At 49.9% G+C, this 121,896-nt stretch overlaps 2 protein-coding genes, 3 long non-coding RNA genes and 1 other non-coding gene across 43 annotated transcripts; 3 read left to right on the top strand and 3 right to left on the bottom strand.

The window, feature by feature from the left end:
* The first annotated feature begins 7,389 nt into the window (after positions 1–7,389).
* Positions 7,390–25,050, top strand: SPRYD3 (SPRY domain containing 3). Of its 3 annotated transcripts, none has more exon segments than NM_001245003.1 (11): positions 7,390–7,490; positions 9,175–9,321; positions 12,502–12,577; positions 13,023–13,147; positions 13,428–13,563; positions 14,972–15,157; positions 21,750–21,899; positions 22,327–22,384; positions 22,998–23,117; positions 23,209–23,381; positions 23,716–25,040. In NM_001245003.1, coding segments are annotated over 11 exon segments (1,329 nt in total). In that variant the 5' UTR covers positions 7,390–7,467; the 3' UTR covers positions 23,851–25,040.
* Positions 25,051–25,273: 223 nt separating this feature from the next.
* Positions 25,274–45,714, bottom strand: TNS2 (tensin 2). Of its 32 annotated transcripts, none has more exons than XR_014803235.1 (30): positions 40,571–40,630; positions 39,550–39,723; positions 37,848–37,956; positions 37,054–37,091; positions 36,124–36,162; positions 35,766–35,804; positions 35,558–35,607; positions 35,133–35,322; positions 34,778–34,828; positions 34,356–34,478; positions 34,197–34,261; positions 33,279–33,362; positions 31,957–32,069; positions 31,802–31,862; positions 31,476–31,551; positions 31,114–31,243; positions 30,950–31,015; positions 30,748–30,861; positions 29,593–30,517; positions 29,031–29,181; positions 28,316–28,911; positions 28,127–28,216; positions 27,687–27,812; positions 27,417–27,509; positions 27,210–27,287; positions 26,970–27,047; positions 26,380–26,548; positions 26,218–26,286; positions 26,061–26,090; positions 25,274–25,926 (listed from the first exon to the last, which is right to left on the bottom strand). XR_014803235.1 is itself a non-coding variant. In XM_084955731.1 (30 exons), exons 1-30 carry the CDS (start codon positions 42,636–42,638, stop codon positions 25,788–25,790), a joined length of 4,395 nt encoding a protein of 1,464 aa, XP_084811857.1. In that variant the 5' UTR covers positions 42,639–42,756; the 3' UTR covers positions 25,274–25,787. The 32 variants fall into 32 exon arrangements, 25 of the variants coding, with proteins under 25 accessions (XP_084811857.1, XP_084811855.1, XP_084811856.1 ...); XR_014803236.1 differs by having other exon boundaries at positions 35,133–35,304; XM_084955731.1 differs by lacking the exon at positions 40,571–40,630 and adding an exon at positions 42,564–42,756 and having other exon boundaries at positions 29,321–30,517; positions 35,133–35,304.
* Positions 45,715–47,341: 1,627 nt separating this feature from the next.
* LOC100737981 (eukaryotic translation initiation factor 4B) lies at positions 47,342–79,722 on the bottom strand. Of its 4 annotated transcripts, none has more exons than XR_002343951.2 (15): positions 79,682–79,722; positions 70,677–70,814; positions 67,129–67,337; positions 64,204–64,320; positions 62,393–62,447; positions 61,614–61,748; positions 57,178–57,315; positions 56,915–57,088; positions 55,078–55,306; positions 53,687–53,799; positions 51,902–52,115; positions 51,300–51,355; positions 50,116–50,224; positions 49,808–49,880; positions 47,342–49,419 (listed from the first exon to the last, which is right to left on the bottom strand). It is a non-coding gene; the product is annotated as a eukaryotic translation initiation factor 4B (long non-coding RNA). The 4 variants fall into 4 exon arrangements; XR_002343952.2 differs by having other exon boundaries at positions 50,116–50,221; XR_002343953.2 differs by having other exon boundaries at positions 53,702–53,799.
* On the top strand, positions 49,250–50,279 carry LOC146403188 (uncharacterized). Its single transcript, XR_014803249.1, has 2 exons — positions 49,250–49,442; positions 49,699–50,279. It is a non-coding gene; the product is annotated as an uncharacterized LOC146403188 (long non-coding RNA).
* Positions 61,195–61,301, bottom strand: LOC146403187 (U6 spliceosomal RNA). The gene has a single exon (XR_014804718.1). It is a non-coding gene; the product is annotated as a U6 spliceosomal RNA (small nuclear RNA).
* Positions 79,244–120,712, top strand: LOC146403186 (uncharacterized). Of its 2 annotated transcripts, XR_014803248.1 has the most exons (5): positions 79,244–79,741; positions 103,813–103,956; positions 107,912–107,983; positions 113,792–113,933; positions 120,545–120,712. It is a non-coding gene; the product is annotated as an uncharacterized LOC146403186 (long non-coding RNA). The 2 variants fall into 2 exon arrangements; XR_014803247.1 differs by lacking the exon at positions 120,545–120,712 and having other exon boundaries at positions 113,792–114,097.
* Positions 120,713–121,896: the final 1,184 nt, after the last annotated feature.

The raw sequence follows: 121,896 nt of genomic DNA, 5'->3' as shown, positions 1-121,896 counted from the left end.
CCCCCAAACTGGTCTTAAATGTTTTCATTTTCATTTCTTTTTCTTTCTTTCTTTCTTTTTTTTTTTTTTTTTTTTTTTTTTTTTTTTTTTTTGTCTTTTTAGGGCTGCACTCGAGGGATATGGAAATTCCCAGGCTAGGGGTCAAATCAGAGCTGTAACCACCAGCTTATACCACAGCCACAGCAACTCAGGATCCAAGTCACATCTGTAACCTATACCACAGCTCATGGCCACACCGGATCTTGAACACACTGAGCAAGGCAGGGATTGAACTTGCGTCCTCATGGATACTAGTCAGGTTCCTTAACCACTGAGCCATGATGGGAACTCCAGATGTTTTCATTTCTATGGTTGTCTTGATGGTTTGGGTTCTCATTGTCTTTCACCTGGATCATGAGATGGTTTCCTAAGGACTGGCCAGTTTTCAGGCTTTGTACCCAGACTATCCTTTCTGAAATGAAAATACAGCATATAATTCCTCTGCTCAGAAACCTTCAATGACTTCCTACTAACTCCAGTATCAAGTCCAAATCCTTGGTTTTATTTATTTATTTATTTAAATGGCTGGCATCCATGGCACATGGACATTCCCAGGCCAGGCATTGTATTCAACCTGAGCCACAAGTTGCAGCAACACTGGATCCTTTAACCCACTGCACTGGGCTGGGGATCGAATCTACACTGCCACAGCAACCTGATCTGCTGCAGTCAGATTTCTAACCCACTGTGCCACAGCAGGGACTCCCCAGATTCTTGGGTTTAAGTCCACCAGTTCTATTAGCTCCATTATTATTTTATAAGAACCACCCACCCCTTGACCAAATATACTCTTTGAATTCATACCTCTGAGATTTTACTCATGGTCACGCCCCTAACTTTCTGCTTCTACTCTGTGTATCTTCTAATTTTTATTATCAGGCTCTGGGTGAAATGGAATAGTCTGTTCACCCTGATCCCCAAGGAACTCGAAATCACTGGGGAAAATAATCAAGCAAATCGAACGATACTAGACATCAAAGGCCAAGTGAACACAGAGGAAGGAGAACTTAAGTTTGCCTGGAAAAATCAGAGAACGCTTCGCAGAGGAGGTGATGCTTTCATTAATTCTTGGGGGAGTAGCAGTTTGTGAGGGAGGGGGCTGAGAGGAAGGCTTCTAGGCAGAAGGAGCAGCACCTGTCTTTAAAAATCACATGGCTTGGGAGTTCCCGTCGTGGTGCAGTGATTAACAAATCCGACTAGGAACCATGAGGTTGCGGGTTCGGTCCCTGCCCTTGCTCAGTGGGTTAAGGATCCGGCGTTGCAGTGACCTGTGGTGTAGGTTGCAGACGCGGCTCAGATCCCCGCGTTGCTGTGGCTCTGGCATAGGCTGGCGGCTACAGCTCTAATTTAACCCCTAGCCTGGGAACCTCCATATGCCGCAGGAGCGGCCCTAGAAAAGGCAAAAAGACAAATAAATAAATAAATAAAAATAAAAATCACATGGCTATTCATCATGTCTCTCTCTCTCTTTTTTTTTCCCCCTTTTTTGGCCTCCCAAGGCACATGGATTTCCCTGACCAGGGATCAGATCCATAACCCACTGTTCAGGGCTTCGAACCAACATCCCAGTGCTCCCAAGAGGCCACTGATCCTCTTGCACCACTGTGGGAGCTCCCATATGTCTCTTCTTAACATCTCTTTAATTTGTCTTATATTTATAGCAGCTTTTCATATACTATGTTTTGTCTGCCTTTAACTGGTTTATCAACACCTTTATGATAGGGGCTACATCCTCTATCTCCCCCCTGTAAAATGGGGGTTGCAACAAATACTTTACAGCATTGTTATGAAGGTCAGAGATAATTCGTCTGACACACAAGGTAGGCACTCAGTGATTTTATTTTTCTGCAATGAATGAATGAGCTAACTCAGTTCTTGATGCACAGTGAGATGCTCATTATTTGTGGAATGAATGATCCTACCCTCGTTCAGAACTGCTGTGTCCACAGCTGGACTCTGTGCTTTGGAAAGCCTCATCGGACTGGAAAAGATCCAGGGAAAGGCAATACTGCAGCAGGGTGGGGATACCAGCTTGTGATAGCTAGCCAAACAGATGAAGGCCCTCCAATCTGAAGAGCAGGCAGAGATACTCATTTATTTTTATTATTATTATTATTTATTTTTTTTTAGGGCCGCACCTGCAGCATATGGAAGTTCCCAGGCTGAAGATCTCATTGGAGCTGCAGCTGCTGGCCTACACCACAGCCACAGCAACATGGGATCCGAGCCACATCTGCAACCTACACCACAGCTCACCACAGCCAGATCCTTAACCCACTGAGCAAGGCCAGGAATCGAACTGGCATCCTCATGGATCCTAGTCAGGTTTGTTACCACTGAGCCATAACGGGAACTCTGAGGCAGAGATATTCACATTCAACTCAAGTTCACTGAATGTTTATTTATTTTTTGCATCATTCTCACAATGTTCCTGCACCATATCCACTTTGCAGATAAGAAGACATTCAGAGTGTGGGTGCCAAAGGCTGCATAGCTACATGGTCAGACCCACTGGATTCCAAGTTCAATGCTCTTTTCGCTTCCACATAAAGACTTGCATGATGTAGGGAAACATTAAGAGTTTGGATAAGTTAAATACAGGCTTGTTTGCTAAATTCTCTAAATACTCAAACCACATGTAATTTCTAGAGCTAGAGGGAGGTTGTTTTAAGGGAAATAAAAGGAAGGGTTGGCTTTTGTTGGGGGTGGGGTGGGAATAAACATAAGAAATATATTTTTATGATAAACAGCGCAGACCGAAAAAGAAAAGTTTGAGGTGTTCCCATTGTGGCTCAGGGGTAACGAACTTGACTAGTATCCATCCATGAGAACTCGGGTTCAGTCCCTGTCCTGAATCAGTGGGTTAAGGGTCCCCCATAGCCATGAGCTGTAGGTCAAGGATGTGGCTCGGATCTGGTGTTGCTGTGGTTGGGGCTGTGGCCGGCAGCTGCAGCTTCAGTTTGATCCCTAGCCTGGGAACTTCCATATGCCATGGGCATGGCCCTAAAAAGACAAAAAATAAAATAAAAGTTTGAAAAGTTTAATAAAATCATAGATAAAAGATCCCTGGCAGGAGTTCCCGTCGTGGCGCAGTGGTTAACGGATCCGACTAGGAACCATGAGGTTGCGGGTTCGGTCCCTGCCCTTGCTCAGTGGGTTGGTGATCCGGCGTTGCAGTGAGGTGTGGTGTAGGTTGCAGATGCGGCTCGGATCCCGCGTTGCTGTGGCTCTGGTGTAGGCCGGTGGCTACAGCTCCAATTAAACCCCTAGCTTGGGAACCTCCATATGCCACAGGAGTGGCCCAAAGAAATAGCAAAAAGACAAAAAAAAAAAAAACCAACAACAACAACAAAAAAGATCCCTGGCAAGTCATGAAAAGACTTCTCTTGTTCCTCTTCTTGAGCTATGAGATTGCCCCAAGCCTAAGTCTGGGCTCTTTCCAAAAAAGCAGCCTGAGATCTGGATTCCTATTTTTTGTTTGTTTGTTTTTGGCTGCACCCACGGCATGCAGAAGTTCCTGGACTAAGGATTAAACTCATGCCACAGCTGCAACCTGAGCCACAGCAGTGACAATGCCAGATCCTTAACCCAGTGTACCACCAGGGAACTCCTGGGTTCCTATTCTTTTGGGCAGGCCAGCTGTTCCCTCCCACAGCCTATCTCTGGCAAAACTGCTGAAGAAACTATGCTGGGCTACACCAGTTATTTCTTTTTTCCACCCTAAAATTTTGGCCTGAGAGCCTGCAATTTGATATTAAACAACCAGAGTAAGTTGAGAGAGATAGCAATTAAATCTCATCCATCAAAATCAAACACATGCAGGAGTTCCCACTGTAGCACAGTGGGTTAAGGATTTGGCATTGTCTCTCTGCAGTGAGGGTTCCATCCCTGGCCCAGCAGAGTGCATTAAAAAATCCCATGTTGTGGCATGAGCTTCACTGTGGCTCAGATCTGATCCCTCGCTTGAGAACTCCACATGCCAAGGGGCAGCCAAAAAAGAAAAAAGAAAAAAAAGAAGTGGGAGTTCCCATCATGGTTCAGCATTTACGAACCCAACTAAGATCCATGAGGATGCAGGTTTGATTCCTGGCTTCACTCAGTGGGTTAAGGATTTGGTATTGCCATGAGCTATGGTGTAGGTTGCAGATGTGGCTCAGACCCTGTGTTGCGGTGGCTGTAGTGTAGGCCAGCAGTTGTAGCTCCGATTGGACCCCTAGCCTGGGAACTTCCATATGCTGTGGTTGTGGCCCTAACAAAGCAAAAAAAAAAAAAAAGAAGAAGAAGGAAAGAAATACTTAGGGGACAGATCTGAAAAAGGATTGGCACCCTGAAACTACACAACAGCTGAGATGGATTAAAGAAGACAAATAAATGGAGTGATATATGCCATGTTCGAGGATTGGAAGACTCCATATTGTTAAAATGTCAGTTCTCCCAAAATTGATCAACAGAATCAATGTAATCCCAATTAAAATCTCAGAGTGCTTTTTTGTAGAAATTGGCAAGCTGGCTGTCTCATGGAAATACAAAAGACCTGGAATAACTCAAGCCAACTTAAAAAAAATTTTTTTTTAAGTTTTAAAAATTTTAAATTTTAAATTTAGGGCCACCCCTGAGGCACATGGAGGTTCCCAGACTAGGGGTCAATTTTGAACCACAGCTGCCAGCCTTCGCCACAGCCATAGCAACACAGATCTGAGCCAAGTCTATGACCTACACCACAGCTCATGGCAACACCGGATCCTTAAACCACTGAGCGAGGCGAGGGACTGAACCCCAGTCCTCCTGGATACTAGTCCAGTTCATTACCGCTCAGCCACAATGGGAACTCCAAGTCAACTTTTAAAAAGAACAGAATTGAAGGACTTATACCTGACTTCAAGACTTATTATAAAGTCTAGTAATCAAAACATAAAGATAGAAAAACACATCAGTAAAATGCTATAAAATTGGGTTGTGATGATCATTGTACAACTATAAGTGTAATAAAATTCATTCAGTAAAAATTAATTAAGTAATTAATTAATTAAAAAAGAAAAACAGATCAGTAGAACAGAGAGTCCAAAACAGACCCACAAAAGTATGGCAAATTGACTTTTTTGTTCTTTTTTTTAAAACACTTTTTTTAACTTGTTCAATAGATTTTTTTATAGCAATTTTTTTTTTTGCCACACCCTCAACATGTGAAAGTTCCTGTTCCAGGGATTGAACCTGCACCACAGCAGCAACAAGCTGCTGCAGTGACAGCACTTAACTCGCTGCACCACAGGAGAACTCTCTGCAACAAATTTTTGACAGGGGTACCAAGGAATTCAGTAGAAAAATCACAGTCTTTTCAACAAATGCTGTTGGAGTAACTGGACATCCATATGCAAAAAACAAAAAAAAAAAAAAAGAACTTTCATCTATACCTCATATCATATACAAAAATTAACTCAGGAGTTCCCGTCGTGGTGCAGTGGTTAACGAATCCGACTAGGAACCATGAGGTTATGGGTTCGGTCCCTGCCCTTGCTCAGTGGGTTAAGGATCCGGCGTTGCCGTGAGCTGTGGTGTAGGTTGCAGACGCGGCTCGGATCCCGAGTTGCTGTGGCTCTGGTGTAGTCTGGTGGCTACAGCTCCGATTTGACCCCTAGCCTGGGAACCTCCATATGCCCCGGGAGCGGCCCAAGAAATGGCAAAAAGACAAAATAAATAAATAAATAAATAAATAAATAAAAGTATAGTCTTTAAAAAACCCTCAAAATTAATGCTATAACTGGATAATGTTGTTAATGCATAGCCTCAGTCTATAATGAGTAAACATCCGATAAAAATGAAACTGAGGGACAGGATACAAAATATTGGCATCTTGGAGTTCCCATCATGGCTCAGTGGTTAACGAATCCGACTAGGAACCATGAGGTTGCGGGTTCGATCCCTGGCCTAGCTCAGTGGGTTAAGGATCCGGCGTTGCCGTGAGCTGTGGTGTAGGTCGCAGACGTGGCTCAGATCTGGTGTTGCTGTGGCTGTGGTGTAGGACGGAGGCTACAGCTCCGACTGGACCCCTGGCCTGGGAACCTCCATATGCTGGGGATGCCGCCCTAGAAAAGACAAAAAAAAAAAAAAAAAAAAAAAAAAATTGGCATCTACTATTCAGGAAAGACAGATTGCAGATTAAGGAGCCTAAGGAAACATAACAAGTAAACATCAATCACAGATCTGGCATTATAGTCCAGATTTCCTTTTTTTTTGGTTTGTTTTTTGTCTTTTTAGGGTCCCACCGGAGGCATATGGAGATTCCCAAGCTAGGGGTCTTATCAGAGCTACAGCTGCCGGCCTATGCCACAGCCACAGCAACCCCAGATCCCAGCTGCGTCTGAGACCTCCACCACAGCTCACAGAAAGGCCAGATCGTTAACCCACTGAGCGAGGTCAGGGATCGAACCCACGTCCTCATGGATACAAGTCGGGTTCGTTAACCACTGAGCCACAATGGGAACGCCAACACCTTTTGTTTTTATTTATTTATTCGGCCCGGAGCATCAGCTTGATGTGGAATCTCAGTTCCCAGGTCAGGAATGGAAGGGCCTCAGAGGTGAAAGCGGAGAGTCCTAACCACTAGACCAGAGTCCTGAGCACTAGATCACCAGGGAACTCCTAATAAACACCCTTTAGTAGGTGCTCAATATATGTTGGTGTCCTTCTTCCCTTCACATTACAGCCCCAGTCTAACTTTCCATAAGTCATTCAAACCTTCCTGCACAGTATGCCATTTCATGCAACTGTGCTTTTTGCATCCAAAGTTGTGTCTTCCAGGCAGAGAAGGTGCTGCCCAGAAATGAATGAAAGGTGACATGAAATGGAGCTCGGGAGAATATAAAGCACATGGTAACGGTATAATTCAGGAGACTACAAAGCATATGGTAACCGGCGCACGAGCTATGGAGGCCAGCCTCAGGCTCGCGCATCTGCAAAAAGGATTTAATAATAAAATTCATTTCATAGGGTTGTTGAGTGGATTAAAAGGACATTTCTACAAAGCTCTTAGCATCTGACTCAGAACGAACGCTGTGGAAATAGTATTTGTGGGTGCGCAGCGACCTTCCCTGCCCGCCCCGTCCGCTGCGGGAGCCGCCCCTGGACTGGCCAGTCAGCGCCCGGGGCGCCCCGCGCAGAGTCCGCGCCGCCACGTCGTCACCTCCCACCCTCTCGACACCCGGGTTTACCAGCCCCTGCCCGGCACTAGGTACCCGGTTCACCGGGCCGCGCCCGATCCGGTCTGCGCCCTTCGATTGGCTCCTGCAGATGCCTGTCGTTCTCAGCCGCTAAAGATTGGCCGAGGTGGTGGAAAGGGGCGGGCCTCCGGGAGCTTAGGAAGGGCGGGGACCCGGATGTGTGTGGTGGCGGCGGCCGAAGAGCTAGTGAGCGGAGCTGAGAGGCCTATGGATGAGGAGGACGCGGCGGCCCCGGTAGGCGGGGATCGGGGGCGGGGTCCCGGAGGCCTCGGGTCGGTCTCCACGGAGCCTGAGGCGGGAGGCGGGGGTCCTGGGCGGAGGCTTTGGAGTCGGGGCGGGCCTTGCGTTCTGGTCACTGGGTTTCCTCCCCGGGGACCCTGGGCCCAGTGCCGGGCAGGGGGAGACTGGGCGTAGTCACACTGACGGCCGGGGCCCTTTCCCCCTTGACCCTCAACTGAGTGCTCGGGCTGCGCCTGGGGTAGAGGCGGGGCCGGAGGGCGCCACCACTCGCCGGTGCCAAGGCTGTGGGATTCTAGGCAAGCAGATGCTCCTCTAAGTCTGGGGCGCCAGCGTCGACCTGGGGTCAAGCCCTGGCCGAGGGCCCAGGAAGCCAGTCCCGGGCTGCCCCGCAGGTGCCTAGCCTTCTGGGCCACACGGTGGCTTGTAGCGACTGCAGAATCCTGTAACATGCGCGTTGGGGTTGAATTCAGCCCAGGCTTGGCTACCTAAACCCTTGCTGTGTGCAAGGCATGGTCAGGCCTGGATGAAACCCTTGTCCCGGAGTTTGGGGGATGGGAAGAGAAAAATAACTCCCCTTTTTGTCACTTCTGGCTCCCAGGAAAAATCCGCTCATTCATTCGTTCATATGTTAGCACTCTTGGTGGTTTTTTATTATTATTATTATTATTATTGTTTTTTTAGGGCCGCACCAGCGGCTTATGGAGCTTCCCAGGCTAGGCGCCTAATCGGAGCTACAGCTGCGGGCCTGTGCCACAGCCACAGCAACACCGGATCCCAGCCAAGTCTGCGACCTACATCGCAGCTCCTGGCAACACCAAATCCTTGACCCACAGAGCAAGGCCAGGGATCGAACCCGCCTCTTGGTGGTTTAAATACCTGGGTCATCCTACTCCTCCCCTTCTTCACTGCTGCCATCTTAGTGGATGCCGTCTCTTCAGAACAGCTCCAACTGCCATTTCTGTTCTTGCTCCTCTTATGATCAGTTTAGCCAGCAATCAACAGCCTGACAGCTTTACAATCTGATAAACCTTAAGAGCATATCATTTCCTTGCTTAAAACCTTCCAGGGATTTTCCATCACACTTGGAATAAAATTCTGACTCCTTTCTGTGGTCTGTAGTATGTTGCTCTGGCCCTGACCTTCTTCTCATTCTCTTCTGATACATTCTCCTTCTCCTACTTTCCCTACATACCAGCCACCTGGTGTTTTTATTTTCCTATCATGCCAGCTGCCCTGTAGTTCAGGACCTGTGTTCCGGCTGTCCCCTCTGCCTGGGATACTCTTCCTCGGGATTGTCGCATGCCTGGTGCCTTTTCATCTCATAGAGTCCATCCTATTATTCTTTATCATATCACTCTGCTTTTTCCTCCACTGTCTAATGTTGTCACATCTGTTTATTGTCTGTCCTGCCTCCCCCACTAGAATGGAAGTGCTGTGAGGACAGGCATCCCATCCATCTTGTTCACAGCTGTATCCCTAGCAACTAGGGCAGTAGCAGCACATAGTGGGAGCTCAGTAAATGTTTGCTCAATGAAAGGATGAGGATGGGGATTGTTGAGGTCCGTCTGAGCAACTGGGTTTGAGTCTAGTGTCTACTCTGTGTTCTGGGTGGAACAGGCTGGGGTGCTTTCCTCAAGGCTCTGCTTCCTCCTCCTCAACCCCCTCCTGCCCCTGGCAGGTTTGTTCTCATGAACAAGATGGATGACCTCAACCTGCACTACCGGTTTCTGAATTGGCGCCGGCGGATCCGGGAGATTCGAGAGGTCCGGGCTTTCCGATATCAGGAGAGGTTCAAGCACATTCTTGTAGATGGAGACACTTTGAGGTGAGTTTGGGGGAGGGTTTCCACATTTGCCGTTCTGTGCCGGATGCAAAGGGGCTTATTCCGAGGCAGAGGACTTTCTGCACTGCGCGAGAGGGGCATGTGTGCACCCTCGAGGCTTTTCTTTCTTTCTTTTTTTTTTTTTTTTCCGCTTTTTAGGGCTGCACCTGTGGCATATGGAAGTTCCCAGACTAGGGGTCAATTCAGAGCTGTAGCCCCCTACGCCACAGCCATAGCATCGCCAGATCTGAGCTGCATCTGCAACCTACACCACAGCTTGCAGCAATGCTGGATCCTTAACCTGCTGATGGAGGCCAGGGATTGAACCTGTGTCCTCATGGATACTAGTTGGTTTTGTTAACCACTGAGCCATGATGGGAACTCCCCTGGAGGCCTTTCTGAATGGAGCAGTGTGTCCTGCTTCACCTTGCACCCCCTCCGCCTGTGTCTCTTGGTCCCTCTGTCCTGGTTTGCATTGGAAGCAGTCATGCCAGAGATTGGGGGCTGCTGGGAGTTGCCCATGTTACCTAATGCTCATCTGTGTGCCTGGTGCACAGTACCAAGATGTTGGGGTTTGGAGCAGGGCAAGTTTTATTGCAGGGCCATTCAAGGAGACGGGGGCTCATGCCTTAAAATCCCTGAGCTCCTTAAAGAGCAAAGCTCTTTTCTAGGAGCAGTGAGGGAGGGGTGTGGTTAGTTGCTGCAAACTTTGTGCTGTTGGATCCTTTGTTCTCACAGCTGTCCCTGTGGGTCCGGTCACGATGTTTGTGTAAACTTCCATCAAAACAAATGTTATAAGCAAAGCGACAGCATTATCCCTCATTTTGCTTGTTTAGGGTCCCAAGCATCACTTTGCCCTCCGAGTCTCACCCTGGCTAAAAGGAGGGGTCTCTTCTCAGGCCGGTTCATCCAGCATCCAGTGTGGTTCCTCCTGCAGGTGCTGAGGCCAGGCTGAAGAGGTAGAATGCAGCTGTGGTGCCCTCTGGGCTAGTGCCCCAGACCCTGCCCAGCTATCATCACTGAGGGAGCAGGTGCCGAGGACCCAGGCTGCACAGCCGGTGGCTGGGTCCCGCAGAGTGCGGCACAGGGAGACTGCTGCTGCCATTAGGTGGCCCAGATGGGCCCTGGGCCCCCCCAGTGGGTGGCTACAGCGAGGGCTTTGGGGCTCTGCAGGACACAGCCCTCAGTCTGTCCCTGGGTCCTCCAGCTCACCCGCCAGCCTGGGGCCAGACGGAGGGCCTGGAGGGCCCCGGGAGAAGGCCTCGGGAGAGGCCTCGATCCGCTTCTCACTGCACGCTCCCTGGGTCTCGCGATAACAGCTGCGCTAGGCCATGGTGCTATGGCAGGTGCCTTGTTGAAAGAACTCTCTTGAGTCTGTGCGATGCCTGGGTCTCCTACCTGCGTCTCTGGGGTTGGGTTTGGTGAAGAGTGGCCGTTTCAAAGCCAGTGGATTTCCTTTTTGGGGAAGGATTGTTCTGTGGTGCAGCCTGCTTGGCACTTTCCAACCATTTGGTTTGTGTGTTTGTGTTTGTTCTCTCTGTTTTCTGGCTTGACCCCTGACTCCTTCTGAGCCTTATTTTCTCACAGAGTTGCCACTGAATGGGGGAAGAGAATAGTGCTGTTTAGCTTAGAGGTAAGAAAGCTGAGGAGTGTTCCTGTTGTGGCACAGTAGAAATGAATCTGACTGGTATCCATGAGGATGCAGGTTCGATCCCTGGTCTTGCTCAGTGGGTTAAGGATCCGCTGTTGACATGAGCTGTGGTGTAGATCCCAGATACGGCTCGGATCCCCAGTTGCTGTGGCTGAGGTATAGGTCGGCAGCCGCAGCTCTGTTTCTATCCCTAGCCTGGGAACTTCCTTATGTCATGGGTGTGGCCCTAGAAAGCAAAAAAAGAAAGAAAGAAAAGAAAGCTGAGGGAGTTCCCGTCGTGGCTCAGTGGTTAATGAATCCGACTAGGAACCATGAGGTTGCGGGTTCGATCCCTGGCCTCGCTCATTGGGTTAAGGATCCCACATTGCCGTGAGCTGTGGTGTAGGTTGCAGACGAGGCTCGGATCTGGCGTTGCTGTGGCTGTGATGCAGGCCGGCGGCTACAGCTCCGATTGGACCCCTAGCCTGGGAACCTCCATATGCTGTGGGAAGCGGCTCTAGAAAAGGCAAAAAGAAAAAAAAAAAAAGAGGGAGTTCCCGTCGTGGCGCAGTGGTTAACAAATCCGACCAGGAACCATGAGGTTGCGGGTTCGGTCCCTGCCCTTGCTCAGTGGGTTAACGATCCGGCGTTGCCGTGAGCTGTGGTGTAGGTTGCAGACGAGGCTCGGATCTGGCGTTGCTGTGGCTGTGATGCAGGCCGGCGGCTACAGCTCCGATTGGACCCCTAGCCTGGGAACCTCCATATGCTGTGGGAAGCGGCTCTAGAAAAGGCAAAAAGAAAAAAAAAAAAAAGAGGGAGTTCCCGTCGTGGCGCAGTGGTTAACAAATCCGACCAGGAACCATGAGGTTGCGGGTTCGGTCCCTGCCCTTGCTCAGTGGGTTAACGATCCGGCGTTGCCGTGAGCTGTGGTGTAGGTTGCAGACGCGGCTCGGATCCCGCGTTGCTGGGGCTCTGGCGTAGGCCGGTGGCTGCAGCTCCGATTGGACCCCTAGCCTGGGAACCTCCATATGCCGTGGGAGCGGCCCAAGAAATAGCAACAACAACAACAACAACAAAAAGACAAAAAGACAAAAAAAAAAAAAAAAAAAAAAAAAAGACAAAAAAAAAAGAAAGAAAGAAAAGAAAACTGAGGAGTGGGGACTGAATACCTGTCTTCCAGTCTCTGAAGGGCTTTGGTACTGAGGACAGAGACCAGCTATTTTCAGCTCCACGGAGGACAGAGCCAGAGGGAAAGGGCCAAAGCTGCAGCATGAGGGATTGAGGTTAGACAGCATTGTGAGACCCCCCTCATAGGCAGCCGAGGGAGGTTCTGCCTTCCCTTCCCCAGCAGCAGTGAAGAAGCCAGGCTTGTGTTGGTCTGGTGAGTTGGGTCCTGGCTGGGCAACCTCAGGTATCTTGCTCTGGTGTTTGTGCAGATGTCCTGAAGTGTGGCCTGATGGACTCTCCTCTGTGCCGACCTGGGTAGGGGTTCGGGAGGCTGAGGCCCTCCCCCCAGCTCCTGGGCTAATGGAAGTCCCCCTTCATTCCTCCAGTTACCATGGGAACTCGGGCGAAGTTGGCTGCTACGTGGCTTCTCGACCCCTGACGAAGGACAGCAATTATTTTGAGGTGATCAGGGCGGGGGGTGAGATGGTTAAGCTCCGAGGAGCTCTTTTTACTGGATTCTTGACCTGGTCCTTTTAATTTTCCATCAGGATTTTCCTGTTGCCCGGGAAAAGGGCGCAGGACAGCATGGTGCCTCATCTGAGAGGCACCCTGGAGTCCCGCCCCCCTGTCCTTCTGCTCCCCTGCCTTTTGCTTAGGGAGACTTTGACCCATGTCCTTTCCCACCCCAACCCAAGTCCTGCATCTGCTCCATCTCCTGTCTCTCTCTGTAGGTTGGAGGTTATTTTCTAAGTAGTCGTGGTAAAGCGGGCCCCTCCTCTCCCCAGTTCTCCCTCTGAGTGCTCTGACTTCTTCTCTGATTCTCTTGTCTTTTTTCTCTTTGAGCTTCAGCCCCTTTTGACGTCTAGCTCCCATCCCCACTAACTGTGCCCTGCCCTCCTCCCTCCAGGTGTCTATTGTGGACAGCGGGGTCCGGGGCACCATTGCCGTGGGACTGGTCCCTCAGTACTACAGCCTGGATCACCAGCCTGGCTGGTTGCCTGACTCTGTAGCCTACCATGCCGATGATGGCAAGTGAGTGGCCGCTTGTGGAACTTGACCCCTTTCCTATGAATTTGGGAAGCCTGCCTCTGGTTGGCTTTGGCCATTCCTTCACCTGTCTTGGGGTATTTTCTTAGGCCTTTCTGATCAGGACAAGAAGGTGGCCTGATGGCTCCCTTGGAGGTTTGGGGGGGCGTGTGGAACTCACGGGAGAACACAGCTGGATGCCACTGCAGAGTGATGCGGAGCAGCAGCACTGGGGCGAAGCTGGGAGGCCAGGCTCGGGGCTGTGTCTGTGCTGCTCTGTCCACAGGCTGTATAATGGCCGAGCCAAGGGCCGCCAGTTTGGGTCAAAGTGCAACTCCGGGGACCGGATTGGCTGTGGCATTGAGCCAGTGTCCTTTGATGTGCAGACTGCCCAGATCTTCTTCACCAAGAATGGGAAGCGGGTGAGTGGGACCTCCTGAGTGGGGTTTAAGCTGCTTGAAGCTGTCCAGGGATTTGCGAGTGATAAGAAAAAGTCTGCTGGCTGGGGCTTGCCCAGGGCCCTATAGGCTGCGTTTCCATCTTCTGGAGTCCAGCCTCAGGTTCTGCTGAGGCCTCCTAAGTATAGGAGAAGACGCCTCCCCTGCCCAGGGGAAGCTGGGACATTCCTGCCTGATAGACGCAGGGGGGCAGTTTAATGCAGTGGAGGAGGAGCGGAAGTTTTGGGGGACAGCATTGGGCAATAGGCGGGAAGGTTTGAGCAGAAAAAAGAGAAGGGGAGATTATGTCCTGGCTGCATAAGCTGGAGGTCCTCTTGGGTTTTGTTACGTGATGCTTTTGTGGCTATGTCCTCTCTGTGTTTCATGTTCCTTGTTTCACTTCTCCTTTCCTTCCCTCTTCAGAGACTAGTAATGGTGAAGGGATGGATAAGAGCAAACAGGACAGGAGTTCCCGTCATGGCACAGTGGAAACAAACCCGGCTAGTATCCATGAAGATGCGGGTTCGATCCCTGGCCTCACTCAGCAGGTTAAGGATCTGGCATTGCTGTGAGCTGTGATGTAGGTCACAGATGCTGCTCGGATCCTGCATTGCTGTGGCTATGGTGTCGGCCAGGAGCTGTAGCTCCAATTTGACCCCTAGCCTGGGAAACTCCACATGCCCTGGGTGCAGCCCTAAAAAGAAAAAAAAAACCAAAAACCTCCCACTGTGGTGCAACGGGATTGGAGCATCTTGGGAGTGCTGGGATGTGAGTTCAATCCCCAGCCCAGCACAGTGGGTTAAAGATCCAATGTGGCCGCAATGGCTCAGGTCAAGACTGTGGCTCAGATCTGTTCCCTGGCCCTGGAGCTCTGTCTATCAAAGGGCGGCCAAAAATGAAAAAACAAAACAAAAAAAACCCCAAACAAACAAACAAACAAACAGAAAAACAGCAAATAGGAGAGCCCCAGCTCTTTCTTCAGAAAAACAGCAAACAGGAGAGCCCCAGCTCTTTCTTCTCCTACCCAGCTCCATCTCCCATGCTGGGCAATTGCTTTCTCAGGCCTTGGCCCAGAGGCCTCCCTCCCTTAGCATCTGTCCTCAGCACTTTCCGGCTCTGGTCCACACTCACATGTACCCAGAGTATTTGGCGGCACGTCAAGAGGCTTGTGTTTGCCTTCTAGCTCCGTGGACACTTTGCCCGGCTAGGAGTACTTAGCAACTTTTCAAATGTCTCTGCACCTCCGTTGTGCTGTCTGTCAGCCTGTGTGATAATGATTGGTGGCGTCGTCTCAGGCGTGCCCTTGTGAGAGTTGGATGAGCCGTGGAGAAGCGAGCCAGGCGAACAACTGCCTCCCTCCCTCCCTCCCTCCTTCCCTCCCCCTCTGCTGCAGGTGGGCTCCACCATCATGCCCATGTCCCCGGACGGGCTGTTCCCAGCTGTGGGCATGCACTCCCTGGGAGAGGAGGTGCGGCTGCACCTCAATGCCGAGCTGGGCCGGGAGGACGACAGCATCATGATGGTGGACAGCTACGAGGACGAGTGGGGCCGCCTGCACGATGTCAGAGTCTGCGGGACCGTGAGTAAGGGGGGTGGGCGGGGGAGGGCCCCCCCCCCCGAGTGGGTCAGGAGTGCTTAGGCTGGGGAGTGAGGACAGGGTCTCTTGCAGGGTTTTGGGAAGTGGGAGTGTTGGCAGGAGAGCCTGGCGCCTCGACCCGCGTCCGCTTCTGCCTTGTCCTTCGCCTCGGTCCCCTTTCCCGCCGCCGCCCCCTCGGTTTGCCAGCTCAGGCGAGTTGCTTTACCCAAACCTGCAGTAACTAACTCTCCTTTGGCCCCCGCTGTGCGCTGCCTTTGAGAGGCTGACTTGGAGGCAGGATGCCCGGACCTCTCTTGGCTGGATCCCAGCCCAGCTGGCCCAGCTTCCCATTCACCGGCCTCGGGGCAGCTGCGGTCACAGATCCCGCTCCTGTGGGGGAAGGTTCTTCAAGATCTTTTCTGAGTAAGCGTCACTGTCCGTCTCCTCTGCCTTCCTACGTCTCGTAGAGGCTGAGAGTTGAGGCGCATGAAGATTCAGGGGGAGTCCTTGACCCGCCAGAGCCGCCTTTTTCTATGTCTTCTCCTCATGCCTGCTTTCGTCCCTCCCTAGATTTTAAACCTTCTTGGGAAGCGAATGGACCTTGAGAGAGGGAAACGCTTCCTATCTGTCCACCCTCTGGGCCTCATGCTGGGTTGGGAGCGAATGGATGCTGAGTCAGGGGTCTGGCCCTGATCTCTAGTGGGCCGCTCAGGCCTCCCACTTCGACTTGTCCCTCTGCTGCCCTCTCGCTCCCGGCTCAACCTTTCCCTCCACCCTGTGGCCTTCTCACCCCAACCCAGGCTGTTTTCAACTCACTCTTTGTTAGCAAAACAGAAGCAGTGGGGGGCAGGAGAGGATTCTGAGCAAGGCTCTCCACTTCTGGAGTTCAAGGTGAGTCAAAGACAAGGAAGATGGCAGAAGGTGCGCCCTGCTGCAGCTTCTGATCCTCTGCACCTTTGTCTCACCCTGGGGTCTGCAGAGACCACCAGCCAGGAGGCCTCAGATGCCCACTCCCTGACCTTCATCTCTCCTTTCTCTTCCCCTTCCACCGTCGTTTTGACAGCATCTCCAGAGTGGAGCTTGGGGCTGGGCCCGGGTGATGTTCCAGCTCTGATCCGTGACCTCTCCTCAAGAGTTTTTTCCTGGCATCCTTCCCCTGCCTGGACCTGTCCCCACTCTGCTCCCTGCTCCTCCCAGGCAATCTTTTCTAATTGATGCAGAATCCTGTAGAGGGTTATAAATAGCCTTCCTTCCTCTCCGCCCTTCCCCCCATGCCCTCAGGCCACACATTGAAGAATTTTTTTTTTTTTTCTCTTTCTTAGACATAAGCTGTTGAGTTTGGCTCTTCTCTCAGACCCCCACCCCTGTTGGGGACAGTGGGCAGAGCAGACACAGTACTCCCTGAGCACTTGCTCCTCTGGGCAGACTTGGGCTTGAGGCTCTTGAGGGACACGTGCGGCATGCCTCTCGTCTAGTCTTGCCAACCACCCAGACTCCATCTTTTTTTCTTTCTTTTTTGAAAGTTCGCAGGCCAGGGATTGAATCCGAGCCGTGGCTGCAACCACGGCTATGGCAACATTGAATCCCTCACCCACTGTGCCGCAGTGGGAACTCCTACCCCATCTTTCACCAGAGGCTGATTTACCCAGTTTCTTCCAGCCCCTCAGCCGGCCAGCCCCACTTACGTCCCTTCTGGCCATCCACTGTGTTTCTGATGCCACAGTCACAGCGGTGTCAGCCTGAGGGAGCCTGGGAGAGGTCGTGGGGCCCAGCCTGTGCCTCCTACTTCTGAAGTCTAGCACAGCTGCCTCTCCTCGCTGTCCTTCCTGTGTTTCCGTCTGCCTCTGTGGGGAGCCCAGCCCTGGAAGCTCAGACCTCTGCCGTTGTTGCAGCCTGTTTCTCCTGCCCTGGGTGATGCTTCCAGTAGAGCCGTGAAGGTTTGGGGAGGCTCTGATGCTGTCCTGTGCAGGTTTTTCAGTGCGGAGTCGACCGGCCTTTTAGGTGAGACAGTTCCTTGATGTGCAGGGCAGTTAGCATCCTTGGCTCTCCCAGACCCAGGGTGCTGGTAGCTCCTCCCCGCCCCCACCCCCACCCCGCATTGTTGTGGCTGCCCGCACAGTCCCCCATGGCCTCTCGTGCTGCTGAGAAAGCAGTCCCAGAGAAGTGAAGAGACCTGATCAAATATCAAGACAGCGAATTAGCAGCAGAACTAAGCCCAGATGTTCCTCCTTTGACTCACCGCCCTGCCTTTTCCACTCTCTGACGAGTGCTGCTCCCTTCCACCCAGGCCCGCTTTTCTGTAGCCGGACCCCTCCCCTCCCCCTGCCCCCTTCTCACGGGAGGAATCCGGGGTTCCTGACCCTAACTTCCCACTTCCTCGGGGATGCTTCCCTCTGGTTTCTTTAGCCGGGGGCCTCCTGGATGAGTTTTCTTGGCCGCCTTGGAATTCTTTTACTCCTAGCCCATTCCCTCAGTTTTGGAGTCTCTATTATCCTCTTTTATCTCTTCTCACTGGTTCTTCTCTCTTAAAGAAGGAATTCAACGCTTCACCCTTCTTTTTCCCCCTCCATCGTTTCATTATGAAAAGTTTCGCACATACAGAAAAGTTGAAAAAGTAGTACAGTGAACACCTACTGTATCCCCAGTACCTAGATTCAGCAGTTGTTAAGAGTTAATTGTCCTGGTTTGATCTGAGGATCTATATATAGACTGACCTGGTTCTTTCTAGAGGAAGTCTGTTCCTGCTTCCCGTGGCCTCACTTTCCTAAAGAGCCCCCTCGAGCAGGGTAAGAACCCGACTAGTGTCCATGAGGATGCGGGTTCAATCCCTGGCCTCACTCAGTGGGTTAAGGATCTGCCGTTGGGGCAAGCTACGGCATAGGTTGCAGACATGGCTCAGATCTGGCGTTGCTGTGGCTGTATCGTAGGCCAGCGGCTGCAGCTCTAATTCAACCCCTAGCCTGGGAACCTCCCTATGCCATAGGTGTGGCCCTAAAAAGGGAAACAAAAGAGCCCCCCTCCCCAGAGCTCAGGGGTGCTGAAGAATTCCTGCCGCTTTTGCTCCCAGGGCTGGGGGCTCACCGCCAGGCCTTGTACAATGAGGGAAGGTGTCGAGGTGTCGAGGTGGGGATTAGACTCATTTTGCCTTTGTTTCCTGTTCAGAGCTCCTCTGACACCTCCTTAGTGACGGGGCAACAGCTTTGTACACAGAGTGGGGTGAACCAGGCCCCACCCTCCCAGGGGTCCTCCCCAGACCCCACCCGGGAGGCAGCCGTGTTGAGGCCTGAGCTGGCCGGTGGGGAGCAGTTCTTGGTTCTTGTTTCAGCTGCTTCTAGGCCCTCGGGGCACTGAGCTCTCCCTTGCTCCTGTCAAGAGGGATTAGGGTCTCTGCTGGCAAGAGAAGGGCGGGTACCAGCAGGAGAGAAGAAGCTGAGGAGGCAGTGCTGGCGCGAGGGAGGGGGTGGCTGCAGAAGGCTTTCCCTCCTCTGTGGAGTCGACCTCTCAAGGCTTTGGTTGTGTGTGGACGGAGGCGGGGGTGGGGGGGGTGGTCTTGAGAGCCTTAGGGGAAAAGTGCCCCCAACCCACCAAAGATGTGAGGGAAGGCCTGTTGCTTGGGCGTTGTGGGGTTTTTTGTCTTTTGGGGGCCGCCCCCACGCCACATGGAGATTCCCAGGCTAGGGGTCCAATCGGAGCTATAGCCACTGGCCTATATCACAGCCACAGCAGCTCGGGATCTGAGCCATGTCTGCGACCTACACCACAGCTCACGGCAACGCCGGATCCTTAACCCACTGAGCGAGGCCAGGGATCGAACCCGCATCCTCATGGATCCTAGTCAGGTTCATTAACCACTGAGCCTTGACAGGAACTCTGGGCATCGTTTGAGGACCAACACGGGGAGGAAGCCAGATGGTCAGTGGGGGTAGAGGCATCCGGGGTGATCATCTGCCCCAGAAACAGTGACCAGTCCTGGGAGCCTAAGGGGCCATTGCAGCGGGGGGTGAGGGCCGAGATGAAAGATCACGTCCTTCTTTGCGACTGGGAGTTCCAGTCTGTCGTAGCTTTGGGGTGGCGATGAATGTTTAGGGAGCCCAGGAACATTGGGGGATTCCAGTCCAACCCCAATTTCCTGAGATAGGGAAAGGCGAGGAGCCCTTGACACTCCCCTCATCTCGTCTTTTCACCCATTTTTGGAGGCGCAGGTAGTGGTGTCCCTATTTTACTGCTGAAGAAACAGAGGCTTGAAGTGAAAATCACTTAAAGTTGAGTTGCTAGTAAGTAATAGGAGTTAGGATTTGAACTCAGGTCTGATTCTCTTCCAAACGAAGAGGCATCGGACGCACAGGTCGAGGGAGCAGCATCCAGATTTGAGCAATTCAGACTCTAGGGGCCCAATCTCCCACCTCCCCTACGTTCTAACAGCCCTAGTCTAAGGAGGGGAGGAGTGTACCCAGGCCAGGATCTGTCGGGTAGGCCAGACTGCCCCCACCCACCCTGCCAGCGCTCTGAGAAGGCTTTGCCCAGGGGCAGGAGAGTGATCTGGGAGGCTGAGATGAATTGGGCGCTTACGCCGCAGGGGGTGGCTGGTTCCTCTGCTGGAGAGGCAGGTGGTGCAGGGCCCTTGTCTTCCACGCCCGCGGTCTGTCTGCACCATGATGTCCTGCCAGGTGGGGAGCGGGTTTAGAGCCCCACATAGTGTGCTTCTCCTTCTTGGCCTTTTAGCCTCAGGAAGCATCCCCACCCTATCCAGAGAGCAGACTGCAGCCTGCCCTCCTCTGGGCTGAGGCCGAGGGAATGGTTGGGCGGGTTTTTCCCAAGGATCAGGATCTGGATCCACTGTCTCTTGGCTCTGGAATTGGAGAACACTGTGTTTCCTATGCCGAGGCCAGTTGGATGGAGTGGGTCGAGGGCAGCTGTGGGGTCCCCCACCCATCTCTGCAATGCAGGGTGGAGACGGTGGGCTGGGGGCTCCTCGGACTGGGTGGAGTGAAGCTAGTTAATGCGCGTTGGGCCGCACCCCTCTTGGCTTTGTGGGGAGAGACGCAGAGGAGGAACCCAGGCCGAGCCGAGAGCACACAGAGGACCATAGACAGAATTCAAACCGTGTGGGCCTTAATAATACCCAGGAAATTAGAAGACGCCCTGTAGGGATCCCTCTCTGATGGAAGAAAGCAGTGTGAGATCATGGAGTCTTGGGCCAGGAGTGTGAATATCACAGAGCCAGTGTACCCTGAAACGTGTGAGGGCCCGGCCGGAGCAAGGAGAGAAGAAAGAGTTAGGTAGGCTGCTGCACACCTCCGGCCCTTCTCCTGGTCCCCCCACCCCACCTCTGTCCCTCACCTCCTGTTCTCTGGGTAGGAGGCGGGATGGCCTTGAGGTGGCAAGGCTTCGGGGACCCAGGGCTAAGAAGGGGGCCAAGCCCCTCTGTGGCCTCCCTGCAGGGGGTGGTGAGGATGCAGCCCCCGCCTCTGCTGCACACAGACAGACAGACACACGCACACGCACACATGGAGGCTCCGGCTCTGGTGCAGGTGCGCCTTTCCTGTTCAGGCAGGAGTCCTTCAGGGGGCAAGAGGCCAGCACCCCAAGGCTTGCCAGGGAGAAATGGAGACGGTCCCCAGGGAGTGCATTTTCTTCAGGGCTGGAGGGGCAGGAGGGTAAAAGAAAGTCTTGAGGGGCAGTTTGGTTAATTAAAAAGGGATTAAGGAGTCCCAGGTGATGCTTCGGGTGGGGGAAAGTGGGGATGGGGTTGAGTCACAGCCCCACCATCACCATGACAACTGATAAATAAATCCTCCCAGATTGGGGGTTGCCGCCCCATCATGCCCAGGCAGGATCACCATGGGGCCAAGGAGCCCCGAGAGCCCGTCCGTCATCTCCCCTCCACACCCCTGCCCCGGCTCTTTCAAGCCTTGTGAGGCTGGGAGCAGAAAAGGCTGCCTTCCTAGCTTTGCTCTGCCTGCTCCCCTCCCTCACTTTAAACGAAGGAGCCCCTGGCTCCCCTCGGCACCTCCCTGACCCTGCTGCAAACAGCGCTGTTCAAAGCCAAGTAAAACAAAGACCTCGAGAAATTACGTCCGTCCCATCCCAGGCAGAACTGGCTTCGGAGCCTGTCTCCCCTCTCCCAGGCGGCTGAGTTGGCCCTTAACCTCTGCCTCCTCCGCGTCCACGTGAGGCTCCCTGAGAAAGCTGGCGGCCTCCCCTCCTCCGAGGCTTCTTGTCTCCTGGTGTTCAGGGCCCCGGGGTGGCCCTTTCCTGGCAGGGCGATTGAGGCAGTGAGGGCTGTGTCTCCAGAGCCCTGTGTGGTCCTGGTGCTTGGCCATCTGCCATCCGGTCCCCGCAGCAAAGGGGGTCTTGGGCTGATGGGCAGAGGGAACTTAGGGCTCAGTCCTCCTGCTCGCGTTGCCACCTCCTGTCCTCCCCTCCCCTCCCCGTCCTCCCATGCCCGCCTGGAACACTGAGGCGCACATGGTGCTTCTAGGATGCCTTTATTTCAGCCAGGGTTTGTGGGGAGACTCGGACCCTGGTCCCCAGGCGGCCTCGGAGCCAGGTTTCCAGGGCGGTGGTCAGCGCCCCTCCCCCGCTCTTCCCGCAGCTGCTGGAGTACCTGGGCAAAGGCAAGAGCATCGTGGACGTGGGGCTGGCCCAGGCCCGGCACCCGCTGAGCACCCGGAGCCACTACTTCGAGGTGGAGATCGTGGACCCGGGAGAGAAATGCTACATCGCCTTGGGGCTGGCCCGGAAGGTGGGCACCAGTGCTGGCTTTGTGCCTCTGGAGCTGCCTGGCCCTGGGGCTATTGGGCCGGGTGGGCGGGAGCTCTTGGGGAGATGAGGGGGGCCGGGCTGCAGAGGGAGGTCTTAACCTGAGACGTGGTCCTATGTGTCTGCTCTGCAAGGGTACAGACCCCAGGTCCCCTCAGAGCTGAGAGTGTCCTGACCACACCCCAACAGGCGGAGGCCTGGATGTGGGGCTGGGGGCTGCCTGCAGCTCCCGTGGGGAAAGCCAAGCCCTATTCTGCAGCTTCCCCTGCAACCTCCAGTGCCTGAAGGCTTGAGGTTGCCTGCGGGGGGTGGGTTGTAGCTTGTTCCAGAAGATAGAGGGTTCTGATGCCACACTGGGGTCCTATTTCCTGTGCGAGGTACCAAAACTTCCTTTTTCCACTTTGGAATAGGATTATCCCAAGAACAGGCACCCCGGCTGGAGCAGAGGGTCCGTGGCTTATCATGCAGGTGCGTGAGGGGCTGCCCCCCCGGGGAGCTGGGGTTGTGGGGATGTAGGGACATAGGGTCGTCCGGTTTTCCTGACCCCGCACAGCACTGGGCCGGAGAGACATCCCCCTGCTGCCGCCTGCTCCCCTTCCCTGAGCTGCTAGTCCTCTCTCCTCATCTGTGTTTTTCCTCCCAGCCCCGAGAGCCAGGGGAACAGAACAGGGGCGGGGGACCTGGGCCCGAACTGGACATTCCAGGCCTCTGAGTTGGCTCCCTCTGTACCCTTCCTGCAGATTCTGCATTTTCTTTTTTCGATCGGCTTGAGTTCCTTTGCGGCTTTCTTTAGAAAGGACGAGCCATAGGTTCCTAGTCCCACCTCTCCCTCCCCTCCGAGGCCCTGTCCCCTCTCTGACCAGCGCCTGAGGGAGTCTCCCCCTTAGCCCTTTGAGGGGACAGAGTGATGTCTCTTTAGAATTGGGTGCCCTCGTCCCACTTCTCTCTGGGTCGCCTTGCCTCCTCCCTTCCTCGGGGACAGAGGAGGGAAGGAAGATTCAGCTTCAAGCAGAGGCTGCTCCAGGGGGTGTAGGGTGTCAGCCCCCCTTCAAGTGCGTGTCCTCTCCCCTCCCTCCAACAGATGACGGGAAGATCTTCCATGGCAGTGGCGTGGGGGACCCCTTTGGGCCGCGCTGTTACAAAGGGGACATTATGGGCTGTGGCATCATGTTCCCCCGGGACTACATTCTGGACAGTGAGGGTGAGTGGGGGGGTGGGGGGTGGCCAACCAGGCTGGTCGGGCAGAGGGCGGGGGCAGTACCCCAGGAGCTCAGGGTCTCCTGGTCTCCTAGGTGACAGTGATGACAGTTGTGACACAGTGATCCTGTCCCCAACTGCCCGAGCTGTCCGGAATGTCCGGAACGTCATGTACCTGCACCAGGAAGGGGAAGAGGAAGAGGAGGAAGAGGAAGAGGAAGATGATGGGGAAGAGATAGAGCAGGAGCACGAGGGCAAGAAGGTGGTGGTGAGTTGGGTGGGTCTGGGGTTGGCCTGTGGGGGTCTTGGGCCTGAGCGAGGGTGGGTGCAAACTAGAAAGTGGAGCCCCCAGGGGCAGGGGGCAGGGGCAGGGGCAGGGGCTGGGGTAGGTCTGGTGCTGCTGTGGGCCCCTGGCCTCTGAGGCGGAGACTGGTTTCCAGCCTCAGGACGCCCTCGTGTGGGCACCTCGTGCATTACCCCGTGTCTCCCCTGGCCATGGTGGGAGTGGGGAGCTATGGGGTTCAGGCCTGCGTAGCTCCTGCCTCCTCAGAGGAGAGGCCAAAGCCTGCCTGGCCCACTCTCCTACTCATCTCCACTCTCAGGTTTTCTTCACTCGGAACGGCAAGATCATTGGGAAGAAGGATGCTGTTGTCCCTTCTGGGGGCTTCTTCCCCACCATTGGGATGCTGAGCTGTGGAGAGAAGGTCAAAGTGGACCTGCACCCCCTGAGCGGCTAGGGCCTCCTTCCCGGGCCGTCCCCCCTCCCTCCCCTCTCCCTTTGCAGAACCAGGTCCCCGGTTCCTGACTCCCTGAGGATCTGCTTACCCAGCAGGCCCAGGGGGTACGCAGTCCCTCTGCTCTGTGTCAGGCCCCTGCCAGGCTCCCCCGTGCCCGTGTTTCTGACCAGGTGCTGCCCTGGCATCAGTCCCCGGGTGAGAGTCCCTGGTTAGACAGGAACAGGCCCAAAGAATGGTGGTGCTCTGTGGGTGGGTGCCCCGGGCTTTGGCCAGTGGGCCCCCCCATCCCCCTCCTGCACTGGCCTGCGTGAGTCGGGGGAGTGAGCGCCTGTCTCAGCTGCTATTGGGCACGAGGCTTGACAGAGGGTGGAGCAGGACAGCTCCTCCCGGTACCACAGTATTTCTCCTCGCACCTTCTTTCCCATCCCTGTCCTCGTCCTGTGAACCAGTTGCTGCTGTCATCCCCCTGGCGGGGCTGGTGGGGGGGTGGGGGCCTGGCTCCTTCCAGTGACTGCTGTCCCGAGACGACTACTCAAGGGGTCTCTGTTCCTTCCTCCAAAAGCCACCTCCCTGCTCACTGCCAGCCCAGGCACCTCAGTCCCCCTGGGAACCCGTGTCTCCCCCAAGCTGTGCGTACATAGGTGGTGCCCGTGCCGTGTCCGATGGGGTGAGAGAGGGGCTGTCAGGTGGGGTCCTGGGCCTTTGCTCCTGTTTCCCCCTTGTCCTCCTCAGCCCACCCATGGCACCCTTGTTTCTAGTTCCTGGGGGTGCAGGCTGAGACCCCAGAGCCTGTCCCTCCCACATGGTGCGGACAAGACCCCAGAGCCCTCAAGGGAGCCCAAGGCCACAGCCCTGCGCTCCCCGTCCCGCTTGCTGCCTCTGCCACTTGCCTGTTTTGCTTCAGTGTTTTGATTCTAGCACTTACATGTGTCCTCTGCCACCAAGCCCTCCTGTCTCCTACCCCCTTGAGCCCTGGCCCCAGCCCATACAGTGACTTCTGGGAGGGAGAGGGAGCAGGAGCAGTTGGCCTTGGGTTTGCACAGAGTGGGCAGGGCTTTGGAGGAAAGGCTGAGCTGCTGTGCTGCTGGGGCCTCCCCTTTGGCCCCCCCTTCAGGCCCTGCACTATGATGTATGAAATGTATGTACAGACCAGAGATGTTTATACCGCCAATAAAGATGGAGTTTCCATATTTACCAGTACAGTGGGGACAGGGGACTCCTTCCCAGTCCATGGGGCTAGGGACAGGGCTGGAGTGGGGGACAGCCCAGGGAGCTTGCTCACCAGGGACACACGGACCAGTGTGGTGCCAGGGAGAGGGGCTGTGTGTGTTCCACCTGGCTTGGGCCAGGGAGCCCTGAGAAGCACAGGGTGCCCCGAAGACACCCACAGGTTTGACCTTCCTGGGAACAAGGCGACTCTAGCTTCAACTAAACATTATAGGAACTCTTTATTATTAGACAAAAATAGACTCTTTTTCTCCCCCCATTTCATGTGATCCCACTCCGATCTCTGATCTCTCTGCTCAGAGGGGACACGGAGAAGGGAGTGCCTTGCTCCGCCCCTCCTCCTCCCTGCCATGCAGGGACCTGCCGCCGGGTGGCGCTGGCAGGGCCTGGCTCCCCTCCAGCACTGATGTTCCCCTGCAGGTGGGGCTGCCCTGATCCCCTCCACGGCTCCACTGCTGATGCCTCCTCACCCTTCACACACCCATCTCTGCCATCTGCTCACTTGCAAGGTCATTTCATAGGCCCGTCCGCTTGGCTTAGCAGGCTGGGGGCAGGGAAGGAGAGCAGTGTCCCAGGCCCGGTGTCCACTCCCCATTCCCAGGGGAGGGGCTGGTTCCCGGGTTTCCTGGGACCAGGCAGGGGAAGTGAGGGCTGTGGGGCGTTGAGAGGGGCGCAGTGTCAACGTGGGCTCGGAGCTTGTGGGCTTGCCTTCATTTTCTCTGGCCCAGTAGAACTTTGGTGATGAAGGTGACAATGGCGTCTGCGGGCTGATCTGGGTCAAGCTCTGCAAAGAGGTGACACACATTCTCCCAGGGGCTTCCCGGCTTCTTGGCCACGAAACCAAAGATCCTGGGGGTGCAAAGACAGGGTGGGGAGGGGCTCAGCGTCCCTTCTCTAAGGGACTGCCGCGCCAGGGTTGGGGCAGGGGGAGGCGCCTTGATGCCATGCTGGGGAGGGGAGACTGCGCTCCCAGCGAGGCTTACTTGGAGGTGGTCCCGTCGGGGTTGGTCCATCTGCAGAAGGAGAAGAACCGTGAAGGAATGACCTTGGGGAATAGCTACCGCAGGAGGAGCTGGGTTGGGAACTCTGTGGCGCCCGAGGGGGCTACGGGGCTGCAGGAGGAGAGGGTTGGGGGGTCACCTCCGGTCCTGAGGGTCGGTGCTGGAGAAGGTGATGCTGTTCACTGGGTAATGGCGGCGAAAGAAGAGCCTGCGCGGGGGCGGAAGGGGAAAGTCGCATCCAGAAATTGGGGCCCCCAGGGTCTACACCCAGGGCTCCCCAGGGCTCGGTACACATACTCACTTCCTTTGGTTGTCTGTCAGCGTGATGCCCTGCGCTGAGACCTTGAAGTGGACAATGGCTGGTGTTGGCCGGGGGCTGCAGCTCAGAGCTGCTGAGCTGGCCCGCGCCACCGCCTGGGGGCCCGTCAGCGACTCGGTCTCCACTGAGGTCAGGTAGAGCACACTGCAGGCTTCAGGGGCAATGAGTGGGTTGGAAGGGAGCAGCGGTTCTGCCAGCACCCCCCCCGCCCCCGCCATCTACCTTCTGTTGCCCCCATCCCACCCCACCAGCTCTTGCACTCTGTCCAGCTGGTGCTGCTCAAAATGCATTCATCACATAGGCAACCTGCCAAAAAGGCAGATTCTGTGATTCTAAGACCTCCCCCAGATCTGGAATGAGGCCTGAGAATCTGCACTCTAACAAGCCCCCTGCCCTTGGAGCCTAGACTGAGGACCCCCTTTCCCACCTACACCCACAAACTCGGGGCTCCCCTGCCTTCATGGTATCTGCCAGGGCCCAGTCACTTTAAGGCCTTTCAGTGCCCTGTGCCAGTATCAGAATGCCCCCGCCTTGGTCCCCAGGGTTGGGGGGGAGGAGGGAGCGGCCCCTACCGGCGCCCTGACGCAGGAGGTCTGCCGCCGTGCTCATGTTGGTGGGCACTGGGGCCTCTGGGGCCTCCTCCAGGGGATCTGAGGGAAAGAGGGGTCAGCAGGGAGTGGCATTCCTAGGGGCTGGAGAGCGCCCTCTGCCGCCGGGGGGAAGGCAGGCAGGCGGAGGGCGGGGCCCTGAGGATTCTGCCTTTGGCTGCAGAGGGTGGGGAGAGGTGGGAGGACAGATGACAAGACACCCACCTTTGCTAGGGATGCGCAGGCAGCAGGGCAGGGACAGCGGGGAGATGGAGTGCTGGGACACCAGGGCCGACAGGCTCCCTGCCGGGAGAGGAGAGAGAGGTCCTGAGGTGCCTGCAGATAACGCCCAGTCTACCTCCTCCTCCCTCATGACAGCCCCTGGCCTCCCTGAGCCAGCCCGGTGCAGCCCTCCCGGCCCCCGCATCTCACCAAAGTAGGGCTCGCTGGGACAGCCCTTGATCTTCACGCCTTTGGGTCCAGTCTCAATGAGAAAGTGGCGGACCAGCTGTTCCGAGGGGTCCCCTGAAGGAAGACAAGAGGAAGGCTTTCTCAGACTCCAGGTCCTGCTTCTCCCCTGGGATTCTTTCCAGAGCAAGGGAGGTCATTTCCTGCCTCTCCCCACTGAGACGTGACAGGGCCCACCCCGCCTTGTCTTGCCTCTGCTACCTCCCCGCCCCCCAGGTTCTGGCCACTTTGTACCTTTCCAGGGCTGGGCACTGGGTGGGGGCGTAGCCACCTTGAGAGCTAGCCCATAGGCTCCTTGGAATGAATGGCTGTCCCTGATCAGGAAGGCCCCAGGGTCCTTGTCCTTCAGCAGGGCTATGGCTGGCGGAGACAGGAGTAGTTAGAGCGGCTGACCAAGCCCCATGCAGCCCCTCCACTCTGTTGGGCAAGTTCCCCAGGCCTCTGGCCCTAAGAGCCAGAGGTGGCGCCAACGCCTTGGATACCATGGGTGGGGGGGGGGGGTCAAGGCCATGGGGGAGCAACAGTGTTAGACATGGTTGGGCCTGAGCCCGGAATCACCTGCTAGGGAGAGGTTTGACGCACAGGAGACCCGCTGAGACAGGAAAAAGGCACAACCGGAAGGACAGACTCCAGACAGAGCCTTGGAGGGGGGTGGGGACAGGCTGGCTTCTCACCTTGGTCACGGGACAGGTGTGGCTTATACCAGAATTTGGATGTATCCTGGACGAACTTGACATTGCTCTGGCTCTCTTGCATAGGGGGCTCTAGGACAGGGGGGGACTGAGCTTGGCCCCAGGGCTCCCCAGCCCCTGTGCCATGCCCCTTCCAGGGAGAAAGGGTCCTCCCCCTGCAGGCCTCTATACCTGGGGGGTGGGGGGCACTATCTGGGAGCAGAGGTGCAAAGGTGACATGGTGGCTGGTGCTTCTGGCTGGCGGTGATGCTTGTGATGCGTGCTCTGGGCCCCAGGGTCCTGACTGTTGCCCAGCCCCCAGCAGGTGGCGTTTCTCTGGCAGTGGGGGCTGGGTGGGGCCGCTGACATCATATGATGTAGCCAAAGGGAAGGCAGGTGTGGGTGAACTCTGAGGTGGCTCTGGGTTGGCCACAAGCCAGGGCATCTGAGTAGGCACAGGGGTGAGGGGGGACCCATCTGGGCTGTCCGGGGGGTCTCGAAGGCCCTGCCAGGGGGCGTGGCGGAGGCCGGGCAGTGTGGTGGGCACAGGGCCCCTTGGACTGGCACTCTCTGAGCGGCCCCCCGGGCTCCTCTCCTGAGGCCAGTCAGGTGAGCCAGGCGGGGAGGCTGGGGAGAAGGGGCCAGGGGCTGCAGGCTCAGGCCCACTTCTTGCTGGCAGCTCCGAGGCCTTTTCAGCACCTCCCTGCAAAACAGGCGGCAAGGCCTCGCCAGGACTCAGTCTCTGAGTGGGCGCCAACATGGGGGACCTGGTGTCCTGCCGTCGGGAGCTGCGGGGTGGCAGGGCAGGTGGTTAGTGGGGCCGCAGAGCCCCGTGTAGCCCCTTAGCCCAAGCTTCAGTGTCTGCTGGGACAAGGAGGTGCCTGAGCAGCCCAGCCCCCCTGCGTACCTCTCCTTGCCCTGGACTGGGCTGCTGGTGTGCAGGGGTGTGGAGGGACCAGACAGCTCAGAGGAGGCACTGCCCTGGGCATCTCGGGGAGACCGAGGCAGGGTACTGTGCCCACTGGGGCCCTCCCGCCACGACACTGGTTCGGGCGACTCTGCAGGGAAGGTGAGAGGAGGGGCTGTGAGCCAGAAAGACCCCTTCCGTCTGGCTTAGCTCTTTCTCACTCTGTGCCTTCCCCACCATCTTCCAGAACCCTCCTCTGCCCTGGGCACTCCCCACCCCAGTGCCCTCACCTGCCGATGCCAAGGGTCCTGCTGGGGCCAGGTGCCCGGGCAGCGGATACCTGTCCCCTCCCTCCTCTGCAGGGATCTCGTAGCTCAGCTTCCTGGATTGGGGGTAGGGCGGGCTGCCCGGGGAAACGGAGCCGGCCCGTGGGGAGTGGGCACCGGAGCTGGGATACCCTCTGCCCTCGCCGTGAGGCACCCGGCCATACGCTGGGCAGTAACTGGGGACTGCTCCTCCATAGCTGTATGTCACCAGGGCAGGGTACCCTGGATGCCCATACCTGCCTTCGGGGCACATGGCGTAGGAGCAGCCCTCATGCCCTTCCTCGCCTGCCTTGGGTGGCTTCAGGCAGCTGTAGTCAGGCAGCGGGGCGTGGTGATGCCCGCAGGCAGGCACCAGCAGGGGCAGCGGGTGCCCAGGTCGCACCGGGTGCAGGAGGGGCTTGCCAGCCTCGCTCGCCCACCCCTCTCCAGCCTCCCTCTCCAGCCGCAGCCCATAGAGGGCTGCCGTGGGCAGCGCCAGCTTCTCCTCACAGGCAGGGCAGGAGCACAGGGCCGGCAGCCCGGGGTCCTCCAGGATCACCACCTCCCGGTAGCCTGGGGGGCGGTAGCCAAAGTCCCCACTGGCCGGTTTCCCCAGCTCGGGTGGGTAGGGGTACGGCCCCTCGGACAGCGATCGGCAGAGGCGCCTCTTCTCCACGGAGGCCTCAGCATAGCCCTGGGGGGGCCCCTCGTAGCCCCCGTAGGCCAGCCGCCGCCTCTCCAGGGTTCCCTCTGGCCGGTAGTAGCCCCCGTTGGGGACCCCGCAGGGTTCCCGGTAGCCCTGGCGGCAGGAGCAGTGGCGGCTGAGGCCGGGCCTGTGGCCTGAATACAGCCCGAGGGGGGGGCCTCCGCCCACGGGGGGCTGCTCTTCGTCGTCGAGGATGGCTGTCTCGCGCCCGGCTCCCCGGCCCCCGCTGGCCACTCCACAGCCTCCTAAGAGGCGATCTAGCTCCTGCCGCTCGGCAGCCGTCGGGGGGGGCCGGCCGGGGGACTCGGCCGCCGGCTCGGTGGTCAGCGTGGATGAGTGGCCAGAGTCGCTGCTGACGGAGAGCAGCGGCGGGGCAGGCGGTTCCGGAGAGGGCGCCGGCGGGGTCTGGCGGAGACCGCGCTGCACCTGCGCATAGGGACTGCCATCCAGGGGTCCCCGGGTGTGGGTGAGGGAGTCTGGGTGTGGAGAGGAGGATCAGGGTGGGAGGGCAAGCAGGCAAGACGGGGAGAGAGAGGGAGAGAGAGAAAGCAGGTGTGTGTGTGTTAGTGAGGGGCCAGCACTGGAGGCTCCATCCAGCTCGGGGCAGTTGGGGGGGGGGGTCTCTGGGGAGGGGGCTGTGCCTGGGAGGAAGGAGTGTGCCCCCACAAGCCCCACCCCTGGCCAGCCCTGGGTGCGCCCCACACACCATCCACACTGTCCTCATGGTGCAGGTTGAAGTTCTCGTAGGAGTCCCAGCGCACGGCGGGCTCTGCGGTGTTGTAGTCAACAGAGACGGAGGCCTCGTTGCGGGGGGTGCTGCCTGCAGAGGCGCCCGGGGTTGAGGGGGTGAAGAGCAGGGAGAGGCGGCCTTCAGCCACCTGCGCCCCCCCACCAGCCCCGGCTTTTACCTTTGATCTTCTCTGGGCTGGAGGAGAAGACGAACTCCACCGAGGCTTGGAAGGGGAACCTCTCATCTGCGGGGAGTGGTTGGTGAGGAGCCAGGCCCCCGCTCTCCCACCCCCGCCAGCCTTCACCTGGGCTCCAGCTCCCAGACCCCTGGCCTCCGACGCACCAGTCCAGGCCTCATCCAGCTGGTCCTTGGGGAAGGCGAGCCGTGGTCCGTGGATGGTGCATGTGTGGAACTGGACTCGGAACACGAGGGTCCGGTCCGTCCCCCGGCTACCCTTGTGATAGCAGGTCACCTGAGGAGGTGGGGGAGGCTGAGGTTCAGGCCTCCTGTCTCCTCTGAGCTTCCACCTTGAGGACCATCTGGCCACAGCTCTGCCCTGCCTCGACCTCAAGGTGACCTCCCCATCAAGGCCCTCCCATCTGCCTTGAAGGACGGCTCCCCAGAGATTGAGCAGCTGGCAGGTTAGACGACCTCCACCCCTTGCCTCACCCCCGGGACTCCCCCCATCGCTAAGGTCCCCTCACCATGACATCGCCTTTGAGGAGGAGGGCTGGCTCCAGGCTGATGCAGAGCTGCTGGGGACTAGGGCCTGCAATGTGACTGGGGAAGAGAGAGGGCAGAGTTGAATCCGAGGCACTTGGGTGTAAGGATGTCTATGAAGAGTCAGGGAGGGAGCTGGGAGATCGGAGATGGAGCCCTGCCTTTAAGCATTGGCTTCCTCATCTACAGAATGGATCCCGTAATGGTATTAGCTTTTCAGGTGCAGGGGCTGGAGCTGGAGGCCCAGGTGTCTGGGGAGGCTGGAGAAATAGGGATCCAGGGAGCAAGGGGCTGGGAACAGAGCACTCACTAGATTCCAGATGTGTAGACAAGCTGCATGGACTGGTAGATCTTGAGGAAGGGCTGGAAGCCTGGAGGGGCAAGAAGATGGCACATGAGGGGTGCTGAGTGGAGGGGGATGGGGGACAGCCCCCCTGCCACAGAATACATCCCAGGTAGACTCACCTGTGCCAGGTTCAAAGGCTGGCAGCACAGGCACAAGCACGTAGTGCAGGAAGAGAGGGCTGCTGTTCATTCTGATGGAGCCCGACAGCAGACCACTGAAGTAGCTGATATACCTGCCGGGGGTGGTGGGGGGGCGTCAAGGAGAACGTAAGCTCCTTCTCCTCTTCTCCCACCACTTTCTCCTCAGCACATCCCTCCCTTCTTCCAGATCATCAGAAAGTTCTTCCTTGTGTCTAACCTCAATATGTCTTGCTGCTTCCAAGTTTTTATATTTGCCGCTCCCTCTGCCTAGCATGCTCTTCCCCTAGATCTCTGCTTCTTGTTATAGAGGTGGGCCTGACTGTCCTGTGAGTCTCTCTTTATCACAAGACTCAGCTTGGATCTGGCATGGATGTGACTGGGGTGTTGGCTGGCATCTGCAGCTCCTATTCGACCCCTAACCTGGGAACTTCCATATGTGGCAGGCGTAGTCCTAAAAACCAAAACAAAATAAAATTAAATAAAGAATTTGGGGAGTTCCCAAATCATTTACTGCATAACACTTGTCATCATCCCCCAATTTTTTTTTCTTTTTTGTCTTTTTTAGGGCCGCACCCAAGGCACATGGAGGTTCCCAGGCTAGGGGTTCAATAGGAGCTGTAGCCACTGGCCTATGCCACAGCCACAGAAATGTGGGATCTGAGCCACATCTGTGATCTACACCACAGCTCACAGCAATGCCGGATCCTTAATCCACTGAGCGAGGCCAGGGATCAAACCTGCGTCCTCATGGATATTAGACAGATTCTTTTCTGCTGCGCCATGACAGGAACTCCCCAAATTCTTTTTTATTTTATTTTATTTTATTTTAATTTTTGCTTTTTAGAGCCGCACCTGCAGCATAGGGAAGTTCCCAGGCTAGGGGTCGAATAGGAGCTGCAGATACCAGCCTACGCCACAGTCACAGCCATGCCAGATCCCAGCTGCATCTGCGACCTACACCACAGCTCACAGCAATGCAGGACCCCTTAACCCTGAGTGAGGCCAGGGATAGAACTCACATCCTCATGGATACTAGTCGGGTTCGTAACCTGCTGAGACACAACTGCAACTCCCCAAATGATCTTTCTTTATTCGCAGGTTTATTGCCTTCTGCCCCACTAGCATGAAAATAAGCTCCAGGAGAGCAGGGACCTTGTGCGCTTTGCATTCTCTGCACTTGGCACAATCCCTGGCACCCAGGAGGTGCTTCATGAAGGTGTGTTGCACGAACGGGAGAACCCTGGCCTTGGTAGCCATGGCGGGAGCTGCTTGGCCGGCCCATCCCCACCCTGGCTGCTTACCGGCGCTGGGAGGGCTGCAGCTCCGCGGCCACCTTGTCCTCGCAGAACTTCCGCATGGTAAGAGTAGCCAATGCCTGGTCCGCCCTGGGGACAATGGGGCCAGCGGGGGGGCTTAGGGACTGGTCGCCACTCTGGTCTCTCATCCCTAAGCCCCAGGGGGAGGGAAGAGAGATGTGAGTCCCCCTAAGTCTAGAGGAAGTTCAGGGTGGCAGTAAAGAGAACTAGAAACCCCACAGTCACTTTACTAGTTGTTGGACCTCAGGCAATTGTTTCCCTGAGTTTTAGTTTCCTCCTCTGTAAAATGGGATAAGTAGACCATGTTATGGGTTGAATTGTGTACCCCCCAAAAGACATGTACCTCAGAATGGGACTCTATTTGGAAATAGGGTCGTTGCAGATGCAATTAGTTAAGATGTTATACTGGAGTAAGGCGAGCCCTTAATTCAATATGATTGGTGTCCTTAGAAGAAGAGAAAAAGAGACACAGACACACAGACACACAGGAAGAAGGCCATGTGATGACAGAGGCAGAGGTGGGTGTGATGCATCTGTAAGCCAAGGAACACCAGGGACTGCTGGCCACCCCCCGGGAGCCAGGAAGAGGCAAGGGAGGATTCTACCCAGAGTCTCAGTGGGAGTGTGGCCCTGCTCACACTTTGATTTTAGACTTCTAGCTTCCAGAACCGAGACAACAAATGTCAGTTTGTGACACTTGGCTAAGGCAGCCCTAGGGAACGAATACAGACCATCTGCTGGGAACTGCAATGAAGTACAAATGAAAAGGAGGTGAAAAGGTCAAGGTTATAGTAAATGGCCCTCTGAACATCCAGGGGGGCTTCAGAGGAGATGGGCTCCTCAAGGGCCAGCTGGAGGAAAGGTCACTGGGGGAGGGGACACTCAGGGGCCCCAGAGCCTCACCCTGCGGAGATCTTGCTGTAGTGCATGTAGGCAGAGACGATGACCCCGAGCTTGCCCTTGCTCCCCTGAGGACAAAGAGATAGGGATGAAGGGCCTGCTGAGGCCCCTTGCTGAGGCCACCCCAGCCCTGTGCCCTGCAAATCCGAGGTCCCTTCCCACCTTGCAGTACAGTACGACCACGTGCTGGGGGTCAGCACTGAGCCATGTCTCCATGGCTTTGCAGATGGAGCACAGCCTGTCCAAGGGGGGCGCGTGCAGCTCAGGCCAGCCGAAGTCCTGGACCTGAGAGATACAGGCGTGGAACTGGGGCTGGTGGCCACCAAAGGAGAGAGGTGCATCGGGGTGGAACAGAGACAGGGTCTAGGGGCCTGAAGAGAAGGTCAGGGCCTGCTGTTTGTCCATGACAGCCTCAACACTCCTCCCCCAGGCAATGGGTTGGTACCTGCGGCACCATGCTTTGGGGTGTTCTAAGTGACATGTCACATGGGAAGGTGCTTCGGAGTGAAGTAGATAGCAACTGCTACTATTAATACCGAGGAGGCTGGGGGAGGCTCTGTTTAATGGCTTTAATCCCCTCCTACCTTGGGGTTTAAGCGGGTCAGGTCATGTCTTTTCTCTGAAAGGTTGAAGAGCTGCAAGTAAGAAGGGGCATTAAGCGGAAGTGACCGCAGGCAGCGAGGCACCGTGATGCGTGGAGGTGGTCCACCCACTGTGGCCCTAAGTAAGGGTCTTTCTCCAAAATGGGGAGGTCGCTAAGGCCTGACCTAGCTTCAACAGCCTGGTCAGCCCCCTGCGAGATTCAGGTCTGCTCCCTGCTGCGCCCGGGGCCTCGCCCCCTCTGGCCCCGCCCCACGGGTGTGACGTCAGGGAGCAGCCGGGCCCATCTGGACCTTCCAGCCCTCTCATTGGCTGACTGCGGCAGGGCCCGCCCCTCACCAGGTACTTGTCTCCGTGCTTGGATTGCAGCACGTGAGCCAGCTCTCGCAGGTGGCCCCGGTGTCTCTGCTCGTCCGGCCGCGCGGGGAAGGCGGCGGCCAGGATCCGCTCCGTCACGTAGGTGAGGTCCAAGTCCCAGCGGCGCTCCATGAGCGGGTCCAGGCTGAAGCTCCTGGGGAGGGGGCGAGGCCTGCGTAAGGAAGGGGGCGGGGGAAGGGGGGGCGGGCATCAGGGGGCCGGTGTGAAGGACGGGTGTCTGTCTGGCCGACTCTAGGTGAGGCCTGCTGGGTCCTAGGGTGGGTGGGGCCGCTTGGGGGTGTGAGGCTGTTCCGAAGAGCTTTTGGGATGGGGGGCACTGCCCTGGGCTGAAGTGTGGGGCCAGCGGAAAGGGCTCATGTGGGACCACGCCCTGCGCCTGCATTTACCTGGGCAGAGTGCTGCGCTGCTTTGAGTGGTTCAGAGACTTGGTGGATCCCTGGTGGATGAGATGAGATGAGATGAGGCACGTCTTTGGGTGCCCCTCACTCTAGGCTCTCCACTCCAGAGTTCCATGGAACTTTTATCCTCGGAAGAAACCTGGGTCCTTACTCCCCGAGCTACCTGCTTCCGCCCCCTCCTCCAGCATCACCTTACCAGGTGCTCTATGCGCCTCACTGGGGCCGTGTTTCTCCGCTAGAGGGAGAGGACAGAGGAAAAGGGAGTGGTTAGTTAGGGGAGGGGCAGGGCCCAGCGTGGGCCTGGGAGCAGTGGGGAGGGCTTGCCGGTGTCCCTGTGTATTGGGTGGGGGGAGAAGGGGGAGTCCTAGCCCCAAGCAGACCCAAGGGGATGAGAGCAGAGGGCTGAAATTCTTTTCCACTGCCTCAGGATGACCACTGTCCACAGCAGTCCATTCAAGGTGGTTACCTGGGGCCCTCTCTGTGGCCACCAGACCTCTGGACACTGCAGTGGCCAGGTTCCTTGCCTCCCCCACCCCATCCCAGAGCACACTCACCAGCTCCGCGGGGGGCAGGGCCTGACAGGACGAAGTCACCTGGAAGGAAACACCCGTGAGGGGCTGAGCGCCTGGTGAAATGGGCTCTCCTGGGCTCAAGGATGGGGCCACCCCTCAGCTCCAGCGAGAAGGTGAAGGGGCTCTCAGCAGATGGGCGCAGGCTGCAGCTGAGGTTCCTCTATTTAAGGGAGTCTCCCCTCTGGCCTCTTAGTCCCCCACCTTCTGGGCCCCCCACTTGTTGCTCTTGGCTCCCAGCCCCCTGCCCACACAGACCCCCATTCATCCAGCTGCAGGGCAGGAGTTATATATAGAGCCACGCAGGCAGGCCATGGCCAGGGACAGGACACTGGCCTCTTTCACCGGGAGACCCCGCCCCTGGGCACACAGCTCCCTGAAGTCAGCACCAGGGCCCTGGGACCCCCCGCACCGCAGGAAGAGGACCAGGGCACCTTCCCAGAGATGGAGCTGTCTCAGGTCCCCCGTGGACAGTGGGTGCTATCTACACCTTGCACCTTCTGCCCACTCTTTCCAAGGGCCCCGGATGAGACCCACCCGGGCATCCCGAGGACCCTTCCCCAGAGGGAAGGCACAGCCCATCCGGGAGCCCAGTCTCTGAAATCCTGCTCTGACACCCACCCACCCCACCCTTCCTCCTCCTCATTCTCCTCTTCCCCACCCCCCATCCTCTCGCCAGCTGCAGCCTGGGCACAGCACCAAGACAAACGTGCTGTCTCGCTGTCCACCCGCCTGGGCCAGCCCTCCAGGGGGTGGAGTAGGGTGGTTCTTAAAGGGCCCGGTACAGCATCCTCTCCCACCCCAGTGGGGGTTCCCCAAGGATGAGAGGGGTGGAGAGCTGATGCCCATGTGGCTGGAGAAGCCTGTTTCAGAGGGGGAAGGGACTCCAGTGACCCGCCCCCACCAGGTACCCACCTTTGCTTCACATTTTCTGTGTGTTGCCACCTTGCAGACTAGAAGGGATGCGGAGGGAGAGGGGTTAGCAGAGGTCTACTGGGGCAATGGGAGAGGGCCCTCTCCCAACTCCCCAAGCCCTGGAACTAGAACCTGGGACTCCCAGGACTCCAGCTGTACTGAGCTCCCTGGAGTGGGGGAGCAGGGGCAGAGTTCAAAGGATGCGCATGGGGAGTTCCTGTCGTGGTGCAGTGGAAACGGATCCCACTAGGAACCATGAAGTTGCAGGTTCGATCCCTGGCCTTGCTCAGTGGGTTAAGGATCTGGCATGGCCGTGAGCTGTGTTATAGGTTGCAGATGCGCCTGGGATTCTGCGTTGCTGTGGCTGTGATGTAGGCTGGCAGCTATAGTTCTGACTGGACCCCTAGCCTGGGAACCTCCATATGCCGTGGGTGCGGCCCTAAAAAGCACCAAAAAAAAAAAAAAGGAAGTGCATGGCAGTGGTGCCAGGGATGGAGGGAGCCAGGGTTTATGTTCTACAGTGGGTGGGGGTGAAGAGGAAGGGAGAGGGGGAAGCCCCCAGTCGCAGGTCAGGTGGGAAGGTGATGGAGAGTACTGGGTCTCCTGGGTGGCCTGGGGTGCGTGTCATGGGGGCAGGGGCTGTCTGGAGGGGTGGCAGTGCTTGGCGCCCATGTTGCCCAGCCCAGGGGCAGCAGGTGCAGTACAGTTTCGACTCTGCCGTCTGCCTGCTGGGCGTGGTGCAACCCAGTGCCGCTGGGTGATGCTCTCAAGAGTCAACGTGTAGGGCGCCTCACCTCGGCATGAGACGCCCGTCCCATCGATGGTCACCTTACACACTGCACAGACTGGCGGTTTCTTCCGGAAAACCTTCTCCCGGAAGCTATGTGGCTCAGCTTTCCTAGGCTGTGGGTGGAAGGACAGACAGACAAGACAGAAGTGTCATTTCTCTCTTTCTCCATCCTGATGAAGCCCCCGAACTCTTAGGATGTTCTTGGCTGCAGCTGTTTCTGAGCAGTCGGAGGACTTGTCCTCCACAGTGCATGGAACCTGGCGCCTTGCATCCCCATAGCTGGGTCAGCTCCTCCCCAAGGGATCACTTAGGCCCCTCACGTGGCCCTGATGTGTGATACCCTCGCGGTCACTGCCGCCCAAACGCTAGAGCTTCCGTCCTGGTCGGGGTGGGGGGTGGGGGCGCTCCCTGACTCCTCTAGGAAGACAGCCTGTTTCTCCTCCCATCCTGCCCTCCCCAGCTGGAGGCCCCCGTGGAGAGTGGGGGAGCGGGGGCAGCGTCCAGACAGGAATGTAGGGTGTCCGTCACGCAGCAGCATCCAGACTGACCCAGCAGGAGCGGCCTCCACCAAGCCTGCTCTCCCAGCTCCTGCTGGCCGTCCCCGTGCTCTGGGCAGCTGACACACCCTCCTCCCCCCACTGTCAGAACAACATGTTTACTCATTGTGCACCCAGGCGGCAGGCGGCAGTTGTGTAAGGAGGGGGCAGTAATGCGGGAGGGAAAGGCATGACACTGGGGGGAAATATTTAGTGGCCTTACTGCCTCGGGACGTAGGAAGCACTCTGTCACTTGGAGAGGCTCAAGTGGGATTCCAGCATTGACGGGGGAGAGGGTGGACCAGAGAGGTTCTTGGGCCCCTCCCCACCCAGAGTACAGTGAGCGAGGAGGAGGTTGGGATGCTCCCTACGGCCAGGCCTGCCCTGTCCTATCCTTCCCATCCTCTGTCTGGGGACCATTTGCCTCCTGGCCTTGTGTCTCTTCTACCCATTTTTCTCCTGTTGTGTTCAAGTTCCTGCCTCCTGCCCCCATAGTCTTGTCTCATGGTGCCCCTGCGATGCTTCTTTTGGGGTAAGGCTGAGAGAATGTGGGGAAAGGAAGAAGGCAGCCTGGGGAATGCAGGTAGCAAGGCAGCGCAGCAGCGCCTCTGATTTCCCGGCTGTCCTTGAAGCAGCTGGATTAAACCCAACCTGAACTCTTCTGGACTGGACCAGCTCGGCCAGATCCACTAGGAAACTTGGGTGCAATATGGTATTAGCAGCACACACAGATGACGTCAGTGGAAGCCCCCCCGCCATGTCTAAAGCACTCCTGGGACCTGGCTGCCTCCCACCCTTCCTTTTCCACCCCCATCCCATTTCCTTCAAGCTTCTCAGTCTAAGGAAGCCCTCTCGAGCTCCCGAATAGTACCCAGAAAAGTCCTACAATGATGTGTACCTGCCTGGGTGCAGGGGTGGCTTTAGCCCGGGCAGGGAATGTGACAGGGGAGCCAAAAGAGGCACCAGGGTCTGCTCTAACCCAAATTTCTGCTGCTCATGCCCCAGCCCTGGCCACCCCAAAGCAGCGGAGTCACAAGGAGACGCAGGATAAGGGGAGAAGGCTGCGGAAGTGGAAATGGGAAGAGGGTCTGGCCTGAGTCCTGGCCCCCTCCCCCACTGCCCACACCTCCACCCCTGCCCCTCCTCTGCCCAGCCAACGGGTACTCCTACCCTGCTGGTGGCCCGGCTGCTGTCCCTCCTCCCCAGGGCTCTGAGCAGCCGCTCCACGGGGCCGCTGGACTTCATGGTGTCCGGCTGCCTGGGGTGCCGGCTGTGGGGCCCGAACAATGCTGGGGCCTGGCCCGGGGCTTCCTGGAAGCAGCCTGGCGGAGGCAGCCGCTTCCCCTGGGTGGAGAGTAGGCTGTCTGGCTGGTGTGAGGAGAAGCCCAGCCCTGGAAGTGGAGGGGAGCGCAGGGGGGGAGGGGGCAGGTCGCTGCTCCAGGAAGTGGGGGAGGGGGGAGGATGTGGGGGAGGCCAGGAGATCAGATTCCCAGGATCTACCCTGCTGGGAGTGTCAACCCAGGATCTTTTGCCCTCGACTGCCCCTACTCTGGTGCGGCCCCTGGCCCAGGGATCCACCCTATCCAGGGATCTGCTGATCATGAGATCCAGCCCCCAGGGGGCGGGGCAGGGGCGGGGTGGGAATTTAGATCTCAGGGCAGGGCTCAAGGACCAGTGGCCAGTGGGGAACACTGCGTCCCAGCCCGGCCAGCCTCCGCCAGCCTCTGAGCCTGAACTCTTGGGGTGGGTGCCCTGGGGACTTCTGGTGGGGAGGGCGGGGAGCTGGGAATCACTGTCCTAGAAGGCCGGCCTGCCTGTCCAGGGGCTGGAGGGCAACCTGCGGGTCAGCCTCCTGCCTCAGCTTCCCTGATGGTGAAGAAGTAGGGAAAGGAACAGAGGCACAGCCCCCCTGGCCCCACCGTCCACCCTGGAAGGTCAAATTCCAGCCAGAGACCGCTCTGCCCACAGGAGCGGGCCATTCCTCAGCACCCGCCCAAAGCTTTTGAGGCCCTTCTCCTGAGAGCTCTGCTCCTCACACAGCCCCCCACTCACCGACTCTACTCCCTGGCTTGTTTCGGGGGACCGCTCGGGTCCCCAGCTCTGCTTCTGAGTCCAGCCCCTTAAGCCCTCCATCCCAGGCCCTGGGCCTGGGCCCCGTCCCCACCGCAGGAGCCCCAAGCCTGAGAACTACCTTCATGGCTCTCCCTGTTCGGTTCTCCTTCCTCAGCAGCTGTCCCAGGGCCCGAGGACTGGACAGCAGGCCCCCCTCCCAACCACACTCCACCCCCCTCCGTGGGCCTCCTGCCTCCCTCCTGGGAACAAGGCCAGCTTCCTGTCCCGGGAGTCAAGGGAAGGAGGTGGACTGGGGCCTTGGAAAGGGGGGCAGTGATCTTCCCCAAGGATAAGGGGTTAACAGCCTAGGGGTCCTCAGCCCCAAGCCCTGGACAGAGCCGTCCAGTTGCTTGAAAGAATGTGCAGATGTGCCCCCCTCCGCAATTTGTACCATATTTACTGACCCACCCAGGACTCTGGCAGCTCCCCTAGCTCCGGCTTCTCCCACCAGGTCCCAGGCTTCCCTCTTCCCCCTCTTGCCCGTCTGCTTGGTCTAACCCTGCCTCCTGTGGGATGAGCCCACTCAGGACACATCCTTGGTTCTGCCCGCGCTGGGCCTCATTCGCCCTTGAAGCTCTAATTCAACTTCCAGGTGAGAAGGTCTGTCCCCAGGGTACCTTGGCCAGAGGGAGGCCTAGCCTGTAACTGGAGAGGGGCATTGGCTCTGTAACCCACTCCCACCCCATCAGCCCTGGCTGGGTCCCAGGACATTCCAGGGCCCTGGCCAGTGAGGGCAACGGGGGCCTGGCCTGGTCTAGTCCCCAGTCCTGCCAGGGCCAGGAGAGGTGCTAGGGTAGCTGTGGGGGTGGGGGGTGGCCTTTCTCTCCTGCTATTGCAGGTATCCTGAGCCAGACTCCTCTTGCTGGCTTATTTCTACTCCTGCTGCCTCCTGAGGCATAGAAACTCCCCTTGCTTGGCAGTAGGTCCCCAAACATCCTCTGACTCTTGCTCTTGTCCATGTGGGTGGCTCACTCACCCCTGTGTTGGGTGGCCAGGGAAGCAAAGCTTTGAGTCTCACCACCCTGTGGAGCACCTCTGAAGTGAGATGTAGGCGTTCCTGTCCTGGCTCAGTGGAAACAAATCTGACTAGTACCCACGAGGATGCAGGTTCGATCCCTGGCCTCACTCAGTGGGTTAGGGATTCCGTGTTGCTATGGCTGTGGTGTAGTCCAGCCCAGCAGCTACAGCTCCAATCTGACCCCTGCCTGGGAAACGCCATATGCCGCGGGTGCGGCCCTTAAAAGACACACACGCACGCACACACACACACACACATGCACGCACGCACACACGTGCATGCACACACACACAAAGTGACATGGAGATAGGAGAGCGCTGAGCCCTCAGCCGGTGCTGAGAGGAAAAGCAGCTCCCTAGAGCAGGCCTGGGAAGCTCAGGCCAGACCCCCGGCACCCTCATCCTCTTGCCTGGAACTTTCTGGAGCCTGTCAGTCTCTCCCCCAGCCTGGCCCCTTCTCACTCTGAAGCCTTGGGTTTGTTTGGAGAAACCCCTCCGCCCACACTCCCCCTTCCTGGAAATAGCTGTGGTTGGATGAGCGGCTGGCAGCCCAGCCGCGGAGGAGGGGTGAGGCCCAGGGAAGGAGAGAGGGAGGGAAGGCGGGTGTGCGAGTGTGCCCAGGGGGCCCTGGAGAATTGACAGTGGAAGCGAAAAGGGCCTAGGAGTAGGGGTTTGGAAGTCGCATCTGCCTCAGTTTCCCCAGATGTGACGTGGAAAAGGAAAACCCTGACAAGCACTCTCCCCAGACGGTTCGCGCCCGGGCCCAGGCGTGCGCGGGCGGCGCGCGCGTGCGTGGCGGGACCCGGCCCCGGCGTCCGCGCCCGGGACGCGCGAAGACGAGATGACCCGGCCGGGAAGTGACCGCGGGCCGGCCCCACCCCCTGGTCACCTTCCCGGCCTCCAGTCTCCTGTCCGCCGCGGTCCCTCGACCCCCGGCCCCGGGCCCGCTTGCCCCCCGGCGGCCCCGCGCCCCCTGGCGACCGCCCCCGGCACTGCCCGCTGGATCGTGACGCACAGGCCGCCGCCCTCCCGCCCCGCGCGGCGCGGCCACTTACCTGCGGGGGGCGCCCGGCGGGGCGGGGGCGCGGCGGGGCGGGGCAGCAGCAGGGGGAGCCCCCGGGCCAGCCCATCCCGCCCCCGACCCGCGCCGAGCGGACGCGGAGGAGGAGGAGGAGGAGGAGGAGGAGGAGGAGGCGGGACGGGCGCGCGGTGCTCGCCCCCGCCGCTCCCCGTGCCCGCTGTCTCCTCCCTCCCGCGCGCTCCCCTCCCTCCTTCCCGGGCTCCAATCCCCACGTGCCGCCCGCTCCCCGCCCCTCGTCCTCCTCCTTCTCCCTCTTTTTCTCCCCACCTTCTTTGCGAAGCCACGCGCCCAAGCGCTGGGAGGAAGGAGGGATGCGGAGACGGGCAGAGACCCTCGGAGACCGGAAGAGATAGGAGTGCGGGGCGGTGTTGGGGGATTTTCACAGAGATGGGCCCGGAGAGCAGAGGGACAGGAAAATCTCAGAGTCGGGGAGCGACTAGCCCGGAGGGACCCAGGCCCCAAAACTTACGAGCCAGACAGACGCAGAAGAAAAAGTGGACCTAGGTCCGGAAGACCTGTAACCCCACAGGTCCAGAGAAGGGTACAGAGGACTGCCTTGTCCTGTCCACAGGCTTGTATTTGGGATTGGGCTTGACCCCCAAATCAGGGACTACCCGCTAGCGCCCCCTACCTACCGGGCCTTCATTAGAAAACACCAGGTGTCACTTGTGTCCCAAGTCGCTGGACACCCTTTGTGCCACGGCAGACTATTCTTCCCAAACGGCTCACAGCTGAGGACCTCCGCGTCAAGTTCGACCCCCGACCCCCACCTCCTAAGCCGCTCCAGTGAGCCCATCCATCCACTGCCCTTGCTTTGGGGATCAGGCTGACTGTCATTCTTCTTCCCTAGAAGTCTATTCCTCGCATCTAATGCAAGTACCAGGCTTCCCATGGAAGTTCCTCCTGTGGTCTAGTCTCATTCACTTCTTTTGCAATGTCTGGATCTGGTACTTCTGGATCTAGGACTTCGGGAATTGAGTGAATGGGCTGTGTGGCTGGTTTGAGTTGTGCCACGCTGGAGGGGAAGGTAGAGAGAGGGAAAGGGTGTCGTTTTAGAAGCTCAATCTATTCCCATTCCCAGATTCCCCAGTGTTCTTTAACAGGGAGCATTTCCTGAAACTCACCCTCCCCACTGGATTTTCCATGATGAAAGGGGGAGGGGAGGGGGAGTAGGGGTAGGAGGATTCCGAGGAGCTGGTGCCAGGGCCTCAATGCCCAATGCCTGCTCCAGGCAGCCAGTACCGCCAGCACTAAGGCCCTCTGTCCCCTCCCTGTCTCATCTCTCAACCGAGTCCTTTCTGTGCTGGTCTAGCATTTGGCAAAAGCTGAGAAGTCTGGTTCTGATTACGAGGGAGTGGAGCACCTGATTCAATTCTGTTAGCAAGGAAGAGGCTGGAAAACTGGGGATGGTGACAATACAGGTCCCCCAGGGACTGGCATTTGGGAGAGGTGGGTGTGGCTGGCACTGGAGAGCCTTGATCCTACTGAGCTGGTGTCCAATAGGCAGTCTCAGAGGTTAGAGCCGCAGGTGTCACTGGGGTCTGGAGGGAGGGCTGGGGAATTGGAATGGAGCCTGGGAAGGAAGGGGGAGGGGGGCATTGGGAGGGGGGATAGGCAAGAGTTTGTAGGAGAACTGAGGAGAGGGACAGGGATCAGAGGCTACTGGGGAGGGGGCAGGGCTGAAGATCATTTTGTGTATTTTGGCAAGATCTGATTATGAAGGGGAGGAGTACCCTGGTGGTTCAGTGGGTTAAGGATCCACATATTGTCACTGCAGTGGCTTGGGTCACTGCTGTGGCATGGGTTCGATCCCTGGCCCAGGAACTTCCATGTAGGTGCAGCCAAAAAAAAAAAAAAATCAAAATACCTGAGATTTTAAAAATGTTTATTTTTATTTTTTGGAGGTTCCCAGGCTAGGGGTCAAATTGGAGCTGTAGCTGCCGGCCTACGCCACAGCCACAGCAATGGGGGATCCAAGCCACATCTGTGACCTACACCACAGCTCATGGCAATGCTGGATCCTCCCTAACCCACTGAGCGAGGCCAGGGGTCGAACCTGCGTCCTCATGGATACTAGTGAGATTCATTTCCGCTGAGCCACGATGGGAACTCCAAGATACCTGAGATATGAAAATTTGTTCACTTTGGAGCCTACGGCTAGCTCTTTTAACATCTCCTTCCCAGGGTTCATGCGGGTCTTTGGCGGGGTCTTGGAATGCAAGCCAAAGGGGTAGGTTCTAGTTTCTGAAGGTACCAAGGGAGAGACGGGACTTAGAGAAGAGGCCATGGATTGGATGGCAGAGCAGTAGGCAGGGCTAGAGCCTCGCGCACGTGCTCGTATTGCTGCTCCTTGGAATTGGGAAAGGGTCATAAAATGAGTCGCTGAACTTCCAGCTCAGACCTGATGCTTGCTCTCAATGTGAAGACCGGGTTGCGGGGGAAGGAGGCTGCACAGGAGGGAAGCTGATGAGGAAGGTTGAGAGTGAAAAAATGCAGGAGGTGGCTTGGAGGGCATGAAATAATAGTGGGTGGCACGTGGGGCCGGCCAGACCTCCTGACTACGAGCTCAGAGCAGAGGGACCTTTAGAAAGGAAGGGGAGGAGTTCCCGTTGTGGCTCAGCAGTAACAGCCTAACCCATGAGGATGTGAGTTGGATCCCTGGCCTCGCTTAGTGGGTTAAGGATGCAGCGTTGCCATGAGCTGTGGTGTAAGTGGCAGACACGGCTCGGATCTGGAGTGGCTGTGGCTGGGCCTGGCAGCTACAGCGTCCATTCGACCCCTATCCTGGGAACTTCCATGTGCCACGGGTGTGGCCCAAAAAAGAAAAAAAAAAAAAAAAAAGAAGCGGGAAAAGGAGGGAAACCGGGAGGGTGTCAGTGAAGGTGAAACTGGAGTTGAGGAACACCCCCTGCCCCTCCCTGCCCCCTGATGCTCCCAGCAAGGTTTTCTTACCTTGACTATGCAGAGGGGAGCCCATCTTGGCATGGACGGCTCAACCTCCTCTTTCCTGGTCGGGGGTGATCCCATGCCTGTGACCTTGTGTGCGCAGATCCTTGGGGTGGGGGACTCCAGGAGGAAGGCATTGAGGGTATGCACTGTTCTGGCTGGAAGAGGTCCGGGGAACTTCAGGGGAGGGTTTGGGCTCTGGGAACCAGGAAGAGTAGGGGGAAGGGGCAGAGCTGCCTCCAGAGGCGGATCTCCTGGCTGAGGACAGAGGGTATATTGTCCAACCGGGAGGTTGCTGCAGCTGGGCGGGGAGCAGCACAGCTTGCCTCTTCCAAAGCTTCGTTTTGGTGAGGCTGGCGGGTGAGAGAAGGCGAGTCCCCCCATCACGCTTGTGGCCCTGGGGGCTATGATGGTTGCTGAGAAACACGGCTTTATTTGAGAAATAATACTTCCCAGGAGCAGATGGGTAGCTCTCCCACTTTCTGAGAAACCAGATGCTGTGAGCTTGCGTTGCACTGAGGTGACGCCCTCAGCACCGACTGGGACCCTCACTGCCTTGGGATCCAGAGCCTAGTGTTCGATTCTGTTTAGGACAAACTAGGCCATGTGGACTGGAATTCCCATGGACCTAAGCAGATTCACGTTGACGCCATACCTGCACGATTCTGGGCCCTCAACACCCCTGGTAGGTTGACGGAGCTGACCCGTCCTGGGATCTGTTTCCACAGTTGTGCTTCTGAGATGCCATGCGTTCTATTGCCTCCCTTTCCCTTGAATTTAAGACGACCCTGTGGGAACATGATACAGGGGAGTTCCTTCCTGCCCGCTCTTTGTGCCAAGAGCCAAAGTGAACCTCTTTCCAGTCAGCTTTTCACCCGTGCATCATTTACCCAGACCTCAGTGCTACTCAGCGAGGGGAGCAGCTCCAAGGCAAGGCTTGGAGAGTGTGACAGGCCGATTCCTGTGGTGGAGCTGCGTAAGCAAGCACCGGCTTGAGGGAAAAGCTTTCGGATCATCACAAGCGCACCAAGCCAGTTACCTTTCAACTCTGGGAATCAACGCAGCAGCAATAAACTACAAGAGCAGCTGCTGCTGCAGTTGGACCAGGAAAGCTTGTGTAACTGCTCCTGTCTCCCTGCATCTCCCCCAGTCCCCAACACCCCCCTACACACACTTCCTCTTGGCTCCGAGTCCCCAAAATTGTCAACTGAGGTTTCTGTGGCTTCCCATGCTCCACCCCCTTGTGACCTTAAGGATTCTCTGCCACTGTTCTAACCTCTTTCCTGCCTCCCAACAATGAACAGTCTGTCCCTGGCTGTTTGGAAAATTCCCACTGTCGGAACGATGATGAAGAGAAAAGTGGCGTCAGCTGTAACCCAGACCACCCCTTTACAAGGCTAACTCCAGTCCGCCCGTGCCATGCAGCCTGGGAAAGCAGACACAGGACCTCTCCAGACTTAAGGACGGAGGCTTATGCAGACACCTCCACGACAGGATTTATCCTTAGAGCTCTCACTTCATTTTAAGATTAAAATTAAGAGTACAGGGAAACAAAGTGCAGATAGTCTCAATTAATATTGAAGGTTAACACCAGGCAAAAACAGAGGGGAGCTGATGCAATTCCCAGTTTTGGGGCCTCCGTAAACAGGTCTCTCTTGTAACCCCACCCTCCACTTGCATGAACCAGCATTTCTGAGGGAACTTCAGAGATGGGTGTGTGCGCACAGGTATGAACGACAGGCTGTTAACAGGGAGTCAAGTAAAAATCACACAATGTGTGTTCATCAAAAGATTTCAGCATTAAAATGAACTTTAAAGATCAGATTTATTTGGAGAAAACAAAAAAACCCCACAACCCAAAGGATGGGATTTTACATCTCAAGACATCTCCCAGGTATTAAGTCTACAGATTACAAATCATTTTCATAGAAGATATTTTTGTACAAATTTTACATGTATTGAGAAGCGGGTCATAAATCCCTGTTTGTTCTGACAGGGTGGCAGGGTAAAGGAATGGGAAAAAAACCAGCTTTTTTGGATACAACTATTTGGAAGGAGTTGACATGAAGAGGGCAAACCCTATCTTTTCATCATCTATAGCAAATGGTTTAAAAAAATACCCTTTCAACCTGGGGTATCTCTAAAAGCCACTTCCTAGCTACTAGCCAATCCGAGCCAATTCTTCGGTTACTCCGTTTGGTATGTCTCTTCCATCCACTGCTAAGTGACTCCTTCCGCCCACTGCTGCAGCACTCATGAGCAACATGCCTGCACAGCTGGACAGGATCTGACCTGAGGACTGATGGGACAAGGGCTTGCAAACAAGAGACCAAGGTGTCTTTTCTCCGTAGGTACCGACACTGCCTTAAGGACACCATCTACTGAGCGGACAGCACAAAGGTGCTCAGAAGAGGCGGGCTAAGCTACTGTGTTGCAAGAGAAGCCAGGACCTTGTTAAATCCTTCTCACCATTATCATTTCTTCTCTCAAGGGACGCTAAAAAAGCCAAACACCCCCACCCCACATTGCTCTAGGCCACATTATAAATCCAAACATTGGAGTGGGATTTCAGGAGAGAGGAAACTTGCTTAGAAAAAAATAGCTCTCCCCCCCCCCCGCCCCCACCAATCAAGGTTTTAAGAAAGGCTCCCAATTCAACCACCTTCCCTGACTACCTAAGACCGGTACTTATCAAGTTCTCTGAAGTGGAAAAGGGATCCAAGAAGCAAGAGCAGGAATGGATGGGGGAAGGAGGGAGAGTCAAGACACGAAGGAGCCAAGATTCGCTTTGCGAAAAAGAAAAGCAGAGCTTCCTCATTGGCCAGCTCCCTGGCGCTGTGGAGAAGGCCGAGGCAATCGGGCTGTGGCTTAAGAAGCTGCCTTTGGGAAGGTAACAGGACAGAGCAGCATGAGGAACGTAAGATGCCAAGAACCTACATTTTTAAAGCTTCAAGATTTTAACAGAATGTGAATATATGTGAAGTCTTAGAAGGGATAGTGTTTAAGAAAGGGCGAAATCAGGACGCATAAACGACTTGGGAAGTCCCACCACCCCTAAGTGCTTCCTGCTCCAGCAAGTAAAGCATTCATGTGTTTATTGGAGGTCATACCATTTTCCCAATTACTGGTGAAAAATAATTCATCAAATCCCCAAAGCTTTTCAAACCACGATTTTCCCCTTTATTTTGGTCACCACAGTCCTATTTTTCAGTGGCCTGTAGATTCACTTCTACCTACCCCCCTAGGGGGTACAAATGAAGACACTCCCCCTAGGCTGGCCCCAGTAACTCAAGAATTAAGAGGAGGGGCTGGCAGCCTCCTGGAGACTAAAACAACACCAGAGACTAAACCTACCTTGCCAAGGATGGAGTATTTATTCAGATGTTTGAGAATTCATGTATGCCACAATAGGATAAGAATTAAAGGCAGAAACCTCATAGTCTTCCTTGTACCTGCCCTACTGCCCAGATTCCAGACGTTGCATCACTATTACTGCCATTCTGCTAAACAGAGGCCCCTAGGCACTAATCACACAGGCAACTGCATGTGTCATAAAACTGCACAACTTTCCCATTAAAAGCTGTACATCTCTACACTGGTGATACTCCAGTTAGTTCAATACTTTAAAGGCTGCAGCAGCATGCAAAAGAATTTCATTTCATTTTGTTTTGTTTTTTTAAAAAAAAGTTAAGAAAGGTCTCCAGGAGATGGTGAGTTTTATTTTGTCTTGTCTGGATAGAGGTTTGATTTGCTCTCGAATGTTCCAGGGTGGAGAGAGACTAGGAGAAAGCACACAACGCAGAGGTCTATTCGGTGTAATCGCCCTCATTTTCATCTTCACCATCAATGGAGAGAGCAGCATACTTGCTTGCAGAACTGAACTTCTGTAACAGACAAGAGCAATAAGGTAACACAGGCCTTGAATTGGCACATCAGAAACCAAGGAACAGGATACGGACACTTGGGCAGATGGGAGGTAGTTGTCCAGACCACACCCACTTGCTTGCTCACGAGCCTTTTCCACAGGAGTAGCAAGGGAGAGCTGGTCAGAGCCTGCATGTTCTTAGGGAAGGCAGACACCACCTTTATCTTAAAGAAGGGGTCAGAGTAGTGAAAGGCAGAATTTAACAAAAATGCTCAACGAAGCTCCTTCACTATTTCAGGCAAGCAGCAACGCCTACTTCCAACCACTCCTTCTGCAGCCCCCAGTGCACAGGATTTCCGTGGCCAAAGTGAGCTAAGAGAAGTTGAGGGCAAATCTTTGACACTCACAGAGGCTGGATTTTCTTCAGCTTTCTTTGGCTCAGGTGCAGATCTGGAGTCTTGATCCTTTCTGCCATCTTTCCTGCAGAGACGTGAGCAACTTTAGGGGAGGACTCTCCCAACACCCACCGGCAGTTCTGAGGTGCTGAACAGGCACCTCCAGCCAGAAGTCCTTGCTATCAGACATTCTGGAACTTCTAGATTCACCGTGGGAGATCTGGCAACGCTTGGAGAACCAAGAAGTTCTTAATTACAAAGACATGGGTATCTAGCATCAGAAGAAGGATTACAAACGATGAGAGTGAGAAGACACGTACCTATCTGACTCCTTCCAGTGGTCTCTGCTGCCTCCGTCTCCTGGACCACGGCTGGAGTTCCCACTTTGGCCTTTTGGGACACTCACTCCATCTACTTTATTTTCATCTGCTTGAGGAAAAATAAATGGAAGTTAAAAAAAAAAAAAAAAAGCAAATAAAATAAACACTCTCCCCCTGCCAGGTTTCCCTTAAGCTGAAGAGAAGTGTGCCCGTATCAACTGGGGGAAATGAAAGCTGCCCCCAGTCCGGGCTTCCTTCCTGAGCCCTTCTTCCCACGTCCTCTATATTAGACACACACACACACCACAGCAAGAGCCACTGAAAAGGTCCACCCTGGGCTTCCACCATCATGAAAAGCAAAGTAGAAATAAGGACTATGACGCAGTGTAGTGACCTTGGCCTTGCAGATGGTGACATTTCTAATCTGGACTGAGCACGTTAATTTCCTTCCGATTCCTTTTTTTCCCCCTTTCAAAGAAATGTTTTGCCAGGAAAGGGCAGGGCTCTATGCTTCCTCCAAAGAGGCCACTCCTGCCCTCTACTGGCAGGAAAAGGCAGACAAAGAACCTTTAACACCCAAAATGGGTGCAAAATGCAAGGAAGTTCAATACTGTGTATCCTCACTCCCCCTTTAAAAAAAAAACAAGGAGTTCCAGTGGTGGCACAGTGGTTAACGAATCTGACTAGGAACCATGAGGTTGCAGGTTCGATCCCTGGCCTTGCTCAGTGGGTTAACGATCCGGCGTTGCCGTGAGCTGTGGTGTAGGTCGCAGACGCGGCTGGGATCCCGTGTTGCTGTGGCTCTGGTGTAGGCCGGTGGCTACAGCTCCGATTCAACCCCTAGCCTGGGAACCTCCATATGCCGCAGGAGCGACCCAAGAAATAGCAAAAAGACCAAAAAAAAAAAAAAAAAAAAAAAAGAACAAAACAAAACACGGCAGCAATTGCGGCATCATGGAAGTTCCTGGGCTAGGGGCTGAACTGGAGCTACAGCTGCCAGCCTACATGCCACAGCCACACTGGATCCTAAACCCACTGAGCGAGGCCAGGGACTGAACCTCCCATCCTCACAGAAACTCTGTTGGGTTCTCAAGCTGCTGAGCCACAATGGGAACTCTCATAGAAACTTTCTTCTTTAGGCCTCTACCTCGGTGAATAACCTATTCCCTTTTAAAAGGTCTTACCTTTCCTTGCTGGTCCTTCCTCAGATGGGTGAGATGGAACTACTTTCCCTCCACCACTAGAAGAAAACACGTAATCACATTCATCAGTTTTCTTCAGGGAAAGAACAGATAAGAAACTTCTAATCATTCCTCAAGAAAGTTTTACAAAGAACCATACATACTTAACACTGTGGAAACATTAAAATATGGGAAAGACAACAATGAAAGCAATTATTGTTAACCTGACCAAGTGCCAAGTCCTTTAAACATCACGGTCATGCCAGATTAATCTTATCTACTTTATAAATGAGAATCCTAAGACTTAGGAAAGTGAAGTGACCCCCAAGGCCACACTGCCAAAATGTGGCATTGGCGGACTCTGATTTACAGTGTTTGTAGACTGAGTCGCCAAAATGATGTCAACCAGCTATTAAAACTCCAGAAACTGAATAACTGGCTCTTATGAACTAGCTCCAGCACATCTCAGAATGTGAACTATGAGAGCAAAGACGGCAGAGCTTGTCAGATGCCACACGGCCAGCACCCCCCAGGGTCTTTCCACCACGATTTCAGTGCTGAAGAGTCTATAGCCAACCAACTGCCACATTTCCAAGCTGACTCACCTTGTAGGGGACTGCTGCTCTGTGTCTGAGCTCTGAGATCGAGCAGGAGGGTTAGAACTTCGCTTCACCCAAGCATTCTCCTTTGGTGGAGGGGCTGGCATTACCTTTAGAGGCTGTTCAGGTTTGGGAGGCTTAGAAGTTGGAGACTGACAGTCTTCCTCTTTATTGGATGTTTCATTTTCTAGAGACTTCTCACTCTCTCTTCTTCGTGCATCTGTGAAGTCAGAATGAGAAGGTCAAAGCACCAGGAAAAAGGGCTTATTGTATAAAAACTTATTAGGACCTCAGCAGAGTGGAAAATGGTCCACATTCGAGTTTATTGCTTTCCATCGTTATTCTTTTTTTTTTTTTTTTTTGGCTTTTTAGAGCCGCACCCTCGGCATATGGAGGTTCCCACACTAGGGGTCTAACTGGAGCTGTAGCTGCCAGTCTACACCACAGCCACAGCAATGCCAGCTCCTTAACCCAATGAGTGAGGCCAGGGATGGAACCCGCAACCTCATGGTTCCTAGTTGGCTTCATTTCTGCTGTGCCGTGATGGGAACTCCTCCATCATTACTCTTAAATACAGACCTGAATTTGGCTCCCAACAGATAAAAATCATCCCCAAACTAGTGGTTTCCAAAAGTCCTTCGGAGAAAATGTTTTACCCATGCAAGAAAAATAGGAAAAATAATGACTCTCCAAGTATAGCCATCTGACCTTTCCTAAGAATGACTATTCTTTATTTTAGGATGATAAACTTTCTATATTCTCAGTGTTTTAAGTGTTGGGACTTGGAGAAAGACACATATATGTGTGTGAAAGGGGCCTACAATGAAACTTTAAACTCTAGGTGAACTACCAGATCACATGCACACATACACCCATAACAAAAAGTGCAACAATAACAAAAAGTGTAACAATCACATTTACCAAAAATAGAACATAAGCATTTTTAAAAAAAGGTACCCAACGTCTCCTTCAAATTAGAAACTTGTTTTTTATCACATTCTTACTACATTTTAAGTGCAAGCTCTTTACAAGGAGGTATACAAACCAACCCATCACACTCCTTCCTGACTACAGAAAGGCATTACCATCCTTCTACTAGCAAGAGGTTATTTTAGCATTAATAGTCTCCAGAAAATTTCTACAATACTTGGATAGATTTCCAGATCACTTCAGCCGTGAGCCTTCTTTTCTTTTCTTTTTATGTTTCTCACAATGGGAACTCCTGAGCCTTATTTTCAAATGCTTCTTAAAAAGAAGTCAATTTAGAAGTGACCTCTATCTTGGAGTTCCCGTGGTGGCGCAGTGGTTAAAGAATCCGACTAGGAACCATGAGGTTGCGGGTTCGGTCCCTGCCCTTGCTCAGTGGGTTAAGGATCCGGCGTTGCCGTGAGCTGTGGTGTAGGTCGCAGACATGGTTTGGATCCCGAGTTGCTGTGGCTCTGGCGTAGGCCAGCAGCTACATCTCTGATTGGACCCCTAGCCTGGGAACCTCCATATGCCATGGAGAGCGGCCCTAGAAAGGCAAAAAGAACAACAACAAAAAAGAACAAAACCCCAAGATGTCAAGACCTAAGATGAAGGGGCAAACCCAAGTATATTCTTGAATGGAAGATTATTAAACGGATCATTTAAATCCTTCTTATCTCAGATTTTTCAGAGCAGAAGATGTGAAAGTTAGATCAATCCCTGCTAACCCAAATAAAGAGTCCATGACTAAACTCCATACTCCAAAGTCTCTGCATAACCCACCTACAGACAGATTATGGAAAAGGGCAACAACATGATACCCACCCTGGTCTGACTTACTTCGGCCAGATGCGGCTGAGGTCCCAGTCTGTGATGATTCACTCCCTGTCCTTGACCGTTCTCGTTCCTGAGTTTCTTCACTTCGCCAGCTTGGGTGTCTGCATAAAACAGATTTAACAAAACACATTATGTCCAGCTCAGTGAAGGCCACCTTGGACCCATGCTGACTGCTCGAGAACTATCACTTATGAGCATCAACTAGGGTTAAGACAATTCTGCAAGTCATTCAAAACTAGGCCTGGCTTTCTAGAACATTATTATAGGAGACTTCTACCCTATTGGATTCAGTGCCACCTTTTAATAATAAACATTCCTTAACTACCCTGAAATAACACTTAGATAATATAACCAACATACACACAAATAAAAGAACTAGAAAATAATTTACAGCCTACACTTAGTATCAGTGAAAACATTCTTTCTACTCCACCCCCAATAACTTGAAAAGAGGTAAATCCATTCACCTCCTCATCATGGTGGGGTTTTACTCTATATACTATAAAAAGGCTTGGCAATTTTTTTTTTTTTTTTTTTTTTGTCTTTTGTCTTTTTGTCTTTTTTGTTGTTGTTGTTGTTGTTATTTCTTGGGCCGCTCCCACGGCATATGGAGGTTCCCAGGCTAGGGGTCCAATCGGAGCTGTAGCCACCGGCCTACGCCAGAGCCACAGCAACGCAGGATCCGAGCCGCGTCTGCAACCTACACCACAGCTCACGGCAACGCCGGATCGTTAACCCACTGAGCGAGGGCAGGGACCGAACCCGCAACCTCATGGTTCCTAGTCGGATTCGTTAACCACTGCGCCACGACGGGAACTCCCAATTTTTTTTTCTTAAAGGACCAGAAAAACTATAAAAACAGGTCCAGGGAGTTTTCTTCATGGCTCAGCAGTTAAAGAACCCAACTAGAATCCATGAGGATGTGGGTTTGATCCCTGGCCTTGCTCAGTGGGTTAAGGATCCGGCGTGGCTGTGAGCTGTGGTGTAGGCTGGCAGCTGCAGCTCTGATTTGACCCCTAGCCTGGGAACCTCCATATGCTACAGGTGCAGCCCTGAAAGAGCAAAAAACAAACAAACCAACCCAAATAAACAAAAAACCAACAAAAACAGGTCCAGGCCACATTCTATGGACTCTTGTATTAAAGTACCACCAATTCATACCTAATGCAGGTTAAGCCTAGAGGGCCTTTTGAAAATTGTGAAGGACCTCTTCACTGGGTGAAGCTGTCCCACCCAGAGACCACCTAGCAGCGCCAGCCCACACACACTAAATGCTAGTAGATGACAACCAGTAACAGCCACACACATTTCTCAAGATGCCCCCGGGGATGTAATGTCCCCACTTGAGAATCACTGGATTCATGGCTGGGAAACCTCACCTCTCCCGAGGCCGCCGTTCTAGTTTTGGCTCATCCAGCTGACGCTGCAACTTCTCCTGCTCCTTCTGTAGCCGCTCTTCTACTTCTCGTTCTCTAGCAGCTGTGTCAACAGGCTTTGCCCCTCCAAAGATAGAGGCTGCTCGACTGGACTGGGAGGTGCTAGCAGAGGAATCATCTTCCTTAGGAGTACTCCGAGGCTTTAGGTTCAGTTTGGGTCTTTGGGGGGGACCTGAGTTAAATAAAACTCTAAGTAATAGCTTTTCAAAAATCATCAGAAGCCAATAGCTGAACGCCAGATTTCCAGACATGGCTTTTATGAAATGCTTTTTGGGATTCAGATCAGCTAGCCAATTCAGCAAAGGTAAGAAGGGAGAGCATTTGAAAATGGGTGGCCCAAAGAATCAAGTCCAAGTATCATGATGCAGTTTGAGACTGAGGCAAAGACTTTAGTGGTAAATAAATCATTTAACGTGATTACTATTATCTGGGGGGAAATTTTTGACTCTGATAAACTACTGGATGAAAAGTATTGCGTTTAACAACACGGTCTCGGAGATCCCGTTGTGGTGTGGTGGAAACGAATCTGACTAGTATCTATGAGAATGCATGTTCAATCCCTGGCCTCACTCAGTGGGTGGGGGAATCCAGTGTTGCTGTGAGCTGTGGTGTAGGTGGCAGACCCGCCCCAGAGCCCGCATTGCTGTGGCTGTGGCCCAGGCCAGTGGCTATACCTCCTATTTGACCCCTGGCCTGGAAACCTCGGTATGCTCCAAGTGCGGCCCTAAAATAAAGAACAAAGACAAAAAACCAAAAAACAGAAACACCTGGAGTTCCCTTGTAGCTCAGTGGGTTAAGGATCTAGTGTGGTCACTGCGGAGGCCTGGATTACTGCTATGGCATAGGTTTAATTCCTGGTCCAGGACCTTCCATATGCCCAACAAGCAGCCAAAACCAACAACAAAACTGGAAACATTAACTTTGAGGGAGGAGGAAAAACTTAACTGCATAATTTCAATACTGCTCTGATGACTTCTGCCACCTCGCTGTGTTTTATTAGTTGTCTATGTCTCCCTTCCTTAACGTAGGGGATTAAAGGAGTTGATGTTTATCAAGTACCTGGCACAATGTCAGGGCAAAGACAGGGATATTAGAAGCCCAGGTCTACTGTCTAGGTCTAATTAAGGATAAAAAATTATGAGCCCAGTTACTTTACTTCTTCATGGCTAACAATTATTTGGTATAACGGCATGGAAAGAAGCAACATGTTTAGCCTACAGTCCCAACCAGTTACTGGCTAGGAGACACATTTGAGGCTTGTTTCCTTCTCTTGAAAAATGGGGCTAACATTGCTTATTTTAAGTGAGATCATACTGTAAGAATGCCTGGCAAATGTTTTTTCCTTTGTTTATTCAATTATTATAATTATTCTTTTGCCTTCCCACAGCATATGGAGTTCCTGGGTCAGGGATCAGATCCGAGCTGCAACTGTGGCCTATGCCACAGCTGTTGGCAGCACCGAATACTCTGACCCACTGCGCCAGGCCGGGGATGTGAATCTGCGTCCTGGCACTACAGAATGTTCCTGAACCCACTGTGCCACAGTGGGAACATTTAATTACATTTTAACTGAAAAATCTATATACTAAGATAGGTTAGAACTAACCTTTGTTTTATTTGCATTGTCATTTTTAATCTAACGCTCTATTTTGTCCTGATGTCTCATTTACTATGTGTAGATTCTATTTGTGCCCATTTGAGGGGTTTGAAACAACAAAAAAATTTTCAACCGGTTTCTCTAGGGATAAGACCTATTAAATAAGAAAAAGAAAATGGTTACCTCTATCATCACGCCGATAATCGTCCCGAGAATAATCATCTCTGGAGCTCCATGACCGGTCATCTCGTCTGTCATATCTGTCTTCATAGCGGTCCCCGCCTCCTCTGTAGTCGTCGTCCCTACGGTACCCACTACCAAACGCTCTTCTGCCACTGCCTATCCTGGAATCGTAGCCTGTAAATATACCCCAAATTGTAATCATCACATTAGGAAGGAAGGAGTTCTTAATATAAAGCAATTTAACTTGATTGTTTTCTAACAACCTCTATCATAGTCTCTGCTGCCTCGGTCATCATAACGATCTCGGCCCCCATATCGATCCATGTCCCGGCGCGGCCCATCACGGTAACTGTCCCGATACCCATCACGGTATCGGTCAGAGTCATAACGATCTCGATACTCTAGAAGGAGAAGAGACAGGTGACATCATTCCTTTTTTGACACTGGAAAGAGGACAGCTCATTAGGTCAGTTTGGTTTCTTGAGTTCATGTTCACTGCTGTGTCTGCTTTTATCTAAACACACGCACATATTATATCCAAGGCAGAAGAATTTGTATTGAATTAAAGTTTTCTTGAATTAAAGTATTTCTTTAAAAAACGTTCTCTGGTGACTCAATAAATGTTGCTGGGCCAACAGTTTAGGAGGGAGTCAGAGAGAAAAGTCTCCATAGTAGCCCCCCCTTATCTGTGGTTTCACTTTCCAAAGTTTCAGTTACTTATGGTCAACCACAGCCCAAAAATTTTAAACGGAAACTTTCAGAAATAACTAATTTCTAAGTTTTAAACAGTGTGCTGTTCTGTGTAGCATGATGAAATCTCACGCCATTTCACTCCGACCAGCCCAGAACATGAATCATCTCTTTGTCCAGTGTATCCACTGTATAGTAAGATATTTTGAGAGAGGTCACATTCATATAACTTTTATCATAAGATTCTGTTATAATTATTCTATTATTAGTCATTATTGTTAATCTCTTACTACGCCTAATTTATAAATTAAACTTTATACTAATAAAACTTCCAGGATTAAAGATTTATTTAAAAACATAAGCAAACAGTATCAGAAAAAGTATAGTTTAAATCTTTCATGCTTGATACCAAAAAAACCAAAGACTACTCAAAAAGAGTTTATCATGGGAAGAAGTTCTCTTGTGGCTAAGTGGGTTAAGGATCCAGTGTTGTCACTGCAGTGCTTTGGGGTGCTGCTGTGGCAGAGGTTTGATCCCTGCCCCAGAAACTTCCACATATACCACAGTTGTGGCCAATAAACCCACAAATACACATACCACAAATCTGAGAAGCCAACAAAATAAGAAAAAAATATATGCAACATACGACAACTGCTTAAGTAACAGAAACTAAGACGGGACATTTTTTTCTGTCACCCAAATGGAAAAGTTAAAATAAATGATACATCTTATACTGGCAGAGTTTAGCGGAGTAACTTTCCTACTCTGCTGATTGAGTTAAAAATAGTACCAATGCTGGAGTTCCTTGGTGGCTCATCAAGTTAAGGATCTAGTATTTTCACTGCTGTGGTCTGGGTTCAATCCCTGGCCCAGAAACTTCTGCATGCCATGGCTGGGGCCAAAGAAGATACATGCACAAGAAGGTTCTCCACAATGTTGTTTATAACATTAAAGTCATCGTGTGCTATTGAGTTTCAGCTGATATGTTGGAAACGAAGATTTTTATACAGTACCACCCCCAATTTCTAAACATGAACCAACAAATTAAAAAATAAAATTTGAGTTTAATAATTTATTGAGCAGGCCAAAGAAGGATTTGATTTTTATGATGGCGTTCTTTTAAACAATGGTTTCAGGGGAGTTCCCACTGTGGCTCAGTGGTTAATGAACCCAGCTAGCATCCATGAGGATGCAGTTTTGATCCCTGGCCTTGCTCAGTGGGTTAAGGATCTGGCGCTGCTGTGAGCTGTGGTGTAGGCCAGTGGCTACAGCTCCAATTCGACCCCTAGCCTGGTAACTTCCATATGCCACAGGTGTGTGTGGCCCTAAGAAAAAAAAGACCCCTCCCCTCAAAGCCAAAAAAAAAAAAAAAAAAAAAAAAAAAAATCACACAATGGTTTCATTTTGCAAAAGACATCATTTTGTCTACATATTCATATTCATTCATTCTCAGGTTGTTTAAATTTTGTAATTATAAGCTTGCACTAAGAAAGCAGGGATCTACAGTGAAGAAAAGCAGCAGAGCAGTATGCTGTTACTAAGACAGCCAGGAAATATACAGGTGTCCGCTGAGATTTTACAGTGCTATTTAGCATAACATCCCCCACCCCCACCGTATGTTTTATGGGCTCCATATTTGGGCTATGAGTCTCTGCCTTCTTGGTATTCTGTGGGATTGATCTCTAACGCTGTTGGCAGAGCTAACTTTGGAGCCACAACCTGGTCTTAGAAATTTGGCAGCTTTGGATAACAGTAAATGCAATACTCACTCTTGTTATCCATCCTGCTTGCTGTGATTTTTAAAATTAAAAAAAAAAAAAAAAAAAAAAAAAAAAAAAATTTTTTTTTTTTTTTTTTTTGCTTTTTTGGACCCCACTCGTGGCATATGGAGGTTCCCAGGCTAGGGGTCTAATCAGAGTTGTAGCTACTGGCCTACACCACAGCCACAGCAACTGCAGGATCCAAGCTGCGTCTATGACCTACATCACAGCTCACGGTAATGTCGGATCCTTAACCCACTTATCGAGGCCAGGGATCGAACCCACAACCTCATGGTTCCTAGTTAGATTCGTTTCCACTGTGCCATGATGGGAACTCCCCTGATTTTTAAGACTGACAAAATTTTCTGAACATATAGAAAACTACAGAAGTGAAAAGGCTTACGAACCTACACTTAGGTTTGGTGGACATTAATATTTTAACACATTTGTTTCAGTTTTTAGATCTAAAGGTAGAGATGTTACAGATGTAGCTACAGGAGCCCATCCATAATCAAGAGGGAGGCTACAGCACCATGCACAAAGCGTTACAACTTCTGGATTAATACTACAGGATGCTGTTTTCAAATTTTTACACATTTTTGCTTTTCTCCTTTAACAAATAGGTTTTGAATTTTATTCCATATATATACATTTAGTTTTTGCTTTTTTTGGGGGGGGCCACACACCTATGGCATATGGAAGTTCCCAGGCTAGAGGTCTAATAGCCACCAGCCTACTCCACAGCCACAGCAATGCCAGATCCGAGCTGTGTCTGCGACCTACACCACAGCTCACGGCAATGCAGGATCCTTAACCCACTGAGCAAGGCCAGGGATCAAAGCCGCATCCTCATACGAGACAGGTTTGTTAACCACTGAGCCACGATGTGAAATTCCTGAATTTTATCCCTGTTATTACATGTATACTTTACTACCAAAGATTCCATTATATGGACAAATCACTACTTAAGTCATTTCTTACTAAACAGGTGGTTCTTTCCATTTAAAATATGACAGTGTTGAGTCTTTCTTCATGTATTTCCATAAAGTTGTATCATCTTTTTCCATAAACGTTTTCTAAAGCTTTTGTTGGATTCAGGTGGTGTGTGTAAAAGTTGTAATTCATCCCAACCCCTACTCCATGACATTCTCTAGTCCTCTTTTCAAAATTAACTTTTTTATTTATTTTTATTTTATTTTATTTTTTTGTCTTTTTGCTATTTCTTGGGCCGCTCCAGCAGCATATGGAGGTTCCCAGGCTAGGGGTCAAATCGGAGCTGTAGCCCCCGGCCTACACCAGAGCCACAGCAACGTGGGCTCCGAGCCGCGTCTGCAACCTACACCACAGCTCATGGCAACACCGGATTGTTAACCCACTGAGCAAGGGCAGGGACCGAACCCGCAACCTCACGGTTACTAGTCGGATTCGTTAACCACTGCGCCACGACAGAAACTCCAAAATTAACTTTTTTATATATATAATGATTTTTATTTTTATTTTTCATTATAGCTGGTTTACAGTGGTCTGTCAGTTTTCTACTGTACAGCATGGTGACTCAGCTACACATACATGTATAGATTCTTTTTTCTCACATTATCACATTCCATCATAAGGGCTATACAGCAGGATCTCATTGCTTATCCACTCCAAAGGAATAGTCTGCATCTATTACCCCAAGTTCCCAATCCATCCCGCTCCCCAACCCCCCCCCAGGAAACCATGAGTCTATTCTCAAAGTCCATGGTTTTTTCTGTGGAAAGGTCCATTTGTGCTATGGATTCCATTTATAAGTGATGTCATATAGTATTTGTCTTTCTGACTTACTTCACCAAAATCTATGGAACCTTCGCGAATTTGCGTGTCATTATTGCGCAGGGGCCACGCTAATCTTCTCCGCATCATTCTGATTTTAGTATATGTGCTGCCAAAGCGAGCAGCTCAAAATTAATTTTACTTATTTGCTTATTGTTTCTCTCCCCTAGTTTAAACAATGTTCAACAAGGACAGTATTTGTCTGTTTTGTTCACTGCTATATCCTGGACTTACAAGACTTTAGTATTACAGACATTTAGTATTTTCGAAGGTAATACATTTTCTGTTATTTTAAAAATTATCTATATTTTTCCCCCTGTATCTACTGCTCCCCTCCCTTTATCTGCTAATGTGATAATCTACATTAACACATCTGTCCTATTATATAAAACAACCCCAAGACAGAGAAGAAACTAACTTGAGAAAAATGAACTTACTGTCTCCAAAGCTGTCATCACCTCTTCTAGGCGGGTAGTCATCAAAGCTGTCTGTAGCAGGCCGGGCCCTCCAGTCTGTGTCTGTTTTGTCAGAATCCCGATTTCTATCTCGGCCGAAAGAACGATCATCCCTGTCTACAGATACAGAGAATGAAATGACAGAGGTTAACTTACAATAACTTTTGCTCTATCTTTCTCACATGCACAGACCCCTGCCCCCACCCCATTTTCCTCACTCCTATCACAGCATCATCATGAAGTCGCCCCAGGCTGTGTAAGTGCACTCTCCAATTCCATCAAAGTGACTGACTCCCTTCCTCACAGTTAGTTATTCCTCCTGGTTTAATGCTTATCTATTTCATCTTCTGTACAGACCAGAAGCCCCTGAAATATACATGAATCAGGCTTCCCCTGCGTCCAGTGTGCTGCTAGGTACCTAATCTAGTTATTATACATTTAATGTTCACCTAAGTCAATCACAATACTACTAACATTTTGGGCTGGACAATTCCTTGTTGTGGGGGGCTGTTATATGTATTATGGGATTAGTCCTTGATCCTATTAGAAGCCAGTAACCCTCCCTAGAGTTTTGACAACCCAAATGCTAACATCAACAAATGTCCCCTGTGAAGCAAAAGCATCCTCAGTTGAGAACGACTGCTTTAGATTAGGGTAGGCCTCCATTATCCACCTCCATTAAAAATTTCTGAGGAAGGGCACCTCTGCTTTGTCATCTTAGCACCATGACGAAACGGGAAACGTCCCGTCAGCTTTCTTACCTTTATCCTGTGCTTGATCAGCAACGTCCACTCGAATTCTCCTGTTACCTAGAGACTGAGAGGATAGGACCATATTAACCAACCTTTTGCCCCATTATGCACAAATCCCATGAGTGACCTTGAACGTCTGGGCATAGCAGAAGCACTGGGGGAAGGAAGATAAAGGAAAAACACTGTAATCTAGCCAACACTACAATTTGTTGGCTAAAGAATCCCTTATAAAGACTTGAATATGAAATAACCCCTTAGAATCAACATTTAACTTGGGTTTAAGTGAATGTAATTATCCTTCCATTTTTATTAAGTCAAATCTCACGGAGTAGATTTAACTTTTTAACTATCAAAGGCAATTTGTCAAGTGTAATAAAAACCATTTCTAGACAAAATACAAGGCATTATTTGGGTCCAGAGCAATTATATAAACATTTGGAGTCTCTACTATGTACTAGCAAAGTTGCATAAAGCATGGTCTCTGAGTATAATCTCAAATCTTTTCTCTCACTATTACCTTTGGGTAAATCAGTTCCTCTGGGATACCCTCTGATTTCCCTTGCCCACATCATTATTTATATACTTTGAACCCAATTAATTCTACTCCTGAATTTTCCTCATTTCATAGTAGAATCTACTACAGCTGAAGAAGGATAACAATGAATTTCAATTAAGAACCCCTGGAATTATGTTCAATACCACTATGATGAAATTGCTAAATACAAAGTAACTCGTAAGTCTGGACCCTGACAACATTTTAAATTATAGTCGATCCAGCAAACTTCAGACAGTAACAATTAAATTCTTATCCTAAGTTGAAAATTAGTAATACAATAAAATCTAAAAATGATCTGAGAAGAAAAACTTTGAAACAACTTTAGCTTTCCACATATTTAACTAAATATATTAATTTTATTCCTCTTTGACATTTGCTTCAGATAATCATAGTGCCACTGAGTTAGGAGGCAGGAAAAATATTTTCAATTACATCCAATGGTAGATCTGGAACCACAGAATGATGGCACAAGTGGTTCTGAAATCTGCTTTCTCAACAAACAATGAGGGGTTATTAGAATTAAAAGAGAATGCTTCAAAATCCTGCACAGGCTAGCCTAAGAATCCCTACATGGCACCAATCACCCAAATAACTATTAACAATTAAATGTAATCCCCATATTCCCCTTTGTGTATTAACAGCTGAATTTCCTCTTCCTACTGAGCTTCTAGTGTATCTGGATAGAAAAACATCCATGGGCAACATTAAAAGGCAGGACTGAATGTTTATCGTTACTTTCCTGTAAAAGATTCCTAGGAGCACGTATTACAAATGACATCTTGGCGTGAAATGCTTCTGAGCGCTCTTAAAATTAAACAAAACAAAAAAACAAACCTAACAACCTCCAGAAACCAAACCATTACTTCCCTGAAAATGAAATAATGTCTTTAAATACTAAAATAACATGATTTTTCTATTTGCCTTGATCTGGTTATTATTCTGAAAAGACAGTCATAAGAGCTCTCTGCTCTGAGAGAACTACAGTGAGATTTTTTTATTAAGGACTTAGTGCACTGGATTTCTTCACAATCTCCCTCCTAAACACCTTCTTGAATTACTGGGCCCTGCTGAATCTGCTGAAGGGGGGTGTGACATGCTAGATGTCAAATGTTTAGTGTAACACTGATAAATTATCCAAGATTTTCTCTGTAGCTATTACAGGAATCTTTGAAATAGCTACCAAGCCAGCCTAAAAAATACCAGTTTGATAAGCACAAGAGCTGTTAACTCCCGGCCCTTAAACCCCCACCCTCATTTTATTTACCTCTTCATTGAGGCTCAGGGCACTGAGCAAGGAATCCAGGTCCTCAAACTCAGCGTAACCGAAACCTTTCAACCTCTCAGGATTGCTGGGTTCACGTGGTAAACGCACTGCACTGATCTGAAGGAGTAAATAAAGAAAAATATTTGCCAGTTCAATGTTCTTGTTCATTTGTCTTGTTGTTTTCAGGGAACCTTCCCTTCTATCCCCTGCCCCTTATGCTGCCCACAAAGTCCTTACATTATATATATGGCTAATCTATGCTTTTGTGGGTTTTCTTAAGGCTGCACCTGTGGCCTATGGAAGTTCCCAGGCTAGGGGTCCAACAGGAGCTACAGATGCTAGCCTACACCACAGCAACGCCAGATCCTTACGCCACTGAGCAAGGCCAGGGATCGAATTTAAATCCTTATGGATACTGGTCGGGTTCGTAACCTGCTAAGCCACAACGGGAACTCCCTGTTTTTCAATTAAGAGCAGCTGCTCGTTCCACACTTTGTTTCCAATTCTTACCTTTCAGAAGTCTAATTCAATTTTTGCCGATTTTTGGGGGCAGTATATGACTGCCCAGACTTATCTGAGAACACTATCTTCATATACTAAGAGCTTGGCAGAATCAAACACTGGATTGTGAATCCTCACCGTCCTTACCCTCTTTGCTGAATCCCGAGAGTAAACCAATTATACTTTTTACTACTTTCTTGCCACCTTTTATGTCTATATTCTTACCCCTTTCATTTACTTTTTCATTTCTTCAATATTTTGCATATATTCAAGATTATCTTCTGTATCCCTGATAGTTTATTTTGGGCTCCTCAAATATAGATTTTGTTACAGTCACTTTTAAATTCTAGTTGAGGTGTCCCCGTCAACAGAACAGTAAAGAACCTGACTAGTATCCATAAGGATGAGAGTTCAGGGCCCGGCCCAGTGGGTTAAGGATCCCATGGTACTGTGAGCTGCAGTGTAGGTTGCAGACATGGCTTGGATCGTGCATGGCTGTGGTGTAGGCCGGTAGCTGCAGCTCCAATTTGACCCCTAGCCTGGGAATCTCCATATACCACAGATAGGACCCTAAAAAGCAGAAGAAAAAAAAAAAAAAGAAAAGAAAAAGAGAAAATCTAGTTTAACTCAACTCATGAATACAGGAGAAAAAGAACAAAATTTAAAGAAGTAGCAGCCATAGACCAATTCTAGACCATAAAGCTGAAAAACCTGAACAGGCCAGAGGTTATTCTACAAAAGAGAGATCACTAGAGGAATCAAAAACAGGTCAGCCTTCTAGAGGTCTACATAATTAAGATTTATAGGTGGCGGTCAAAAATAATCACATAAGAAAAGCCAGCTGCAGAAGTTGATGGCCCACTGCAGAAACGAGATCTATCGAGGAAGGGAGTTAAACAGCAAGAGTGAAGGGCTGAGCAAGTTCTTAGAAGAAAGCTACTTTTCAATGTATTCTTACTGGCAAAGACTCTTGAGAAAAACTCAATAGAATGAAGTCCTAAGTATTTCATTTATTTATTCATTAATGTTTGTTTTTTGCTTTTTAGGGCCGCACTTTCGACATATGGAAGTTTTCAGGCTACGGGCTGAATCGGAGAGCTACAGTTGCCAGGCTATAGCACAGCCACAGCAATGCCAGACCCAAGCCACATCTTTGACCTACACCACAGCTCATGGCAACGTCAGACCCTTAACCCACTGAGCGAGGCCAGGGATAGAACTCGCATCCCCGTGGATACTAGTTGGATTTGTTTCCTCTGTGCCTCAAACGGAACTCCCTTTATTTATTTTATGGCTGAACCCTGGGCATAAGGAAGTTCCTGGGCCAGGGACTGAATTCTGAGCCCCAGCTACAACACATGATGCCACCAGATCCTTTAACCCACTGTTGGGCCAGAGATCAAACCTGCATCTCTGCAACAACCTGAGCTGCTGCTGTTGGATCCTTAACTACTGCGCCATGGCGGGACCTCCAGAAGTACTAAGTATTTTAAAATCAAAGTTTGGAAAAAGAACTTCTGAGTACTTCATACTCATTTTCATTTTCTGGAAACTTCCAGATTATTGTTATCAAAATCCTTCCTAAGTTTTCTAAGCAAGCCTATTGAACACCGAATTCCACTATATGTGAACAGACTCTGTTAATATAAACTAGGTATCTGCTCAGTTAAATGAATTCATATAAAATATTAAAAGGTGCAAGTTACGTTGCCCTGTGTACAGTGGGTTAAGGATCCAGCGTTGCTGCTACTTTGGTGCTGGTTTGATCCCTGGCCCAGGAACTTTAACGTGCTTCGGCTGCAGCCTAAAAACTAAAATTTATACTGATATAAGCCTGAACATCATTAACAGAATGGCTGAGTTTAGAGAAACTTTCTACCTGTTGACATTTAATGGGATACATCACCTTTAAGTTTTTTAATGAGATGGGTACATGTTTTTGAGATTCTCTCTGTATCAATAAAGTATTAATTTTGCTGCTAAGACTATCCAACTGGTGGTGATGGATGAGAACATTCTCAGCCAAAGGGCCTAAACACCCCTTATTTTCACATACCTGCTTCTTCCAGGTCCAGATACTACCTTAAAACCTTTCAACACATTGTGGCTCAGTGGAAATGAACTGGACTAGTATCCATGAGGATGTGAGTTTGACCCCTGGCCTCATTCAGTGGGTTAAGGATCAGGCACTGCCATGAGCTGTGGTGTAGGTCACAGATGCAGATGCTGAGTTGCTGTGGCTGTGCTGTAGGCCAGTGGCTGCAGTTCTGATTTGACCCCTAGCCTGGGAACTTCCATATGCCATGGGTACAGCCCTAAAAAACAAACAAACAAAACAACCTTTCAACATAGAAATTCAGGGATAGTCACTACCAACACACTACCCTCCACATCTAATTAACTGCCTAAAACCTTTATACTTACATTTAATCCTCTAAAGAATTCCTTGATGGAGTCTTCTGTCACATCATAGGGCAGGTTCCCTAGAAAAGCAGTGTAGGGTGGCGATTTGGGAAGACGGCTCCGGTCGATATTGGGTTCCCGAGCAGCCCGTGGAGCAGTGGGCAGAATGGAACGGTCAATTGGAGGTGCCCTATACACATCGTCATCATTACTATGCCAAGTGGTTGAAACTAGGAGAGAAAAGTGGACATAAGAAATTCAGAAGAGGAGCTGGAAGAATCAGGCTCCTGGACTTCAGACTATACTACAAAGCAACAGTCGTCAAAACTGCATGGTACTGGCACAAAGACAGACATATAGATCAGTGGAACAGGATAGAAAGCCCAGAATTAAACCCATGCACTTACAGCTAACTAATCTATGACAAAGGAAGCAAGACTATACAATGGAGAAAGGACAGCTTGTTCAATAAGTGGTGCTGGGAAAACTGGACAGCCACATGGAAAAGAATGAAATTAGAACACTCCCTAACACCAGACACAAAAATTAACTCCAAATGGATTAAAGACCTAGATATAAGACCAGACACTATCTAACTCCTAGAGGAAAACATAGGCCAAACACTCTCTGACATAAACGACACCAACAGCTTCTTAGATCCACCTATCAGAGTACTGACAATAAAAAGAAAAATAAACAAATGGGACCTACTCAAATTTCAAAGTTTCTGCACAGCAAAGGAAACCCTAAACAACACAAAAAGAAAACCCACAGAATGGGAGAAAATCTTTGCAAGTGAATCGACTGACAAGGGATTAACCTCCAAAATTTATAAACAACTTCTGCAGCTCCATACCAAAAAAAAAAACAACCCCATCAAAAAATGGGCAGAAGATCTAAACAGACAATTCTCCAAAGAAGACATACAGACGGCCGAGAAACACATGAAAAGATGTTCAGCGTCACTCATTATTAGAGAAATGCAAATCAAAACCACTCTGAGGTACCACCTTACACCAGCCAGAATGGCCATCATCCAAAAGTCTGCAAACAGTAAGTGCTGGAGAGGGTGTGGAGGAAAAGGAACCCTAGTATACTGTTGGTGGGATTGTAAATTGGTGCAACCACTGTGGAAAGCAGTATGGAGATTCCTCAGAAAACTAAACATAGAACTACCATTTGATCCAGCAATCCCACTCCTGGGCATCTATCCAGAGAACACCATGACTCACAAAGACACATGTACTCCAATGTTCATTGCAGCACTATTTACAATAGCCAAGACATGGAAACAACCTAAATGTCCATCGACAGAGGAGTGGATCCAGAAGATGTGGTACATATACACAATGGAATATTACTCAGCCATTAAAAAGAACGAAATACCAGCATTTTTAGCAACATGGATGGACCTAGAAACTATCATGCTAAGTGAAGTCAGCCATACAATGAGACACCAACATCAAATGCTTTCACTGACATGTGGAATCTGAAAAAAGGACAGACGGAACTTCTTTGCAGAACAGATGCTGACTCACAGACATTGAAAAACTTATGGTCTCCAGAGGAGACAGTTTGGGGGTGGGGGGATCTGCTTGGGCTGTGGGATGGAAATCCTGTGAAATCAGATTATTATGATCATTATACAACTACAGATGTGATAAATTCACTTGAGTAATAAAAAAAAAGAAAAAAAAAAGAAATTGAGAAGATAAAACAGAAACAAACTCACAGATTTCAAAACAACCTTATCATTACCATAGCTGAAACTGTTGGAGGGAGGGAAGAACTGGGATGGTGCGAATAACATTTATAAACCACTATATAAAATAGATGATTAGTGAAAACCTAATGTATAGCACAGGGGAAATCTAATCAATAGTCTGTAACAACCTATATGGGAAAAATGAATGGATATATTTATACAAATAACTGGCTCACTTTGCTGTACACCTGAAAGTGACAGAACATTGTAAATCAACTATACTCCAATGGGGGGAAAACTTAGAAGAAACTCCCCTTACTGCCAATGTAGAGTAAGAGAATGTATGCTAAGTGTAAATAAGCTATGTCAGGAAATAAGCAGATAAAAAGCGCAGGGGTTTAGCAATAAGGGTACTTTATAGAAAAAAAGGCTTCTGAAATTTTAGAATCAAGGTAGCAATGCGAGAGCTCCCGCTGTGGTGCCAACAGGATCGGCAGCATTTTGGAAGCTCTGGGTCGTGGGTTCCATCCCCGGCTCGGCACAGTGGGTTAAGGTTCCAGCGTTGCTGCAGCTGTGGCTTAGGTTGGGACTATGGCTTGGATCTAATCCCTGGCCCAGGAGCTCTGTATGCTGCAGGGCAGCCAAAAATGAAAAACAAAACAACACAAAAACAAAACAAAGTAGCAATGCAAAAAGACTCAATATTTACTGTCTCTTTGTTTCTCTGTATTTGAAAGTCTTTTAAGGCCCTGGCTTTTGTAAACAGAATCATAGTAACTCATGTAGCAAAGAAAGGAGAGAATTATCACTCACTATTTATGGAATGTTATCATGCGCCAGGTACTTCATTACATCCCATGTTACCTTTTTAAATAATTCTCTAAGTTTATTCCCCACTTAACAGAAAAGGAAACCAAGATTTCCAGGAGGTTTAGAAACTTGCCCGAGGTCACACAGATGGTAGTGTAGGATAGTAATCCTAGCAGAGCCAGGATTCAAACCTGGGTTCCTCTCAATCCAAATGTATTTACCCCAACTCTCACATTCCTACTTTCTAGCTAGAGAAAGTTTCCTTCATGGCTTATTCTCCCCACTTTAATAACAGCCAGATGTCCCTACAGCACTGCCATGATTTTGTACCTTAAGTTGTTGTACCTCAACACTTATGGAAGGTATGATCTAGATGAAATTTCTTATTATGAAACTAGGTCACAAAAGAAAAAGTATTCTTCAGTTTTCAAGGAAAGCTTTCAGAGAAAAATGATGGGCGATCAGTTGTTATACCCAATGATTTTCTAGCTCCTGCCTGTTCCTAGATATTCCTTAAAGGCAAAGAACTTACCCCAAAGATACCCCAATGACTGTCTCTATTTCCCCACCATAATTACTTGTCCTATTCACTTACCTCAGACCATTTCTGTTCACCAGGGGGCACCCTGACTTCATACTAATAGCTCCTAGAACAAATTACTCTTTGACTTTTGAGTATAAACAGCTTATAGATTACACTGCAATATTACTTTATGAGGATAGTGTAGAATTCTAGACTCGAGATGAATAATCTAGTCCTTACTTTCCAAATGAAGAAAATGAGGCTTAAAAGGATAGTACCCTGAGAAGAGTGTGTTACTCCAATAGTCAGAACCAGCACTAAGCTCTCTTGAATCACCGCTTTAGTCCTTATCACAAACTCTTAAAAGCCTAAACCTAAGATTCTATAAAGTACATAAACATAAGATTTCAGGTTCTACAACATTAGTAAGTTCCATCCAAATTACAAGTGTAAATCATTATTACGGAATAGATTCTGTCTAGAAGGTAATGAAAACGCCAAGCATGAAGGAAAGTTAAAAAAAAAAATTACCATCTCCTTCTAGGTCATCTGTTTCATCAGCCCAGCTGACTGGTTTGGGGACATAAGTGCTTCCTCCACCAGTCCCTCCATCCTCAGCTAGAAAGTCTGTTAGGGAGATAGTCTTCCCCTTCTTATTCTTCTTTTTTGCTGTTTTAAAAAAGGCAAGAGAAAGATTACTCATCAATATTTAGGTATTTACAAAGTTGTACACTGCACTATTGTTACATATACTTATAAAGAAAGCAACAATAAAGGCCCATTAAAGGTTTAGATTATGGCACACTAATATATATTACAAGATTTCCCTCTTGTTTAAACACACTTTATACTTATGTATGGAAAAGGACCTAGAAGGATTCTCAAACTTACTCTGGGAAGTAAAACGGGTTATTTATTTCCTATTATATTCACCTGCATATCCTTTGAGCTTTTGGTGGGGGGAGCTGTGCCCTCGAACTTGGGAGGTTCCCAGGCCAGGGACTGAACCCAGCCACAGCAGTGACAACACCAGATCCTCAATCTACTGAGACACTAGGGAACTCCCTGAGATTTTTAACTTAACAACTACTTGTGTTTAAGACAGGTTACTACATTCATTGCTCCTGGGACACAAAGACAAAAAAAATCCCTAATAACCTTTTAAAGGACATTTTGAGAATTGTTTGATACTTGTAAAATAACCACATGAGATAGAAATCATTGCTATCAATTTATAGAGAAGGAAACCAAGTTTCAGAGAGGTTAAATGACTATCCTAAAGCTACAGTGATATTAGATGGCAGAAGAATTAAACCCAAGGTTTTGGCTAACAAGTCTAGGGCTCTTCTCATAGGAGCTGCAGCCTCCAAGAAGCTTGTTTTTAGTTCTATGGCAGGTTGTCACAACCAGGGCAAATAATGTGCTGTCATTTTAAATTGTTGCAATGATAAGACTCATATACATAGCGTGACCTCTCTGCCCCCTAGGGAAAGGAAAAAAAAAGAGAAAAGAAAAAAAGATCTTCTTCTCTACCGTAATACCATATATGAAGATATATTAAAGGGAAAACCTAAGAAAAAAATCCCAAGAACCAACACGTTTAAATGTTTTCCATGGTTATGGTATCTTTAGGAATCTCTGAATGGCTCCATGTAGTGGACTGACCTCAGCTCTTTAACTTTCTAGTCCTCAGAACTTCTAAGTTGGCACCAATCAGCAGCTAATGTAGAAGAGTTGAAAGGACTAAACTGAACTTCTAGAACAGAACTTCTGAGATGGCACCAATCAGCAACTACTGCAGAAGAGTTGAAAGGACTAAACTGAAGTTCTAGAACTGGCCCCTGAGAGCAGCTATGACATGGTGAGAAAAAAACAAGCAGCTTGGTTGTAACAAAGATCAGTTTCATAGCTTTATAATGAAGAGTGCCTCCTCCATGTTCCAATTCTCAACAAATTTTCAATTCCATAGGACGTAGAATCTGTAATTTGATATACACCATTTGCTTAACTGCATGGAGGTTGCTGTCTCACATGGTACCTGCCTTTCTTCTAAAATACCATTTTCAGGAGTTCCCATCGTGGCTCAGTGGTTAACAAATCCGACTAGGAACCATGAGGTTGTGGGTTCGATCTCTGGCCTCACTTAGTGGGTTAAGGATCCAATGTTGCTTCGAGCTGTGGTGTAGGTTGCAGATGCAGCTTGGATCCCACGTTGCTGTGGCTCTGGTGTAGGCTGGTGGCTACAGCTCTGATTAAACTAGACCCCTAGCCTGGGAACCTCCATATGCTGCAGGAGCGGCCCTAGAAATGGCAAAAAGACAAAAAATAAAAATAAATTAAAAAAAAAAAAAATACCATTTTCAGGAAATAAAGACCTGTTTACTATGTTATGAATCTTCTGGGCACAATATGAACCTGAGGTATTACGGTGTCAATGTGCAAACCAGATGAATTAGGCTGTAATTATACAGAGAAAAGACGATTCTGAATGTGAATTTTCTATGCTTCTCAAGTGACTGAATACTAATCCTGCTCCCAAAACTATCATTTATGACCAACCAGATTATATTCTGGATCTATTTTACGCCTCAAAAGAAAGCAGCAATGCAAAGGTTGAGTCTTACAGCACTGATATTGCTCCTAACTCATAATGAAAGGCCTAGGGGAAATTTTAATAAGTTAATTTGAATAAGACATAAAGCATACCTCTGAAGTAGAACGATTATAGTGTATAGGCTTACTTTAATTGTCCAATTCAAAAAATAGTGTCTAGGACTAGTAGGGAAGCTAGAAACTTTTTTTTTTTTTTTTTTTTTTTGTCTTTTTGCTATTTCTTGGGCCACTCCTGTGGCATATGGAGGTTCCCAGGCTAGGGGTCAAATCGGAGCTGCAGCCTCTGGCCTACACCAGAGCCACAGCAACACGGGATCCACGCTGCGTCTGCAACCCATACCACAGCTCACGGCAACGCCAGATAGTTAACCCACTGAGCAAGGGCAGGGATCGAACCCACAACCTCATGGTTCCCAGTAGGATTCGTTAACCACTGCGCCACGATGGGAACTCCAAATCTTTACCTTTTTTGGGGGGGGGGGGCTTAACCTAGTATCATGACTGAGAAAATAAAAATAAAACTGGTGGTCAGTCCATATAGTGAGCTCAAGTCCAGTGTAATAATAAGAATTTGACTGAGGTACTACCCCTTTCCCCTCTGTTTTATGTAACAGAACCTGGAATGAGCCTGCTCTTTCATCTGATTCTGTTTTATATAAAAGAATCTGGAATTAACCCGACCTTTGGTCTGATTTTGTCTTAAATCAATTTCCTAAATTAGAATCTCTCAACTTTTACCCCTTGACTCTCGACAAACAAGTCACACATGCTCCTTTAACATTATCTGAATTTCAAAATAATTAATCAAATATCATGACCAAAAAAATTAATGCACTTTTGCAGAATGTCTTCAAATTGTACATCTCCCTTTCTGTAACAGCCACTCCAAGAACTTCCGGCTGAGAAATTACTATTGGATGACAGAAGGAGTTCTGTCATTAAAGACAGAACTATTCCTTAAGAACAGGCTAGGAATTCCTGCTGTGGCACAGTGGGTTAAGAATCTGACTGCAATGGCTCAGGTGGCTGCGGAAGCACAGGTTCAGTTCCCTAGCCTGGCGCAGTGGGTTAAAGGATCCAGCATTGCCTCATCTGTGGCTCAGATTCAATCCCTGGCCCTGAAACGTCCATATACTGCAGATGCAGCTGTTTAAAAAAAAAAAAAAAAAAGGGCAGACTAAAATTCTTTCACAAGATCTTTAACTTATGTTTCTTTAAATCTAGCAGTCGCACCGATTCACAATATAAGTAGCATATTTAACTGAACAAGCACTTAAAAAGTAAAATTAATAAACCTAAGTGTTTGCTATCCTGCAACAAACTGAGAAACTTTGTTATCTAAATCCACCACTCCCTTTGCTCCTGCAACTTCTAGGTCCATTTCAAGTTTAAGGTTTCAACAATGCCTTATGCTTTGTAAGTAATGCATCTTTTAATACTCTAGGGGTATCAATCCCTTGACACAATGATTGAAGTGATCCAACTCTTAATTATCTTTAAGTCTTATATGAATTGGTTAAAGTCAAACCAACCACCTAGTAAAACACACCCCAATTATTTAAGACCAAATCCATATGGGCTAAAAAAGAAAAAAAAAAAAAATCACACCCCAGAAATTTTATTAAATCCTCTAACTGCCCACTTGCCTCATTATTGTAATTCATTAAGTACTAGGTGTTTGTGAGGCTCTTTCTATTTACATCTAGGTTAAAGAAAAGATTTGGGGCGGGGGCTTTTTAGGGCCACATCCACGAGTACGGAAGTTCCCAGGCAAGGGGTCAAATCAGAGCTGCAGATGCTGGCCTACAGCAATGCTAGATCCCGATCTACACTGAAGCTCACGGCAATGCTGGATCCCTAACCCACTGAGGGAGGCCAGGGATCAAACCTGCATCCTCATGGATACTAGCTGGATTCCACTGGACCACAAGGGGAACTCCAAGATCTTAAAAAGAGCATTTTTCAAAATGTTAAGTCTACAAGTCCTTAGACAAGAGACAATAAAATTGTGGCCTTCTTAATAAAAAAGCAGGGTTTGTTAAGGTAGATGTAAAAGCAAATACAACAAGTAACCAGCTCAACTCTTAGTTTCTCAATCTCTGCCCAAATTTTTAGGCTGCATTCTTTGTTGGGGTTGGGGGCCTGTCCTGTGCATTGTATTTAACAGCCTCCACGCAGTAGCAAACCTCCCCAACCCCACGGAGATAGCCAAAAACTCCTCTGGACATTGCCAAATGCCCCATGTTCGGGTGAGACAAAACTGCCCATCACTGAGAAACACAGTTTTAAATGGTGCTTTTACATCAATAAATTACTTAAAAGGAAATGTTGGCCCTATATAAAGCACACTGGCAGAAAAGTGACTGTAATAAACAAAGCCTTCAGGATTATCAGGCTGAAGCAGGTAAAAATACGCTTCCTTAATTTTTCTCAGAATGTTTCCCTATTATAATGCCACAGCATTAGTAATAAAAACACCAACTGACAGATATCAGAGTGATAAAATCTATGGACAGGCTGCTAGTTCTTCAAACACCTTAAAGTACCTTAAGCCATAAAGCTTATTTGTTGTTCAATGCAACCCTACTTTCTTCATCTTCTTCAATGAGCTGTTCTTGGAGTTCCCATAGTGGCTCAGTGTTTAACAAATCTGACAAGGAACCATGAGGTCGCGGGTTCCATCCCTTGCCTTGCTCAATGGGTTAAGGATCCGTTGTCGCTTTGGGCTGTGCTGTAGATTGCAGATACAGCTCAGATCTTGTGTTGTTGTGGGTCTAGCATAGGGCGGCAGCAACAGCTCTGATTAGACCCCTGGCCTGGAAACATCTATATGCTGTGGGAGCAGTATATGGAAATGACAAAAAGACAACCCCCCCCAAACGAGCTTTTCTTATTTAGGAAGGGGAATCCACATAGCCCTTAACATTCAGATGAAGCTCTGTCAAAAGTTGAGTTTCCTCACTTACTTTATAGGGTTATCAACTCTTCTGAATGTTTTAATAATTACAGACTAATGATTACACTCAGAAAGTGTCACAAAAACCTATATAATGGAGTTCCTATTGTGGCAGAGTGGGTTAAGGATCTGGTGGTATTGCTACAGCTGTGGTTCAGATTTGACCCCTGGCCTGGGAACTTCCATATGCTGCAGGTGCGGCTGAGAGAAAAACAAACAAAAAAACCCAAACCTGTACAAGATCATAGCAGCATCATTCATCATGGGCTCAAAACTGGAAAAAACCCAAATGCCCAATGGATAAAGGAGTTCCCAGGTGGCACAGCAGGTTAAGGACCTGGGGGTGTCGTTGCTGTGGCTCCAGGGGGTCCTTCCCTGGCCAGGGAACTTCTGCATGCCTAGGGTTCTGCCAAAAAAAAAAAAAAGAGAGAGAGGGAGAGACAAATAAAATACAGATGTCTATACAATGGATTTGGCAAGAAAAAAGAATGAGTATCCATACATCCTAATCCTACAATAAAAATGAATCCTAAAAAACATGCTAAGTGAACATTAGCAACAAGTCTATTAGATGACTCCATTTATATGAAATGCTCAGGATAAGTAAATACAAAAAATAGTAAGATTAATGATGGGTGTGGGGGAGGAGAAATGACTGTTAATGGGCAAGATGTTTCTTTTCTGGAAAGTGAATCCTGCCAAAGTCTCCACAATTGGAAACAAATTAATGATCAATAAAGTTTCCTCAAAGAAAGGATACTGTATAAATGCAACCCACTCAATACCAGAGTGTCTAGAACTAATCTACTGCTGTTTAAAGCCTAGCATGAAAAGATGTTTCATACAATGCAGTATCACGATGCTGAGAGGCCTCAAGTCCTACTGTGGTATTGTTTAGCACAGCAGAGAATCAAGACTAAGAACCAATAAGCTTCACCACCTTGACCCCTATGTTCAGTTGTTATGGGACCTTTCTTCTCTGTCCAGCTTCGCACAGACACAATCTGAGGAAAATGCCATATTGCCTTTTCCTTACCTCTCCACACATACTCAATTTGATCACTTACTTGGAGAGATATTTAAGAATAACTTGTTTTAGGCATTTTCCTACTCTCAGGACTACAGTAATATCCCTAACAAATCTAAGAAACTGATTTTGTTGTCTGCACTTATAAATGTACATACACATACTTAATTACAAGCAAGCACTTGATTAAAAAAACAAAAACAAAACCTTTAGTTAATTTCTTCCCCAGGATCACAAAAACAGTAAATTCTAGGATGTTTTGACACAAATACAATGTGGTAAGCTATAATATATATATATATATATCTCAAGCTATACCTACCACCTACCTCAAAGCTGTCCAAAAGTATATATACTTTTTTTTAAAGTGACATAGAAATACGATGTTTTACCTTGATAACTTTCCTATTTGTACTTGAATTTTCATTAAGGAAAACTGGCCTTCTGAACTTGGGTATCTTACTCCCAGAATAACAAACATATGGTAGAAAACAGGATGTGAGAATAAGTAACATTTGAATAGCATATAATGGTAAACCACTGAAAACTATTTTTCACCATAGGGGTCAGCACTGTATGAAAACAACCATCAGACTATCCTCTCCTCATAAAAAATAATCAAACAAGATGGCACATACATAATGGCATTCTGAAATGTGGGCATAGGTACACTATTCCCAATTTCAAAGCAGTCTAATCTCAAAAAATTTAACCCCCTTCAAAAACATTCACTCCCCTACAGGCAAGGAGAACAGATTCAATAGCTTCCAGTTGTTGAAGGTCAATAATGGGTCACATTGGATACTGGTATTACAGCAAAGAATTTTTTGGTTTCATTTAATGGCAAAAGAAGCCCATGAAGTTTTATCATGTATTTTCACTAAGAAAATATTAGATGTTTTTTTCAACAAAATACTGGGTGTCAAGAAATATAATGAAAATACACTAGTTTTACACACTCAATACTGTCATATCTAGGAATAGTGGAGACTCAGAGTTAATGTCATGGGAAAAAGATTACAAGTGGGAAATTTGATTAATTCCTCAAGGGCAGACTCTCAAGAGGTAAGCTTGTGCCTAGATACTAGCATAGTGTCCCTTACACATACTACCCAAACTAAAAAGATTTATGGAACCGAATTAAAGGAAATGAGGCTTGAAGGGTGTAGAATAAGTATGGAAGCACAGGAGGAGGCCTCACTAAGCAAATCCATTTAACCAGTACAGATTTCACTCAGCTCTGCAAAATGAAGGACAGATTGTTAAATTGTCTTCCACCTCTAAGAATTCCACAAATGTTATAGAGAAAGGGAATAAAAGCTTTTCACTAAATTATGGCATGAAGCCACCAAAGATAGCAAATTAAGGCCAAATATGTACCTTACTTCAGATGAAACTCTCGGGCACACCTAACTTATGGAAGCCAACCTTGTTATTTTCCCAGTTGGTAACCGAGAAGAGTACAAGAGGGATCAGAAGTCTCAAGATTTCGACCTTACTTTGCCATCACATGCAATGTCACCTTGAACAAATAATTTCATCTTCCTCAGATGGGAGCTACCAACACCTGCCTACATTATCTCACAGAACATCAAAGTAGCCAACTTACATAAAAAGTGCTAGGTTAACTGTCAAGTGCTACATTAATGAAAGGTATTAAGTTCAAATACACATCAATTCCCTCAACATTTTCCAAAGACATATACAGAAGGGAAATTCCTGGTGAGAAATCAATGTCATGGGATGATAGTTGTTCAATAAATGTTTTGTCCAATGCAGGATCATTCCAGGGAGAAGCAGCCATCCCCCCCCCCCCCCCAATTAATGCTACAAAATGTAGGCACAGCTCACTGGCTAAGTCCATCAGAAATTCAAGTAGACTTGCATGTCAGTGATATTCTCTCTCCCCAAATCTAAAAATGAAACCAACCCCAGCCAATAATATTATTTTAAAGCAACCCCATATTAGTTATACGGTTATCTGTAAAAGAAGTGCGCCAAACCCTATCACTGAGGCTATCAAAATTCAACCCAAGTGGAAGCTGTCATGGGATCTGACCTTGTTCACCACTGTACCTCCAGTACCTAGAACCGTGACTGGGACATACATAGTTTACACTCAGTAAAAACGTGGGGACTGAATAAAGAAAAAAGCCTAGAAATCTAGGTCCCCACCCTTGCTTCCATTCCTCCAACACGTGGGCGCACCAAGCTGGGTTCCCCACCCCCACCTAACTCTAGTAGCTTCAATCTCCAAACCTAACACGTTTACCCTTGGACGAATATAAGGGCCGGTCACACTCCAAAAGGGGAAGAATAGAAAAGTGGAAGGACCTAAAAGAAGGCAACACAGACGTATAAAACCTTCCCATCTGGGCTCTCGCGCGTGCTTTTAAGGCGCGCCCGTCTCCACTACCTTGGGCTCTGCTACCGCGCACGCGCACCGCCTCCCTCCTCCGCCCCTCCACCGACTCGCGCTCGCGTTCTAACTGCCCCCCCTTTATTCCCCTGCCCCCACTCCCGTCCGCAACGGCCTCGCGCCTCGGAAACCTGGCCTAGTGTGCACCGGTCCGCGCGCCAACCGCCTCCTTCCTTCGTCCACGCGGGCACAGTGCTTCACGTCTATGAGAAGGCCTCAGATCTCCCGCGAATCTCTCTGCGCCTTCTCACTCCAACTCAAGCCAGAGTCCACCATTACTCCCCACTCCAACCTCGCGCAGACCGGGTGAAAAGGGTGTGAGGGGGGAGGGGAAGGACACCTTCCCCTCCCCCAAACATCCCGAGGCGATAGCCTAACACGGCCAAGCCGCCAGCTTGCCGCGGCCCCAAAATCCGAAGGGAGGCGGTGCCGCCCACCCCCCGACCCTAGGGAATCCGTGGATCAGGCTCAGAGAGTGGCTTCGGAGCCCGGTCCTTGGCCGCGCTCGGCCGCTCACTCACCTGAGGCCGCCATGTTGGGAGAGGGAGAGAGAACGCAAAGGACCCGGATGAGGCAGTCACGTGAGTATAGCGAGCGCGTCGGGCTAGGAGACGCGAAACAGGGAGGGGGCGGGGAGGTGAGGAGGGACACGGGAGGCGGGGCGGCGCTGCTTTAAGTTCGTAAAGCAGCGCGAGGAGGTGGCGCGGCGTCTGACGGGGAGACCGGCGCGACATGTGGCCAAAGGGGTGGGGCCAGGGCTGTCGCGAACCCCCTCACGCTTTACGAAGCGCTACGCACGGACGCGGGGGCTGGGGGTGGGCCCGGGGCGGGCTCTCCTGGTCCGCCGACTTCCGGCTGGTGCGGTAGGCGGGAGGGGGCGGGGTCGCGCTTGCAGGTTCCGCCTCCCTGGCACCGAATGGAAGCGGCTGGAACCCAGAATGGGCGTGCTACAGTTGATTTCCTGAAAGGGAAGGTTCTGAGTGTCTTTGTAAATCGTTTTTTGTTAAAGCAAAACAAACCCAATGTTCCACGTAAGGACGGTTTTAATTGGGCGTGTATAGAAGGAATAAGAAAGTAAGAAATGTTGAACACTTGCTGCCGTGGGATTTTCTCTCTTTCAGTCCTTCATTTTACTGACTCGATTCAGTCAATCTCAGGCCCTTAGGGTTTCACAGCCGAGTGTTATCCATGCTTCCTCTAGCTAATGCTACATTTTATCATATATACTATTTCACTGATCACGTGTCAGGCACTGTTACTGGCAATTTGGGGGGTACAACGGAAAACTGCCTCAAAGGATTTTATAGTCCAGTGAAGGAAAAACAGACAATAAGCAGTGAATACATAAAATATTAGAAGTGTTAAGCACTCTGGAGAATATTAAGGGGTCTTGGTAAAAGTGATTTTGTGCAACTTTAGATTGCCTGGTCCGGGAAAGCCTCTGAGGAAGTGTCATTTAAACTGAGATCTGAATTATGAATAGCCAGCTGTGTGAAGAGCTTTGGAAGAATGTAGAGGATGTTCAGTTAGACCTAATGCTCCAGGGCAGGAACAAGTTGGCGAGTCCAGGATTTTTTTTGTGTGTGTGGTTTTTTTTTTTTTTATTTTTTATTTTTAGGGGTGCATCTGCAGGGCATATGGAAGTTCCTAGGCTAGGGGTCAGATTGGAGCTGTAGCTGCTGTCCTACACCACAGCCACAGCAAAGTTTGGTGAGGGAGGGAGAAAAATGGTACAAGATGAAGTTTGAGAGATAGGTAGGGGTGGGATCATGTAAGGTTAAGGAGTTTGGAATTTTTTTTTTTTATATTTGCTTTTTTTGTTTTTAAGTAACTGGTTTTATTTTATTTTTAATGGCTGCATCTGCAGCATATGGGAGTTTCTAAGCCAGGGATCAGATCTGAGCCAGAGCTGTGGCAACCCTGGTTCCTTTAACCCACTGCACTGGGCTGGGGATTGAACTGGCACCTCCACAGTGACCTGAGCCACTGTAGTCAGTTTCTTAACCCATTGTGCCACAGCAGGAACTCCCAGGAATTTGGATTTTATTACAAGTGGATTGGGAAAGTGTGGAAAGAGTTCCTGCCAGGGAATGTCATGACTTGAAATAAAATTTTGAAAAGGGTTACTTAGTATCTTGATGTTGGTGGTGGTTACATGTATATGTATGTATGTGAAAATCCATTAGATTGTACATTTAAAGAGTTGTGTACTTTACTGTCTAGAAGTCATTCTTTAATTAAAAACAAAACAAAACAAAATGGGGGAGTTCCCTCTATGGCATAGTGGGTTAAGATTCCAACTACAGAGGCTTGGGTCCCTGCGGAGGCACAGGTTCAATCCCTGGCCTGGGAACTTCTGCATGCCGTGGGTGCAGCCAAAAGAATATAAACAAACAAGCAAAAATGTTTTTGTGGACCCCTTGAAGGGTGGCGGGGCCCTGGTTCTATACTTGCTGTGCCTACTGGAAAAGTCAGCCTTGGCTACTGTAATCCTGGTGAGAGAAGATGCTGGTTTAGACGTGAGGCTAGAGGTGGAAAGGGGTCGGTGACGGTCTGTTTTGGAAATAGACTGGTGATTATTAGATGTGAAGGGCATGGGGGAAGGAACTCTCCCAAGTTTTTGGCATGAACACTTAGGTGATATCATTTACTTGGTCTCTGCTCTCAGAAAGTCAGGGAACATTTCTATAAAGAAGAGAGCCAGGGAGTTCCTGTTGGGGCTCCGAGGAAACGAATCTGACTAGCATCCATGAGGATGCAGGTTTGATCCCTGGCCTCGATCCATGGGTTAAGGACCTGGTGTTGCCATGGGCTGCAGCCTAGGTCGCAGACTTGGCTTGGATCTGGCATTGCTGTGGCTGTGGCGTAGGCCAGCAGCTACAGCTCTGATTTGACCCCTAGCCTGGGAACTTCCATATGCTGCGGGGGCAGCCCAAAAAAAACAAAAAAACAAAAAAAAGAAGAGAGCCAGAATTCTGGTGTCAACTCTGCCCAAGTCTCTGGTGTGTCCTTGAAGCATGAATGCATGAAGCAGGCTGCAAACAGCTGAGGAAAGAAAAAGAGAATTGAACAGATCTGAGCTACTCTCTACCTTATGAGAGAGTTTCTAGTTTGGGTCCAACCAGTTTCATTGCTTGCTAAAATAAAAACTTGAACATCTTCAGAGAATGCGTTAGTTCTCTGTTCCTGCTGTAAGAAATTTCCACAAATTTAGTGGCTTAAAATAGTAAAAATGTATTCTCTTACAGCCCTGGATCTGAAGTCAGAAAATGGCTTTCACTGGGCTAAAATCAAAGTATTGACAGGATTGTTCCTTCTGGAGGCTCAATACGAGATTCTGTTTCCTTGCCTTTTTCCAGCTTCTATACAATGCCCATGTTCCTTGACTCATGCTTCCCTTCCTCCATTTTCTTTTCTTTTTTTTTTCTCTTTTTTTTTTAGAGGCACTCCTTCGGCATATGGAGGTTCCCAGGCTAAGGGTTGAATCGGAGCTACAGCTGCTGGCCTACGCCACAGCCACAGCAATGCTGGATCCAAGCCAAGTCTTCGACCTACACCACAGCTCACAGCAACGCCAGATCCTTAACCCACTGAGCAAGGCCAGGGATGGAACCTGCAACCTCATGGTTCCTAGTCAGATTCGTTTCTGCTGCGCCACGACGGGAACTCCACCTTCCTCCATTTTCAAAGCCAGAAACATTGGGTTGAATCCTTCTTATATTGGTCACTTTGACTCTGACTTTTCTTTCTGCCACCCTCTTTCATTTTTAAGGACCCTTGTGATACGTGTAATCTTCCTATTTTAAGGTCATCCAGTTAAGCAACCTTAATTGCATCTGCAGCCTTAATTCCCTTTTGCTGTGTAACAACATATTCACAGGTTCCAGAGGTTGAATGTGGACATCTTTGAAGGGGCCAACATTCTGCTTGCCACTGAGGATTATAGCAGAATCTAGAGTCTCCTCAACATAGCAGTCACAGTGTACAAGATACAATGAAAATTATTCAACATTGGAGTTCCTGTTGTGGCTCAGTGGGTTAATAACCTGACATAGTGTCTGTGAGGATGTGGGTTCGATCCCTAGCCACCAGTGGGTTAAGGATCCAGTGTTGCCTCAAACTGTGGTGTAGCTCAAAGATGCAGCTCAGATCCAGCGTTGTGGTTATAAAAAGAAAAGCAGAAACAAAAACTGGAGTTCCCTTCATGGCTCAGTAGTTAATGAACCCGACTAGGATCCTTGAGGATGTGGGTTCCATCCCTGGCCTCGCTCAATGGGTTAAGGATCTGGTGTTGGTGTGAGCTGTGGTGTAGGCCAGCAGCTGCAGCTCCGATTCAACCCCTGGCCTGGGAACTTCCGTATGCTGTGGGTGTAGCCCTAAAAAGCAAAAAAAGAAAAAGAAAACTGCCTTGGCTTATCATAGTCAACCTGCTGAAAACCAATGATATCAAGAAAATCTTGGAAAGCATTCAGAAAATGACGTGTCATATACAGGGGAACAATAATTTGAATGGCCGTGGGATTACCATGAATTATGGAGGCCTGAAGACAGAGAAACAAGATTCTTAGAGTGCCATGGAGTTCCCTGGTGGCCTAGTGGTTAAAGAATCAGGCATTGTCAGTGCTGTGGCTTGGGTCACTGCTGTGGCATGGGCTTGACCCCTGGCCCAAGAACTTCCACATGGGAGTTCCCGCTGTGGCTCAGTGGTTAGCGAAACTGACTGGCATCCATGAGGATGCGGATTCGATCCCTGGCCTCACTCAGTGGGTTAAGGATCTGGCATTGCCGTGAGCTGTGGCGTAGGTCGCAGATGCTGCTTTGATCCCGTGTTGCTGTGGCTGTGGTGTAGGCCAGTGGCCATAGCTCCAATTCGACCCCTAGCCTGAGAACTTCAATATGCTGCGGGTGCAGCCCTAAAAAGCAAAAAAAAAAAAAAACAAAACAAAAAACAAAAAACTTCCACATGCCGCGGGTATGGCCAAAAAAGAAAAATAAATAATAGCAAATATTAGAACATTGTCTCATGGGATTTATGGTCTATCGAGGTGTAATACATATATTACAACTACAGCGTAAAGGAGGATGTGTCTTTTGTCGAAGAGATACAATTTTTTTCTTTTTTTCCATGTGGCACATGGAAGTTCCTGGGCTGGGGTCAAATCAGAGCTACAGCTGCCAGCCTACACCACAGCCACAGCAACACAGGATCTGAGCCGTGTCTGCAATCTGCACTGCAGCTCTAGTGGCAATGCTGGATCCTTAACCCACTGAGTGAGGCCAAGGATGGAACCTACATCCTCAAGGACACTGTGTCGGGTTCTTGACCCAAAGAGCCACAGCAGGAACTCCAATAATAATAATTTTAGGAGTTCCCTTTGGGGCTCAGCGGAAAGAAATCTGACTAGCATCCATGAGGATGCAGGTTTGATCTCTGGCCTCGCTCAGTGGGTTAAGGATCCTGCTTTGCCGTGAGATGTCGTGTAGGTTGCAGATGAGGCTCAGATCCTGCATTGCTGTGGCTGTGGTGTAGGCTGGCAGCTGTAGCTCTGATTGGATCCCTAGCCTGGGAACCTCTATATGCCACAGGTGTGGCCCTTAAAAAAAAAAATAATAATTTTTAAAACTAGGGGTAAAATAAGATCGATAAATCCAGCACTTTGTAGAGACAGCACATAAATTGAGTCTTCCTGAGTAATATTTTACATCAGAAGTCCTACTGTCTAGAGCCTAATAGTGCAGGTTCTTGTTGTGGCTCTCTTCCTAGTCAGCTCTGTAGAACAAGGATAAACAGAAAAACGCTATGCAGGGGGAAGTAAAGTGGATTGAAGATAGAAGAGTATTCTTGATGATGAGGAATTCGAAATACGCCTCACAAAAGCATTTTGAATCCTCATCTCTGAATAAGCAGGCATCTGTCAGGGGTGTGCCCAGAAGATTGGGAAAGAGATGGCTAGGTCACTCCCAGGTGTGGGTTCTGTCTGTCCATAGCCAGCTACCTTGAGGAGGAGAGGAAAGGCAGGAAGACACCTGCCAGGGGAGGGTTCTGTTGTGAGCTAGTCCTTGATAGCATTGCACCAGGTTCTCTCCCAGGCCCCGCCCTGTCCTTTTGCCTCCAAGGCAATGAATGTGGATGCCTACAGGAGCCAGCCAGCTAATGGGAATGATTTAAGCAGGCTGTTGGGCATTGTGGCAAACTGCATGTGGAGCACATGCCCTCTGTGGCAGAAACATTTACTGCTCACCTCAAACCCAGGAGCTCCCCATGTCTTAGCCTCCTACTGCGGGGCATGTGACTGGTTCTGGCAAATGGACTGTCAGGGAGGAAGGCGCTTGTGTCCCACCCGGTAGGAAGCATGTAAAAAGCTATGGAGCAGCCTGATCTGAACAGCTGCTGCTCACTGCTGATCGTGGAGAGCACAAGTTGAAATAGAGGAGTTCCCATCGTGGCACAGTGGAAATGAATCCGACTAGGAACCTTGAGGTTGCGGCTTTGATCCTTGGCCTCGCTCAGTGGGTTAAGGATCTGGCGTTGCTGTAAGCTGTGATGTAGGTTGCAGACGTGGCTCCGACCTGGCGTTGCTGTGGTTGTGGCGTAGGCTGGCAGCTGTAGCTGCAATTAGACCCCTAGCCTGGGAGCCTCCATATGCTGCGGGTGTGGCCCTAAAAAAGATGACAAAAGCCCAAAACAAGTTGAAATAGAGCCATCAGAAAAAAGAAAAAAAATGAGTTCTTGCTGTGGCTCAGTGTGATTGGCCGTGTCTTGGGAGCAGTGGGATGCATTTTTGATCCCTGGCCCAGCATAGTGGGTTAAGGATCTGGTGTTGCTGCAGCTGCAGTTTAGGTTGCAAGTACAACTTGGATCTGATCCCTGGCCTGGGAAGTCCCTATGCCTCTGGACAGCCAAAGGCAAGAAAGAAGGAAAGAGAAAGAAAGAAAGAAAGAAAAAAAAGAGAAAGAAGGAAAGAAAGAAAGAGAAAGGAGGGCAGGAGGTGGGAAGGAAGTAAGGAAGGGAAGAAATAGAGCCATCAGGTGTAGGCAGCCTGGACCCCTGAGTCATTGCTAGGAGGAAAGCTGTTCTGGAGATTTGCCCCATGGATCCTGGGGTTGGAGGGAACATGAAACAAATCTTCATTCTAAGGTCCTTCTATTTTGGTAGCCCTGCCTACCCTACATACTTCCTTCAGAGGCAGCGGTTACAGTTCAGCTCAGATTCTTACTATCAAGTGAAATGTGAGCTCAGTGTTGTCAGATCTTCCAGTTTCTGCAAGATAAACCAGAAATAAGAGGTTTTCGGTGAAAATTCCAACATTTAAATGTAGACGTTGGAGTTCCTGTTGTGGGTCCGTGGGTTAAGAACCTGATTTGGTATCCATGAGGACTCGGGTCCAATCTCTGGCTCTGCTCAGTGGGTTAAGGATCCAGTGTTGCCATGAGTTGTGGTGTAGGTCGAAGACACGGCTTGGATCCCATCTTGTGGCTGTGGTGTAGGCTGGTAGCTGCAGCTCCGATTTGCCACCTAAGCTGGGAACTTCCATGTGCCTCAGGTGTGGCCATAAAAAGCAAAAGTAAATAAATAAATAAATAAAAGCAGATGTTAATTTGAAAAATAAAACCTTGGATAGCCTAAATGAAATACTTTTGGGGGTCAATTTATCCCCTTGGTTCCAGTTGCAACTTAAGCAACATCTTCTTCCTCCGTGACTCATCAGTTCCCAAAGCTTCTTTTGTCACTCCTGTCCAGATGGGGCAGAAGCTATATCTTTGTATCACAGCTCCTGATGAGCTCCACAGATGCGCCCAACTCTGAGTGTCTCATGCTGGCCTAGATTGTGGAGGGCACGTCCTAAGTGCGAAACTGTGGGTGGGTCCTTCCTGGCTCCCTACAGCCAGCAACACATGAATGCAACCTGTAGGGGCCTGATGGTCTTTTCTCCTAGCCTTGACCTCAATTGCCTTTTTCCTGTCATATTTCATACTCAACCTGAATGTTTCTTTATTGTTTTAGACCTAGTGGTTTCCTTTCCCATTTATGGCCTTACATTATGCCCCTTCCTCTTTTTTTTTTTTTTTTTTTTTAGGGCTGAACCTGTGACATATGGAAGTTCCCGGGCCAGGGGTTGAATCAGAGCCACCGCTGCTGGCCTATGCCACAGCCACAGTAATGCTGGATCCGAGCCGCATCTGCAACCTATGCAGCAGCTTTATCCTTAACCAGATCCTTAACCCACTGATCAAAGCCGGGGTCAAACCCATATCTTCATGGACACAATGTCAGGTTCTTAACCAGCTGAGCCATGATGGGAACTCCGAGTTATGCCCTTTGTACCTGACTCTCAGTCCTGCTTCTCTCAGTTTTTTTTAATCTTTGGAGATTTGCATTCTGCTTTCCACTTCCTTGTGGGTTTGCTCTGGACTAGTCCTGAATTTTCAATCTCACAGATACTTCAAATTCAGCATATTCCAAGTTGAACAAGCTTATTTTTCTATCCTAACTTTCCTATCTTTATAAATGAGGCTACTGTTTTCCATGTCATAGTCTCAAGCCATTGGTATCATATTAGCCTCCCATCCAGAACCAACCTACTTATTCATTGCGTATTGTTTGTACTGGGTGCCCTGTTCGAGACACTGGGGTTCAATGGTGAACTGAAAAAAACAAAACAAAACCGTGCCTCATAAAACTTATATCCTGTTGAGAACAGACGATGAACAGGTATGTATCAGGTCAGTTGGTGATAAGTGCCATGGAGTAAAATAGAGCAAGGTAACAGAGATAGGGAATGTCGAGATGAGGAAGGGTGCTATTTTAATTAATTAATTAATTAATTAATTGCTTCAGAGGGCCGAACCATGGCATATGGAAGTTCCCAGCTAGGGGTCCAATTGAATTGAAGCTGCAGCTGCCGGCCTACACCAGGGCCACAGCAACGCCAGATCCGAGCCAAGTCTGTGACCTACACCACAGCTCATGGCAACACTGGATCGCTGACCTACTGAGTAAAGCCAGGGATGGAACGTGTATCCATGAAGATACTAGTGGAATTCATTACCACTGAGCCACGACCAGAATTTCCAAGGGCACTATTTAATTTATTTATTCATTTTTATTTTTGACGAGTGTAACATATGTAGATGCAAACTATCACATTTAGAATGGTACATCCTAGGTACTCAGTAATTATTAGTTTTTGTTGTTGCTATTCTTTTTTCTTTTTTTTTTTTCCTGTCTTTTGTCTTTTTAGGGCTACTCTGAGACATATGGAGGTTCCCAGGCTAGGGTTGAATCAGAGCTATAGCCTTCAGCCTACACCACAGCCACACCAAATCCGAGCCATGTCTGCATCCTACATCACGGCTCATGGCAATGCTGGATCCTTAACCTGCTGGGCGAGGCCAGGCATGGAACCTGAAACCTCGAGGTTCCTAGTCAGATTCATTTCCGCTGCACCACGGTGGGAACTCTTGATACTAGTCAGATTCTTTTCCTCCGAGTCGTGACGGGAACTCCGCAAGGGTGCTATTTTATATTTGGTGGTTGAGGTGACTTGAATAGAGATTGAATAGGGAATGAGACTTACATCTGGGGGTGGGGGAGAGTATTGCAAAGGCAAAGACCCTGAGGTGGAGGCCTGCCTGGCATGTTTGAGTGGCTGGAACTTGGTGAGCAAGGGAGAGGGTAATAAGGGCGGCCACCCGCCTCTCCATCCTTGCTTTCTGCCGCATCCCCCCCACCTCTTCTCCAGCTGCCACTCTCCCCTCTGGACTGGTTCATCTCCACCCAGTCCACCCAGCACATGGTGCCTGGATCAACCTTCCTAAAACTGGGTTCTGTGATGGTTGATTTTATGCATCAACTTGACTGGGCTATGGGATGCCCCGAGGGCTGGTAAAACTTTATTTCTTGGTGTTTCTGTGAGGGTATCTCTGGACGAGATTAGCATTTGAGTTGGTAGGTGGAGTATTGAGAGAGCCTTCAGCAATGATGCTAGAGGGCGTCATTCAAGCTTGAGTAGAAGGGAGAAGCAGAGGAAGGACGGATTGCTCACTCTGCTTGGGCCGGGACATCTGTCTTCTCCTGACCTCACATACCTGCTTCTGGATTCTCGTGCCTTTGGACTCCAACTGAAATACATCACTGGCTTTTCTGGTTCTCCAGCTTGCAGGCAGCAAATCATGAGATTTCTCAGCCTCCACAATCACATGCGTCAACTCCTGTAATAAACCTCCTCTTACATTTGTCTTTCTGCATCCTACTGGTTCCATTTTCTCCAGGGGGCTCTGACTGATACACATCCCATGTCTTTCCAAGGCTCTACCCCTAGCACTGAAAACACATCGTAATCTGCCTTCAGTTGGCTTCTCCAACTTTATGTTGCCCCCAAGTTCTGCTGTGCCTGAGAAGATGCAGGCTTTCCCGTTGTTCCTCACAATTCCCTTTACCTAGAGTAGCCTGTACCTTCTCAGTCTTCCTAAATTCTTTTTTTTCCTTCTTTCTGTAACTATTTTATTTTATTTTATTTTATTTATTTTACAGCTGCACATGTGGCATATGAAAGTTCCCAGGCTAGGGGTTGAATTAGAGCTGCAGCTGAGCCCTCCACCAGGGATCGAACCCCTCCTCAGAGAGACAATATCGGATCCTTAACCCATCGAGCCACAACAAGAACACCTACAACTCACTAACTAACGAGGGGACCAGTAAGGTACGGTTTAAGGAATGCTCGAGAAGGTATTTAGAGGCAGTGTTTGGTAGGGTTGCTGGGTTAGATGCAAACGTGGTTAATGTCCAGCAGGGCAATAAACTATTACCTTTGAGGTTATCTATTCTACTGACTAGAAACTGTTTACATCTCCACGGAACAAAATTCTATACATTAACCTCTGTCCCCATAGACTGGTGAAACAGCTCAATCAATAGGAAGTCAAGCCCAGCACAATGCTATAAAAACACCCTGTTAACTTTTCTGCCTTTTTACAAATTTCAGATAATTTCGGATGCTTTTTCAAATGTGACTTTTGGTTGAATTTGACAGAAACAGAAGAAAAAGCTAGTGTTTTCTCCCTTGAAGGAAGATAGATAACATTTGCCATTCTCCTTATATACTCTAGAGTTTCCTTTCTTATGCCTTACGTGATACATGCCTTTTTTTTTTTTTTTTTTTTTTTTAAGGGCTGCACCTGTGGCGTATGGATGGTCCCAGGTTAGGGGTTGAGTTGGAACTGCAGCTGCAGGCCTACACCACAGCCACAGCAACACGGGATCTGAGCCTCATCTGCCACCTACGCCATCGCTCACGGCAACGCTGGATCCTTAACCCACTGGGGCCTTGCTAAATTCTTTGCACAAAAAGCCCTACATACTTTAAGACATCATCCCAAGATTCCTTCTTGGCCTGGTTTCCCATTTAGTTCTATACTTGGTTGATTTAATCCTTCTAATTAGGTTATAAACTCCAGGAGGTCCTTCCATATTTGTTTTTCCTCTCCTGCACGACCTCGTATCCTGTAACGCCTTGTACCTTGTACTTCTTTGAGTGAGGATTTCTTTTTCTTTCTTTTTTGGCTGCCCTCTGTGAGTTCCCGGACCAAGGAGCAGATCTGTGCTGCAGCTGCAGCAACACGGGATCCTTAACCCACGGTGCAGTGCCCAGGATCGAACCTGGGTCCCAGGGCTGCAGAGATGCCACCAATTCCCTTGTGCCATAGTGGGAACTCCCGGTGAGGGAATTCTGCTTAAGTGTGGGGGGACTTTTTCTTGCCCAACTCCAAGCTCTGACACCAAACTTGCCATAGTTTCACTTCCTGGGTTAGAGATGATGAGTCAAAGGAGTGGCTGGTGAAGGCTTTGGCTAGAGATTAGCCAGGGTTGCTCATTTGTCAGGCTCTTGGCAGCAGCAGGCTCAAATTCTTCTCCTTCTTACTTCCCAGTTCAAAACTTTTTAATGCTGAAGTGTGTTTGAGAAACAGCTAAAAGCCTCCTGCCCCTGAGGAGTTTATAAATCTATAGTTAATTGTGCATTCTTGACAGGTATTGATAAGAAAATTATTCAGTGGAGTAGTGTCTTGATTGCATGTCTGTGGAGAGATGACCAGTGAAATATTCTCTTAACAGACAAACCAAAGGTAAATGCCACGGAGGATGGACCCGTTTCAGATTCTGATTAAGTGAGAGTCTTTCCTGCCTTGACTTCGCCTTGCCTGGGACCATCTCCTCTGCCTTCTCTTTCCTTCTCCAAATCCTGCCCGTTCTTCAAGGACCAGTTAGACCACTCCTCCAGGAAGCCTTCCTGCATGACTCCAGACTCTATTAAGCTCTTTTGAATACCAGGATTAATAACATTTGCCACGTGGTTTAGAGCTTGATGATGTACTTAACCCCACTGCTGTTGTTTTGTGGGATTTCCCAACCAAATGCTAACTCCTTTGAAGAATAAAACAGCAACAACAAGAAAGCAGCTGCTGTTTATTAACATTTATTACGAGCATGCTACTGGGATCATTTATCTTTATACTTCATCTAATTTCACCTGTCCAACAACCCTATGGGGAGGTGCATAATATTATTATTGCCATTTTATAGTTGAGGAAGCTGTGTTATAGGATAATTTTCTTTTTCTTTTTTTCTTTTTTTTTTTTTTTTTTGGTCTTTTTGCTTTTTCTAGGGCTGCTCCCGCGGCATATCGGAGCTGTAGCCGCTGGCCTACACCAGAGCCACAGCAACGCAGGATCCGAGCCGAGTCTGCAACCTACACCACAGCTCATGGCAACTCTGGATCCTCAACCCACTGAGCAAGGCCAGGGACCGAACCCGCAGCCTCATGGTTCCTGGTCGGATTCGTTAACCACTGCGCCATGATGGGAACTCCCAGGATAATTTTCAAAAAAAGTAAAATAACAACTCTCATACAAACCTGAAGTGAACAGACATCAAAGATTTTATTTAACTCATGAATCAAGGTGAAAACCTGCAATTTGTTAAAACTAACTGAAAGGAGAATCAGGAAGAGCAGACGTTTATAGCCAAACAGGAATGCTGAAATGAAGGTGCTAATAGCTTCAAAACTGGTTAATACCTGTAGGTACTAAAATGTACTATTTGGAATCTTTTCTAATAGGCAGAAGTCAATTTTATCTGACTGTTTATCTCAACATTCATTTGCATTTCTACAGCCCCAAATAGTTTGCTTTACTATCAGTTTTTCCAACTTGTAGAGCTATAAATGAGTCTAGTTAAAAATAATCAAAGGGGGAGTTCCCATTGTGGCTCAGTGGGTTAAGAACTCAACTGATATCCATGAGGATGTGGTCCCATCCCTGGCCTCCCTCAGTGGGTTAAGGATCTGGCGTTGCCACAAGCTGCAGTATAGGTCACAGATGCAGCTCAGATCCACTGTTGCTGTGGCTCTGGTGTAAGGCCGGCAGCTGCAGCTCTGATTCGATCCCTAGCCTGGGAACTTCCAGATGTCCAGTGCAGCCCTAAAAAGCAAAACGAAACAAAAATAACCAAAAAACAATCAAAGTTATACTGAACACATTATCTTCTTGGTATATCTGAAAATAAGAAGTTGAAATCAGGTTCCCATTGTGGCATATCAGAAATGAATCCGACTAGGAACCATGAGGTTGTGGGTTCGAGCCCTGGCCTTGCTCAGTGGGTTAAGGATCTTGTGTTGCCATGATCTGTGGTATAGGTCACAGATTTTGCTCAGATCCCGCATTGCTATGGCTGTGGTATAGGCCGGAAGCCTAAAGGTCAGACCTAAGTGTCCACTAAGACCCCTTAGCCTGGGAACCTCTGTATGTCACCTGTGCGGCCCTAAAAAAAAAAAAAAAAAAAAAAAAAAAAGAGAGAGAGAGAGATGTTGAAATCCTATCAAGAGTCTTTAAAATACACTATTTTTATAAAGTTAAAAAAAAGAAATCAAAGGTGTAGACCCCTACAGTATCAAATAACACTGGAAACTCCCTGGGTAAAGCCCAGCATTCCACTGAAAGGCACCCAGTACTCTTTTGCTCTTTTTAGACTTTGACAATTTTTTTTTTTTTTTTTTTTGGTCTGCCTCTCGGCACATGGAGTTCCTGGGCTAGGGATCAGATCTGAGCCATAGCTGTGACCTAAGTCGCCAGATCCTTAACCCACTGTGCCAGCCCATGGATCAAACCTTCGTCTCAGGGCTCCCAAGATGCTACTGATCCTGATGTGCCGCAGTGGGAACCCCCACAATTTTTTACATACACTGGGTCTTAGAGTTCTTTTGTACCTCAGTATCGAGCACAACACCCAGGGAATGCTGGGTGTTTAGCAGGTGCAGGCTGGCTGGTTGATGAGAATAATTGAATGATGGATTATAAAGCTTGTGGTAGATTGAACACCATGACCAAAATTTTTATCTTTCCTTTACCAAAAGGTAGAGTCTATTTCCTACTCCTTGAATCTGGAATTGCCTTGTGACTTGCTTTGGCCAACAAAGTTCAATGCATGACTTTTGTCTTTTTTTGTAGGGCCGCACCCGTGGCATAGGGAGGTTCCCAGGCTACGAGTCAAATCAGAGCTGTAGCCACTGGCCTACACCACAGCCACAGCAACACAGGATCCGAGCTGAGTCTGCAACCTATACTACAGTTCATGGCAATGCCAGATCCTTAACCCACTGAATGAGGCCAGGACTTGAACCTGCGTCCTCATGGATGCTAGTCAGAGTCGTTTCCGCTAAGCCACGATGGGACCTCCCCAATGTGTGACCTTTGGAGCCTAGACTTCTGGACACCTCTCAGCTTCCACTTTCCCTGTCTTGGGAGCTGCATTACCAAGTAAGAAACCCAGGTTATTGTGCGGGAGAGCCACATGGAGGCACCCTGGTTGACAGCCCCAGCTTATTGTCCTATTTGTGACTGCGGTCATCTTGGACCATCCCGGTACAGGTGCCTGCAGCCACATGAGCAACTCTGGGTAAGACCAGCAGAAGAACTATCCAGATGAGCCCAGCTAAAGTCACATTGTCGTGAGCTAATAAACGGTTGTTGTTTTAAGCCTCTAAGTCTTGGGGTGTTTTGTCATGCACCGATGACTAAACTGACGCAGAGGTGTTTGTGCAGTCATAGAACGTCAGCCAGGGTGACAAGTGCTTATTCTTTGGGGATATAAGCTACTCCCTGTGATTGACTTTCTTGGCTCAGCCATCCTGCGCCCCCGCTGACTAGGATTCCAATGCTGCTCATCGAAGGATGTGTCACTACGTGGGTATGTGGTTTGGCTCCATATCTCCCAGATGTCCATGGAGATGCTTTGACAGGTGCATTGTCTGGACTGGGCTGGTGACTCATTGAAGCAGCAGGGATCCACCCTCTTCAAAAGAAGACACCGAGAACAAACGGCACTCTTCTAGAACTTTACACCTAACAAGGACTCATGCGTCCACATTAAAGTACAAAGTTAAACTTGTCATCAGTATCTGCCTCCTCCCTTCCTCCTGTATGATGCGTGACACCTTTACTTTTCCCAATATCTTTCCGTTTAGCTCGTTTCAGTCCCAATATAGCCCAGTGAATGGAAGGACAGATGAGAAAATGAAGAGATCCTGGCACCATGCAATAGCTAATCCCTGGATCCCAGGCCTCCTGCTCTTGTGCCCAAAGGCCCAGCTGGTTCCATATGCAGCCCTGTCTCTCTGAGGGCCCCTAATCCAGGCTGTACATCCAGGGCGTACAAGTGAACTCAGGATGATGTCGGGGTGGTAGTGTGGTGTCAAGGAAAAGCCCTATTCAGTTCTGGGAGCTCCGTCGGCTGGGTGATATCAGGCAGTCACGCAACCTTGCTCAGTCTCAGTTTCCTCATTTGTAAAATGGGATTTAAATTATATCTACCTTGGAATTCCCTTGTGGCGCATTAAGGATCCAGCATTGTCACTGCAGCAGCTTGGGTTGCGGCTGTGGCTAGGGTTTGACCCTTGACCCGGGAACTTCCACATGAATGTGGCCATGCAAAAAATTATATCTACCTATAATTAAAAGACTTGTAGGAGTTCCCATTGTGGCGCAGTGGTTAACGAATCTGATTGGGAACCATGAGATTGTGGGTTCGATCCCTGGCCTTGCTCAGTGGGTTAAGGATCTGGCATTGCCGTGAGCTGTGGTGTAGGTCACAGAGGCGGCTTAGATCCGGCGTTGCTGTGGCCAGCGGCTACAACTCTGATTGGACCCCTAGCCTGAGAACCTCCATATGCCAAGGGAGTGGCCATAGAAAAGGCAAAAAGACAAAAAACAAACAAACAAAAAGCTTGTAAGTAGTGGTTACATTTGGGGTGAGGTATGGGGCTGGGCATTTAAGATAAGAAGACTTACTTTTTTTTGTTGTATTCACTACTTAGTTTTATTTTTTATTTTTTGGCTGCACCCTTGGCATGTGGAAGTTCCTGGGCCAGGGATCAAACCTGAGCCACAGCAGTGACAATGCCAGATCCTTAACCACTAGGCCAACAGGGAACTCCTGTTTTATATTTTAGATGCCACATATAAGTGATAACATACAGTATTTGTCTTTCTCTGCCTGACTTATTTCGCTTAGCATAATGCCCTCCAAGTCCGTCCATGCTGATGCAAATTGCAAAGTTTCATTCTTTTTTATGGCTGAGTGGTATTCCATTGTATACAGGTATCACTTCTTCTTTTTTATTTTATTTATTTATTTATTTGTTTGTTTATTTAGTCTTTTTGCCATTTCTTGGGCCGCTTCTGCGGCATATGGAGGTTCCCAGGCCAGGGGTACAATCAGAGCTGTAGCCACTGGCCTACGCCAGAGCCACAGCAACGCGGGATCCGAGCCACGTCTGCGACCTGCATCACAGCTCATGGCAACGCCGGATCCTTAACCCACTGAGCAAGGCCAGGGATCGAACCTGCAACCTCATGGTTCCTAGTTGGATTCGTTAACCACTGCGCCACAGCGGGAACTCCCGACTTCTTCTTCTTCTTCTGTTGATGGATATCTTAACTAAGCGGGAACTCCCTACTTCTTCTTATTCATTCTTCTGTTGGTGGATATTTTAGCTACTGGAAATAGTGCTGTTATGAACATTGGGGTGCACGTATCTTTTTTTAATTTTAATTTTTATTTATTTTTCTTTTTCTTTGCACTTATCTTTTTGAATTAGTGTTTTAATTTTCTTTTGACTGTGTTCACAGGAATGGAGTTGCTGGGTCATGTGACAAGACATGCTTTTCATTGTATCTTTTTTTGTGTGTCTTTTTAGGGCCACACCTGCAGCATGTGGAAGTTCCCAAGCTAGGGGTCGAATTGGAGCTGCACATTACCACCGAGCTACAGCAGGAATTCCCCATTGTATCTTTTATACTATTTGAATTTGTAAGTGATGATTTATTTTATGTAATAAATCAGTAGTAACATATTATGTCTGTGAGGCTGTGTGAGGGTGTCTTTGTTTTATGGTTTTTTTGTTTTGTTTTGTTTTGGGTTTTTTTGCCTGTTTTTTTTAGAGCCGCACTCATGGCACATGGAGGTTCCCAGGCTAGGGATCTAATTGGAGCTATAGCTGTTCGTCTATGCCGCAGCCACAGCAACACCAGATCCGAGCCGTGTGTGCGACCTATGCCACAGCTCATGGCAATGCCTGGATCCTTAACCCACTGAGTGAGGCCAGGGATTGAACCAGCAACCTCATGGTTCCTAGTCGGATTCATTTTCACTGTGCTACAACAGGAACTCCTGAAGGTGTCTTTGGAAGGGAGAAGCCTTTGAATCAGTGGACTGAGTCAAGATCATTCTCACCAGTTTAGGTGAGCACCATCCAATCTGCTGAAGGCCTGAATAGAAATAAAGAGGTACAGAGGAGTTCCCGTTGTGGCTCACCAGGTTAAGAACCCGACTAGTATCCATGAGGATGTGGGTTCCATCCCTCAGTGGGTTAAGGATCTGGTGCTGCCAAAAGCTGTGGCTTGTATCATAGATGCAGCTCGGATCCGGCGTGGCTGTGGTTGTGGCGTAGGCTTCTGCCGTAGTTCTGCCTCGACTCCTGGCCTGGGAACTTCCATATGCTGCAGGTGCAGCTGTAAAAAAAAAAAAAAAAAAAAAAAAAAAAGTAAGAAAGAAAGGAAGGAAGGAAGAATTAGAGTAAGTCAAGGGCTGTTTCTTTATAATCACTGTGTATGGACATTTCTATTTCTCACCTGCTGTTTAAGCCCCAGAAGACGTATGATCACAAAGGCTAGCTGGGCAAGGGCTTGAACAATTCTGAACTGTTAGAAACTTCTTTCAGAATAAACGGTGTTGTGGAACACACTGGGTATTCAGCATACGGAATAGTAAGTTTCTTGTACGCTAAGTAACGCAAGTGTATTAATTTGAAGCTTACACGTGTATGATCAATACTCGACCGTCATCCCAGCATGTGTTTATCGTTGAGACCCACAAAGATTTTCTTAGGGACTATTTCATCATTGACCTTGGAGATGATAAAAACAGACTTTCGGTTTTATGGTTGTTGCCAAATTCTCTCTTGACAGCGTGTCCCCCGTTGCCTAAATCTGGGTGGACTACTCCCACAGCCCGGCCCTCCTTACAAATCCTTGTTAAAGGTCAAATGGGATAACATCTTCCCAGGTGTCCAGTTCAAAGTCAAATGCCGCAAATACACAGAGCAACCCTGCGCCACTGTGGAGGGTGCGCCCCGCCTGGGAGGCGTTCACTGTCAGCTTTCCTTCCTGAGACATGTCCGTGGGATGGGCTGACAGCCTGTGACACCCACAATGAATCCACAATTAAAACGTAGGTCTGGGAGTTCCCGTCGTGGCTCAGCAGTTAACAAACCCAACTAGCATCCATGAGAATGCAAGTTTTGCCCCTGGTCTCGCTCTGTGAGTTAAGCATCCAGCGTTCCGTGAGCTGTGGTATAGGTCGCAGACACAGCTCAAATTCCAAATTGCTGTGGCTGTGGTGTAGGTTCCGGCTGTAGCTCTGATTCAATCCCTAGCCCGGGAACCTCCATAGGCCGCCAGTGCGGCCCCAAAAAAAACAAAAGACAAAAAACCAAAACAAACTTAGATCTGGGCTGACTCCACTTTGCCATGGAAAAATATCACCTTACTTTTTTTTTTGTCTCTTTTTTTTAGGGCCCCACCCGCAGCATATGGACGTTCCCAGGCTAGGGGTCAAATTGGAGCTGCAGGTGCAGCCGACACCACCGCCACAGCAAAGTGGGATCTACACTTGTCTTCGATCTACACCACAGCTCACTGCAACGCCAGATCCTTAACCCACTGAGCAAGGCGTGATGGAACCTGTGTTCTCATGGTCAGGTTCATTACCACTGAGCCACGGTGGGAACTCCCATCACCTCACTTTTAAGCAAATTCATAGATGGATACTGATTTATGTCCATAAGAAAAATAAGAAATGGAAGCTCCGGAGAAGTGGAGAGCCAAAGCAGGAGGGATTTAGGTGAGAAGTGAGTCTACTGGCCCCTGTGCTCCCGGGAGGAGAGAAGGAAGGGAACCGTAGCAACAGCAAATGTGCCTCTGCCTGAGGCACAAAGGTGTGGGCAGGGGTCTTCACAGTTTTAACGGGATAAGCATGTACCCACAGGAACATTTACAATGCAAAATTATATCTTAGGGAGTTCTTGGGTGGCTCAGCGGATTAAAGATCTGATGTTACTGCAGTGGCTTGGGTTGCTGCTGGGAGAGGTTGCGATCCCTGGTCTGGGGACTTCCACATGCCCTGGGCGCAGCCAAAAAAAATGACCAGAGGGATGTTTGTTGCAATTCAGCTTATGATAGCAGAAAACTAAAAGTAATGTAAATATCCCCCAATAGGGGAATTGTTAAATATATTATGCTATATCCATTCATCAAGGGGATGCTACTCAATACTTAAAAATAATATCATTAGAATCTATATAAATGAATATTTATTGATAAAGAAAGAAATTCCCATGATATGTGTGATGTGTAAAGAAGAGATAATGAAATGGTGGATACAGTCCAACCTCACTTTTGTGAAGAGTTCTTACTGTGGCTCAGTGGGTTAAGAAACTGACTAGTATCCATGAGGATGCGGGGTTTGATCCCTGGCCTTGCTCAGTGGGTTAAGGATCTGGCGTTGCTGTGAGAGGTGGTGTAGGTCGCAGATGTACCTTGGATCCTGCATTGCTGTGGCTGTGGCTTGTTGTAGGCCAGCAGCTGCAGCTCCCATTGGACCCCTAGCCTGGGAACCTCCATATGCCGCAGGTGCGGCCCTAAAAAGCAAAAAAAAAAAAAAAAACAAGAAAAAGAAAAATCGATATTCATTTTTTCTTTTTCCTTTTAAGGCCACACCTGCAACATATGAAAGTTCCCAGGCTAGGGGTTGAATCAAAGCTGCCGCTGCTGGCCTACACCTCAGCCACAGCAACACTAGATCCGAACCACATCTTCAACCTATGCTGCAGCTTTTGGCAACTTTGGATCCTCAACCCAAGTGTGAGGCCAGGGATTGAACCCGCATTCTTATGGACACTATGTTGGGTCCTTAACCTGATGTGCCACATCGGGAACTCATTAAAATTTTATTTTTATTTTCAGCCACAGCCTGCATTGGCTTGATGTGGGATCTCAGTTCACAGATCAAGGACTGAACTTGGGCCACAGCGGTGAAAGTGCCGGGTCCTAAACACTAGACCATCAGGGAACTCCCCAGTGTTTAATTTTTGCTCATCTGTGTCTTCCAATTTCCTACAATGAATGCATCTTGCTTTGGTAATAAGGAAAAGCCACATTTATTTTTCAAAGCATGGTCAGAGTCAGGTGGGCAGACATCAAGGATTGGGTTAATAGGTTAATAGGACTGAACTGGAAGAGAATCCAGTTGGAGGACCAATGACTTTCCATCAAGGGTGAAGGAGAGTGAGAGATGTACCCAGAAAGAAGGGCAGGTGGGGGCAGGACCAGGAAACCTGGGATAGTTTGGGCACAAGGGACATGTCAGAGTTTTGGGCCCCACACCTACCATTCATATTGCTGGTTCCTTGACTGCTGGATCATGGAACTCTGTCCACACCTCTAGCATGGCCCTCTAGAATGAAATTCAAGCGTACATGCACTCTGGAGGTCACTTTGTTTGCTGAAGTCATTTGCACTCCAAGGGGCCAAGATTCTTTGAACTCTGCCCAATGGGAAGGTTGAAAAGAAGTTGAAGGTGAATGCTGGTGGAGAAGCTATTTGCACCTTCAGCCAGATGGTGGTGCTATAAGGCAGAGAATCAGAGCGCAGCACGGTGGCCCTGGATTAGCCTGGAACCGTGGTCTCCCACTAGATGGCCACCAGGGGGCAGAGGTAGATTAAGAGACGTGCTGCTTCCAGAGGGCTTGCTGGAGTCACGGGTGTGCAATGCCCGCAGAAGCTGTTCAATAAAAACGGATCACTGTGACAATGAAATACTGGGAACAAAACACAGCAACACAACAGGTGCAGATCTTGAAACTAAATGCACAAAGGCAGCTGAAAGTCCCTGTCCAACCACGGCTCTCAGCCCTCCCCTGCTCCCACGTACACCTCCTTGCTGTGAGCCTCGTCCCCCTCCCCCCACATTGCCTTCCCTCCGTCTGTCCTCTCTTCCTTCCCCATATTTATCGAGTGCCTACTGGGTACCAGAGCATTTAGCCAGAGCCTGGGGAGGAAGCCAGAGCCTGAGAGATCCCTTGAGGATGAGGTAGGAGGGAGTTAAGGGAGGGGTAACATGTGCGCCTAAGAGTGGGTGTGTGGGGGAGTTCCCTTTGTGGCTCAGCAGGTTAAAAACTTGACTAGTATCCATGAGGATGCCAGTTCAATCCCTGGCCTTGCTCAGTGGGTTCAGGATCCAGTGTTGCTGTGAGCTGTGGCCACGTTCACAGATGCCGCTTGGATCTGGCGTTGCTGTGGCTGTGTCTGTTGGGCGGTGGATGCAGCTCCAATTTGACCCCTAGCCTGGGAACGTCCATGGACCACAGGTACAGCACTAAAAAGAAAAAAAAAGAGAGAGAGAGAGAGTGTGTGTGTGTGTGTGTGTGTGTGTGTGTGTGACTTTCACACTGTGGCACAGTGAGTTAATGATGTGGCTTGTCTATGGAAGCACCAGTTCCATCCCAGAACTGCAGCAGTGGGTTAAGGATCCTGTGTTGCTGCCGCTGTGGCATAGGTCGCAGCTTGGGCTCAGATCCAATCCCTGGCCTGGGAGCTTCCAAGGCCCCGGGGACAGCCAAAAAAGAAAAAAAACAAAACCAACCCCCCCCAAAGAGTGGGTGTGTGAAGTGTGACTGGCAGAGCGGACTACACTCCCAGGTCCTTGGAAACACGTGCCTGGTTAGAAGAACCAACTGGTGAAGCTTGATGCCGAAGAAGGCTGATCAGCAAAGGGGATCCTGCAAGAGACAGGGCTAGAGAGAGGGAACTGATCATGTGGTTGGCTCATTTCTGGGATCATTGAAGGACCCTAAGCAGGTGGGGGACACAAAGAGACATATATATATAAAATACATATTTGTCTTTTTTTTTTTTTTTTTTTGTCTTTTGTCTTTTGTTGTTGTTGTTGTTATTGTTGCTATTTCTTGGGCTGCTCCCGCGGCATATGGAGGTTCCCAGGCTAGGGGTTGAATCGGAGCTGTAGCCACCGGCCTACGCCAGAGCCACAGCAACGCGGGATCCGAGCCGCGTCTGCAACCTACACCACAGCTCACGGCAACGCCAGATCGTTAACCCAGTGAGCAAGGGCAGGGACCGAACCCGCAACCTCATGGTTCCTCGTCGGATTCGTTAACCACTGCGCCACGACGGGAACTCCCATATTTGTCTTTTTTAGGTTCACACCCATGGCATATGGAGGTTCCCAGGCTAGGGGTTAAATCGGAGCTACAGCTGACTGCCTACACCACAGCCACAGCAACTCGGGATCCAAGCCTCTTCTGTAATCTATACCACAGCTGACAGCAACGCTGGCTCCTTAACCCACTGAGCGAGGCCAGGGATCAAACCCGCGTCCTCATGGATACTACTTGGGTTCATTAACCACTGAGCCATGACGGGAACTCCGAGATTTATATTTGAAGAAGACCATATGGGATGGTGTGTTGAGGAAGGCTAAGGGGTAGCCGGTGGCCACGAGAAGGCTTGTCATCAGGGAGGAATTATAGTACAGAGGAGAGAAAGGCGCAGCCTGGACATGGTATATAGACGAAGGGAATGGGCTTGAATGTATTTTGGAAGTAGACTTAGTAATTCATTAGCTGCCGAGAGACGGGGTAAGAAAGAAGGGCTCAACTATGATTCCCAAGCTGTGCTGTGAGCAATTGAATGAATGGAGTGTCATTTACTAAGATGAGCAATAATTAAGAAGGAGCGGGGGCAGGTGCAGGGGGCGGCTAATATTAATAGTTCAGTTTTCAGGGTTTTTTTTTTTTTTTTGTCTTTTGTCTTTTAGGGCTGCACCCACTGCATATGGAAGTTCCCAGGCTAGGGGTCGAATTGGAGCTACAGCTGCCGGCCTATACCACAGCCACAGCAACGCCAGATCTGAGCCATATCTGCAACCTATACCACAGCTCACGGCAACGCCGGATCCTTAACCCACTGAGCGAGGCCAGGGATCGAATCCGCAACTTCATGGTTCCTAGTTGGATCCGTTTCCGCTGCGCCATGACGGGAACTCCCAGTTTTTAGTTTGGAACAGGATAAATCTGAGATGCCTAAGAGACACCCCAAAGGAGGCATCAAGTAGAAAGTTCCATAGACTTATCAGGGGAAGGAAGGTGGGGAAGCCTTTGGTCTATAGAAGATACGAGGAAAGCCAGGGTAGCATAGTAGCCAGTGAGATTCCTCAAGGAAATAGTAACCAGAGCAGAGGAATGTCAGCTTTTACAGAAGGGATAAGGGGGGAGCTGAGAGAAGAGCCTGAGTCCCTACACATGGAGGAAAACCTGGAGGAGGTGTCAAGGAGACGGGGAGGAAGAGTGTCCCGAGGAGCAGGTGTTCATGTTCAGCTGCTGAAAGGCCAAGGCATAGAAGGAATATCGTGTTCACTGATTTTTAATAACATGAGGGGGGGTCTCTGGGAACCTGGGCTGGTGTAGCTCCTGTGGGGCAACGGGAGCCCTGACCAGCCTGGAGTGGGCTGAGGAGTGGGGTGGAGGGAGGTGAGGGAGGGGAGAGCCATTAGAAGGATCTAGAAGAGTGAGGGAGAAATCTGGTGCAGGAGAGGAAGGTCAGCTGATGATGTGTGGGAGGGGATGAGATCCAGACCCTGGCTCGGGTTCTTCCTTCGGCCCTTCCTGTGGCCCCTTCTCGCCTTAGCACCAGCTCACCTTGGATGGATGCTTCAAGGAGCTCAGATGTCAGCTTCTGGGACATCGGCAACACAACTTTGTTCCCACCCACTCAGAGCATGTTTATATCTAGATTATAGCTTATTATTGTATATTATCAAAAACAGGCTGCCCCAGAAATGTCTGTACCCCAGCACTGCCTGGCACATCGATAGCAGCCCCTAATAAGTGGCTTTGAACAGACCGCCAGATGGATGAATGGGTGAAGCGTCAGCATCCAGAAACCCCGAGGTGGAGATGTGAGAAACTTGGCTATTTCTCTCAGGGGCTATTTCTGATTTTTTTTTTTTTTTTTTTTTTTTTAGCAGGCGTGGAGTCCTGACAGTTCCCAGACCCTCTCCCATTATCTCTCAAGGAATCCAGCTTCAAGGATCCACCCAAGGTCGATGAAGAATCAGAAATGCAGCCTGAGCCCCTGCTCCCCCCAATCCCTCCACAGGGCAAGGCTGGAGGTCAGAGGGTGGGGAGCAGGACTGGGGTGGGGGTGGGGGGAGGCGCTGGAATTCCTTTGTCCCAGCACTTAGCGGGGATCCTCAGGTATTTTCTAATTAAGATGAGAAGCAGCAGCAGGGGCCCTCTGGAATGTAGGCGGCAGATAAGATCAGCACCCCCTCCCCTCCAGGAAGCTTCCATTCTCTTTCTTCTAGGATGAATAACACATTCTTTCTCAGGAACTACGTTCTGCCCCCCAACTCCCTTATTTTATTTTATTTTAGTCCCTTTAGGGCTGAACCCACATCACGTGGAAGTTCCCAGGCCAGAGGTCAAATCAGAGCTGCATCTTCCAGCCTACACGACAGCCACGGCAATGCCAGATCCTCAACCCACTGATCGAGGCCAGGGATGGAACCTGCATCCTCATGGATATACAAGTCTGGCTCTTCACCGCTGAGCCACAGCGAGAACTCCCTCTGCCCTCCCTTAAGTCCCCCGCAATTTATCTTCTTTCCTGGGAGAAGGACTGTCTGCTGTCTGCCCCAGTGCTTTCCATGCCGCTGCTTCAGCCCTTGCTCCATCTTTGGTCTCTCTGCATCCCTTTTGTCATCCTCATCTGATTCCAGGGCCTCCTCGGAACCTGGAGGGGAATGTCTCACTTTAATCATCACAGGGACATCTCTTGAGTTAGGGCTGGGTCATTGACCCCTGCTGTGGGCTCCTCTGCCCTCTCTCTCCTGGGGCAGTAGGGCAGGGGACCACCTTGAACGAATACAACTTTCATTCCCATAATCAATTCTAGTCAACAAACGGGGCCAGGCACTCCAGGTACTAAAAAGTAATCTTGACCAGTGGTCCTGATGAGACAGCACCAGTATCAGGTGCCAGACTTATGAGGACGGAGGTGTCATGGGGTTCCCGTTGTAGCTCAGCGGGGTAAGAACCCAACAGAGTGTCCGTGAGGATGCAGGTGTGATCCCTGGCCTCGCTCAGGTGTGTCCGGGATCCGGCGTTGCTGTGAGCTGTGGTGTAGATTGCAGGCGCGGCTTGGACCCCACGTTGCTGTGGTTGTGGTGTAGGCAGCTGCAGCTCCGATTGGATTCGCCCCCCCCAGCTGGGGAACTTCCAGATGCCGCGGGTGCAGCTGTGAAAAAAACAAAAACCAAAAAAACAAATAAGGTGTCCCTACTGCTGAGTCCTGGGGGAGGTATGGGGTGTAGGAACTAGAAGAGCAGCAGGAAATAGAGGAGCGGGCAGGGGCAGCTGAAGAAACATTGTCTAGGAACAAAGGGTTTAGAGAAGGAGGAGCCGGGAGGGCTAATCTGGGAGACAAATACAGGGTGATGGCAGAGATGAAGGCAGGAACCAGCAGGTGGAGGCCGGATTTTATGCTCTCAACAATGGGACCATGGAAGGTGTTTGTTGGTGGAGGGAATGGGGATAGGTGACTGCAGATGTGGATTGAAAGACAATTCCAGAAGCACAGTGTGGACCCTTGATCAGGGTGAGAGGTGGGGGGCCCATGGTCTCTGCATTTCCCACGCCCCTCACCCTCTGCTGTGGCCACTGTCTCAGCAGGCCCCGAAGCGCCTGGAGTGAGGACTGAGGGAGCAGGGAGAGACCTGGCTCCCCCATTTCCCAATCCAAGGCTTCTCCGGATTTGGGGCCACATCTGGCCAGTGGTTCTGTCCACAGTGGAGCGTGGATGGCAAAGCCTTCCCTGCCTCCTGCGGGCACAGGACAGGGTCACCTGCTCCGGACCAGAGGGCCTGGCACCAAACAGGAAAGGGTTCAGTTCATTGGTACCACTGGCTTTTGCACGCTCTGGCCTCAGCCCAAAGGGGAGGTGGGAGTGGGGAAGGGGAGGGCAGGAGTTCCCATTGTGGCTCAGTGGGTTAAGAACCTGAATAATATCCATGAGGATTCCAGTTCCATCCCCGGCCTTGCTCAGTGGGTTAAGGATCTAGTGTTGCCATGAGCTGTGGTGTCCTTCATAGATGCAGCTCGGATCTGGCGTTGCTGTGGCTGTTGCATAGACTGGCAGCTACAGCTCCGATTTGACCCCTAGTCTGGAAACTGCCATATGCTGCTGGTGCAGCCCTAAAAAGAAAAAAAAAGAAAAAGGAAAAAAAGAGAGAAAAAGAAAAAGGAGAAAGAAGCAGAGGGCAGAAGTTCAAGAGCAAGGGGATGGTTTGGAGCAAGCTCACTGGGTCCAGGGGTGGGGGGTGCATCCCAAAGGCTCAGTCTACCCCCTCAGGCTCCCCAGAGTGAGTGTCTCCTTTCTCTCTTGTGACCCCCAGGCCAGGCCTTACTGGTCCTCAGAAATCAATCCTCAGAACTGTTCCCTGGAATATAGATCCTGGGGCTGGAGAAGGTCTGTCCCGAGACAGGGAATGGAGGTGATGAGGATGGTTCTTGTGGGGCATCGGCTGGGCTCTGTCCGGGGAGGTGTTTCTGGGAAGCTGGGCCCGGGCCCTTTGCAGCTGCTATTATGGGGAGGGAGACAACACCTAGCAGGCGTGCCCGGATCCCAGATCCTTGAGGTTTTTTGTTTTGTTTTGTACTGTTTGCCTTTTAGGGCCGCACCTGCGGCCTATGGATGTTCCTAGGCTCGGGGTGAAATTGGAACTGCATCTGCAGCCTACCCCACAGCTCATGGCAACGCCGGATCTTTCACCCACTGAGCGAGGCTAGGTAGGGAGCGAACTCGCTTCCTCATGGATACTAGTCCGGTTCATAACCCACTGAGCCACAGTGGGAATTCCCACAGACCCTTGGGATTTTGTTCATCCCTCTCCTTGTCCCTGGGGAGGCCACCCACCTTTTTTCAGGCCATGAGCCCCTTCTCTGGCCCCCTGTCCAATGCCCAAACCCCAGGCTGCCTCACTGCGGGGAGGATGAGGCGGGCAGCTGGCCGGACTGTGGGAGAGCACCTCACACAGCCCTTCGTGGGAACGGAGGCCCGCCTCCTGGGCTACCCAGGCTTGGCTCCTCGGGGAGGTACAAAGACCAGTCTGGTGTCTCGTCTCCTGAATGACAGGCCTTCAGCTATTTGACGTCATAGAGAATAGACGGGAACTCAGAGGAGATGGAAGGTTTTGTCAGGGAGGAAAATGGCCCGGAGGGGAAAGAGGTGTATTAGCGTGGCCAGGTGAGTCAGCCTGATGCAACCCAGGTCTCCTGACACTGCCCAGGGCGCCCTTCTTCCCTCCCCAGCTTCTCTTTCTCCAGGTCAAACGTGCCTCTCCTTTGAGATCTTACTTTGATCTGCTTGGTACAATTTCACTTTTATTTGTATGTGCACGTTCTATTTTTATTTTGTTTTTTGTCTTTTTAGGGCCACGCCCTTGGCATCTGGAGGTTCTCAGGCTAGAGGTGGAAACAGAGCTACAGCTGCCCGCCTACACCACAGCCACAGCAGCGCCAGATCTGAGCCGAATCTGTGACCTACACTGCAGCTCACAGCAATTCAGGATCCTTAACCCATTGAACACGGCCAGGGATTGAACCCATGTCGTCATGGATTCTAGTTGGGTTCATTACGCTGAGCCATGATGGGAACTCCTGTATGTGCACAGGATGTGTTCAATCCCTGGCCTTGCTCGCTGGGTTAAGGATCCGGTGTTGCAGCACGCTGCACAGATGCCGCTCAGATCCAATGTTGCCATGGTTGTGGTGTAGGCTGGCAGCTGCGGCTCAGATTTGACCCCTAGCCTGGAAACTTCCATATGCCACTTGTGTGCTGTGAAAAGAAGACAAAAACAAAAACTAAAACAAAACCCCTTAAACCTGGATTGATATCACAAGTTCACAACCCCTGAACCCAACCGAGAGGTCCAGATGGCTCTTGGGATTCAGAATCTTTTAGATTTTAGAAAGGGAACGTACTATGTATAATGTACAAGTAAAAGCACAGCGGGGTTTGATGTGGCACCTGAAACCATGGAATCAGACCCTTTATTATTTCTGCAGGGAGACGTACACCCATTCCCCCCTAGGTGGGGTATATGAAACCTAGAAGCAGCCTCATGTCAGGTTTTGCAGGTAAGTGAATTAATTACAAAGACCTCTGAGTTCCCACTGTGGCTCAGAGGGTTAAGAACCTGACATAGTCTCCATGAGGATGTGGGTTGGATCCCTGGCCTCGCTCAGTGGGTTAAGGATTTGGTGTTGTTGCACCTGTGGTGTAGGTCACAGATGCAGCTCAGATTCAGTCCCTGGCCTGGGAACTTCCATATGCTGTGGGTGTGCCCATTTAAAAAAAAAAAGAAAGAGGAGTTCCCATTGTGGCATAGCAGAAAGGAGTCTGACTAGCATCCATGAGGATGCAGGTTCAATCCCTGACCTTGCTGAGTGGGTTAAAGATCTGGCGTTGCCTTGAGCTCTGGTGTAGGTCACAGACCTGTCTCAGATCTGGCGTTGCTGTGACGTAGGCCAGTGGCCACAGCTCTGATTGGATCCCTAGCCTAGGAACTTCCGTATGCCGTGGGTGCACCCCTAAAAAAAATAGGAAAAAAAAAAAAGAACTCTGGTCCTCAGAGTTTTCTGGAGTTTGGAATTGTTGGATAAGGGATTGGACATTATGCTATTATCTTTTAAGGATGATTGTACAATACTTGGTGGGAACTTGAACAAGCCAAAGAACTTGGGGTGGGGTGGGGTGATAGTTACCTGAAGGTGGTTGGCACATGACAGCTCCAGGGGACCCCAGGAAGGTTTTGCTTTTTTTTTTTTTTCAGTTGCATCCAAGGCATATGGACGTTCCCGGGCCAGGGGTCAAACCTGCACTGCAGCTGTGACCTGCACCTGCACCACAGCTGTGACAATGCCGTATCCTTAACCCACTGAGCCACAGGGGCTCAGGAATGCTTTGCTTTGATCAGGGCTGTCACCATCCAGCCACCCTTAACTCTGCCAACAAAGGGATCTGAGAGCTCTGAAGAGCAGAGTGTGGCTGAGCCTGGTGCAGGGTGGGCAGCAGACCTTTAAGATCCTGGCTGGGCAGAGCCATGGTCGGCAGGCGGGATGTCACCTCCCCAAGGTAACGCCTCCTAGGATGCTGGGGAGTTGGCATCCTAGATGGTAGCTGCAGGGATAAACCCTTTTGTCTGTGCTTTTGGCTTGGCTCAGCCCTGCCCTATGCTCCGCTGCTCCTGCCAGCCCCAGGTTATCTCCCTGGTGCTTGCCAGCCTGCCTGAGACCTGGCATTTGCTCACCCATGTTCTCTTGCCATCGCCACAACCAAGAGCAGCCTCAGGTTTTCTGGGACCCTAGGAGCATGTATTTATTGAATAGCTACCATGTGCAAGTCACAAGGTTGACCTTGGGGACCGTCTCCTCATTATTCTCTCATCTGGAAGGCACACCTCTCCCAGAGCACGAGCCCTAGCATCCTTCAGATTCCACTTGGTCATGAATCACAATCACCATCCTTCTTCCCAAGGCCTGTAGCCTGTAGCGTTTATTGGCCTCCCATTCCTTGGCTCTGAATTCAGCTCATGACCTTTCTTGTATCTTGTCTCACGCTTTGGTGCTTGAATTTTTATTTGAGTGCTCTGTCTTTCGAATCAGTTAGGGCTAAGGTCTTGACCTGGGTTCAAGCTATCCCCAAAGTAGGCACCCGACCCTCCTTCCTTAAACACGTGTGGAATGCAGAAGTGACCCCAGGGGAGGAAGGCAAAGCCCAGCAAAGGAGAGGTGGAAAATGGTGCCTGGGGCCCTCAAAACATTTGCACAGAGCATTCCTAAACCGACAGCAAGATTTATAGTGTTAGCACCTTCCCATTACAGAGGCTGTTTTCGTGACTGGGGGAGGCTGTGTGATTTCTGTACCTGGAAATTTCGAAAAATGGTAACAACTGCCTTGCATGGGCTCATTACACGTGCTCTGTAGTCACTCAGTAGCTTTTTTAACATAGAGGATTTTCCTCGGGCTAGAATGGCTCAGGTCGGGACCTCTTGGAAAGCCTTTGGAGTTTCCTAACAGTGTGTGGCTGCGAAGTAGGGCCACAGACTGAAGAAGTTCAATGATTTCCTGCTGGGTTCTGTTTCTTAGTACAAAGAGGAGCTACAAAGAGAGAAAAGTACTAGCTTAAAAGCTCCCTCTACTCTCCGTATTACTCCTTCTCTTGAGTGTTCTGCTTGTAGCGTCCCATACTGGTAGGCTATTCGCTTATTTATTTGTTCATTCATTCACTCATTCATTCAAAGTCTAGTGAGAGCCCATTGCTAAATTAAGGAATTTTACTAGCCAGAAATAAACCACTGGTAGCTTGAAACTGACCAGGGTGGGAGTATTTACACCATGGGAATTGGTAAGTGCTACAGGTTAGGGGTATTTTATTTGTCTCCAAAATAAAAACAAAAAACACTCCAACATTTATTGGCGATTTATCACATGCCAGAACTGTGCTGAGTTCCAGCAGCACAAGAATGAACAAGACAGCTTGGTCTCTGCCCACAGGGAGTTTTCAGTCTAGAACTTCACCGTGCAGTATAGTAGTCTTTAGCTACTAGCCACCACTGTGGCTACTTAAATTTAAATTCATTGGAATTAAATATAATAATAATTTCCTGGGCGTTCCTGTTGTGGCTCAGCAGAAACAAATCCGACTAGTATCCATGAGGATGAGGGTTCGATCCCTGGCCTTGCTCAGTGGGTTAAGGATCAGGCATTGCTGTGAGCTGTGGTGTAGGTCGAAGATGAGGCTCAGATCTGGTGTTGCTGTGGCTGTGGTGTTGGCTGACAGCTTCAGGTCTGATTCGATCCCTAGGCTGGGAACTTCCATATGCCACAGGTGTGGCCTTAAGAAAAGCAGAAAAAAAAGCAAAAAAACACAAAAATTTCCTCAGTCACTAGCTATATTTAGCTATATTTCAAGTGCTCAGTAGCCTCTGTGGTTCTTGGCTATCATATTGGACAACACAGATGCAGTTAACTTCCATGAGTGCAGAAAATTCTCTTGGATGCTGTCTAGAGGCAGAAGGAGGAAGAGGAATGGGGAAGGCAGATGGGTCACGTATCCGGACCCAGGGAAGACCTTCGAAATGATAGAACCAAGAGCTCTAGACTGTGGCTTTTAAGCTTTTTTGATGAAAATCCCTTTTAAGACATACAAATGATCTCTCTCTCTCTCTCTCCACACATATATCAAGACTTTCATGAAACAGGAGTTCCTTTTGTGGCTCAGCCAGTTAAAAACCCTACATAGTTTCCGTGAGGATGCTGTTTTGATCCCTGGCCTCCATCAGTGGGTTAAGGATCCAGTATTGCTGCAAGCTGCAGCACAGGCCACAGATGCAGCTCAGATTGGTGTTGCCATGGCGGTGGCATAGGCTGGCAGCTGCAGCTCGGATCTGAGCCCTAGCGAGAGAACTTCCATATGATGCAGGTGCGGCCCCAAAAAGAAAAACAAACAAACAAACAAAAAAAAAACAAAGAGTTTCATGAAACAATATAATAGTATTCAGCCTTACCACATGGGATGCACTCTGATTTAGTTTATTTAACCCTTTTCTTTTCATTTTATTATTTTATTTTTTTGTCTTTTTAGGGCCACACCCATGGCATCAAGAAGATCCCAGGCTTGGGGTCAAATCGAAGCTACAGCTGCTGGCCTATACCACAGTCACAGCAACATGGGATCCAGGCCACATCTGCAACCTACACCACAGTTCATGGCAATGCCAGATCCTTAACCCACTGATTGAGGCCAGGGATCAAACCCGAACCCTCATGGGTTTGTTACCACTGAGCCATGCCGGGAACTCCTTTATTAATTTTTTTTTTAATTTGAAAAAAGTAAATTTTTTTTTTCTTTTTTGTCTGTCCTGAGGCATATGGAGTACCTAGGCCAGGGATCAGATTCAAACCACAGTTGTGACCTATGCCACAATTGTGGCAATGCCGGATTCTTAAACTACTGTGCTGGCCCTGGGATTGAACCTGTGTCCCAGTTCTGCAGAGATGCCACCTCTCCAGGTGTGCCACACTGGGAATGCCTATTCATTTTACTTAAAAAATATATTTGTACACTGGTTAGTCCACTCTTCTGCTCATATCCCCTGAAAAATACTGCTTTAGACATTAGGGGATGTAGGACAGGGTGAAGGGTTAGAGAAGAGTGAGAAAGACTTCCTGAAAGGGACCACAGTGGCTTTTGGAAGAAGAGAAAAAGGAATACGTCTCAAAGGGAATTAACTTGGGGTGGAGGACACGGGCCACAAGGGACTGAAATTCACTCCCCACACCTAGGTGGCACCAAAGCCTCTCCCCTCCACTGACACCTCCCCCCCTCCCCGATCCCAAGCCCTTTCATCTGGCCTTGAGTGTAAATCATTAGCTCTGGCAGGGGATACAAAGCAGGACCACAGTGCTAACACAGGTATGTGTGGGAAGGGCCTGGAAGAAACTCAACAATGCAGATGAATGTCTTTAGATCCTGAGGGGTTGGGTGATGGAGAAAGGTCAGCTCATTTGGCAGGGGCCCACTTGACCCCATTGCCTGGGGTGGGGTCGAGGAGAACTCTGCTTTTGGCCCCGGGCCACTGCAACACCTGGGAATCCCAAGAAGTTTTCCCTAAATCCCTTTTGCTGCAGCACCAGCCACTTCATCATGTTCTGATCAGGGTCTCTGGGAGAAACAGCTTCCCGAGTCCTGAGAATCACTACATCCATTCATTTATTCAACGTCCTTGAGATGTTTCTGTGTAGAGCGGTGCTTCCTTGGCTCAGCCTCAGGCAGGTGGGCCAGACAAGCGGTGCAGCTAAATCTGTGTGCAGTGCTAAAGGGCTCCCTCTCATAGGTTAGGAGATTAATACCGGAGTTCCCTGATGGCACAGAGGGTTAAGGACCTTGCATTGTCCCTACTGTGGCTGGGGTTCGATCCCTGGCTTGGGAACTTCTGCATGCCCCCAGCTTGATCAAAAAAAAAAAAAAAAAAAAAAAACAGATGAAATCTCACAGAGGAGGGAGTTTTTAAATTATTTATTTATTTTGCTTTTAAGGGCCACATGTGTGGCATAGGGAGGTTCCCAGGCTAGGGGTCCAATTGGAGGAGCAGGTGCCAGCCTACAACAAGCCACAGCCACAGCAATGCCAGATTGGAGCCACATCCGCAACCTACCATGACAGCTCACAGCCACACTGAATCCTTAATCCACTGAGTGAGGCCAGGGATCCAACCCATATCCTCATGGATACTCATCAGATTCGTTTCTGCTGGGCTACAACAGGAGCTTCTGGCTTTTTTTTTTTTTTTTTTTTCCCAATAGCCCTACCCATGGAAGTTCCTGAGCCAGGGATTGAATCTAAGCTGCTGCCAGATACTTTAACCCATTGTGCCCGGTGTGGAATCGAACTTGTGCCTTGGCAGTGACTCAGGCTGCTGCAGTGACCCAAGCCACTATAGGCAGATTCTTAAGCCGCTATGCCACAGCAGAAACTCCAGGCTATTTTTTTTTTTTAAAAACATTGGAGTACAGTTAATTTACAAAATTGTGTTAGTTTCAGGTGTACAGCAAGGTGATTCAGTGATTCAGGTATACATATAATTTAAAAAAATTTTGGAGTTCCCGTCATGGTGCAGTGGAAACGAATCTGACTAGGAACCATGAGGTTGCCGGTTCCATCCCTGGCCTTGCTCAGTGGGTTAAGGATCTGGCATTGCCATGAGCTATGGTATAGGTCACAGATGCGGCTCAGATCCTGTGTTGCTGTGGCTGTGGTGTAGGCTGGCAGCTGAAGCTCCGAGTGGACCCCTAGCCTGGGAATCTTCTTATGTCACGGGTGTGGCCCTAAAATGCAAAAATAAATAAATAAATAAAGGTTTTTTTTTTTGTCTTTTTTTCAGGTACTTGCAAGGCTATCTTAAAGTCTTCACACAGAGGTCAGATGTCAGGAGGGCTGCAAAGATTCCTCCTCTGAGAGGCCAACTCTGGAGCCTTCACTCATTCAGCCCAATTGCTGGCCACCTATTCTGCGCACTGTGCTAGGTGCTGGGGTCACGTCTGAGGACAAAGCAGACCCAAATCCCCAATCTCCTGGAGCTGAGACATGGGTGGAAGTGGGGAGGAATGGAAGGACAGGCACCGGCAGGCCTGTACCTCTAGCACAGCAGACGGTGTGGAGCTATAAAGAACTTCATGACTCACCCGAATTAAGATAATCCTTATAACAACACTTAAAGTGGTTAGGGCAGGCCAGATCACCGTCTTACACCTGATAAATGTGTGCTCGAGAAAGCAGTATCTTTATTGCACTCATGAAAAAACTAAGGCCCAGAGGGTGGCAGACTCAAGCTCATGAAAGTAGCGACAGGGCTGGGACAAGGCCTCGGAGTTTACTTATTTAATTTTTTTTTGTCTTTTTAGGGCTGCACCTGAGGCATATGGAGGTTCCAAAGCTAGGGGTCCAATCAGAGCTGTGGCTGCTGCCCTACACCACAGCCACAGCAACGCAGGATCTGAGCCACATCTGTGATCTACACCATAGTTCGCCGCAACGCTGGAGCCTTAACCCACTGAGTGAGGCCAGGGATTGAACTTGTGTCCTCATGGATGCTAGTCAGATGGGTTTCCTCTGAGCCATGACGGGAACTCCTGGATTCGGGGTTTAGAGCTTCCCAACTTTCACTCTTTGACGGGTCACCCAGTCCGAGTGGGGCCAGAGTGTCCCTCAGTTTACCCTGCTTCACCAAGGAGAGGCACCTGGGCCCAGGTGAGGGTAAGGGGACTTGCTGGGTGGCAGTGGGGGTGTCTGGGCACCATTTTATCATTCCCAGTGACCAGTGGGCATAACCAGCTTGTGACAGGCCTTCCAGAGAGGGAAGGCACAGGTGCAGTCGTGGAACCTGGGAAAATGACATAGGGATTCTGGTACTCAACTGCTTATGATAATATCAAGACTTACACAGCACTTAGCACTTACTGTGGGCTAGACTAAAAAGTTAAAAAAAAAAAAAAAGAAAGGCTTTACATGTGGCGTTCCCATCGTGGCTCAGTGGTTAACGAATCCGACTAGGAACCATGAGGTTGCAGGTTCGATCCCTGGCCTTGCTCAGTGGGTTAAGGATCCGGCGTTGCCGTGAGCTGTGGTGTAAGTCGCAGACGCGGCTCGGATCCTGAGTTGCTGTGGCTGTGGCGTAGGCCAGTGGCTACAGCTCCATCCGATTCGACCCCTAGCCTGGGAACCTCCGTATGCCGAGGGAGCAAAAAAGACAAAAAAAAAACCCAAAAAAACCCCACAAAACTTTACATGTGTTAATTCAGGTAACCCCCTCCCCCAGCACGCACTATTAAAGATAAAGTCCCCCTTTTTTTTGCTTTTAAGGGCCGGATCCGAGGCATATGGAAGTTGCCAGGCTAGGGGTCTAACCCGAGCTACAGCCACCAGCCTACACCACAGCCACAGCAACGCAGGATCTGAGCCGCGTCTGCGACCTACACCACAGCTCACCGCAACACCAGATCCTTAACCCACTGAGTGAGGCCAGTGAACCCAAAACCTCATCGTTCCTCCTTAGACCATGGGAACTCCAACATAAAGTCCTTATTTTAGGAACAAAGATTAAAGATCCTATTTTAGGAACAGGGAAACTAAGGCATTGACAGGTAAAGAACCTGCCCGTGAAGAGTTCTCCTAGGGTTTCAAGCTTCGTAGACCAGCGAGAGGGCTGCTTCTGGGTCCCTGGGTCTTTCTGTCCTATCTCCCTAGGTTTACACCTGCAGAGCGCTGCTCAAACATGACTGCAGCAAGGCCTCCCCCGAGGCCGCAGTGCTCGTGGGCGGGGCTGAGGGGCAAAAAGGAACTGGAAGAACAAAAGGAAGCTTTGTGTCGGGGTGGGAGTCCCCTTAGAGCCGCAGCCAAGGTGGGAACGCAGGGGGGTGCAGGGAGGGACGGAGAGAAGGCGTCAGAGCCCAGGACTGCGAGGATCGCGGGGTATGGGGACTGGTGGGCGGCGAGAGGGACCCTAGATTTTAAAAATTCTTAAAGGACTCTCTGGAGCGGGAGGGGGCGGGTAGCCGTTTCTTGGCTCGGCCGGACCCTACTTTCGGCTCCTTTCCCGAGCAATCCGCGTGGGGAAGCCGCATTCCGGCGGCCCGCTGCCTTTTGTCTTCTCTGCCTTCCCCGGGGCCCTGGTGCCCTTCACCCCGAGTAGAGTCAGCGGCGGGCGCCTGGGTGTCCCCAGCTCCGAGGGCTCAGGGCTGTCCGCCTGTCCCATGGCCCCAGCCCAGTCTGGGTTCGCACCCCTGGGCTGGGCTTCCCGCGCCCTCTGACCGCCACTTCCCCAACGTCCCCCAGCTGGGAGAGTCGCCTGGTTTCCAGTTTGTCCTGGGATTCCTGGGAGCACAGGGTGATTCCCGGAGCACCTGCAACCAACCTGAGTCTCCTAAGCTAAGATGGGGGAGCATTCTCCTAACACTCAAGGGAAAAATCTTGGGTGTACGTGTGTGGCCCGCCCTATAAATTTAGGGTAAAGATTGACTATTAAAAAGCAAACTTGGAGTTCCCATTGTGGCTCAGCAGTTAACAAATCCGACTAGGAACCAAGAGGTTGAGGGTTCGATCCCTGGCCTTGCTTAGTGGATTAAGGATCCGGTGTTGCTGTGAGCTGTGGTGTAGGCCAGGGGCTACAGCTCTGATTCGACCCCTAGCCTGGGAACCTCCATATGCCGCGGGAGCGGCCCTAGGAAAGGCAAAAAGGCAAAAAGACAAAAAAAAAAAAAAAGCCCCCAAAACCAAAAAAACAACCTTAGGAGTTCCCGATGTGGCTCAGCAGTAATGAACCCGACTATTTTATCCATGAGGACGTGAGTTTGAACTCTGCTTCGTGGGTTTGAACTCTGCTTCGTGGGTTAAGGGGGTCCATCCAGCTTTGCTGTGGCTGTGGTGTAGCTGCAGCTTTGATACCATCCCTAGCCTGGGTGAATTTCATATGCCACAGGTGCAGCCCTAAAAAGCAAAAAATAAAATAAAAAGCAACCTTAAATACCTTTGTTTTTTGGAAAAAAATAAATGCAAAACCTTTTATATACCCATTTTTTTTAAATTAAACCTTTCGACATAATTGTAGACACATGGAGCTGTCAGAAATAACACAGAGAAATCCCATGTACTCTTCACCCAGTTTCCCCCAAGGGTAGCATCTTGCAAAACTATCGTACTTTGTCACAAACAAGATGTTGACATTGATAATGTGAAGACACAAGACGTTTCCATCACTACAAGGATCTCAGGTGTTGTCCTTGTATGGCCACACTCATTTCCCTCTGGCCCCATTTCCTCCTTAATACCCCCCAGGCGCAGGGGGTGGGGGGCACTCGCTAAGCTGTTCTCCATTTCTGCAATTGTGTCATTTCAAGAATGGAAACCTACAACGTGTAACCTTTTGGAACGGGCTTTTCTCACTTAGCATAATTCCCTGAAGACTCATCTGAGCTGTTGCAAATATCTTCTTTAGAGCTGAGAATTATCCCACCATATAGATGTGGTACCCCAGTTTAACCATTCACCTGAGAAGGACATCTGTATTGTCTCTAGTTTTTAGCTATTTTAAGACTTGTGTGAAGATAAAGTTTTTATTTCTTTAAGATCAATGCCCAGGAGTGCAAATGCTGAGTTGTAAGCTTAAATTTTTTTTTTTTTTTTTTTTTGCTTTTTAGGGCTGCACACGTGGCATGTTGAAGTTCCCAGGCCTGGAGTCAAGTTTTAGCTGTAGCTGCCAGCCTACACCACAGCCACAGCAATGCCCGATCTGAGTCATGTCTGTGACCTACACCACAGCTCACGGCATTGCCAGATCCTTAACCCACTGGGCGAGGCCAGGGAGCAAACCTGCGTCCTCACGGATGCTAGTCAAATTCGTTTCCACTGAGCCACAAAGGGAACTCCTAAGCTTAGATTTTTAAGGAACTCACCCAATTGTATTTCAGAGTGGCTGTGCCAACAGCAATGTATGAACGTTCCAGTTTCTCCACACGTGCATTTGGTGATGTCCATTTATTTTTCTTTCTTTCTTTTTTTTTAACGACTGCCATGTGGTGTGTGGAAATTCCCAGGCTAGGGTCAAATTGGAGTGGCAGCTGAGGCCTGCACTGCAGCCACAGCAACTCCAGACCCTTAACACCCTGAGTGACGCCAGGGATTGAACCCAAATCCTCATGGATTCTGATCCGGTTCTTAACCCGCTGAGCCACAACGGGAACTCCAACTTTTTACTATTGTACAATGTCTCTATTTCTGGCAGTTTTCTTTGCTGGGAAGTCTACTTTATCTGATATTAATATTGCCACTTCTGCTTTCCCTTGGCTGCTATTTCATGACCGATCTTTTTTTTTTTTTTTTTCATTCTTTTACTTTCGACCTGCTTATCTCATTGATTTGAAATGAACCTTTTATAGACACATCTATAAGAGAAACCTCAAAGAGGATTTTAATAGACTGCCCACTCATTTTAGAACTGGAATCCTATAACAAGGTGATAACTGCCAAAGATTCCTGTGGGTCGGGCCATCCCGATTATTGTGCTGACCCCATTGCCTTTTAAGGTAACCAAACCCACCTTGCCTCTGGTGGTCAACTGCAGCCCCTCCCCCTCCAGGCTGGGACCCATCATTGCGATCAAAATCAGGAAGCCCATTTCCATAGCAGCCTGTCCATCTTCATTCCTGCGCATGCAGAGAAAAACCAGCTCAGCCCTTTTTAAGAATGCTGTGCTTCTCTTTCTCAATGCCTCAGTGAAGGGCAGGTCCTCTAGGCTCTCTTGGGGGAATTATTTAGGGGCGAGTGACTGGATTGTACATGATAAATCCGATTCAGCATTCCTCTCTCCTTAAGTCTTTGGATTCCTTTCTCTGCATTATGCAATAGGATTTCTCGTGTTGCAGCTTCGTTTATGGAACAACACCGCTCTTGAATCCAGCTTTTAACCCATTAACTAAGGAAAGAGATCAAATCATTTCCAGCTGCTGGAGTGAGCACGTCGAGTTTGCAATCTCGGAACTCCTGTACAGAAATTCAGCCCAGGTCTCAAACTGTGTTCCTTCCTTTCTGGTTTAGTGCCTTGAGAATTTTCTCCCACACATATTCCCCAAGTTTGTGTCTATATAAACTGGCAAAATCTCTGCAATTCTTGTGAGTCTTCACTAGGGTCAGATTTTGGAACGGACCCCTCGGTATGTGTCTGAGGCATCCTTTGCACCTTAAGTGCCTCTGGTGAGGCTGTTACAGATTCTCCAAGCAAGACAGGACCAGCCTCGTTAGACAGAGAAGGAGGGGCTGCCTCTGCCAGCCAGTGAGATTTCGTGGGGTCTGGACATTTAGCATCCTCATCCCAAGGCCCCTTTGCTCATCCTTAGGATTCCTCCCCAGTCCCTTGGCTTTCCCAGAAGACCTGGCAAGGTTGTGATTTCAATGCATGATGTAATCCAACAACCTGTCGAATCAGGCTTCAGCTGCATCAGCCCTACAGCTCCAGGAGTTGAGATTCATTTAGAACGTCTTAGAGAGCAGCTTGGTCCTTTTGAGCCAAAATTTTTTTTTCTTTTTTTGCTTTTTAGGGCTGCCCCTGCTGCATATGAAAGTTCCCAGGCTAGGGGTCAAATTGAGCTACAGCTGCCGCCTACACCACAGGCACAGCAATGCAGGACCTGAGCCATGTCTTTGACCTACACCACAGCTCACGGCCAGGCCGGATCCTTAACCCGCTGAGTGAGGCCAGGGATCGAACCCACATCCTTATGGATCCTAGTTGAGTTCGTTAACCACTGAGCCACTAAGAGAACTCCTTTGAGTCAAGAATTTAAAATGTTGAGCCTCAGTGGTTAACGAATCTGACTAGGAACCATGAGGTTGTGGGTTTGATCCCCGGCCTCCCTCAGTGGGTTGAGGATCTGGCGTTGCTGTGGCTGTGGTGTAGGCCGGCAGCTACAGCTCCAATTAGACCTATAGCCTAGGAACCTCCATATGCCTCGGGTGCAGCCCTAGAAAAGACCAAAAAAAAAAAAAAAAATGTTAAGCTTGCTGTTTCTTTTCTTTAAGCTCATTAGTACAGCCAAGGCAGACAGACCACAGAGTCCTTGATCTCCTGTTCCCCTCTTGCATCAAGAGGGAAGGCCAGGAGTTCCCCTGTGGTGAAGTGGGTTAAGAGCCTGGTATTGTCACTGCAGTGGTTCGGGTTGCTGCTGTGACTTGGGTTCTATCCCTGGCCTGGGAATTTCCACATGCCACAGGTGCAGCCACCCCGACCCCCACCAAAAAAAGAGGGAAGGCCATGGTGCCTCTTGATCTTGCCTGCTGTTGGAATCACTTAGGGGCCTGGAGGCCTGCGTCCCAACCTCAGAACTAATGAACTGGAATCTCTAGAGCTGGGACCTGGCAATGTTTGGAGATCTCACTAGGTTATTCAAATGTGCATCCAGGGCAAAAACCCCCAGGTGAAGTTGGAATAGGGGAAAGAGCTTGGGATTGGGTATCCGGAGATGTGGTTTCCTTCATTAAGCTTCTCGCTCGGTGGCTTTGGACGAGTCACATGATCCCTGTGAACCTCGGTCTCTACCTCTCTGGGCCAGAGCCAGTAATAACTACTGCCTGTCATACCTCACAGGATTGTAATGAGGATCAAATGCATAAGCGCCTTGGGAACTGTAAGCCGTTGTCCAATGGGAGCGCTAATCATATCAGGTGCATCATCTCGGGTTTCTTCGATCTGCTTGACTTGGTTGCAAGCACCGCTCGGGCTCTGCCAGGGACTTTCTGCTTCACCCACAGGCAGGTACACATCCCATAATGTTTGTTGGCATTAGGCGGTTCTCAGGCCTGTTTGCTTGCTGTCCTGTATCAGTCTCTTCTTATGAGGGCTAGATTCCTCCTTCCCCTAATTCCAGCCAGGGCAACCTTTGGCTGGGGTTCATCAGACCTCTGGGGTACCTGTGTACTCAGGAAGAGCAGATTTAAAGTCTTACTGCTGTAGAGCACAGGGAACTCTGTCCAGTCACGTGTGGTAGACCATGATGGAAGATAGTATGGGAAAGACTGGGTCACTTTGCTGTACAGCCGAAATTGACAGAACATTGCAAATCAGCTATAATAAAAAAAAGTTTTTTAAAATTGTATTTACACATTTGGAAAATGGTGGGGCAGACAGGACAAGAAAACTACCCAGATTACTTTCCTAAAACAAATCAAGATCACAGAACATAATAAAAGATTATATGAGAAAAAGAATGTGTACACACACACACACACACACACACACACACACACACATGTATAACTGGGTCACTTTGCTGTACAGCAGAAATTGACAGAACATTCTAAATCAACTATAGTAAAAATTTTTAAAAAAGAAAATAAACAAACAAATCCTAGAGAGTAAAGCTCAACCTCCTTGCCCCAAGGATGCCTCTCCTGTAGACTCCTGTGAAAAGTGAGATCGGGGGACAAAGTAGGGGCTGGAGAGAGATTGGGAGGGAGGAAGTAGGGTCAGTGATTGCTGTGTTTATTCAGGGCAGGTAGGTTTAAGGGTGAGAAGCACCTCATTGGGGCACCTTGCTTTCAGATAGGTTGTTTTCCTCCAGGTAGTAGAACCCAGGTACCCAGAGACAGCAAGGCTCCCTGCCTGCAGAAGCTCCCGGGTGACCTCTTGTGTAACTCAGGATGGGCAGCCCTTGCTCTGCTCACTTGGCAGCCTCTCTGACTCATCTTCCCTGGGGCGGAGTTGGGGGGGGGCTTCCTTATACCCTTGGGGGCACCTGGCCTGGCTTCCTGTCCTCTGGGCCCCTGAGGGACTCAAATGGTGCTCTCTTTAGCCTTTTCTCCAAGGACCTTCACGATTTTAGAGATGGCAGGATAAACACACTGTATTTCTTTTTTTTTTCTTTTTCTTTTTGTCTTTTCTAGGGCCACACCTGCGGCATACAGAGGTTCCCAGGCCAGGGGTCTAATTGGAGCTGTAGC

Source organism: Sus scrofa, chromosome 5 (genome assembly GCF_054392235.1).
Source record: "Sus scrofa isolate SSC_HxYL_T2T_F1_AM1 chromosome 5, Sscrofa_HxYL_maternal_Yorkshire_Landrace_v2.0, whole genome shotgun sequence".
Taxonomy (NCBI): domain Eukaryota; kingdom Metazoa; phylum Chordata; class Mammalia; order Artiodactyla; family Suidae; genus Sus; species Sus scrofa.
The sequence above is the reverse complement of the archived record's forward strand: the minus strand, read 5'-3'. Positions and strand labels throughout refer to the sequence as shown.

Excerpts from the sequence above, each read along its gene's own strand:
- TNS2 (XM_084955725.1), bottom strand. The coding sequence starts at position 42,638 with ATGGGCTGGCCCGGGGGCTCCCCCTGCTGCTGCCCCGCCCCGCCGCGC. Across the intron at positions 37,957-39,549 it reads GCAGCCGGGCCACCAGCAGG|CCTAGGAAAGCTGAGCCACA; the intron begins GTAGGAGTACCC and ends TTCCACCCACAG. Across the intron at positions 37,092-37,847 it reads GACGGGCGTCTCATGCCGAG|TCTGCAAGGTGGCAACACAC; the intron begins GTGAGGCGCCCT and ends CATCCCTTCTAG.